General features: G+C 36.9%; 2 protein-coding genes and 1 long non-coding RNA gene across 4 annotated transcripts; 1 reads left to right on the top strand and 2 right to left on the bottom strand.

Annotated features, from left to right (window-relative positions):
* Positions 1 to 45,884: 45,884 nt before the first annotated feature.
* mks1 (MKS transition zone complex subunit 1) lies at positions 45,885 to 74,269 on the bottom strand. The gene is made up of 18 exons (NM_001077373.2): positions 73,978 to 74,269; positions 71,588 to 71,709; positions 69,370 to 69,422; positions 69,101 to 69,256; positions 66,234 to 66,331; positions 65,861 to 65,989; positions 65,489 to 65,593; positions 65,281 to 65,389; positions 61,685 to 61,741; positions 61,316 to 61,358; positions 61,146 to 61,208; positions 57,874 to 57,944; positions 57,734 to 57,803; positions 57,527 to 57,634; positions 55,467 to 55,600; positions 55,290 to 55,372; positions 55,111 to 55,208; positions 45,885 to 46,184 (listed from the first exon to the last, which is right to left on the bottom strand). The coding sequence occupies exons 1-18, from the start codon at positions 74,052 to 74,054 to the stop codon at positions 46,081 to 46,083; spliced, it is 1,680 nt and encodes a 559-aa protein (NP_001070841.2). The 5' UTR covers positions 74,055 to 74,269; the 3' UTR covers positions 45,885 to 46,080.
* A 945-nt stretch (positions 74,270 to 75,214) lies between these two features.
* mrm1 (mitochondrial rRNA methyltransferase 1 homolog (S. cerevisiae)) lies at positions 75,215 to 80,993 on the top strand. Its single transcript, NM_001326466.1, has 5 exons — positions 75,215 to 75,804; positions 75,893 to 75,986; positions 77,777 to 77,897; positions 77,979 to 78,098; positions 80,528 to 80,993. The coding sequence occupies exons 1-5, from the start codon at positions 75,590 to 75,592 to the stop codon at positions 80,572 to 80,574; spliced, it is 597 nt and encodes a 198-aa protein (NP_001313395.1). The 5' UTR covers positions 75,215 to 75,589; the 3' UTR covers positions 80,575 to 80,993.
* Positions 80,994 to 99,288: 18,295 nt separating this feature from the next.
* LOC137495638 (uncharacterized) lies at positions 99,289 to 102,696 on the bottom strand. 2 transcript variants are annotated; one of them, XR_012406388.1, is made up of 4 exons: positions 101,277 to 101,990; positions 101,082 to 101,152; positions 99,579 to 99,763; positions 99,289 to 99,418 (listed from the first exon to the last, which is right to left on the bottom strand). It is a non-coding gene; the product is annotated as an uncharacterized lncRNA (long non-coding RNA). The 2 variants fall into 2 exon arrangements; XR_011015588.2 differs by lacking the exon at positions 99,289 to 99,418 and adding an exon at positions 102,625 to 102,696 and having other exon boundaries at positions 99,596 to 99,763; positions 101,277 to 101,382.
* Between the last annotated feature and the right edge of the window lie 37,912 nt (positions 102,697 to 140,608).

Raw genomic sequence — 140,608 nt, forward strand, 5'->3', positions numbered from 1 at the left:
TCATTATTTGTTAAGCATTAACTCTACATTATTAAACGTTAGTGAGCAGTTTATAATTGCAGATACAAATGCTGTATAATGTGCTTAATGATTGTGTTTTCATACCTTGTTAATGGCTCATTTTTCATTATTACATTAAGTATTGCGTTATTTACAAACTAGTTATTTAAGAATAGTTGGTGTTTTTTAAGGGTGCTTTCACACCTGCAGCCAAGTTAATAACCCATAACTGAGCCTGAACTGGGCCAGATATGTCTTTATTTGAAAATAGTAAAAATATATATTTAAATGTGGGTCAAGACAGGCCAAATTTACTGTCAAAGTCAGAATTATCAGCCCCTCGAATTATTAGCCCCCCTGTTTATGTTTTCCCCATTTTCTGTTTAACAGAAAGAAGATTTTTTCAAGACATTTCTAAACAGCTTAAAGTGACATTTAAAGGATTTACTAGGTTAACTAGATAGGTTAGGGTAATTAGGAAAGTTAATGTATAACGGTGGTTTGTTCTGTAGACTATTAGAAAAAATATAGCTTTAAGGGGCTAATAATTTAGACCTTATAATGGATTTAAATTTTTTATTTAACTGCTTTTATTCTAACCAAAATAAAACAAACAAGACTTTCTCCAGATAAAGAAAAATATTGCCAGACATACTGTGAAAATGTCTTTGCTCTTTTAAAAACATTTGGGAAATATAAAAAAAAAAATAAAAAAAATAAAAGAGAGACTAATAATTCAGACTTTAACTGTACATGGCCCACATATCAGTTTTTAACATCTAATCCAAAAACTACATTTTACATCTGGCCTAAGTATTGTGTGCCGCCTTAAAGATGGTGACACCTCTGCCAATCCATGTCCATGTTTTTGGCCCACATGCTGTATGCCAATGCTGAATGAATGCCTGCTTTGCAAGCTTTATGCCAAATCTGGGCCAGAATTCTTTGCTAACTGGGTGCTGATTTCAATAGTTTATTAATCATTTACTAACTAATTCTAAATGATCTTAAAAACCACCAACTACTCTTAAACACAAATGGTTTGTAAATAATGCAATAGCCTAATTTAGTTTAGAAATGAAAAATCAATTAGTAACAAATTATGAAAGTACAAATATTAAGCACATTATGTATGTGCTTTTAACCTCTTAGGGTGTTTTCACATCTGTAGTTCACCAAGGGCAATAAATGATACATTTTAGCATTTTCTGCTGTCTTTGGGTCGTTTTTAAACCACACTGATTGCTTTGGTCCGAACCAGTTGAAAAGAACCAAAATGCAGTCATGTGACCAAATCCACATTACTTATTGGCTATATGTTGTTGAACATATTTCCTAAACTTCTTATCCATTGGTTAGACTTCATGTGCGGGAAAATGCCAATGGAACTCCCGCAAGTAAACTAACTGGAAGACACAAAATGTCACTTTTGACTATGGAGCTAGTTCTGACTGAGTGTATCCCTGCTCATGGTATACTATATAGTTTGTATATATCACTTTAGACAAACTATACTTATCGAGAATGAAGTGTGGCTGCGGCTGGAATACAACGTTTTAAAGCATTACAAACAGCAAAGGTGCATCATTAGTCACTTCAGGAGGAGGAGCGAAATTAATTAAGCTAAACTGCGACATGGTCAAGTACCGTAAATATTACAACGATTCATCAGGTAATGTTTTTCCCTCTCTCTCTGTTGGTAATGCGCTGTCAACAAATAGTTTTCTTCCACATTATATAATAAACAGCGCATCGGCCTACGGCAGCTGGATTAGTCCAAAAAGGTGCAGTACATTCACGCCTGGGTCTGTTTTAGTTCGGATCATACTCTCACCACAAATGAACCGCTACAGGGTTTGTTTGAAAGTGTACCGAGACCACCTCTTTTTTGGTCCACTTTTGGGGCACACTTGAGTGCGATTGTTACATTGACTTAAAGGGTGTGAACGCACCATTAAAGTCAAGTTCTAATTACTCATCAGCAAAGTGTGTATTTACTTCACATTACAAATAAAAGCAGGGATGCATCTTACACACAAGGCAAATTCTACATACACACCATCACCAAGCCACAGACTGCATGTCACTTTATTACAAGAACTCTTTACGAACAAAGTGACAGAGTTAAATACTATCCTGGTATACATAATACAGAATTTCTGGTTGTTTTCATGGATGTATAAATGTAGATCACTTAGAAAATGCTGTTGTGTAAACATAAAACATTATTTTAAAAGAAAAGAAAAAGCTTTTATTTTATGTTATGTAAACGTAGTCTGAGTAAAAATGTTTTGGTTTTCATGAGAATTTAAATTTAAATGTAGTGTACATACAGATTGCAGTGACCCCCATTCAAAATCAACTGGTAAACTTCAGCAAATCTAGTGATTGGTTATTCTACGCATGTACTTATAAAAGCAACCTGACGCAGTTAATTCACAGACGCCTTTCGGGTCACCAGTAGGACAGAGAGTGGGAGTGGAAGTGGGAGGAAGATGATGATGCCAATAACATTCTCACAGGTGCCGACTCTGGCACAATGAAGTCCAGAAGGATGTGGTTTCATCTGTACCACCACACCCTTGCTCAATGCTGAGTAACTGGGAAAAGCAGAGGCCTGATTGATGACGCTAGCAGTATTTTTGTTTGGCTAAGCTAAATCAAGCACATGTGGCCATAATGTAACCCCTCTGAATCAGCATCTCACATAGGGACAATCTACTCTATTACATTGGCCTTCTTGTGTATGTCGGTGACTTCTGATTTGATTAGTGGTTTTGGTGAACTTGCTCTCAGTATTCTCAAACAAAAGGAAAGCTTCTGCCGATAGCTTCATGGGCCATTGTGCTTCGGGCATCCTGAGTTTGAGTCCTGGCTCACAGACCTCTCTAAAGACCATTATTATGGGTATAATGATGAGATGGTAACAATGGATGGATCCAATTACAGCTTTAATTTAGAGAGGTCAGGCAGCTACGGTTCAATATAGGACTAGCTGATAGCATCTAGATAGTCCAGAGAGTAATCAGTATACCTGGTGAATAGTAGGAATGGCTGACGTAAAACTGACATTTTGACAAAGTGTCAATATATGTACTGTATGTATGTCTGACTTTAGAAGAGTGTTGTAGAAAAAGCATGTCAGAGCAATTAATTAGAAATATTACACTAGTGTTTTGACTGTGATGGCCATTAACATAAGTGTGAACTAAAGTTAAAGCACAGCAACATATATAAAAAGGTCATGAGCATTGACAGCAGTGGCATCAATTTACAAATCCCCTGTAAATAACACACTTCTGCAAACACGACCCACTTACTGTAAGTGCTGCTTACATTCGTTATACTAAGGAAAAGCTCATTTGATTTATGTGTATATATATACAGTATTACATGCAAGACAATATTTGGATTTTACACACATTATATATATATATATATATACCCAGAAGGCACTCAACATCTTGAGACGTTAATATTAGGCTACATTTAGGTCATGACGTCAGGTGACCAAAATTGTATGTCCAGCAAGCGTCTAAGGACAACGTTAGTTTGAATGTTATTGTGTTGGAAAGAGACCAAAATCTAACATCTGTTAGACGCCATAGTGGTAACATCCACACAACGTCAAGGTGTAACATGATTAGATGTTGATATTTGATTGATTTTACATTGGAAGTTGACGTTGGCCTGACGTTGGGTTCTGAAGTCAACCTGATTTTTATTTCCAAACAAAATCCAATGTCCCCATGACATTGGGGTACAACAACGTCAGTATGATGTCATGTTGATGTCCTGTGCCTGCAGAGTATGTATAATATAATGTTGTATAAAATAAAATAAAAAATGCAAAAACGGCCATTTACACACTGTAAAAATGCAGGGTTCCACACAATTCATTCATGTTGTCCCAACACAAATCGATTAAGTTAACCTAACACTTTTATGTAGATTGAACATAAAAAAATTAAGTTGTTCCAATGAAATCTCAAGAATTGTGTTGTTTCAGCTCATTTTTATTACGTAGTTTGAACAAGTAAAAAAATTTTTGTTTTTTTTGAGTGCATATATTTTTTCAACCACTGGCATTACAAATATGTACATACAGCCCAAAATTAAAATGAAATGATTTTGAAGCCCATATCAATATATGGCCATATCCAAACACATATATTTGCCAGAGATGGGTTGCAGCTGGAAGGGCATCCTCTGCGTAAAACAAATGCTGGATAAATAAGCGGTTCATTCTGTTGTGGCGACCCCAGATTAATAAAGAGACAAAGCCGAAAAGAAAATGAATGAGTGAATGAATCAAACACATATATAAATTACAGCTAATATATTTATATTAATAATGATAAAAAATTGTGCATATTTGTAATTCCCATGGTTGAAAAGAAATATGTAAGTGGCAATTTTTGCAATATTGAAATGACATATAAATATGATAATGACATATATTAATACAGTATGACAATATTTAAATATGTCATATATCATTTTAAAACATTGCCATATAATAGATTTATGTGTAGCTAATTGGTTCAGTAAGTATGCTTATAATCCCCACCTAGAGCCACTATAGTTTGTATCATCACTCTAATACAGCTTCAAAATGCACACTCGCTCTAAATAAAGAACAAAGAATAAAGAACTTTTTGAACCGGTAAGATAGCACCCTCATCTGCCTTCTTATTTCAGTAACCCTGCTTCTATGAAAAGCTGTAAGGAGGTCTGTGAAGTTGCATTGTTTGCTGATAAAGAGATCTCTTTCTCCTCTCAAGTTGATTACTGTCTATCAGGGATGCAGCTGATGATGTGTGTCACCGTCTGAATTCATTTGGAAATGTGCTGCTATGCAATAGCATATAGAACGGTGAAACTTGAACTGAAATAGTTGTAGGATCATGTAGCAGAAAGTTGAAACAGTTCCAAGCATGTAAGTTTAAGGTCAGATACCAACAAGCAAGGACGCACTCATCTTAATTTGAACTCTGAGATGTCGTCTGCTCTTATTTTACCAATGTAAACAATGCCTCTGAAAGTGTCTACACACTTGAGTATACTCGCACGCACACAGCGTGACTTTACATAATTGCTGTAACAACTCCAAGACCATTAACTGCTCATTGGTGATGCAGACTCCATTTGCTTGAGTGTTTATGGAAATGGCAACATGTGCCAACGTCCCACAGGAGTCCTCTTAAACACCCTCCTCTCTTGACTGGTCAAGTGGTTCGGTCTGGAAGCTGTGCTCTTTTAACTCCTTCATCCACCCCGAGGAAAGCATTGAGCTGATCCAGCGGGTCGTAAAACAGTTTGGCGCCAGACTCTGGGCCTGCATTTTCCAGTTAACGCATCTGTCAGCAGGAAACCAAGACCAGATTAAGAGGACAGTGGACCATGTCTTGTTTGTGTCCATGTCATGCTCCTTATACTCTCTCAGCTGTTGCAGCTCTTACCACTATTGCAAAGCTATGACAAAGGATGCCAGGCTTTTAATAGCAAAGTCTGTTTGCCACTCAAACTTACTTTGTTTTATCAAGAAAAAGTAGTCTGTATTGCCACCATTGTTTGTAGATGTTTTGTTGTTTATAAAATGATACACAGAAACTATTTTAAATTTGTTTACTTTGGTAAGGGCGATTCAGAAAAAAATAAATGTGTGCACAAAAACTTTGTACGCTTCTCTTCCAGATGTGACATTTATAAATACCAATTGATCTTGAAATTGTGCACAGCGGTATTAGCATTAATATCATCATTACCAAATAAAATTCAATTGATGTTTATTTTTCCAGCGCTTTTACAGTTTACATTGTGTCAAAGCAGCTTAACGTAGATGTTCTAGTAAATTGAAAAAGTGTCAGTCCAGTTTTCAGAGTTTAATTCCAGTTTAGTTCAGTTCAGAGTGGTTAAATTTTCACTGCTGAAAGTCCAAACCCTGAAGAGCAAATTTATCGATGTGCAACTCCACAAGTCCCAAACCAAGCAAGCCAGTGGCGACAGTGGTGAGGAACAAAAATTGACCAATTGACAAAAGTGGAGGAAAATATCTTGAGAGAAACCAGGCTTAGTTGGGCACGACCATTTCTCCTCGTGTCAACCTTCCAGTGCAGAGCTGCAGTCTAGGTGCTGGAGGCTGAAGAACGTTGGACGTCCAATGTGGAGAAACTGCAGGGGTGAGTAGAGCACCGGTGGGTGTTCAGGCTGACCCACTAGATCAGAACCGAGACTTGTCTGTCACTGTGATCTTTCAGGAATCAGTCTCATGATTCCCCTTCCTCCATGACCACCACAGCATCTGCTCAGAATACAGCCTGGTCTAAGATTATGGAAACCTCGGGATAATAAAAAAAACAGACTAACATAAGCATAGATGCCGTTCAAATTATAATGTCTTTTGGAAAGTGTTCCCGGTGTTACGGTTTAACTGGTGACCATGTTAACTGGGGATCTTTTCCCAGTATAAACCATTCATGTTTGCAGATTTGTCACTTTTTCACAGCAACAAAACATGCCCATACCAAATAAATAATCTTATTACTTGATGCCAGTGCTATTGTAAACATTATTAATTTTAATATGTGTGTGGCAGAACAGTAAATAACCTAAATCAATCTAAAAATATATATATAATTTACATGTCATCGACGGGATTCAAACTCATGTGTATCAATCGACCTATCTAAGAGTCCATGAGACACAAAGTATCACAAGTCCAAAGGCAGAAGTTAACACAAGTCTATAACTACAGGGTGGGCCATTTATAAGGATACACCTTAATAAAATGGGAATGGTTGGTGATATTACCGTCCTGTTTGTGGCACATTAGTATATGTGAGGGGACATGTAAATAACTCATGAAAGAATAAAATTACGTTAAAACCAAGCACAATATTGTTTTTTCTTCTGAAATTGCCAATAATTTTATTAAGGTGTATCCATATATAATGGCCCACCCTGTATAATAAACTTGGTTTGACCAACTGCGATAAAACTATTGTGAGCTATTGAGAGAAAATACCAGCGTGAGAGTTTGTAGAGGCATGTAAACGTGAGTATATGGAAACAAGTTAACACGAGTCCAAAACCACAGCAAAACTCATGTTGACTGGTAAACATATCAAAATTGACGCCAATACATGCAGTGCTAAATATCTCACTAAGATAGGTCAATTAATACAAAATGAACCCTTTTGACTATATGAGTTTGAGACCTGTCAATGACATGTAAATTATAGTTCTTTTTTTAGAATAATTTTGGCTATATACTGTTCTGCCACACAAATAATAAAATCAATAATGTTTACAATGACATTATTAGGTATGTGCATGTTTTGTAGCTGTAAAAAAAGGATGAAGCTACCAATCTGTAAACTTGAATAGTTTACATCTGGAAAGAGTCACCACTTAACATGGTCTCCAATTAAAATGTAACTCTGGCTTCAGTTGCTCTGTTTAATGCAGACTAACAATCCTTTAGCGGATTTGGATTTCAAATGCATTTATGTTTTATATGTAAGCCAATGCAAAGAGATGTGTCTTAAATCTAGTTTTTTTAAACTGACAGAGTGTGTATGCTTCTCGAACTGTGCTAGGAATGTTCTTGCAGAGTTTAGGTGCCAGACATGAGAAGGATCTACCACCTACAGTTGATTTTGATTTTCTATGAATAATCAATTGTCCCGAATTAATTGACCATAGTGAACACAAGGGGCTATAATACATCAGAGCTCCCTCAGCACATGGTAACATGAATTTCAATGCTTGAGAATGATGAGCACAAAGAAAAAAATGACTTTCCAGAAAATGAAATTAAAGTCCTGCTGGTGGAAAATAGGACGTTTAATATCATAAAAATGATTACAAGATTATGGTCACTGGTCTTCAAAACATGAAGGTGATTTGGCATTTCTTTATAGTTATGCTGCTCAAATGTAAATAAAAAAACAAAGTATAAGGCTGATGTTTTTATTCATTTTGACAGAAGCAGATGTTTATTTATTTTGGATTTATTTTTATTATTTAATTATTGTGGATTGTACGCATTAGCAAATCAAGATGTCCCAAATTGTCAAAAAATAAAAAACAACAGAATAAACTTTGTAGTCTACAGAAGGTGATCTCAACATTACACTATTTAAAGGTTAGTTAAATTTCACAAAAAACTTGCATTAATAAAAAAAATCTGACTACATTGCACAATCTCTCACATTGCATCTTTGAGGTTCATGATGAATTTGGTGAATCATGATGACTTTGCCACAGAAAAAAAGTGTGTTTGCCTGCTCAGACTTAGTTGTGGCATTAAGCATTTTTGCATGTTAAAGACTGTTTTCAAAAATATGAACTTTGCTAGGGATTTAAGCATACATACACTCTAAGATCAAATCTAAGCATACTAAACTTTATAAGTGAGGCCTTTGGAGAGGTTAATAGCAGAGCGTATGAAATGCCTTTACACCAGAGAACATTTTCATCCTAGAACTATTGGTTAAGATACACACTTTTTGACATGCTTGTACCACAGAAACTAGAAGCAAATTTAGCTATAGATCAACCCTTTAGGGGCACGAAATTAGCTCTTTCCTCTGAGTAGGAACTAACCTCAAGCAATAGGCACTACCAGTGATATAGTGTACCTTGATTTGGTGAATACATGTAATACAAACACCCAATAGAGTATTTGAAGTGTTAAGAAAAATAAACAAAAGGCCATTTCACATTTGAAATTGTTAACCCTGGGTCATCCTAAACACCGTATAAATATAAACATAAACCCTATATATAATCCTGGGTTATTACATGTAATAATGTTTCATGCTGCTAAAACTACAGTATACCAGAGGTTAACCGGGGTTAGCATTCTTATTTGCATATTTGTGGTGTCACTGTTGCCGATTGGACAGCATGCAGTCTTAGGGCTCATTCACACAGAATGCATCTTTGCATCTAAGAAATGTGTTTTTTTTTCTTATAAAAAATGCAGGGTAGAGCACGGAGGAATCTGAACACTGCCACTTGCCCTTCCTCCAAGTTTCTTCAAGGTCTAGTGCAGAGGACACCAATCTAATGAGGGCCAGTGTCCCTGCAGAGTTTAGCTCTAACTTGCCTTAACGCACCTTCCTGGAAGTTTCTAGTATGCCTAGACCTAATTAGCTTGTTCAGGTGGGTTTATTTTGGTTTGGCGCTAAACTCTAAGGACACCAGCCCTCCAGAAACTCAAGAAGTTTGGTGACCACTGGTACAGTGCTTTGGAATGAACAATGATGAGTGTTGCTGCGTCTAGAATTGAATGTTTATTTAACTTGACACATCATATAAAAAACACTGTGTCCTTGTGTGCAGAGCTTCAAAATTGTTAATGTATGTCTACCTTCAAATTACAGTTGTGAAAGTGTCTTTACCTGGGGTTAAATCCAGCAACAATGATATCTGGGGGTTAAGCACTGTGTGAAAAGCCCTAAGCTTTTACTTTAAATGTTTACTTCTGTCAGTTGATCATTTTCCCACACATGATTTCTGACCAATCCAAATGCAGTTTGGGCATTGTGACTGCATTTTGGTTAAGTTCATCTGGTTTGGACCAGACCAATGAGTATTGTCTGAAAAGGAACTAAAATGGCTGAAAAAGGCTTAAAGGAATCTTTAGGAATCTTTAGGAAAAGGAATCTAAGGGAAAAGGAATTTTTACCTTAGGTCCAGACAAGGGTGGCACAGTGACTTAGTCACCTCTCAGCAGGAGGGTCACTGGCTTGTGTCTCAGCTGGGTCAGGTGGAGTTTGCAGGTTCTCCCCATTTACGTGTGGGTTTCCTCCAGGTGCTCCGGTTTCCCCCACAGTCCAAAGATATCAGGTGAATTGGGTAAAATTGGTGTGTGTGAATAAATGTGTATGTGGGTGTTTGCGCAATGCTGGATTGGGGCTATAAGAGCACCCGCTACATAAAACACCTGTCAGAGTATTTGGTACACCTTTTTTCGGCTACAACCGAATATACTTGAGAAAATAAACCTGATTGTAGTCCTTTTGTTAAAGTGGAAAAGGGAGGTTAATTGTTTGGCTGAAAGTAATTAAGATAAGGCATTCAGAACTCATTGTACTTGTGTCTGGGTCTTCAGCCAGCTTTGCTGATTCATTTTACAGGGTAGGGACTGTTGTGTTCTGCAGTCATTTTACATACTGAAACCCAATATATGTGCAAAACGAACTTGATTGTTTTCTTTTGGCTGGAAGAATTAAGTGCTTAAAAGAGGATATACAAGATTAATAAAGATATACAGAGTTCTGATGGAATGGCAGTGTGCTGACTAAGTCAGAACAGACACAACTCAACCTCAGCAGCACATTCCAGTGGACTCATGGGTATTCTCAGGAATCTCTCTGGCCAGCTGGCTGAGCTCTGGGACTTGTGCTGGGGGAGAACATCATTGAAATAATGCATCTGAGAAACGGTTCACCAGATTTCTACATGCAATCAGATGTTTCACATCACCCTGTCTGGAGGTGCAGTACTCCCTCAGGAAGGAGGTGATACAAGAAGAAACTAAATATTTATAAAAGTCAAACTGTTGTTAGTTTTAGCACTGATAATAACTAATGTTTATTGGACCTGCTACAGTGTAAGTCTTTGTTTTTTTCCAGGTTTTGGCAATGTAAACAAGGTTAAAACTACAGAACACACTTGCACAACTCTATAAACATAAACGGTAAAGAGTTAATAGTAATGGCCAATAACTTCATGCTGAAATGAGTCATTTCTCATTCCATAAAATCATTCCATTTAAAACTATGGAATTGTGTTTCAACTCTTCACATTAATTTTTCCCCGAGACTGTTACTGTTTTAAACACAATAAAATTTTCACATATTTACTTTCGAAGTTGGGTTAGTGCTACATATACAGTGTTAAGTATTTTATTTATATAATAAAAAATAAAGTAGGTAATGAGGATAATAAAGATATGCAGCATTAGAACATTTACACTCACCGGCCACTTTATTAGATACACCTAACTAGTACTGTGTTGGACCCCTTTTTGCCTTCAGAACTGTCTTAACCCTTCATGGCATAGATTTACCAACATACTGGAAATATTCTTCAGAAATTTTGGTCCATATTGACATGATAGCATCATGCAGTTGCTGCAGATTTGTTGGCTGCACATCCGTGATGCCAATTTCTTGTTTCACCACATCTCAAAGGTGCTCTATTGAATTGTGTTCTGGTGACTGTGGAGGCCATTTGAATACAGTGAACTCATGTTCAAGAAACCAATCTGAGAGGATTCCCGCTTTATGGCATGTCGCGTTACCCTGTTGGAAGTAGCTTTAGAAGATGGGTACAATGTGGTCATGAAGGGATGGACATGGTCAGCAACAATATAAGGTACATAGGCTGTGGCGTTAACATGATACTCATCTGGTACTAATTGACCCAAAGTGTGCCAAGAAAATATCCCCACACCATTACACCTACACCAGAATGAACTGTTGATACAAGGCAGGATAGATCCATGCTTTCATGTTGTCGACTCCTAATTCTGACCCTACAATCTGAATGTCACAGCAAAAATGGAGACTCATCAGGCCAGGCAACCTTTTTTTTTATCTTCTATTGTCCAGTTTTGGTGAGCCTATGCGAATTGTAGCCTCAGTTTCCTGTTCTTAACTGACAGGAGTGGCACCCGGTGTGGTCTTCTGCTGCTGTAGCCCATCCGCCTCAAGGTTGGAAGTGTTGTGCGTTCAGAGATGTTCTTTTGCATACCTAGGTTGTAATGAGTGGTTATTTGAGATATTTCTTTTTTTCTTTTTATCAGATCGAAAAAGTCTGGCCATTCTCCTCTGACCTCTGGCATCAACAAAGCATTTCAACACTATCTGGAGCATTTGCGCACACTGACACTCACTGGATATTTTTTTCTTTTTTGGACCATTCTCTGTAAATCCTAGAGATGGTTGTACGTAATTACCTTTCTTCCCCATTCTGATGCTCAGTTTGACCATGTCTACTTGCCTAAATGCACTGAGTTACTGCCATGTGATTGGCTGATTAGAAATTTGCATTAACAAGCAGTTGGACAAGCGTATCAAGTAAAGTGGCCAGTAAGTGTAAGTAAACAAGTGAGGAATTGCTGTTTTATTTGTGTTTTGTTCAAATTTACAACCCTTTTATTATGTTCCTGGCTGTTTTTGCCCCATTGACTTTCATTATAATGGCATTTTCTATTATTGCTAAGCCACAACACCATATAATCATAAATTCTTGCTTGTTGGTGGATTTTCCTATTGGGACGAGGTAAAATGGGTGAGTTTTACTGTTCATCATCAGTTGGCACCATTGACCCTTTACACAGGACTGTGCAAAAATGTTTGTGGCTTTTATATAGAGTTCATGGAGTAAACAGCAAATTACAGTGTGCGTTTGTTCTGAGAGCTGGGGTGTTTATTTTGATGTTCTCATATGTATCAAGGTAAGTGCACAGAATTCTTTCTCGCTCTCTGTCTCTTTCACACACACACTATCCACAAAAAAGTCTAAATGAAGGGCAAAACAGCAATGAACATAGAAAGTTTAGTAAATTTGCTCAGAGTGTATTGAGTCTTTTAAAGCATTTTCTGAACATTTTCCCAAAATATGTCAAAATAATATTGAGTCTTTTAAAGACTCAATTTGCCATTAAGAATCATTCCATTTGCTGAAACACAGAAAGTTGTGGCTAAATTAAGATTCAAAATCCCCCCAGAGTGGATGAAAACATCCCCAACTGCACAAGGGTTAAAGTTACTTGAAATTGCTTTTTCAAACATCAAGGTTGAATGGGTTTGATTTTGCTTGTTTTACTTTACTTACATCATACACTCTCAGAAATAAAGGTGCAAGAACTGTCACTGGGGTAGTACCTTTTCAAAAGACAATTGTACTTAAAGGGTTATATTGGTACTGTAAAAGCTTACATTTTTACCTAAACATTTTAGAGGTACACGTTTGATCTGTCTAGGTATTAACATGTACCCCTTAGCTCTGCAGGTATTAATAGAAACTGGTTAGGTACAAATGTGTAGCTTTTCAAAAGGTGTCACCCCAGCTTTATTTCTGAGAGTGCAGGATGCAGTATGTTTAAGATACAGTTGAAGCAAGTGTCCCCAGACTTATAGCCGGCAGTGTTAGATTGCTCTTCTTGAAATCAGTGCGCAAAACACTTGTCTTATCTGCTGCCAAGAGACATTATCAAAACACAGGACTTGTTTTTTTTTTTTTTTTTTGCCTGGAACTGCTCCAAATTTCAGAAATTCTTTACCAGTCAAACACCTCATAATATTTAACGTGAGATTGATTTTTGTTTCTTCATATCTCATAACAGTAATACTACTGGTGTTGCCTTACTGGCACCGCTATCATCCATAAGCCAAGTGTCAAGATACAGTTGTCCCTAAAATTGAGATCCTTCTTTGATTTGTTCTCCTCTTACTACATTACTGAACAGCTGTTGTGCAAAAAAAAAAAAAAAAAAAAACTAATTCAAGAGGGAATACAATACATCCATCAAAGGGACTCCACAGGAAGCTATCGTCACAGCCAGAGACTAAACCAGTTTAATGTTCTCTGCAGTTTTCCTAACTTTACATCAGAGCACAAGAAAGTACTGTGTAACCACCCGCTTTGAATGTTATCACTCGATTGAATGGCATTATCAGTGGTTATCAGCTGATAAATATGGGCCAGTAGGGGTCTTCTGTGCCTACTAGTAGGTTCAGAAGGCTGTTATCATCTATCCACATGGTTAATCAGCTATACTATTAGAGAAAACTCCAGATCCAGATGTGTTTTTACATTACTGTGATGGTTGGATTTAGAGTTGGGGTTAGGTTAGAAAATGGGGGTTAGGGTAAGCAAATATATTATAATTCTAAACCATCAAGTTGTTCTTGTTATTTTGCAAATTGTAAGGATAACTTTTTTAATTTACTGGCTAATTTCTATTATTTTGTATAATCTTATTCATACATTTTAGTACGATTTGGGGTGGTACTGTATAGTGGTTCAGTGATTTTGAGTCCCAGCTGGGACTGTGTGGAGTTTGCATGTTCTCCCTGTGTTTGCATGGGTTTGCGTTTCTCCCACAGTCAAAAGACATGCAATAGGTTAATTGGATAGTAAATGAGTGTAAATGAGAGAGTCTAAGGGTGTATTCCAGCACTTGGTGAGTACTTTACAAGTTAGTGTACTCTCTGTGTTGGGTTGAAGCTGGACAGAAAAAAAGTCAAGTTGGCAGAGTAATACCATCTTGTAATCGGGGTTCATTCTGCTGTGGCGACTTGTGATAAAACAGGGACTCAGTCAGCGAGTGAGTGAGTCAATTTGCTAATCCCTCAAAGATGGGTTAGGAGTGGGGTTTGGAGATCTTCTTTTTAAAAATATTACATTTTCATATGTATTAAAAGTCATATGAACTGATTTTTATCATTTCACCATTGATGAAAATCATCTTTTTGTAAGCTGTTTGGACAGAACTGTGTGTAGGTATAGTGTGTCAACTGTCATACTGGAGTGATAGAAACAAAACAAGTGTCTTTTTAAAAATTTCCTGATGTTAAATTAGGAAAAAAATCCTAGTGATTTTGAGGCCCACCTCAACATGACATAGGAGTGCGGTTTTCCCCAATCACTGAACGTATTGACAGGTGCCAAAAAAAGTTTTTATAAAAAACATGTACGAACATGTCCACAGAACATTTTTTTTTTTTTGCAAATAAACTGGGATTAAAATATCTGTTATAAATTTTATAAGTGTAAAACATTATAAAAACTGAGCATGAGTGTAATAAAAACATTATTTGAGGGTGCAAAGTTGATGTAAAGTCAGCATTGGAGTTTCAACCTTTTGACTGGTAATTCAATAAGGGTCTGCTGTCTGGGGTTCAGCCTCAACAGCAAAGTTTAAAACAGGTCAGATTTTACTTGTGTGAGAATGATACAAAATTGCCGTAGGAGAGAGGCATTTACAATAAAACAAGAAACTGGGCAGCAAGGTGGCACAGTGGGTAGCACAATCGCCTCACAGCAGGAAGGTCGCTGGTTTGAGCCCTGGCTGTATTAGTTGGCATTTCTGTGTGGAATTTACATGTTCTCCTCGTGTTTGCGTGGGTTTTCTTCAGGTGCTCCGGTTTCCCCCACATGTGCAATAAAACATGGGGTGTAGGTCAATTGGGTAAGCTAAATTGACTATCGTGTATTGGTGTAAATGAGTGTGTATGAATGTTTCCCAGTTATGGGTTGCGACTGGAAGGGCATCCGTTAAGCAAAACATATGCTAGATAAGTTGGCCGTTCATTCCACTGTGGCGACCCCAGATTAATAAAGAGACTAAGCCGAAAAGAAAACAAATAGCTACATTTTTTGACAGTAGCGTAGCTTCTTTTGCTGATAAGTAGCTTGTTGCTTATGGAGTAACAGTATCAAAGTAGCTTCCCCAACACTGCTTTTATACAGTCTAGCAAGCACTTTGAGCATTTTTTCAAGGTTTGCTTAGTTGTTGCAAAATGTTTTAATTCTACTGCAATTGTACACATCACAGAAGCGTTTTGTTCAACGACAACAAAGCAGAGAGGCAGAAGTCACAAGACCCTGACCAAAGCTCTCTCTGGCATTGTCATATATGAAGGCGCAGAGGAAACAGGATCTTTACTTGGCAGACAGCCTACACAGTGTTTTAATCCTGTCTTTGACAACACATTACCAGACATACAAACACAGTCTCTCAACGCCAGACCACTGAGAGTAAGACATGGCCCTGCAGTATTATGTGACAAGCCACCATATGCGAGTGCATGTGGTCAAAAATAGGATTAAGTCACCCACAGGGTCATATGCCATTCAGAGGGAAGAATTGCTTGCTGGCTAGGCCGGGATTGGACATATCCTTTGAGGCTTGGACAATAAGAGGCCTCCTGCAATGCTTTTGAGTTTTCCCCTTGACATAATCACAATAATAGAATTAAAGGGAGAGTTAAACATTTACTTAACCACCATTTTGATTTCCATTTCATTAAATAAGATATTTTACATGTCAACATGTCCAACCAAAATAGACTCATTCTGAAAATGTAACCCTTTACACTTTTTTGGAGAGTATGAATTATGTAGCCAGAGGTACTTTTTGACCATTTACCTACGCTTTCTTGCAGTTACCAGTTTGTCCAGTTAGCTCACTATGTACGTTGTTGAACTTGAGACTCCGAGAAAAGATGACCCTTACGACGGGGTTTGTGTCCGGTGAGGAATGGTTCCAGAAATGAGGTAAGACAAAATCCACAAAAAATAAAAAATAAAATAAATAATAATAATAAAAAGTAATTAGCAGGGTGAGAATGTGGTAAAACGTAGTAAAAATCAGTTGGGATCTTTTCTTTTTCTGGATTGCTTTACAAAATTGTCGGTTGGGTGTAGGGAAGTGGATGGGCGGGTGAGTCAGTGCTTTTTAAATACTATTGGTAGGGTTTAGGAAAGTAGGAGGGTGGGTCAGATGATCGGTCAGTCAAGCAAGTCAAACAGTCGGTCAACACGGCCTCTGATGGATTTACGAGAGAACAGCAGGTGTGAATGGCACTCGTGAGAGAACTTTGAGATCTCAAAAAGCATACAGGGTGGCCTCTGGTGGTTTCGTGAAAACAAAAACATAGCTCCTGGGACGTATTTGGCGCTCTCCAGAAATGTATACAGAGGTATGTTTTCAGAATGAGCCTAAAACACTAAAATACTTGTTTGTAGTACCACCGTTATTTTTGTGACTTAGTTATGTCTTCATGTTACACATTTGCTTGTGTTCAACACAAAATGCAAATTGTTATCAAAAAAAAAAAAAAAAACAGACCAGAAAGCTGACCAGAGAAGACTTGTTGTTGTTGCTGTTTTAATGGCCTCATGGTTCATTCAAGCAATGTTGGAAAGATCATATTTATTAGTTTAGCACACATGCATGTGACCACAAAGTCAAAGGTCCAATCCCAATTCTACCCCTTAGCCCTTCTACTTACCCCTACCCCACGCTTTTGGCGTTCACATGAAGGGGTAGAGGTGTCCCAATGCTTTTTAGCTTGAAGGTGTAGGGCTAAGGAAAATAGCTAGAGATTTGAAACAAAGATTTTTCGGGACCACACTCAAAACCAAGGGGATAAGAAAACACCAGCTACAACAGCAGAATGGCTACGCATGGAAGTAAGGAAATGCACAAATTAGTATTTTTGTCAATATTATGAATTTTTACAATAAACAAGCACATGTTTTAATATATTCATAACGGCATTTATGTTTTATCATCATGCTTAAAAAAAAAAAAACGCTAAATTTTGCTGTCTATAATCCATAACAATAACTGCTGTATAGCAGTCCCACAACATTCTGACACTGGATGACACTGGAATACCCTGCCTTTTTACAGTGTCTGGTATAATGTTAATGTTAATGTTTGATGTATGTACAGTACATAGATGAATATGGCCACCTTGTAAATTGCCACATTAGATCGTTATGACAACATGATATATGCCTTCAGCCATTTACTGAAGATAAATACCAGAAAATAGCTCCACTTGAATAAATACAGCAGTTGCAATCGATGATCTCATATGAAGCAAGAGACTGCGAATACATAAAATGATGTATGCACTATGTACGTAGTGCTGTCCCATTTCTTAGGGGTAAATTTTGAAGCCCTTCGTCTTCATACTCTGTTTCATGGGCCAATGGGAAGGGGTAGGGGCAGGGTTACAAAAATAGAATTAGGATTGGACCTAAATCATCAGAACACCTTTATTTTCAGTCACAAAAATTATTCCGATGATAAATCCAATTATGTAACAAATTGTCACATAAAACTTCTGTTTAAAGAGATCACAATTACTTTAGCTCATGATTTATAAATAGCTTGTTTGGCATGCTATCCCGCGAGAGAGCCCAGAGCTCAAGGGATCCTTGGGTCCAGGGTTCCTTCCTTTCGCAGGGCGAGGGGATATTGAGCTCAGGTCGATCTCAAACTCCCCTGCTGCTGAGGCCAAGGTGAACTTCCTTAAAGTAAGAGATTAGAAAAAAGATGTGGGGTTATTTTATCTATAATATAGAACATTTTTAGACGGTGGGAGGAACCCGGGGGAAACCCACACGGACACGGGGAGAACATGCAAACTCCGCACAGAAATACTATGGACCCATCGCCATCAGTATTCTTGCTGTGAGGCAACAGTGCTAGTCACCGGGCCACCGTGCCCCCTGTTCTGGATAAAGGTGGGAGAAAGGGGTTTCTTCCAGACAAGGATAGTTGTAGAAAGGAAATGTGGATATAAAGTGACTTGGGATCCTTTGATTAGAAAATCATGATTAGCTAATGTGGGCCAGCTGGGTAAATCATAAGTATGTGCTCCTCTTAAAATTAGTTTAAAATTAAACTTAACTCATCAAAAAGTAAAAAAAAAAAAATTCTGCATCACTTCACACACAGCGGCAGAAGTTTTAAATTACTTGATCATGTTGAGAGCAAGTGAGCTTGATGCTACATCCTGATCATCACCATCATCATGATGCCAGTGTGTGTCATACATCTTTACGCCATTTCTATATATACAATTTCTACGTCATTACACATGCACAGAAACTTACAGTTCAAGTTCCGAATCCAATTGCGTGTTTAACTTCCATTTCAATGTAACTGTCAAACAGAAATTGTTCAAAAACATCTTGCTCACTTGCTTTCAAACTTCCAACCATCAAATTTCAGTGTGTTTTTTTTAATTTCTTCTTTTAGGCTTGGGAGACCCAGTTTGTCTTTCATAATATTTCAGCTGGGGATTGTAGGCTACTATAAAACGATGTAAATGTTCTAATAATAAATAGTAAAAATAATGTTTTTGATTATTATTTGAACTAAAGTTAAAGAATAATGCTGAGGGGATGATCTCTTCATTTAATACCTATACTTATAGTACTAGAACTATTAATAATTCTTCTCTTAAGAGTCTGGGAATTGTACTGTCTGTGGTATGAATTCATTTGAGAGTTCTTGACTTTTAGTTGGCACAGACTCGGCTGTTGACCTTGAATGCCAACTCTCCTCAGCGCCTCTGGAAAACTCTGCTCTGACTCGAAGCATGGAAAGCCAAAGTGAACAGGTCTAGAAACAGAATGGACATTTACATCCCCTCCGAAAGAGCCCATTACAGAGGCTGTTTGTCTCAAACTTTGCTTGAACCAGATATAAACGAAAACAGCTTTAATCTGATCTCTGCAGCCACAAAAACACAAGTACATCCATGTATTTACTCTCCTTGATGGATCCCTGTAACTAACCCAGAGACGTTTATTTGCAAAGCTGATTTGTAGAAACAGGAACGCATTCCTTTGCAGACATCAATATTTGCTTTTTGATTATCCTCTTTTTGATAGCTGGAGTGAGGCGTGTGAAGTTGCAGGGCGTTGGGAAAAAGAAAAGCTGTTACAGTAGGCTACAAAATTAAAATCACAACCGGGCCGCAAAAAGAAATGCTGATGCTCACACAATATGAGCTGCTGGATCAGGAGAAGCAGGTTTGACTTCAACCTGTGTCCTTTCCTTATTCATTTCCTGTCTCCATTTGACTGTTTATGAAAGCTAAAGCAATTATATGAAATGAAGCATGTCTAGAATTGTGTTACTTCATCACCGTTCCATCTACATATTTATTTACAGTTAAAGTCAGAATTATTAAACCCTCTTTGAATTTTTTTTCTTTTTTTTAAATGTTTCCCAAATTATGTTTAACAGAGCAAGGACATTTTCACAGTATGTCTGTTAATATTTGTTATTTTGAAGAAAGTCTTAATTGTTTTATTTCGGCTGGAATAAAAGCAGTTTTAAATTTTTTTAAAACAATTTTAAGGTCAAAATGATTAGCCCCTTTAAGCTATATATATATATATATATATATATATATATATATATATATATATATATTTGATAGTCTACAGAACAAACCATCAATTTACAATAACTTGCCTAATTACCCTAAATTGCCTCAACCTAATTAACCTTAGCCTTTAAATGGCACTTTAAGCTATATAGATTTGTTTTGAAAAATAAGTAGTCAAATATTATTTACTGTCTTCATGGAAAATATAAAAATAAATCAGTTATTAGAAGTTATTAAAACAATTATATGTAGAAATGTGTTGAAAAAAAAAAAAACCTCTCTCTGGTAAACATAAATTGAGGAAAAAAATAAACAGGGGGCCAATAATTCTGACTTCAACTGTATATAGTAAGCATAAAAAATAATGTGCTTTTTACATTTGTTTCCTTGTTTTAATTTAATGAAAGTTTATTTATTTATCTTTTTGTTATTATCTTCTTTCTTTAGCTTTTTGCAGTTTTCTTATATTTCAAATCCTAAAATATTTTAATTATATTAAAAAATATATAAAATATAATATAAAATTGTATTGCATTTTTATACGTTTTTACTACTGCCTGTGTCATTATAATATACGTTATGTTTTGTTTTTGTATTATACTAATTTTAGCATAATTTGCAAATTTAGTACTACAATTAATTCCATTTTTACATTTATTAATACAATTTATTTTATTTTCAGTTTTAATATTTCCTTATATTTATATGACACTTTTCTAGACACTCAAAGCGCTTTACACAATGGGAGGAATCTCCTCATCCACCACCAGTGTGCAGCATCCACCTGGATGATGCAACAGCAGCCATAATGCACCACCACAACTGATTGGTAATTGATAAAGCTAATTATGATACGAGGATGGAGGCCATGATGGACAGAGGCCAGTGGGCAAATTTGGCCTGGATGCAAGGGTTATATCCCTACAATTTTTTCTTGGATTTTTAAAAATCACAGAGAGTCAGGACCTCGGTTTAATGTCTCTGAAAGACGGCGCCAAAAACTATACAATACACAAGACGTGTCACTCGTATAGTTTTGAATGGGGAAAAGTGTGATGGCCAATATGGTGAATAAAGCCCTGCCTACTAGTACAGGAGCCCATCATCGATCGCTATAGACTTCTCCGGGGATATGTGCTTTTATTATTTTAATTCTTGCTTCACAGACATAAGAAATATATCCAGATAAAGCTTGAAATCTGTACTTTTAAATGAACCAAGTACACGTCATAACAAAAGTTTTTTGTGTTTGTAATCTGTATGAAATGAATGCGAGGTACAGTTCGTGCTGTCAATCGCACACAACATGACAGCAACTACTCAAACGCCCACATACTTGTAAACAAAAATTTGCTGTAATTTCGGCAGGAGATTCGCTTCAGGACCAAATTGTGGATTACCTCAGAAGACCAGTGTGATCTGATGATCATTATCTAGAGGATGATAATCTGTAGAACAGCCATAAATGAGGTTGGTGTCGTGATCTCATACATTTCGAGTGTGTGTGCGCATTAGCTTGGGTAACCTGAAAACATGCACATTTTGTTTGATTCTGACGTTTAGACGTTGTTGTTTAATTTTATTGGTGATTCCAAATACGTAATGTATTTGTAACAGTTTTGGAGAATTTGATGTTTGCTCATTGAGACAGAGTGCCAAAGCATACTGCCTGAGAGGCATTTCAAAGATGGCCACCGAGTGAAATGATTTGCCTCAGATCCCCATCAATATACTGGAGTGTTATGACCCACACAGGCCACAGGTTAAGCACCACCTCCTAATCTCACTAACACGACTTCTGGCAGCAACCTAGCTTTCTAACGTGGTCTCCCATCCAGGTACTGACTAAGTGCAGCCCTGCTTATCTTCAGTGGGCGACCTTGTAAGATTTGCAGAGAGCTTCCTGCTGGATGCAGTAATTTCTTCATTCTACTTTAACCAGCACCACACTACACTTTGAGCTAGACTTTACTGCATTGTTTATTTAGTCTAAAATAAATTTAAAAAAAATTTACAACAAGCTAAAAATATTTTTCATTAGGGTATAGTTCACCCAAAACTGAACATTTTGCCATCATTTAGCTACTTTATTATCAACCTTCACTTGTCACAAACCTGTAATAGGAACTATTAACTCAAACATTTACATACACATCCACAAATTATTTTATACCAAGACATTTATGGAAGCCTAAAATAAAGTACTAAAACTGAACTGAAAATAAATTAGCCAAAACTGAACTTTTGTGCTGCATTGACTTCCATGGTATTTCTTTATCATACTATGAAAGTGACTAGTTACTGGTTTCTAACATTCTTCAAATTCAAAATGTCTTCTTTTGTGTTCAACAAGAACAAAAGAAATTCATAAAGGTTTGGAACAACCTGAGGGAGAGTAAATAGTGAGTAAATCTTCATTTTTGGGTGAACTGTGCCTTTAAAAAGCTTTTCATGCTCTCTGTATTGGTTTGTAAAGGTTTTCCGTTTAGAAAACCACATATCAAAAGATAAAAATAATCTATGTTTTAATTCAGTTAACAACCAGGTTTTACTTTTCACTTCCAATAATAACACTGCCTGTAATTTTTGAATGACCACGGGAATACAGAGCACAGACTGATTTGGGATGCCTTTGTGTTGTCCTTGCTCCCGGGAGATCAGTCTCAGCTGTAATGGAGCGGCTGGACTCAAGAGTCAGTGTATAAAAATAAAGAGCAGAACAGTTGCTCACAGCTGCGAGCTCTACTTTCACCCTTCACAGCTGCTCCACTTCTCTTCTCCTCTTCTCTCACACCATCCTCCAACATGCAACAACAACAACAACAACAACATGCACACAAGCCATGTCCACCAGCAGGAGCTGAGTTTTCATCAGCAGCTTGCTATGTTACGAGGGTGAATGTAAAAACTTTCCTAGAGTTCCTTGGACGCTCTTTCCCATCATAGTAAATGTTCCCAACAATAATACTGTTTAATATAGACTTGTCTGAATACTGCCTGTTGTCAGACAAGGGGTGGGATTTTGTGGGTGGGATTTTCTCTTGGCTTGCTAGGGCTAACAATCCTATAGGATGCTGTAAGGATAACAAGCGAGAACTGAACGAAAGTTAGCATCTTAGCACTTTTTTAGTTAATTATTTTTATTCATTACTCATGCTTGTGTCATTCCAATCCCTTAAGAACTTCATTCATCTTCAGAACACAAATAAAAAAAAAGGTATTTATATTTTATATGATCATTTTACAATTGCTTTAACCACAAAATCTAAAAGAATTTAGTAATGAATAGGGAAAGTATTGAGGATATCAAGACTGACAATTACACACACAACTGGTTCATCTTTTTAACTTTTAGAATCTGAAATAGACCGGATAATTTTCTAAATTTCTGTTGATGAATATTAATGCATGTGAACATTATTGGTTTAGTTTTAAATGGTTGCCCTTATTCTATAGACTATTTTGAGGGATGTAAACAAAAACAGTGGTCCCAACGTATTTCCTGTTTTACAATTTTAATTTCTATAGCTTCTGAGAATCCAAAAAACCCCACATATTGACAAATAATGTTATGATAGCTGTATTAACATTATAATCATGAAGTTATGATTGAATTGCCTGTTGTTCTGGTTATGAAATTCTTCAAGAGCCAATGACATCACCCTGTTGAAATGATCTAAAGTGCCATTACAGTTAGCATCTTTGTGTTTGTGCTTGACACTTGAGTGCTTTCACAATTGGTCTGGACGAAGGGCAACAAATGTTGTTGATTGTAGCATTTTTCTGCCTATTTTTGTGACAAAATACACATTGCTTATTGGCCACATGTTGTTGAACATATTTCCCGAACTGCTTTTCGATTAACGTGCGGGAAAATGGCAGTAGAACTCCCGCAAGTTAACAAACCGGCAGACACAAAATGTCGATTTTTATTATGAAGAGATGACTGCGCTGACTGATTGTATCCCTGGTCATAGTTTACTATATTGTATGCATCACTTTAGACAAACAATCCATTTTGAGAATAAAGCGTAACTGTGGCTGGAAAATAATGTTTTAATGTATTGCAAACGACGATAGCACATCGCAAGTCACTTCAGGAGGAGGTGTGAATTAATTTAGCTAAACTGCGACATGGTCATCTTCCGGAAACATTACCAACGATCCATCAGGTAATGTTTTTCCCTTTCTTTCTCTCTCTGATTAAAATTGTTGGTCTGGCCATTTCCTTGAAGTGGCTGTCATTCAAATGTTAGTTTGACGGCTTTTGCCCCAATATTCTTAACCACACCGTCCTTATCATTCATTTTCTACAAGGGAAAGAGGGCACCAAAAGAAAGCCCTACCCCTTCTTTAATATTACAGTTGGTGGTCCATTATGCTGATATAGTAGGGATTTGTAGCTCCACCATATTATTAAAAGCAAGGGCTGAGAGCACAATCTCATTTCAGTTAGTTGCAGTTGCCAATTAGCCTCAATTACATTCAAAACCTAAAAGGGGAGACATAAAACATAATTTGTTGAATATTTTGAGCTGAAACTTTACATACACACTTTAGGGACATCAGAGACCTGTTTTACTTCTTGTAAAAGGGGGCATGATAGGTCCCCTTATAAGGCTAAATTTAATAGAATAGAGTTATATGTACTTGTGGAGCTGTGTGTCTCTTACTGTGTGTGACTATTATGATTTGAGATGCCAGGTCGTCCCTATGGAAGGAGTAGAGCCATAACTTGCATTCTGGCGGCGGATCATTGGAGAGCAGGGATAGAGATGGTACTGGAGGTCAGCTGGTAATCAGCAGACAGAGCAGCGGGTCTCTCTAATGAAGATGCCTGGCATTGCTGACAAGCTAAAGCAGGAGCAGGAGGCTTGAATGAGAAAGAGTCATATGCTAATAGATGTCACTGCGATGACAGGATGAGGCCATGTTGTGCCAGGCATGCCGCCTCCATGCCAGCCTAGGAATTGCATTTCATCTGCAGTGCACAATATTGTTTGCTATGACATACTTCTTTCTTTTGGATCTTAATTACACATTTCTGCATTTTTTGTGTGTGTGTGTGAGTGCAACATTTTAGCGCAATACGTTTTTATGTAGGCTATGTACAGTCCTTTTAGAGCAGAGGTGTCAATCTCAATTTGAGGCCGCAGCCCTGAAGTTTGGTTCCAGCCCTGCTTCATCACACCCATCTGTAGGTATTAAACAAGCCTAAATAACTTAATTAGTTTGATCAGGTGTGTTTAATAAGGGTTGAAACTAAACTGTGCAGAGCGGCGGCCCTCCAGGAACTGAGGCCCCAATTACACTAATACATATTAAAACGCAAAAGTTTTGCTACGGTTAAGCCATCCATCCACACAACGCTGGAGTTTACAAGTGCCGAAAAGGAGCTTTTTGAAAATGCTGAAGAAGTCGTTAAAACACTTCTGTGGAGCCTAATGAGCCTAACATTACTGCCTCCTTTTATTTTCAATGAAAATACGAAACATACTCTCTTTTCTTTGCTAAATATCAGTTTTATTAATCAATTAAGGCTATAATAAAAGTATAACGTACAGTAAGTTTATACATTATAGGAAAAAAAGGCAAGCAACCAGTCAAATGTTCAGATATATATTAGCCTATCTTTGTGCTTAGCCAAAACACGTTACCTGAGAACAAGTAATAGATTCAAAAGACCGGGGAAAGTCAGGGAATGTTTATAGGCAACAAGATGAATTAAATATCACGATTAATAAATATAGTGAGATTAGATCCAGCGGTACTCTGATGAACAGTCCGACATGCACAGCATTCATCTGTGTAAATGTGCTCAAAACACCCGCTGACTGCTTGGAGCTCAGACGTGCATATATACATTTATATGCACATATATACAACATATTAGTGTAAATGGGCCCTGAGTTTGACACCTTTGTTTTAGAGCTGCTATAAAGTTGGCATGAAATGGTAGGTTTTTTACTCTATCGCGATGTACATTAACTTGAAACAGTCCAAATATACAATTACAAATAAACTGTAATGTAAGGCTGTGCTTAAATTTGTCATTTAGGATGTAAGAGTCTAAATTATCATATGCATTTGTTTGTGCATTTGGGTTTTAAGGATACAAAATAGCTGGTAGTAATACCTTGCTCTGGCTCTTTTACTGGCCTGTCTTTTTCCTGATCTGCTGCTTTCCTGCTCTGCTTCTCTCCTGATTTGGAGTCTATCTTCTCTGCCTCTCTGAGGCCTAATTACTCTCTTTGCCTCTCCCTCCTATTGTCTCTCCTTCTACCTCTAGTTAGTTTATTTTTACATTAAAGCTGGGTACAACTATTATCACGCTTTTTTTTTTTTGCATTTCATATTTTATGATTTTATACAGTTGTTTTGTAACTAATACAGTTGTAACCATAGAGATTTATTGTCATTAAATCATCTCATATCCAAGTATTTGTGAATTACTTTTGATTCAACATCAACACTTAATTGCTCCATATTGCAATACTATACAATCACATAATATCAATGCTCTCCCAAAATTTTAGCTATTAATACTGTCCTTATTTGCGTTTTTAATATAAGATTGCAGAAGAATGGTTTGACTAGAAATTTAGTTTTTTACCATCATGCTGATCACTTTTTAGTCTTTTTGCAAAACGTTCGAGGTTACAGAAGTAACCCTTCGTTCCCCGAGGAGGGGAACGGAAGTGCCATGAATGGGAGGATTCGGATCAAAAGCCGCTTATCTGGAGAGTATTGAACGGGCCTGTTATGATTTATGTTTTTTTTTTCCTGTTTTTTCACCCTCCTCTCCGTTTGCTCAACCCTAGGTTTCTTATTGGTTTATTATTCTGTCCATCATCATTATGACGCTCTCTGGTTCCACCAATCCCAGGACGAGCCACAAGTATTTAAAGCCCTGTCAGTCCAGTGTGTGGTGTGCGCCCTGCCTCGGCGTACCCTTTGTGCTCCACGCAATTTGTTTGTGCAAATGCTTCGTCTATTTTGTGATCGCTCAGTTACTGTGATAATTCGAGTTGCTTGTTGAACTTTGTTGGCTTTAAGTAACATATGATGATGGTTGTGTGATTCTAAACTAAGATTTAGCGGACTTATCCGTTTTGTTTTGTTTTAGTTTAGATTGATGTTTTGTTAGTTTGAGTGTTTTGCCACCCGTGTATTTTTGAGTTTTGTAGTTTGATTAGTTTAGTTCGGGTGTCGTACACACTGAAGATCTCGGTTTTTATTTGTGTTTCTTTTTGACGCCTAGTTTAGACATTAGATTTAAGGATTGTTTTGTTTTGTTAATTTCTTTGATTTGGCTTACACTCGTTGTTCTTGTTTAAAGATAATAATTATAAATGTTTGTTTGTTTGTTTTTTCTCCCCCATTTATTATTGTTACATGTTTCAATTCAATTATAGAGTAAAAGCTTTAAATGAGAGTAACTGAATCTTGCCTCATTATTGATCTGTCGCACACATTACACCTGTCTCACTTAAATGTTACAGCATCCCACTTTAACATCATAAAACACGTAACATTTAATTGGTGGCAGCGATTTTTCTTTCACGCGCGCGCAGACTCGCAAATTTGATGATGCAGATGATTTGATCTCGACATTTATGGCTCCTACTATGTTGAATGATGAGTTGATTAATCCTGGTAAATCCGACGAAAAATCTAAAACGCCAAATGTTGAGAAAATAAAATTGCACGTGACTCGAGACAATCTGATTGCTGCTCAGAAAGATGATTTCTCTCTGCATAAATATTTTTCTTCTGTTGTTCCAGCAGATGCGGCGCATGAAAGAAAAATCGCTTTCTATTTAGAGAACGGAGTGCTGATGCGTAGATGGTGCCCTGATGCATCTGAAGCTGACTGGTATGGCGCAAGTCAAATTGTCGTTCCTACATGTTACCGGCAAACTGTTCTTTCTCTTGCTCATGACCATGATTTTCCCGGACACCTAGGTATTAAGTAAACTTATCACCGGATTTTAAAGCACTTTTTTTGGCCTCGACTTAAGACTGACGTGACAAAGCACTGTAAAACCTGTAAGGCGTGTCAATTTTCAGGCAAACCAAACCAGATTATTCCAAAAGCTCCATTGAGACCTATTCCGGCTTTAGGTGAGCCATTTGAGCATGTTCTGATTGACTGTGTGGGTCCTTTGCCTAAAACAAAAGCTGGCAATCAATATTTACTGACTGTCATGTGTGCAGCAACACGTTTTCCTGAAGCGTTTCCGTTAAGGAAAATAACTGCTTCTGTAGTGATTAAATCACTAGTAAAGTTCTTTTCTTTATTTGGACTGCCCAAAGTTGTGCAGTCTGATAGAGGAACGAATTTTATGTCTAATCTATTCGAACAAGTGTTGAAAACTTTAAAGATTTCCCACAGAACTTCAAGTGCATACCATCCAGAAAGTCATGGAGCCTTGGAACGATTTCATCAGACTTTAAAATCAATGCTCAGAAAATATTGCTTTGAAACTGGTAAAGACTGGGATGAGGGGACACCTCTAGTTTTATTTGCTGTGAGAGAAGCCGTGCAGGAAAGTTTAGGATATAGCCCGGCAGATCTGGTGTATGCTCATTCAATTCGGGGCCCGATTAAGATGATGAAAGAGGATATGTTATCTCAGGAGACTAGTGAAAAAACGAATGTGCTTGATTACGTAAGTAGATTTCGCGAACGTCTTCACAATGCTTGCTCTGCTGCAAAAGAAGCCTTAGTGAGTGCATAAATAACCATGAAATCTCACTTTGATCGGAAAACTGTTGTGCGCGATTTTAAAGAAGGCGATAAAGTGCTGGTTTTATTGCCTGTTGTTGGCTCTTCACTATCTTCACGTTTTTCGGGACCGTACGAGGTAATTAAAAAATTGAGTTGCACAGATTATGTAATTGGTACTCCGGATCGCCGCAAGAAAACTCGCGTGTGTCATGTAAACATGCTGAAAACTTATCATGTTCGAGAGACATCTAATAATGAGGCGAAATTAGACCAGCCGCTCTCTGATGCACCTGTCACTTCGCTGGTCTGTGATGTAATGTCTGATCACGAAGATGATGGCGTGAAAGTTAGACACACGTACGAACAATGTGCACGTTTTAAAAACTCCGAAATCCTGGCTGATTTAGATTCTTCTCTGTTTCATCTATCTGATGCTCAGAGATGTGACATTAAAGCGCTTATAGAGGCATTTCCTTTACTTTTTCGTGACGTTCCTTCTTGCACTACAGTATTGCAGCACGATATTGATGTGGGTAATTCAGCCCCTGTGAAACAACATCCGTACAGAGTTAATGCCGTGAAACGTTTTGTGATGCAAACTGAAGTAAAATACTTGCGTGAGAATGGTTTAGCCAAACCAAGCTGCAGACCGTGGAGTTCTCCATGTCTACTGGTGACTAAAAGTGACGGATCGGCGCGATTTTGTACAGACTATCGTAAGGTGAATGCTCTGACTACCTGATTGTTTTCCGTTACCACGCATGGAAGATTGCGTAGATGCACTTGGAACTGCTAAATTTGTCAGTAAGTTGGATTTACTCAAAGGTTTCTGGCAAATACCGTTATCTGATCGCGCATCAGACATCTCTGCTTTTGTAACCCCTGATGACTTCATGCAGTACTGCGTCATGGCATTCGGAATGCGTAACGCACCGTCAACATTCCAACGACTCATCAACACTGTACTTATGGGAGTGCGTAATTGTAATGCGTATTTAGATGATCTTGTGATCTATTCCACTGACTGGTCGGAACACGTTTCAACGCTTCGTGAAGTATTTATGCGTCTTGAGAAAGCATCGCTAACTTTGAATCTTGCCAAGTGCGATTTCGGGAAAGCCACAATAACATATTTGGGTAAAGAAGTGGGGCAAGGACAAGTGAAGCCTATTGGAGCGAAAGTGAGTGCTATCTCTGAGTTTCCAGTACCTACCACACGCAAGGAGTTGCGTAGATTTTTGGGAATGTCTGGTTATTACCGGAACTTCTGTAAAAAATTTTCCACTGTCGTTTCTCCTCTAACTTCCCTCCTTAGCCCTTCACGTGTGTTCCAGTGGTCTGATGAATGCCAGGCGGCCTTTGAAAGCGTCAAATCTTTACTATGCAGTGATCCTGTGTTGGCAGCACCAGTTTATGAGAAGGCTTTTACGCTGGAGGTGGACGCAAGCTCCGTGGGAGCGGGCGCGGTACTCATTCAGGAAGATACGCACGGTATAGAGCATCCAATTTGTTTTTTTTCACGCAAGTTTAATAAAGCACAATTAAATTATTCCACAATTGAAAAAGAAACATTAGCGTTACTACTGGCATTGCAGTACTTTGATGTCTATTTGAGTTCTAGTAATCTGCCCATAACTGTCTTCACAGATCATAACCCTGTGGTATTTCTGTCCCGTATGCACAATCAGAACCAACGGCTCATGCGCTGGTCTCTGATCGTTCAAGGTTACAACTTGATGATAAAACATAAAAAAGGATCAGAAAATGTACTGGCCGATGCATTATCTAGAGTGTGAAAAAAAGTGGTTGAAAGTAAAATTTGTTAAAACTATTGTTTTGGAATTTCATCCATTATAGTTTTATCTTAAGCAGGGGAGTGTTATGATTTATGTTTTTTTTTTCCTGTTTTTTCACCCTCCTCTCCGTTTGCTCAACCCTAGGTTTCTTATTGGTTTATTATTCTGTCCATCATCATTATGACGCTCTCTGGTTCCACCAATCCCAGGACGAGCCACAAGTATTTAAAGCCCTGTCAGTCCAGTGTGTGGTGTGCGCCCTGCCTCGGCGTACCCTTTGTGCTCCACGCAATTTGTTTGTGCAAATGCTTCGTCTATTTTGTGATCGCTCAGTTACTGTGATAATTCGAGTTGCTTGTTGAACTTTGTTGGCTTTAAGTAACATATGATGATGGTTGTGTGATTCTAAACTAAGATTTAGCGGACTTATCCGTTTTGTTTTGTTTTAGTTTAGATTGATGTTTTGTTAGATTAGTTCGAGTGTTTTGCCACCCGTGTATTTTTGAGTTTTGTAGTTTGATTAGTTTAGTTCGGGTGTCGTACACACTGAAGATCTCGGTTTTTATTTGTGTTTCTTTTTGACGCCTAGTTTAGACATTAGATTTAAGGATTGTTTTGTTTTGTTAATTTCTTTGATTTGGCTTACACTCGTTGTTCTTGTTTAAAGATAATAATTATAAATGTTTGTTTGTTTTTTTTTCCCCTATTTATTATTGTTACATGTTTCAATTCAATTATAGAGTAAAAGCTTTAAATGAGAGTAACTGAATCTTGCCTCATTATTGATCTGTCGCACACATTACACCTGTCTCACTTAAATGTTACAGCATCCCACTTTAACATCATAAAACACGTAACAGGGCCAATGAATGAAATTAATTGGCAGCGTAAGCTTGCGCAGGTGTGCGACATCTGCAATTATCTCAGCATATAAGCACACCTGAAGCCAGCAGACGCCATCCTTTTAAGCTGAAGAGACTTTCAAACAGCTAAGGGACAGTCATTATGGCGACGGAATATGGCACTTCCGTTCCCCTCCTCGGTGAACGAAGGGTTACTTCTGTAACCTCGAACGTTCCCCTTCGGTTGGGGAACTTCAGTGCCATGAATGGGAGAAATATGGAAAGCGCCATAATGACTGCACCTTACCAACACCCCCGATGAGGAGATAGTCAAGCAAGCGTGACGCACCCACATCATGGGGGGCGCGGTCCTCCAACGTGTCCCTGGCCCTAATTTATCCTACTTCAACAGAAGTTTTACGGATTTAGATATATTTTTTGGGAAGTCGTGAGCATCTAGATAATTCTAGGAATACGACAGTACGTTGGTAAGCGTGCAATCCCGATAGGGAGGACGCTGCGGAGGCCATCCGTTACCCAAGGGGGGGATAGATGGCAGAATTTACATATGGACTAGCCCTAAAAAAGGGGGAGTACGCATAGCAAAAGAGTGGTTAGCGGAGAGGGAAGACACGGGTCCGCCCAGGGGGGGAACTTAACCGTGGCGGAATAAGCATATGGGATCGCCTAGTGGGGATCACGCATAGCAGGCACCTATACCCAAAACGCGGGCTGACCAGCGGGCAGACCTACAACGTAGTGGGCCAGCAAGTGACTCCTTCGCTGAGTCAGTGCTGGGGGCCACGGAGGAATCTGCAGGGCTCACCTGACGGGGAACTTTACTGACAGATAAAAAAGGCGCACGTACCTCCGTGTTAGGGAGAATGGCGCAGCAAGCGTGTTTCAACACCCTACCGAGTTGTCTCCTCAATCACCAAAGGGTTACCTAATACCCTTGAGGAAACCGGCTCCACTTGCAGATTGTAAAACCTTGCAAATGTGTTGGGTGTCGCCCAGCCCGCAGCTCTACAGATGTCTGTTAGAGAAGCACCGCGTGCACGCGCCCAAGAGGATGCAACGCTCCGAGTGGAGTGTGCACGTACTCCCGGGGGACACGGCTGACCTCGACTCGAATAAGCGAGTGAAATGGCATCCACAATCCAGTGGGATAATCTTTGTTTCGATACGGCACTTCCCTGCTGCCGACCGCCATAACAGACAAAGAGCTGCTCAGATGATCTAAAATTCTGAGTACGGTCCACATAAATGCGCAGAGCGCGAACTGGACAAAGTAAAGAAAGGGCTGGGTCTGCCTCCTCCGGGGGCAGCGCTTGCAGGTTCACTACCTGATCTCTAAAGGGGGTGGTAGGAACCTTGGGCACATAACCGGGGCGGGGTCTCAGGACGACGTGAGAGTAATCCGGCCCGAATTCCAGGCACGAGTCACTGACCGAAAATGCCTCCAGGTCCCCGACCCTCTTGATGGAGGCCAACGCAACCAGCAGAGCTGTCTTCAGGGACAGAAATCTTAGAGATACTGATTCGAGTGGCTCAAAGGGATCAGATCGCAGACTCGTGAGAACGAGGGCGAGATCCCAAGAGGGCATGAGAGAGGGGCGAGATGGATTAATTCGCCTAGCACCCCTAAGGAACTGGATGACCAGGTTATGCTTTCCCACGGTGCCGCCAGCTACCGCGCTATGATAAGCGGAGATGGCGGCCACGTAAACCTTGAGAGTGGAGGGCGACAGCCTGCTGTCCAACTTCTCTTGAAGGAAAGAGAGCACAACACTAATCTGGCAATTTCGGGGGTCTTCTCTGCGAGAGAAGCACCATTCAGTGAATAGACTCCACTTCAGGGCGTAGGCGCGCCTCGTGGAGGGGGCTCTAGCCTGAGTGATGGTATTAACCACCGCAGTCGGTAGGTTACCTAAGTCTTCCTCGCGTCTAGGGACCACACGTGGAGGTTCCAAAGATCGGGGCGAGGGTGCCAGATGGTGCCCTGTCCCTGAGAGAGTAGGTCCTCTCTCAAAGGGATCCGCCAGGGGAGGGCCGTCGCGAGGAGTGAGAGCTCTGATATCCAGGTCCGGTTGGGCCAAAGGGGCGCAACTAGCAGAACCTGTTCCTCGTCCTCCCTGACCTTGCACAGAAACTGCGCGAGCAGGCTCACTGGGGGAAACGCATACTTGCGCATGCCCCGAGGCCAGCTGTGGGCCAGTGCATCCGTGCCGAGAGAGCCCTCGGTCAGGGAAAAAAACAACTGGCAGTGAGCGTTCTCGGGGGAAGCAAACAGATCGATCTGGGCCTCCCCGAATCGCGCCCATATCAGCTGAACAGACTCGGGGTGGAGTCTCCATTCTCCAGGGCGTAACAGCTGTCGTGAGAGCGCATCGGCTGCACGATTGAGCGTGCCTGGGACGTGAATGGCGCGCAGCAATTTCAGCCGCGGGTGACTCCAGAGGAGCAGACGGCGGGCGAGCTGAGACATGCGGCGAGAGCGCATACCCCCCATGCGGTTGATATACGCCGCCGCCGCCATACTGTCCGTCCTGACCAGCACGTGTTGCCGCTCCAGCACCGGTAAAAAGCGGTGGAGAGCGAGGAACACTGCCAACAGCTCTAGGCGATTGATATGCCAATGCAGCTGGGCCCCCTTCCAGAGGCCCGCAGCCGCATGCCCGCGACACACGGCCCCCCAACCCGTGTTGGAAGCGTCTGTTGAAACAACAACATGGCTGGACGCCTGTCCTAGAGGCACACCGGCCTGTAGGAACGAGGGGTCGTTCCAAGGGCTGAGGGCGCGGCGACACAGCGCAGTAACCGAGACCCGGTGTGTGCCCGCGTGCCATACGCGTCTGGGGACCCGATCGTGAAGCCAGTGCTGAAGTGGTCTCATATGGAGCAACCCGAGCGGCGTGACGGCGGCTGCGGATGCCATATGCCCCAGGAGCCTCTGAAAGAACTTCAGTGGGACCACTAGTTTGCTGTCGAGCTCCCTCAGACAGTTCAGCAACAGGCGAGCGCGTTCCTCGGAGAGGTGCGCTACCATGGTGATCGAATCCAGCTCCATCCCGAGAAAAGAAATCCTCTGCACGGGGGCGAGTTTGCTCTTTTCTCGGTTGACCTGAAGCCCCAGTAGGCGGAGATGCCGAAGCACCTTGTCCCTGTGCATAATCAATTGCTCCCGCGAGTGGGCTAAAATCAGCCAGTCGTCGAGATAATTGAGTATGCGAATGCCCGCGAGCCGAAGGGGCGCTAGGGCACCCTCCGCGAGTTTGGTGAAGACCCGCGGAGACAGAGAGAGCCCGAAGGGGAGGACCTTGTACTGCCACGCTCGACCCTCGAACGCAAACCGCAGAAATTGGCGGTGGCGTGGAAGAATGGAGACATGGAAATACGCGTCCTTCAGGTCTATGGCTGCAAACCAATCCTGAGGACGAACGCATTGGAGAATGCGCCTCTGCGTGAGCATTCTGAACGGCAGCTTGTGCAGACAGCGGTTCAAAACGCGCAGATCTAGGATTGGCCGTGACCCACCGCTCTTTTTGGGTACGATGAAGTATGGGCTGTAAAACCCACTCTCCATCTCGGCTGGAGGAACCGGCTCGATTGCACCCTTCGCCAGGAGGGCAGCAATCTCCTCTCGCAAGACAGGGGCGGACAGGGGGTTGACCCTGGAGAAATACATGCCCGTAAACTTGGGGGGCCGTTTCGCGAACTGAATCGCGTAACCGAGTCTGATTGTGCGTATGAGCCACCGCGAGGGGCTGGCCCGCGCTAACCAGGCAGGCAGAGCCCTCGCTTATGGAGTCATCGCTACAATCGCTGACGTACCAGCGGTGGGGCAGCACGGAGTGGGTGTGCTGATCCGGGAAGCACGAGGGTCCCGCGGAAGAGCTGGAGGAGAGCGATTCGCTCTGGCTCCGCACCCTGACTCCGGAGAGGGGGCTGGAGGGCTGAGGGAAGGGAGACCGTCCCCCCAGCGCTCGTGAGCCACTGGCGAAGCACGTAGAGTCTGCGAGCCGGAAGGCAGCGCGTCCCGGACTGGCAGAACTGGTGCAGTCACATCCGGGGAAGGGAAAAAGTGCTCTTTTACTGATGTTTTGGTGGCACTGAAAAGTACCGTTGTTATCGGGGCCCCGCCCTCCAGCGGGGAAAGAGCAAGTTTCCTCTTCTCCGGATGGCCTGTCTCAGGGACGCTTCGCGGTCCGTTTACCGGACTTAACGGCGCCCTGGGCAGGAGGGGCTGCCTGCTTTCGAGGTGTACGCCGCGCCCGCTTGGCCGGAGGCGCAGGCGGGGGCGGGGCAGCACTCGTTGGCGGGCTTCCTCGGCGAGGAACAGCGGAGGTGGATGGCTCGGCGGGCGGAGCGGGCTTACGGCCACACCGATAGATGACATTGCCCATCGCATCCGACTGCTCTTTCACCGCCTTGAATTCCTGGGTGAATTCACCGACGGTGTCGCCGAACAGGCCAGCCTGGGATATGGGCGAGTCAAGAAAGCGAACTTTGTCAACATCGCGCATATCGGCCAGGTTTAGCCAGAGGTGGCGTTCCTGAACCACAAGTGTGGACATCGTCCTCCCCAGCGCACACGCGGCGGACTTAGTAGTCCGAAGAGCATAGTCGGTCGCGGTGCGCAGCTCATGTAATAAGCTTGGGTTGGACCCGCCCTCGTGCAGCTCGGCCAGCGCCTGCGCTTGGTAGCGCTGGTAGGTAGCCATCGCGTGCAAAGCAGAAGCAGCCTGGCCCGCAGCCTTATAAGCTCTGGCTCCGAGGGAGGCAGACAACCTACAGGCTTTGGACGGGAGGCGGGGCAAACCCCGCCACGTAGAGGCGCCGCGCGGACAAAGATTGACCGCGATAGCGCGCTCCACTGACGGGATCGCCTCATACCCCCTGGCAGCTCCGCCGTCAAGGGCGGTGAGGGCGGAGGCACACGCAGCACGGGCAGAGAAAGGTGCCCTCCAAGACTGCGTGAGCCTACTGTGCACTTCCGGGAAGAAGGGGACGAGAGGCTTCGAAGGCTTCGCCTTCTGGTCCTCTACGTAGCACCCATCTAGTCGGTCCGGCCGCGGAGCTGGGGGATAAACCATCTCCAACCCCACGGCCGAAGCAGCCCGGGAAAGCACGGCTAACATGTCCGCTTCAGGATCCGATTTGACAGCGCTCACCTGCCCGGAGGGGGCGAGCGGGTCCGGATCTTCGTCGGACAGTGAAAGCCCACCCTCCGATGCCGCGGAGGACATCTGATCTCCGGTGTCAGCGAGTGTGAGAGCTACCATCTGGTTAGACGGATCACTCCCACTACCCGAAGCTTGGATGGAGCGCCGTGAGGAGCGAGAGGTCCGCGAGCCCGTGGGCGGCGGATTATCTCCCGCTGAAACCCTCAGATCTGCCCGAGCGCCGCTGCTTTTTTAGAACAGGAGGCAACTGGGGTGGCTCGCTCTCTTGCGAAAGTTAGCCGCGATCTTAGCTGTGCAACGGTCATGGCATCGCAATGACGACATGAACCGCCCGCGAGCACCGCATTAACATGCTGGACCCCCAAACATGCAATGCAGTGATCGTGTCCATCATCCGGAGCCAGGAAACCCCCGCATCCAGAAACGCACAGTCGGAGCGCCATCCTGAAAAGGACGTGCTGCACGACTGTGTTGCTCTTTTAGGAAAGTTTGCAACTATACGCACCGCTCTGGAGGACCGGACCCAAAGAACCGCAGGCAAGGGAGAAACCCAGCTCGACCGTCTGCCACCGCGAAGACCCACTCTGGACCGGGAGACACACTCGTTCGCTCTGAAGTGCTGATCAGCAAGAGGAACCCTCATCGACTCACTCAGAAAGGATCTGAAGCGAAAAGGATGGCGTCTGCTGGCTTCAGGTGTGCTTATATGCTGAGATAATTGCAGATGTCGCACACCTGCGCAAGCTTACGCTGCCAATTAATTTCATTCATTGGCCCGTTCAATACTCTCCAGATAAGCGGCTTCTGATCCGAATCCTCCCATTCATGGCACTGAAGTTCCCCAACCGAAGGGGAACTACAGTTTGAACCGCTGTGGTTAAAACCCATTCTTACAAGGAAAATAAAAAAGATTAACATATGGATGAAGGCAAAGAAGAAACAAGACATGCACTACCCGAAAGTCATTCAATGTGACCAGAAGTGATGAAAAGTCATTTGAAGGGGAAAGAGAAGGTTATGATTCTGCTTTAGTTTATTATTATTAATACACAGAATTTAATTTTGGAAGAAAATGTGAATATGTCTAGGCAGTGAATGTGGTGGGTAGTTACCAACCCGCTTCAAATGCTATCACTCGATCGGATGACCATTATGGTGGTTATCAGCAGATAGATATGGGCCAGTAGGGGCCTTCTGTGCCTACTGGTGGCTCAAAAGACTGTTATCATCCATCCACATGGTTAATCAGCTATACTAATAGAGAAGACTCCAGATTCAGATCTGTTTTTACATTACTGTGATGGTTGGGGTTGGGGTAGATGTTAATAAAATGCAATTAATGGAAAATTTAATAAATAAAATAAATAATTTTCGTTGCCTTCTGGCCGCAGCCATATGTGATCTGTAGCTGATTAATGGAAGGATAGGTGATTAAGTGTATGGGTGATAACAACGTTTTGAGCCTACCAGTAGGCGCAGAAGACCCCTACTGGCCCATATCTATCAGCTGATAACCACTGATAATGTTACCAGCGTCAAGGTGTTCTTTTCATTGTTCAGGTTTTGTCAGCAATATATATTCGTGCAATGGTGAACTCTGCATTAGAGTGAGTTGGTGTTATACATTTAAGATATAAAGTGAAAGCCATTAAGGTGAAATGTGGGATGTGAGTTTTGAAAACACACTTGGGGGAGCAGTGCTCAGTTAGGTTAGGTGTTTTGATCTCTCTCGATGACACTGCAGTCACGAGTTCTACTAATCAAATCCAAGGCCTTCTCTGTCAACTGATAAATCAAACAGGTTAACTAAAAACAGATCACAAAACATACCAAATCACTGAACAAGCATTCACACTTTTTACTTGTTCTTGAATCAGTTTTACAAGTTTGAGTTAGAGCTTCAGCATTGTTTACTTTGAGATCGCTCTGTGGGCAAATACACATTTAAAAATGTAACAAGAAATTACTAGCTCCATTTGAGTGCATTGTGTCTGACATTGCCCATATCATATCTAGTGACGCAATCTCAGCTTGCATCATATAGGCTGCATCCAGATACTATTGGAAAAAAGAGGAGATTGAGTGGAGCGGGGATTCTTCCAAAACGAAGATAGGGTAGTAGAGAGAAATCGGTCTATTTATTGTACGCTTGGATCAAGTTTAAGTTCAAGTAGCTTTATTGGTATGACATTTAGTACAAAATTGACAAAGTGCATTAAATATGTCTGTCAAAAACAAAGTAACAAATTAGTCCCATTATTATTGTGTTGCAGCAAACTTCCAGTTAAATTCCTGAAACTATATGAAATTATAATTAATTATATATTAATTGGCATTTGGCAAAACATTACATTAAGTAAAACAATGCTGCGAAGAAAAATTCAAAAGTTCAAACTTGACAACATTGTGGCAAAATATCATTCATTTTCCTTCAGCCTATTCCCTTTATTCATCAGGGGTTGCCACAGCCAAATGAACCGCCAACTATTCCAGCAAATGTTTTACACAGTCGATTCCCCTCCAGCAGCAACCCAGTACTAGAAACACCCATACACATACACTAAAGCCAATTTAGTTGATTAAATTCACTTATAGTGCATGTCTTTATATTATAGGGGAAACTGGAGCACCCAAAGGAAACCCACGCAAACACAGGGAGAACAAGCAAACTCCACATGAAAATGCCATTTGACACACCGTGTTGCCCCCAGCATAACATTGATTAAAAGTTGCACATCTGTTCATATTTTATTTTAAAAATTAATTATGCCTATACGGATATTGTGTGCACTTACAATGACTGGGGCCAAAGTTTCTCATTCCAATTTTATAAAAGCATTTACTTCACTACTTGCACTAAGCTGTTATTTTCGTGTATTGGGTAATGGCTCATTATTGGTAACCTGAGATGACAGACTCTGCAGCACTATATAAAGAGTCCATCAGCAACTCATCTGCCATGTACTGGGTGCAGTGTCTGCTACGATTTCATTAGCAGCAAATGAACAATGCATAGCAGCTTTAGAAGACCCCTATGTCCTTGTACAACATTTTTTTTCTTATTTAGCTGCAAAAAGAAAATATTTTAAAACACGTTCTTCTCAGTCATAACATATTTCATCTTAGAATCAAACAGGATGATATTAAAGATATTAAGATATTAAAAAATACAATGGAAGTCAATGGTTACGTGTTTCCAGCTATCATCAAAATATATTTTTTTGTGTTCAACAGAAGAAAGAAACTTAAATGAAGTTTATATATAAACTAATTGCGAGAGGATCACATGCTTATGATTGCTTGCAGCTGGCCCCGCATTATTCAATTTATTATTCACCAATTACACGATTTCTAAGCCACTATAAGTACCCCAAGTTCCATATGACAGCCATATTCGTTTTGAAGAATCCCCCCTTCCACCCCCACTTCTCCTCCTTTTCTAGAAGGGTAGCACGGTGGCCCAGTGGTTAGCACTGTTGCCTCACAGCAAGAACGTCACTGGTTCTAGTCCTTACCAAGCCAGCTGACATTTCTACACGTTCTCCCCATGCTCACGTGGCTTTCCCCCGGGTTCTCCGGTTTCCTCCCACCGTCAAAAACCATGCAACTTAAGTTAATTGACTAATCCAAACCGGCATCATAGACATGCTCCTAGTAAATGGTTATCTCTTAAGAGCAATCACTATCTGTTCATTAGCTACTACAGCAGGGGAGTTCTCGAGATCTACCTGAGATCAAACTCCCCTCTCGCCTTGCGAATGGGAGGAAGCCCCGGGGTCGAGGATCTTATGAGCTTAGGGCTCTCTCCCAGGACAGCATGCCAAACAAGCTTTATAAACAATAATCAGCTAAGTGTGAACTCTTGAAACAGGGGTTTTGGGGTTAACTATGCCTTTAAAGCATGGTTTATCTTCAGTGAAACATTTGCCATAAATGTATTACTCTAATGTGGTTCCATTGTATGACTTTTTATGTTAAGGAACACATGTTCGACACAAGAAACACAAATGTTGGTAAATGTAGAGTTTGTTGTGTTCTTCAGAAAAAAAAAAATGAATCTTTCAAATTTTAATGATTCAGCTGCTCTTGAAAAATTGACTGAATTAATGATTTAGCGACAAAAATGCTGGGTTCCACACAATTCCAACCTGTTGTCACAACACCAAATTAATGAAGTTAACACACTCATTTTTACAAGTATAGGTGGATAACAACATAAAACAATTAGGTTGTTTCCTAAAGAAACCTTAAGATTTGTGTTGTTTCAACTCATTTTAAATGAGTTTGCTTGAACAAGCAGAAAAATAAAATTTTTGAGCGTAAAGTTCTATTATTAAGAAATCAGTTTATTGAAATAAACCACATTAATAAACTGTGACAAAAATGTTCTTTTGAATGTGTAGTTTTACAATCTTAATTTATATCCTGTGCTTTAATGGTGCAGTGTGTACGTTTGATACCCAGTGGTTGAACTAGGTAGGAGTAGGTAGGTAGCACAAGGTAACGCGGGATTAAATGTAAATGTAGAGTTTTAAGGTATTTGCTCAGGGTTAACTAGGGCATGCCTCCGAGGTAATACACATTCGGCAAACGTCTTCCTGACAATTATTGAAAAAGTTAGGCAAAATTTGGATGAGAAACACAGGAAAAAACATTTTTGCAGAATAAAAACATTTTTGTTATACTCTGTTTTTTATATAAAATAAATCTGTAAACGTATGTCAGTAAAATCGTATATTGTTGTGATTACCAATTTCTAGGCTAAAAGATTAAATCATTATGATAAATGTAAAAAACACAGTGACTGCTAGCCAGCTTTGAGGAAAACACAACACAGCGGGGTTAGTTGTAAAAGTTAGTTAGGGGTTAGTTACAATTAAGCCACACACTGTTGGACACCAGTAAACAAACAAAATTAATTTTAGAATTTTGAGTTTAATGCTGGTAACTTTTTGAATAAAAAGTTTTTTTTAATAGTAAATATTGTTCGAATATATATATATATTTTTTATTGCTAATAATGCAAATGAATGCATTGTATAATAATGGATAAATGCATAATTAAGCAAATAGATTCAAATGTGTTTATCCAATAAACAAATAAATAAATAGAAATACTGTGCTATGTAGAATAAAAAAGAAATGAGCCAGCTACTGAGGAAATAAAGCTACTATTTAAATTAAACAGAAATTAAATTTACTGTGTGAAATCTGCCTTTGTTAGCATGTCACAACCAACCCTCTGTCTGTTACAACTTGCCCCACAGGTGGGGTAAATAGTATCATTTTTACTCCTGGCACTTTTAGCAATACTGCACAGAAGCCATAAGTCCGGCGATCATAATTCCAGTGCTCATTTGTAGGGGAGGCTTGTGTGTTGCTGGTAAAATAATATGGTTTGTCTTACCTCATTACTTTGTTAATTATTTGACCAAAACCAAACAGTGTTGCTTTGTGCCCCGCTCTCCCCTATTACATTCCTGGATTAAAAGAAACACAATCGCAGGTTACCAGATTGATGACCAACAGGAGCGAGTCTGACTATCAAGCCTAAAGACTGATTTAAATCCTGTTCTAAATAAAAGCAACGGCACAAGAATATTCTCCATATTAAAAAGAGTTTTTGTTCTTAACAACACTTGAAATTTATATTTTAGAAATATATTCAGAAATATAAACAGCTTCTGTTTCTTGCAGCTGAAAATCAGGAAACTATTACAATGATCACCTGACATGACATTTATTGTACATGACATTTATTGCCATACTGAAAGCAGCAGCAGATCTCCCCTCAGATCTTGAAAATAAAATAAACCGTTTGAAATTAAACTTTAGAACTCTGAAATAATGCAAACCAACACACGGTGATTCAACATGTACATTTAATATTGCTAAAGGTTTAATATGCAGTAATTAGATTATAAACCTTACCATTTTGTGACTGAGTTCATATGCTGTGCTTATAATTGGCTGTATTTAAATACCTGTTGTGTTTCGTCTGGTGCAAACATCCAAATTCCTCATCACTGCAAATCTCATCACATAGAGTTGTTATGACACAGGGTTACCATGTAACCTGCTCACCTAATGTTTACGTTTGTAACATTTATATTATTTGCTAATTAATAACCACCTCATGTGGATCTCTGAACCTATGGGCTCTATTTTGTTGATCCATGCGCAAAGTGCAAAGCGCAGAGCGCAAAAGCAATTAGGGCGCGTCGGAATCCACTTTTGCTGATTTAAGGACGGAAAAATCTGCTTTGTGCCGCAGTACATGGTCTAAAAGGGTTGAGCTTATTTTTTTAATGAGTTATAGGTGTGTTTTGAGAATAAACCAATCAGAGTCTTATCTCCCATTCCCTTTAAGAGTCAGTTGCGTTGCGCCATAGCGCATTTGCTATTGTTTTTCAGATAAGCAATCATGTTTACTTAGTATGATTCCTAAATATCTACAAACATATTATGGTATTTTTATGCAATTTCAATTTGTATAAATTCGTTTAAAATTATACAATCTAATACGTACAATTTAGTAAAATTTCCTCATCACCCAATGACGGTTGGGGTTAGGGGTGGGGTTAGATTAGGTGCCATGCCTCCTTTTTAAAATTGAACATTTTCGTACAACTAAACTCTGCCACTACACTGACAAAATGTAAAATACTTACGTTTCCTTGTGAAATCAGGCTGGGTATTTTTATGCTTTAGAAAAGTCAAAAACGTACATACAACACCTTTGAATAAGGTTTACTATGTATGTTTCCATTAGTGTAACACTGTCTCTGACCTTGTGTCTCTAGTGATGTGAGGTCATGGGCAGGATGCATTTTGACAAAAGCAGGTGCTGCAGGGGTCAAGAACAATTCTGACTTCCTCTACGCTGCACTACTCTAATAATAACTCTTACATTTTTTTGATGAATAAAGTACCCCTGTTTTACAGAGAAGAATCTCATTAATTCGTTCATTTCGGCTTAGTCACTTTATTAATCCGGAGTCGCCACAGCGGAATGAACCGCCCTGAGAAGAATCTTTAGAGTCTAAATCTTTTCATTACAAAGAACTTTTTTGGATAGGTTGGTTGAATGGATTTTAAAAACACTTCATGAAATCCTACACCCTAAAAAGACCCACTTGAGAACCTTTATTTTTAAGAATGAAAATGGAGAACACTTTACAGTAGCATGTCACCCAAAGAGTCTGCACACGTCGCTTCACTTTACACATGGACAGGTGGTCTGAGAGACAGTGAGCTCTGTTTTAATTCCACTGCTGATAGCTGACATTATGTTCTCACTTATCCATCCAAATTTAATGAAGGCCACGGGATCATGCGTGCCTTTTGATATACAATACTTTCAGCAAGAATTGAAGACAACTACAAAGTAACTTTAAAAAAAATTAGCAGTGAATCAAAAAATGGCCTTCTGCATCTATGATGTGTTTATATATAAGATGGTGCCATCTGCTGTTCATTCATGTGCATAGAGCAGACCCACTTGTACAGTTAAAGAGATAGTCCATCCAAAATGAAAACTCTGGCATTATTTACTCACCCTCAATTTTTCCAAACCTGTTCCAAAAAGATATTTGTTTCATTTAGTAGGTTTTGCTTCTACTTTGGATAAACGGCTGATGGTTTCCAAGATTTTTAACAGAAACATTACAAGTGTAATTAAATGGTGAGGAAATTAGCATGTTTAGGTGAACTATCCCTTCAGCAATATAAATGAATATGCATCAAATAAACGATGTTTGTTTTCCCCACAGAACAAGTGCCCAACCACAGTAGTTTATCACATTATCTATGAACATTATCTAAATGTTTCTCCTCTCCATTTTTGAAGGTGCAGTATGTAAGTTTGACACTCGGTGGTTGAAATAGGTATTACATTCCTGGATCAAAACAAACGCAAGTGTTGGTTGCCAGATTGAGGACCAACAGGTGCAAGTCTGACGATCAAGCCTAAAGGCTGATTAAAACCATATTCTAAATAAAAGTAACGGCACGTGATGGAAGCAATGTTCTCCATTTACTAAAAGGAGTTTTTGTTCTAACCAACACCTCGAACTGATATATTAGAAAAGTCTTCTATTTCTTTTAGCTGAACAACAAGAAACTGACAATGACCACTTCAGGTACACCTCATGTGCTTTATTCAACGTTAGATGCTAATAATTTAAGTTTGAATGCAGTTTTACATGACATGTATTGTCATTTACTGAAAGCAGCAGCAGATTGAATTTGAATTTCAGAACTGGGACTCGAAATAAAACACATCAGTGATTCAGCATGTACATTTAATAATGGTAAAAAGGTTTAATATGTATTAATTAGGGTATAAACCTTACCATTTTATGCATATGCTGTGCTTCTTAATGGCTGTATTTAATTTTTGTCGTGTTTTGTCTGGTGCAAACAGCCAAATTGTTTATCACTGTGAATCATGTCATGTAGCATGTTGTCAGGACACAGGGTTACAATATAACCTGCTCACCTAATGTTTACTTTCCTAATATTTATATTATTTGCTAATTAATAACTGTATCATGTGAAACTCTGAATACGCATCTCATTTCAGAGTCTGCTACAGTCCACCGGAGGTCGCATTTCAGTCACAGACGCATGCTTTGGGAGCCTTTCTGAATGAATGAACGTAACAGCATAAGTGCACATTACAGTTAAAAAAAAACCCCATAATAAATCATTCAAGAGTTCACACTTAGCTGATGATTGATTATAAGCAAGTTTGGCATGCTGTCCCGGGAGAGAGCCCTGAGCTCGAAGGTTCTTGAGCCCTGGGCTCCCTCCCGTTTGGAGGAAGAGAGGGGAGCCTCGAGCTCAGGTAGATCTCGACAACTCCCCCTTGATAATAGCTAAAGACTAAAAATTGAATGCTATTAAAAGATATGCTGCATTATTAGATTACCTGTATTGAAAATTTAGATTTATCAATTTACTTGTTGTGCATGTTTTTGGAATGTGGAAGGAAGCTGGAGAAAACCCGGGGAAAACCCACGCAAGCACGGAAAGAACATGCAAACTACACACAGAAACGACCAACGGCCTGTTAAGGAACTAGAACCGGTGATGTTCTTGCTGTGAGGCGACAGTGCTAGTCACTGGGCCACCGTGCTGCCCTATGGAGGGAAAGGTGAAAAGGTTGGGGTGGAAGGGGGTATTCTTCAAATCGAAGATGACTGTAGTGGAAAAACACTGGCTCTTTATAGTGGTTAGGAATGGCCTGATTGGTAGATCAAGCATGCTAATGCAGAACCAGCCGTGTTCAATCATAATCACGTGCTCCTCTCGAAATTAGTTTATGAATAAACTTCACTTATCAACATGGTACATGTACTTAGAAAACACTTTTAACTAAGCAGTTTAGGATAATTCAATAGCCATGTCTTTATTAAGTTTATTAAGTCTTTATTAGGTCTTCACTAACATGGGAGCTTTACTAATTTCTAGTTTCTTTTCTCAGAGCTTAACTAAAAAAAAATCAACAAAAAAGTATTATACATATAAACAAATACCATGACCAGCATTATTACATATGTTTTATCAGTTTTGATGTTCCTAAGCAGAAGACTCTGAGTTTAATAGTGCAGACGTGTTGATGAGGTCTCTGGGTAAAGTCTCTCTGGCCTCCTGCATGCGCTTATGGGCCCTCTGAAACGCTTCTGAAAAATCACAAACAAACAGCAGATTTTTAGAAACATGTTGCTATTCTGTACTGTTGTAATATTATATTATATTATATTATATTATATTATATTATATTATATTATATTATATTATATTATATCCTTCTGAGACCCGAATTTTTTTTCTTTTTCTTTTTTTTTCTGTGGTTTCCTAGATCCTTTGGGTTAAAAAAATTCTCCAATTTAGAGTGTTTACATTTTGTTTTAATTTTTAATTTTACAGCATGTCCAGTGGAGTGGACCATAGGACCATTTTAGTTCAAAACGACTGCCACTCAGACAACAAAACTGTACAGGATATGGCTGTAAAGGGATAATAATCCAATATTAATGTAACAAAAACAAAACAAAAACTTTTTTTTTCCTTTTGTATTGAAATTCCTGAAACAGTTTAGTCTGAAAGAGAGCTGAACTTTGAAAAAAAAGAAGTGATGTTATTATTATATTATATTATATTATATTATATTATATTATATTATATCGTTAAATAGTAATAATACATTTTTATAACTACTAATAGATTTAGGTTTTCAAAGAACTAAAAAAGGTGTTAAAATGAAATTAAAATAAAAAATGCTATAATGGTGTACACATAAATGTATTCGTAATTAATCAGCCATGTGTTTTCTGAATATAAAATGTTTTAGCTTTACATAAGTAGGAAAATATATTTTATTCATATATATATATATATATATATATATATATATATATATATATATATATATATATATATATATATATATATATATATATATATAACAAACATTTCTCAGAAATAAAGTTTAATTGAGTCATTCGCCTACGGTAATATTGAAAAAAATTACTATTGCGGTATGACGGTATTTATATATATATATATATATATATAAATATATATATATATATATATATATATATATATATATATATATATATATATATATATATATATATATATATATATTAGATTAGATTATGCATTACATATTTAAGAGATTATATATAATGTTTATATTATTTTTTTTTTCACATTTTCATGACACCTTATATACCCAGTGTTTTTAAGAACTGTTTTTATAAATAGTTTAACCTGATATACACTGGTTTACCTTGTCTTAACCAATGATGCTTTTCATATTTTAAACCATTTTTATTACATAAAATAAAATATTTAAAGGTGCAGTATGTGATTGTCTAAAGAAACATTTTTGTTGTGCTGGTGGAAAGTCTTCACAGTCCAATATTAAGGATTAAAGTAATGGGGTATATGCCGAAGCATGCTAGTAGGACTTTTATTTGCCAGTAACCTGGGTTAAGCGCTTCCGGCGAATTCAATGCCAATGCAAAATCCGGTGCGTTTAAGGTCTGTTTTCTTTAAAATCAGCGATCTCCACTAGCTGAGTGATATCCGATTTAAAGTGGGTCTCAGATTGTACAAGAAGCATTGCATTAAATTACATTTTCCCCCGCCATATATTTATAATATGAGCATTTATTTTACCCCAGTATATTCAATGGAGCTTCTGCGTTAGCCTGCAGATTCTGACGGGCGCGTGCGAGTGAACAGCTTTTTGTCTTGTTTTACGCTTGAGCAACTAAATAAATGCTAAAGTTTATTTAACTGAATGTATTTTAATGACATTGCAACATTAATGCTGCATAAGGAACCGTGTAAAATGGTAAAAAGTTCACAATAACAGGTCACCGGAAGTGTATCAGCATGGGAACTGCACTAGCTCGGCATATACCCTATTGAACTAATTGTATTTATATGCATTTGTATATTCTGGGTAAGGCATAAGACTAAAAAATTTTCGTACAATTAAAATTTGTCGGGCCGACAATTCCCATAATTCTGATAAGTAGCCCAAACTGTCAACAAATCCGTCAACAAATATAGATTTGTACAATTGCGCACCTCTGTTCACGCAGATCCGCCAATGCATGTACACATGTGCCATGGCCATGTGGATACGAGTGACAGTGGTAAAAACAAATGCTGAATCAAAAGTTTTTAAAATTCTGAATTAATATTGAAGTAACTTTTGCACGCTGGAGGATGACACCATGGCTGAAGTATTTCTTTTAGACAGAAAATGTTGTTTTTAAAGTATTTTAATCACGCAAAGCTTATGTAGATTTTGTTGTTTTATTAATGGGTTCTATGCACAGAATTGTTGTTCAGCCATTGAAAATTTCCGGCAAAAGATTGATGTGACTATTTTTAGTTTCATAAAGGAACTTTTACAGGATTTGCCTGGTTTAGCATTAAGTTTTATTTATTGCACTGGCTGAGCAGTACTTAAATAAGGAGATGGACAGGGAGTACCAACAACTTCAAGTTTTGTCCGACGTGTTGCCGTATTACAAGTTAACCATCACTAGTAAACTCCTTTATTAGTCGTAGATTAGTGTCGCAAATATACAGTGCTTACGTGAATATTACATCACTGAAGTGTTTATCTAAATTATTAAACATTACTTTAGCATAAACATAGAGGGTGCTGGATAAAACAGAATTGCTGTGCTGGTATTTCAGCATGTACTTGAAACATTGGCCATGCATTGCTGTTTTGGTTTTCCTCAATGTTTGCAGAACCGCAAGACTCCACAGCATCCTCTTTTGTACTGAGAAGGTGGCGTCGGTTTCTATGATACACCTGACCATCTGAAGTGCGAACATGATAGAATCTTTCTGTGCTGTCAGGATGAACAACAACAGCAGGCTTACTGAGCCCATGTTTCTATATGCGAACAGGTTGTCCAATGCGAAGCTGTGACAGTGGATGGGCTGAACGATCATAATACTTTTTCTGATGCTGATGCTGCTTTGCCCTTTCACAGCAAGCCTCTGTGACTTTGACAATTACAGGTAGGAGCTGCTTGTTTGTGGTTGGCAGTATGGATCACAGTCTGTGACTCATAAGGAGCTGGGCAGGTGACGTAAAGCTGTCAACAGGTGTTTTTCTATACTCTAACAAACGGAGATAGAGATCTTTCCTGTCCATCTTGGCTTTTGTCAATATTGATTTTTTTGATCTGCACAGTCTTCTCAGCCAAACCAATGCTCTTGGAGTAATAGGGGCTAGTGGTGGTATGTGTGAAACCCCATGTCTTTGCAAAGTCTTCGAACTCCTTGCCTCGATATTGTGGACCATTGTCGGAGACAAATTTCTGTGCCATACCATGTCTCGCAAAAATCACTTACAGTTTGCTGATTACAGTGGCGGCCTTTGTGTTGGTGAGTTTGTCGACTTCAAAGAACCGGCTATAGTAGTCTCCTGTAATCATGTATTCTTCATGATTCCAGGTGAAAATATCTGAAGCTACTTGCTATGGTCTGATTGATATTTTGTGAGAAATCATGAGGTCTGTAGTGTTCGAACGACGTTGCTCCAGGCAAGTATCGCATGTTTCGACAATGTGTTCTATTTGCTTACACATTCCTGGCCAGAATAACATATCTCGTGCTCTTTGTTTTGAGTTTTCTACACCCATGTGACCAACATGAATGGGTGTGAGCATTTCTTTTCTGGGTGAGGTGGGTATGACTATTTTCTCAACTTTGAGAATGATTGCATTAGTCAATGAGAGTTCGTCTCGGAACTTCCAGAAATCACTGATGCCTGCCGGGCATTTCTTCCTCTCTTCAGGCCATCCATTCAGAATCACTTGCTTCAGCCAAATGAACTGGTTGTCTGATTTAAGCAGGTCGCACACCAAAAGCGCCGCTTGGCGACGCCCAATGCCAAGCAGCGCCATGCATTTTAGAATTCTAAACATAGGTTTCTATCAGGGTACACACACCGGCGCGGCAAGTCGCCGGCACCCAGCCATGACTCAGGAAGCAGTTCATATTTCAGCTGCGCCACAGAGAGCCATCTGATTAGTTTCATGTTAAATATCATGTGAATGTGTGCGTCTGGTGTGTGTTACTTTAAACTGGCATGTGCGCGCCGTGTCGCGGCGCCGAGCGGCACTTCTGGTGTGCGACCTGCTTAAGTCTCAGCAAGGATCTGTTTCAGTTTTGTGTCACTGACTGGTAAGCTTTTATATAGCATGTGAACTTGCAAGTCCATTTCTTTGCTGAGATTGTCGTGCTCTGTCTCTATGGATTTTCTAGAGGGTGTCTGCCACTGGAATCTCCTTTCCTGGTCAGTGTACAATGGCTGTATAATGCTTGCAGCCGAATAGGACCGCATAGAGCTATTTGAGCATAGCCCACCTTACATTCAGTCAGTGACCTTCATGCATAGCTGAGCAGCTTTTTGTCCTGAAGCAGGACTGCTCCAAGGCCATACCTTGATTCGCCCACTTGAAGGTGTAGTTTTTCTGTGGGTCATATTATGCAAGAACCGGTCCAGGTTCCTTAGTTATGAGGTCTTTCATTTTTTTGAATGCATCATCATGCTGAGAATCCCATATGAACTTGCTGGACTGTATAAGCAGTTAATGAAGTGGCGCATTAATGTCCAATAAACAGGGAGCAAACTTGGACAGGTTCTTTATCATTTACCCAGGACTGTTTCGAGCTCTGCTTTGCTCTTAGGTGGCTCCATGTTATTGATCGCTGATACCTTTTCAGGGTCTGGCTTGATTCCTTCAGCAGATAAGCAGTGACCAAAGTACCACAAAGTACCCGAACCTCAGGAGCACTCACAATGTTGATCTCAGGGTTGAGTTTCACACCTTTCTCACAAGACCTTTGCAACATTGCGTGCAAGTTGAAGTCAAGCTATTTTTTGGTTTGTCCATACACCAGGATATCATCAATGATTGAAATGACACCTCTTAGACGTTCCTACATCTCTTAAATTTAGTGTTGAAATTCATCCTGTGCGGAAGTGATGCCAAATGGGAGATCTCAAAATTGGTACCTTCCAAATGAACTGTTAAATGTCGTGAGCTCGGATGACTACTCTGTCAGTTTGATTGCTCAGTACCCTTAAAAGGCATTTAAAACACTGAAGTACTTTGCACCCATTAATTTGGGTTTGATGTCTTCTATCGGTAGTAAAGGGTAGAAAGGACATTTGATCGCTTTGGTCTAAGCATATTCTGTCACGGGTGCTAAGCATATTCTAAGTTTGCGGGTTCTCGGTTTTTTCCACAACTATAAGTGCATTTACGCAGTCAGTGGGCTCTGTTACCCTTATTATGACCAGTTGTCTTTCCATATTTTGCAGCTCTTCTTTCAGACTATGCCACATAGGGCCAGAGGTACCCTTCTTGGAGGATAAACAACTGGAGTTGCATCAGATTTCAGATGGATTGTGCATTCCCCTGGGAATAATCCAATGCCATCGAATACATCAGCATATTCCTCCATGATGCATTTGTCCTCTTTAAGTGCATTTACTGAGAGGTCCAGGCATGCGTTTAGACCTAACACGTGCAGTATTTTGTCTACAAATGCTTGTTCGATGTCACCTGGTTTTTGTAAGACTGAATCCACAAAAAACTCTGCAGGTGGGTCTTCTTCTTGAAACCTCTTTGCTTACTGCATACATATTCCTTTTGTAAGCAGAACGACATACTTTGGCGAAATTTTCCACATTTGCCACACTGTTTACCTTTAACGGGGTATTTCTCAGATGGACTGTGAGCCTGGTTGCCACAGCAATCGCAACCTCTGCAGCGATGCTGTGCCGTGATTCCTGCTGCAATGTGAAGCTTTCACTTCAGCTTTCTTTGCTTTCTTCTGTGACCCTCTCTGTGTGTTGACAGTGTGTAGCATATGATCGCGGGGATTGTATGCGCTGTTTGCGAACATTTTGAGCTGAGCTTGTGCAACTTCGTGCGATCTGGCTATGTCCATGGCCTTGTCCAGCGTTAACTCGGTATCAACGCTCACAAGCTTCTCTCCCACTCGAAGAGGGTGAATGCCAAACACGATGCGATCTCTGACCATTTCATCACTGTCTGCATAAGAACAGTCTTTCACTAATAGTCTTAGCTCAGTTACAAGTAGCTCAAAACTTTCATTTGCTCCTTGTATCCTTTCATGAAATTTATCTCTGGCAATGATTTTGTTCATTTTGGGCATCACATATGCTTAATACTTGTAATAGCATGTTTGCAGTACCTTTGCTTCATCTGCCGTCAGCGCCCAGGTGTTGAATACTGTATATCTCTTCCTTTTTCTCCTATCCAAAGTATAAGTGAAATAACTGCACTTTTCGTCTTCTCTCCTTTTTTAAAGTGGAAACGCGAACATGAGCTCTGCATGCTGTCTGAATTTCCTGCATGCGTCGGGTAAATTTGACAATTCCCAGTTCATGTGCGGCGATGGTACTCCTGCTGAATCCATTTTAAAATTTAATTTTTCTTCTGACACCATGTCTTGTTCTGCGTTTAGTTTTATTTGTTGCAATGGGCATGCAGTACTTAAATGAGAAGACAGACAGGGAGTACCAACAACTTCCAATTTTAATCCACAACGTGTTTCCGTATTACAGGTTAACCATCACTAGTTAACTCCTCTACTAGTTGTAAATTAGCGTCAAATATTCAGTGCTTACGTGATTATTACACAGCATCGATAATATAGATTTTTTTAGTAAATAGAGCTATTCCACCTATCCTGCTTTATTGAGGTGAAGTTGGTTTTATATTCATGCGCCCCCTATATAGAAATAACATTGTACTCTAAATATTCAGTCTGAAATAGCGTGCGTATGGTTTAGTAATAATTGTAATTCCTGAATGCCGCTGGCAAACCACTAAGCATACAGTAGTCGCTTTAGGACAAAGCGTGTGAGTGAGTAAGACCAGCGATCCTTGCATATATGAAATATTTGCTTGCTACACAACAGAAAATGTGCTAGATATAATACAGTTTTTCATTCAGAATTGTAGTATTATAAAGTACTATAAAGTTTTCTAACTGGCGAATGACATGATCTAGTGGGTCTCTTTCATCTTTAATGTGCGAGTTCACAATTGCAGAAGGCGTGGCTTTGTATGGCAGGGGAGGGATTGTGTTTGGAAGATATAATACTAACCTGTTAGCATTTAGGTAGATCACCTACTGCACCTTTAAGCCACCCTGTGGCCCCGTTGAAGAAATTAGTCTAAGGTGAAACTCTTTTTCTTTAGCAATCAAACATACAATTTTTGTATGTCAATCAACAACCTATAAGATACCATCAGTTGCCAAGATAGGATGAAAAACATGCAAGACTTGCAACATGATGCAATAGTGCGGTGATACACAATTCATTTTATATAAAGTCAGGTAACACTTTATAATAACTATCCATTACAACTAGTTAATAGGCCATTAATAAACTGTTAGTTAATGGGTTATAAATGACTCGTTAAATAAAAGTTAATAGTTTGTTAATTATTTATAACTGTGCCTTATACATAGCCAATAGATAATTTACAATCTGTTAGCTAAAAAGTTATAAATGACTTGTTAACTGTATTTTAATGATTTATAACTATACCTAATAAAATAGTAATAGATCATGAACAAGCTGTTAGTAAATCACTTACTACAGACTTGTTAGGTATCAGTTAATAGTTTGTATATGTTATTGAGACATTATTCTAAAGTTGCAGCTATTCTTTATTTATTAACTGTTAGTAAATGAGGAATAGTTGCAACATTAGAATAACGTCCCAATAACATACTTAAGCTAATAACTAACACTTAACTAATATAATAAATCTCACTCTTCAGATCAATTGTTGAGATTCTTTACCATCTAATAACAACAGTGAAACTTCTGTCAAACTTTTCTAATAAAATATTTATTTATTTATTTTGTTTTCATGTTTAGCACAAAAAGTGCCCAAACCTTATGGGTTTGTATTCTGTTCTATACTGTTGTTATGCCATGTGATGGCTCAGTATGTGTGTTTCTATACATTAAACACAATGTTCAACATTTCATCTGTGGAGTTTCTTTGGTAAATTACAGCACACAGAAAAGCCTATGAGCGGAACAAGGTTACGGTACAAAAATGTTATATTTTAAACATCACATGAAATTTCTGTAGCTTCAACTTGTTCCATCCATTTGCTGTCAATGGTATTTGTAGATGGTTAAATTATGAACAACTGATCTGTAAAGTGAGAGTTAATATATTGGTTAAGTGTTAGTTATTAGCTTAGGTATGTTATTGGGAAGTTATTCTAAAGTTGCAACTATTCCTCATTTACTAACAGTTAATAAATGAAGAAGAGCTGCAACTTAAGAAAAACAACCCAATAACAAATAAAAACTATTAACTGATACTTAACAAGTCTTTAGTAAGTGATTTACTAACAGCTTGTTCATGATCTAATACAATTTTATTAGGTATAGTTATAAATCATTAAAATACACTTAACAAGTCATTTATAACTTGTTAACTAACAGCTTGTAAAATATCTATTGGCTATCTATAAGGCACAGTTATAAACAATTAACAAACTATTAACTTTTATTTAATAAGGCATTTATAACCCATTAACTAATAGTTAACAATGATCTGTTAACTAGTTATAATGGATAGTTATACTAAAGTGTTACCCCTAGAGAAACAGTATATAAAAATGACGTAACAGGGGTGTGGCTTTTTTTTCTACTGCGAGCTAAATGAATGTAGTAAAGTAGGTGTTTTATTCAGAAAGATTGGGAAAAGGGTTTGGGGAGAGTTATTACAACAGACTCCTCCTGCTTACTATTTCTGTTTGTTGTCAAAGCTGACAACTGGAGCAGCAGGGTTAAATATGTTAGCCACACTCAATTACTAAAATAGAAGTAATCTGACAATTTTTTTACAGACTTCAAATCAAATATTAGAAGGGCAATTTTTTTTTAATGACATGCAGAGATGTGAGCTAACAAAATCATATGGTTAATTTTGATTTAGTGGGAACTTTGAAAGCAATATTGACCCCAATTTAAGTTATTTAGATCTTTCTTACCCAAAACATTATAGACAGAGCCTTGCTGACTGTGGCCCCCCAACTGATCCAGAACAGTCTGTCTTCTCTTCTTCAGTGTGCTGGCATCAATAAAAGCCCTGAATATAGTACCAGAAGCTCTTATTCAATCTTAAAGAGACAATACAGTCATGCAAGATTCGCTGATGCTGTTGGCTGACCTGGCATGCTGGATACAATTAAGAGTAAAGGTCACACTTCCAGTGGTCTGAGTGCGAAAGCCAAAGCGACTCAATCTCTCTCCCTAAAGGCAGTAGATTAGAACATTCAATTGTTTAACTGAATTACTAAACATGCCATTACACAAATTTCACAGCAGAAAATGTATAATGATTGACCTTAAAAGTGCCAGGTATTCTGACGTAACTGATGTCCTCGAGTTCAGGAGCTCCACCAATGAAGAAGCGTCTCAGTTCTGCCACTGTGCCACGCTGGACTGCTCTCCATGTGCGGCAGGTCATTCTATGACGCCCTGAGAGCACAATAAAGCCACCACTGAACAAGCTGATATTCATTTTCTTTATTTTACAAATTAGATCTTTAGTTTAGATTTGTAAAACTGGAACCAAACGTGACAATAGCACATCCTTGTAATGATTAATTGATAAACCACAATATTAAACTGAATGAATAAATGATACAGTTCCATGGAAAACCCATTAGCCATTTAATTTGGATAGATTTTATACTCTAGGATAAAAGCAACATTTCAGATCTGACATAAAACTTATTTAATCAACAAATGCAATGCAATTTAAATTATAACAAAAACAAAGAGATGAAAAAATTTGGGCACTTCAACAGAATAATGAAATTAATATTTTGTAGAGCCACCTTTGGCTGAAAAAACAGCCTGTAAACGCTTCTTATAGCCAATGATAAGTCCCTAAAGTGTTGCTGGAAGCATTTTGGGGCATTCTTCCTTGTAAAATGTCTCCAGAACATCCAGGTTTGATAGGTGCCGAACATGAACAGCCTTTTTCAAATCAATCTAGATTTTCGATGATATTCAAGTCTGGGAACTGAGAAGTCTATTATAGAACACTGCATCGCGTCTGAGCATGAATTCCTTGGTAGATCTGGAACTGTGTTTCTGGTTATTGTCCTGCTGAAACATCCAATCCTACCGTAACTTTAGCTTCTTGACTGATTCTTGAACATTGTTCTTAAAAATCTGCTGATAGTGGGTGGCAATCATGCCACCTTCAACTTCAACCTTCAACGAGAAGGTTTCCAGTACCTGTGCCTGCCACACATCCACACAGAATGATGGACCCTCCACCAATTTTACCGTAGGGAGCAGGTTCTTCTCCTGGCATACTGTGTTTTTTTTTCCACCATGCCAAGCGTCCATGATTGTAGCATCTGTCCACTGTATATTTATACAAAACGATTCAGGCCAGTCTAGATGAGCCTTTGCATACCTCATATGACTGTGAATGACTGAGATGAACCGTGAAACGATGTACAGTGACATTAGCAGCAGTAAGACATTCCTGGAAATCTTTGGAGGTGATCTGTGGTTTGTTTGTGACCGTTCTAACTATTCTTTGCCTTTGAGATAATTTTCTTGGCCTACCCCATCTTTCCTTCACAAGATCTGTTCCTGTGGCCTTCCATTTACTTACTATATTTCTGACTGTGGAGACGTTAACACTTTTTGATAGCTTTTTGCATACTTCTCCTAAATCATGTCGAATTGTCTTAATTTTTAGGTCATTAGGAAGTTCTTTTGAGGTTCCTATGTTGCTTCTTTGTAGTTCCCAATAAGGAGAAGCACAACTAGCAATCAGCTATTTTAAATATCCTTTTTCATGATTGGCTGCATCTGTATTAGGATTGTCACTCAAATCAATTTTGTGTTGTAATCAATCAGCATTAAGTGACTTCAGGTTTTAAAATTCGCACAAAAGAGAGGGTGTCCTAACTTTTGCATAGTCTATTTTTCAGTTTCAATTAAATTTCATGCGTCTCAATACTGCTACACTACATATTTCTGTCTGAAAAACATGACATCATGTAGCTTTCTCTAGAAGCCAAATGGAAACCGATCTTCTCTTATAAAGAAAGAGCACATTACTATGCAGCCACAGAGGGGTGCCCAAACTTTTGCATACAATTGTAAATGCAAATTGCAAATTAGGACATTATTGTTATAGCACATTACAATTCTCAGAAAAATCTGTCCAACTTAGTGTTGAGGAAAAAAACTGTACTGAATAAAATTCACTGTAAATTATGTGAAAATAATTTTGATTATGTCAATCGTTCCTGTTTTGTCTTTGGTTATGACTCCTACTAGATTAATTTGAACTTAACTCCAATATACTGGCTAATGTTTACAGAGCCAATATGGAAAAAATGATAAAAAGCATAACAAAACAAAACACTCTCCTACCTGATGTTGAAGGGATGACCAAATAGCCATAGCCCTCAGTTCTAAAGCGCTGCCAGAAATCCAGTGAGAGAACTTTAAAATACAGCACTGGCCACTGTGGTAATGACCCTGCACACAACATCACAATGGACTGACATGTTAACCTTCAGGATTAAAATGTAATTTATGTAAAGTATCTTTGGATATCGCCATTATGAGGCATCTCACCATCAGACTCATCCTCTTTATGGAAGAAGGTCTCAAAGCTGAATGGATAGGAGAAGAAAGCGACATCTTCCTATAAAACAGTAAACATGCTTACCACAGTTCCAAACACACTGATGAAGTTTACTAAAATGACAACTCACCTTTTCTATACTGCGTGTGCGACATGTCTGAGTCACACCAGACAGACAATGAGAGGAAACACTGGACCAATCTGAAGAACATGAACCAACATTAACACCATGAAAAGTCAGAGAAAATGTATCAAACACTAATAAAATAACTAGCATTAGGCCAGTTAAGCTACACTTAAAAATGTCTTAATGTCAGGTCATTTAACAATCAAAATATGCCTTATTTTGAACTAGAGCCAATGACATTTCACTTATATCGCAGCCGTATCTGACAGCTTATGGCAGCTATGGTTCAACCATTTCTCATTCTTTCATGTAACTTAAAAAATGACCCTCTGTGTAGAATTCAGCCATTGTGCTTTTGTGTCTCAACATCAGAAAATAATGTATGGCAACTGTAGCAATTTGTACCAGTGGAAAGCATGTTTATGCTGTCCAAATAGACAATGCTGTATAAAGTGCACCATTATATATATATTATATATATTATATATATATATATATATATATATATATATATATATATATATATATATATATATATATATATATATATATATATATATAAATACACACAGTTGAAGTCAGAATTATTAGCCCCCTTTTAAATTTTTTTTCTCTTTTACAGTTTTTCAAAGTCACTTTGGTGCGTTTCTCACAACACCAGTGCATTTTTGCACAACAGTTAATGCATTTTTCAAAACAATTAGTACAAACTGCAAAACCTAGCTGATAACCTGCAAAAGCGCGTCACATGCTCAAAATGGATAGTTCATTCCTCAAACGCAAGTATTCATGTCAATCTAAGTGTCAGTATCATCAAAATGAAAATTCCTGACACCATTATTTATGAACACGATAGTCAAATGGCTTTGTCCTGTTTTCAATATGACAGTTAGCTCCGGACATTTTTTCCATGCAAAAAAAAAAATCAGATGTTGGAGACACTTCCTGAAAATGCTCAAGACAGCACCTTATACTATTTGCACAGTCAATTGAAAACTACAGCAAAGTTAGACATCACTGCATATATATATATATATAAATATATATATATATATAAATATATATATATATATATATATATATATATATATATATATATATATATATATATATATATATATATATATATACTATATTTGTCTTGCGCGCATTAGTCTGCTAAATCTGCTTATCAACTCTATAAGAACCAAATAAACACAATTCTATGAGTTTATTTGATACAGTGGCCAATCTAAATAAAAAAAGAAATAAATCACTGCTGTGTATTTTCTATTTATTAAATCAATGATACAAAAGAAAGTTATTTTATTTGAAGCAATGATTTTTTCTTTGTGTTGTTAATTTTTGTTGTAGTTCTATTCTCTCCTCCTCTATCTGCTGTCTTTCGAACAGGTTTCATTATGAGCACACAAGTGCGGTCACTGCAGTGAATCAGGTGTCGATACGTGGAAGTTTGCCGTTGTGTTGGTGAAGTCCATTTAAACTGGGCAAGAGGATCGTTCGGAGAGTCTCCTCTTTCCAAGCTTGTTTTGTTAATATGTGAAAAACCTGTGTTGTAGTTCCTCGGCGATGTTGTCGAAATTTAACGCTGAATGTTGACTATTATTGAGATCAATGTACGGAGACGCATGTGACGAGGAGGGTGTTTTTGTTTTATTAAGTTTTCTCATGTTCTGTGGTTAGTAGGGAGGCAAGTGAATGTTGTTTAATTTGTTTTCATTTATGTGCAGGCAAGAGGGTTCTTTGTGAGAGTTTTTGTTTTTTAGTTTGGATTTACCTCCGCAAGATTTTTATGTCTCCTTTAAAGTAAAATGTCAAATAATGTTAACTTTACGTTATTTCTTTGGTCAGTCGTCTTTGTTGTTATTTTCTTTTAAATGGAAGATGAGACTCTGGGCTCCTCATTAATTTTAGAGGTGTCCTTTAATTCATTTATTTTCTTTTTGGCTTAGTCCCTTTATTAATCTGGGGTTGCCACAGTGAAGTAAACCGCCAACTTATCCAGCATATGTTTTACGCAGCAGATGCCCTTCCAACTGCAAACCATCACTGGGAAATATCCATACACACTCATTTACACACATACACTACAGAAAATGTAGCTTACCCAATTTATCTATAGCGCATGTCTTTGGACTTGAGATGGAAACCGGAGCACCCGGAGGAAACCCATGCAAACACGGGGAGAACATGAAAACTCCACACAGAAAGGCCAACTGACCCATGCGAGGCTCGAACCAGCTGACCTTCTTGCTGCAAGATGATTGTGCTACACCATGACACCCCTAGTGTCTGAATTAATTTAATTTAATTTTATTTTATTTATTGTTAAAGGTCTGGCTTGCTTTGTGGAGCCATATAAAATTTAGATAACATAACAAGCACCAATCGGCATTTTACAAGTTAGGAATAAAGGTCAGAACCAGCTTAAAATGGACAGGTCAGCTTCAAATGAGTGGGACTTGATGCAAGTGGGCTTTACAAACCTCTTAGGGGTTTTGAATTTTTTATTTTTATGTCTTGTACATGCAAGCACCTACTCCAATCCTAAACAGACCCCTAAGAATAATGAAAAAAGAGAAAAAAAGATGTAGACGTAACCCTACAAACCATAACTAACCTACTTGTGGCATAAATCCCTCCCACATGGAGGTCTCCCGATCTACTTGTGGCGTAACTACTTCCTACTTGGAGGCTGTGATCTTTCAACGTTTCTCAACTGAATTCTTTACATGCAAATATGACATCAGAGACAACATTATTACTAATTAGAGCACCACAGATCAAAGATACAATTTAAACTTTCTCAACAGTGAGAAAAAAAAAACTCCTCCGAATCAACAACATCTGTTAGATCTTTTACCAACAAAACTAATAAAACAGTTGATCACAGATCCAGATCTTAACAAATTCATTGTTACCAAATTAATAGAAAACACGGCTGGATCACAAACATTTAAAAATGATAGACCCATTTTAATAATGCCTTTTCTATAAAATTTACAAAAAAATAAAAAATAATTTCAACTCAAACATGTTATTTTTAGAGAGAAATAATATTTATCAAATTCACCATTTCCAATAAGAAATTATAGCATTTCACAGCACTACAAATGATCTGCTCTTATCACCTGATCATGGTTGCATCTCTCTGTTAGTGTTGTTGCACCTCAGTTATAACACTACTGATCACAACCTTCTCCTAGATAGGCTTGTAAATGATTATATTATTGAAACTGCATATGAGTCATATATGAGTATGAGGGCTGACTTACTGTTTGGTAAATCCACGAAGAAGTGGACATACAGATTGTCATACTCATAACCCTGAGCTGAAACTTAAAAGAAAAACAAAATTGAGCATTATCATTCTGAGATTAAGCATGGATAGTGATATTACTACTAGAACAATTTTAATTTATAAAAACATAGCTGTTATACCCACCAATCTCTCCATTTACAATCAGACGGAGTATCCCTGGAGGTGGCTAAAATAAGTGTTTAGACGATTAGAATATTTTTTTTTCATGTAAAATCAAACAAAAGTGCTCAGGGGTAGCTTAAATAATGTGCTCTTTAGGTGAGGGATTCATCAAAATAAACAGCAAACGAACAGTCCAAGGCAACAGATGACTGTTACCCTAATGAAGGCAAATATTTGTTTTAAGGAATAACCATGTCAGTAAAGACATTTTTAATATTTTTGGAGTGCCTTGGACTGATTTTGCCTTTTTTATTTAGAATGTATTCAAACAATACTGAAAATTTCTAAAATACTATAACACTGAGTTTCAATAAGAAGCGTAGTTCTTACCATTTCAAAGTCTTGGCCAACCAGGCTGTTGAGGTAATCTTTGTGACGTGTGTACAGCTAAAAAAAGTGAGAATGATGACTCAGATTAATCAAACAATTCAATTAATTCCATATTGCTTAGGGTTGCACAAAATATAAAATTACTGAAATATTACAAATGTGTATATCACAAAAGACATATCACCACTATGGTTTACAATAAACAAACAATTTAATACAAATGTATCTTTGTATGCCTGCCATTAGCACACATTTGTAAGACTTTCAACACATCAGACAATGTACAGTAGTTATACGTCAACATGAAAAGTGGACATTCTAGTTTTCTTGTCCAAAAATCTATGACAATTATAGTATGGAGGCTGAAATATGACCAAGCAACCAGGCCATTTTAAGAAATCTTTGTTTTCCTGATTGTTCCTGATGCTTTAGATTGATATATTTATATCTAGTGTTGTAAAGTGGCAGTGATACATTGCAAAAAAAAAAAAGTTTTTTTTTTTTACTTACATTATTTGTCTTAGTCATAGTCCAGAGATCTATTAATTCTTAAAGCAGGAAAAATTTTCTAGACCAGCAAAACAAGTTTGTCTTGTTTTATAAAAGAATTTGTCAAAATGGTGTTTTCTATAAAATAAGCAAAATAATCTGCCAATGTCAAAAGGAAAAACAAATGATTACATTGCTTACCCCAGATTATTGGCAGATTATTTTGCTTGCTTTAAAAGAAAAAAAAAACAAATTATGGCATTATATTTTTAAAATAATACAATATTTTTTCTTGTCTAGATGTTTGGACTAAAAACAAGACAAAAAAATCCAAGTAAGAAAAGCATTTTTGCAGTTTATTTACTTCATATATTTTGTTTACATCCACTGTAAAGATTTCCAATATGTTTTATGCAACAATAATACATGGCTGTTCACTTTAAGTAGTTGTAGTGATGCTTTTTCCCCGTATTTAATATGAAACATATGCTGCATTTTATTAATAGTACATTGCAAATTGTATAAAACATTATTGAGCATAGAAAATGGATATCCAATTTTACTTTCATAGAGTAAGGTAACGGTTGAAACTCACACCACTGAAAACATCCATTAGCCTACATATTTCATTTTGTTTGTTAAGTTTAAAGATTCATTCCAAAACAATTTCTGAATTCAGTTCTAATTTCCAGCAAACAAATAAAAAAACAATAATAACAAAGTGTGATTAAAAAAACGTATAGTTCTATCCAAAACACACATACTATTCTTATGCCCTATATAACGACGCATAATTCTTTAAAACCCGACAGGTGGACAAATATATACTGGTTTTTATTAAAACAAATAGAAATTTGCATATAATAATGGTCAATATTTAATTTATTCCAAATAGCAATGCGCCAACGATGTGCCTTAACACACCTTTATTTTAGATCAGCACACCCATGAGTCCACAAAGGCTGCATTTAAACTGCAGATCTTGATGGTCAATTCTGATTTTGTGACTGTATCCTTTTTTTTGAAGGCCTGCTAACATCATCTTTTAAAAGTGACTTGTATCCGATCGTCTGCATTTACACAGCTTATGGCAAAGGCACAATCACCCTGAGAAAAAAAAAAAAAAAAAAAAGAGCACACGCTGACTAACAGCTGATAATTAAAGAGTGCTCTTTTCTCCATTCCTGTATGTAATATGTACGCAGCTTTTGACAAGCTGTTTTACTATAGTTTAAGTCAGAAAGGGTCCAATTTGTCCATCTTTTTTTAATATATCGGCTTTTTTAAACCTTTAGGCATCTTAATGTAATGTCCATGGCATGATTTATTTATGTGATGTAGCTATGCACTAGTTTTATATTAGTTTATATTGACTACGTGGCAGACATTGCGCTCTCTCACTCTCATTAACATGCTTAAATACCTGAGCTATATGACAATATAAAAGCTGTTTAAGTTCTCGTGAATGAGATTTAAGGTTTGAGACTCTGCTGAAGTCTGTTCTGAAAAGAAAGTGCCATACTTGAGGTCATTCGCATTGACAGGTGAAAATCCGATCTACCTGCTTACACTGCAAACACGAGAACACAGATCCGATTCATATCGGATGAATTTCTATTTATGAACAAGGCCTAAGTCTGATTTGAGTAAATCAGAATCCATGTGAACGAATCCATGTGATTTGTTCCTGCTTACACGTACAAAGGCCGTACCCGATCTGTGCCACATGGGAGAAAAAAAAAATCGGAATTGAGTCACTTGAACAGTGCAGTATAAGTGCGGCCTTAAAGTGGCGCAAATAGATTTGCTATTTAAACAATGTGGTGCAAAAAGGGAAAATTAGAATTGCACTGGTCTGAAAATAGCAACAAATCACGTCAAAGACATGTTGCACCATATTGTGCCAGGTGTGTGATAGGGCCCTATGAGACAAACACAAATTGGACTGGAATGCACCCTGTAATGTTATAGGTGTGTGAATTTGATCAGGGTGGGAGTGAAACTTTCAGGACACAGTGGGCATTTTAATCTAAAAACAACTAAGAATGTTACACTTTTCCCAACTCATTAGGAATACTTTCAAAGCAAAAGGTTATGCAAATAGACTAGTAGTGCAAATACTTCAAAACCATCTTATTTTAGCATTATTTATATAGTGTTAAGGCAGCAGTGGCACAGTGGGTAGCACAATCCCCTCACAGCAAGAAGGAAGAATGCTTCCCAGTGATGGGTTGCAGCTGGAAGGGCATCCACTGTGTAAAACACCATCAAGTTGGCGGTTCAATCCACTGAGGTGACCCCAGATTAAAAAAGGGACTAAGCCGAAAAGAAAATGAATGAATAAATGAATATATAGTGTTGTAGTATTACAACAAGTCTCTTTCACTTGCATTGGCTTCCTCTTCTTTGTCATGTACAGTATAAAATTCCTCTATTAACTTACAGAGATCTTCACAACCTGGCACCCGATTACCTCTCTGATCTTCTACACTGGTACACTCCTCGGCGCTCACAAACATCTTCTACAGCTGAAATGTTATCATTTCCAAATTTTAAGATGAAGTAATTCGGAGGCAGAGCTTTTTTGCTGCATAGCACCACAGTTATGGAATTCCCTGTCGTTAGATATTCGTCATGTGGACTCTACTTCCAATTTTAAATCACAGGTAAAAGCTTTTCTGTTCAGGATTGCTTTTAATGATTTTCTGGTTTAATATTATGTTTATTATTCTTCTGTCTTGTATTTTATGATGTGCTTGTGACATATTGTAAGGTGGTGTCTTTGAGTGCTTTGAAAGGCGCCTATTAATAAAAGGTATTATTATTATTATTAATTATTGTTTTCAATTATTTTAAAATGTTCAGCTTAAAACAATTAAATCTTTTATAAAAATAATAAAAATACAATATAAAATTATTCTATATTTTCAGTTATTTAAGGTAATTAATTATTTGCTGTTATGAGTTTATTTTTATATGTCTACTTAGCTCTTTTTTTCAGTTTTAGCATCTCATAACTTCATAAAATGAAATTGAAAATATTGACCAGAACCTAAAGTCATAATATTACATGCATTTTGACAATCAATGCATATTATAGTACTTACATCTCGGTACATGCGCTGCTCTCTGTCTTTCTCCTCTGCTTGAATGTCTGATGAGGCGTTCTCCAGATACAACCTCCACACTTCCCTCTTCTCCCCCTCTGTTTCCAGCCTGGTGTAAATGATAGTCAGAAACATCTGTAATCACGGTGAATTCAAACATGTACTTCTCCAGAAAAGTGAATAGAAAGAGAACAGAGGTGGGTCTTGCCTGTAGGCTCCTCTGTTGTTGTTAAAGTCTGGTTTTATTGAGATTACTCCATTGCCGTCCGCTTTTATTGTGCATAAAACATATTCATTCTCTTTCAGGCCCAACCTGTAAAATAGTTAAGTGAGTTGATTGTGTTGTTCTATAGAAAATACACCAATCTATGACTATAACTCACATGCAAGTGTCTGTTGTGTGACATATACAGGGTATGTGGACAAAAGTCTTACAGCTGAAGAGGAAAATGGTGACTTTAAACTACACAGTGTGAAAGCAAAGCCCTTAAGTAGTGTAATAAGTGGCCCCTCAGGTCAACTAAATTCTAGAAAATTGTATGATATGGCTTCTTTAAATGGCAAGCATTGTCTCACATACTTTCCTGTAGGTCCAAGATCAGCCATGATGTACATGGTCTGCACTGGCGTGTTGATGATGTGACTGTTCTTCACAAACTCCTCTGAAGGTTCCCATGTGATTAAACGGGACTTGGGAACATTCGACTCTCTATATAACAAACAAAATAATAATAAATAAATAAAAATTAAATAATAATAATGCCGGAGTAATTGGTGTTTCATTCCACTGTGGTTAGCTCTGAAAAATCAGGGGCTAAGCCAAAGGAAAATGAATAAATGAATGATAATATTAATAATTAAATCAAAAAATTATTTGTGTACCAGTAAACCTCTAAAATGTCCAAAATGTGATCAACTCTTTACAGAAAACAAATTGGTTTTTTTATACTTACGCGGGACGCCTCTCTTGTCTCCTGTGTCTTACATTGGCCATGCGTTCTGCTAGGAAAGTAGGTGTAGGCTGAGCTGGAATCACCAGACTCTGAGCTTGCTGCCAAAAAAAAATGCAACTTTAGATAATTGTACAAACAGATGTAGCCAAGATTGATGTAGCTATGGTCAATCTAACCACACTGCTCAAAATCATGTCCAAGTCTTATTTTACCAAAATAGTTTCATAATTGTTTTGTTAATAAGAAACTTGAGAACTTTTGCTATGAAAATAATTATTATTTTATTTTATATTATATTTTCGGTTTTAATGTATATCAAAAGTATTTATTCAACTTCATTTCAGAGTCTCATGTTATCTTATATCTACATAGTAGGTATGTGGCTTAGGTAGGTTAAAAAATTATGCAGTAAGTTTTATATGCTCATTTATTAGCCCATAAAACACCCCTAGAATCAGAAAGTCCTAACTGACAATATTTGGAAATGTCAAAAATATTAATGCTTTTATGACTTCAGGCTGGACTACTGTAATGCACTGTTTGCTAGCTGCCCAGCATCCTCTATTAACAAACTTCAGCTAGTACAAAATGCAGCTGTCAGAGTTCTTACCAGGTCTAGAAAATATGATCATATCACCCCAATTTTATCGTCCATACACTGGGTGCCTGTTACTGTAGGTTTCGTATTGAATTCAAAATATTGCTTCTTACATATAAAGCTTTAAATAATCTAGCTCCTGTTAATCTAACCAACCTTCTGTCTCGCTACAATCCAACTTGCTCTTTAAGATCTTAAAACTCAGGGCTTCTGGTAGTACCTAGAATAGCAAAGTTGAGTAAAGGTGGTCGAGCTTTCTCCGTTATGGCTCCTAAACTCTGGAATAGCCTTCCTGATAATGTCAGAGGCTCAGACAAACTCTCACAGTTCAAAACTAGATTAAAGATCTATCTGTTTAGTAAAGCATACACTCAGTGCATTACTTAGCGATTTTCAAAAGGTTTCTGCATCTTGTTTATATACACTATAAACAGCAGCTACGTTATTATTTTCTTTATTTCTCTATTTCCACCTAGGGATACTCTTCCCAAGGCCCTCAGACTATCCAGAGTCACTGATCCGATCCAAGAACAGAGACGAGATGATCCCAAGGTTTCCATACCCTGGACCAGGCCGTATCCTGAGCTGCTTCTGTAGTGGTCATGGAGAGCATGAGACTGATTCTTGTGACGCTTCAGGGACGGACGAGTCTTCGCTGAGGCTCATCGTCTAGCCTCTGCACAAGACGTTTATCCAGCAGAGAAATTAAAATGGTCATGCCCAAATGAGTCTGATTTCTCTCAAGGTTTTTTTTCTTCACTTTTTTTCCCCTCTCCGCTATCACCACTAACTTGCATGGTTTGGAATTGGTAGAGCTACACTTCGATGGATTTGCTCTACAGTGTTTGGACCCTCAATAGTGATTATTAAACCACACTGAATGGAGCTAAACTGAACTGAACTTAAACACTACAAACTGAACTACACTGTTCCAATTTACTATGACCATTTATATGAAGCTGCTTTGACACAACCTGCATTGTAAAGGCGCTATACAAATAAAGGTGAATTGAAATGAATTTATGAGCTCTGCTCTGATACAGCTCTCAGTGCTCTCTGAAATAAACACATGCAAAATAATCATATAAGCTGTCAAAAAAATATTTTAACAAATATTATTTATCTAAGCTATCTAATATAAATAATCGGAGTGACCTATTTTGCCCCCAAGTTGCACTGTGGATAACTTATCAGCCAACTTATAATTAAACTCGACAAAAGAGACTGATTATTAGTCGACTATGCCTCGGTAACTAGGCAGATTTAAAGGGCACCTTTAAAGGGTCATGAGACACCAAAACACTTTTTTGAGATGTTGACAGTCATGTATGTGTCCCACGCTGCTAAAACACTATTAGGACACATATAATTTACAAAATTGGTAGACTGGCTGTCTGTACCGGCTGGAACAACGTGACGTCTTTACATTATTAATTCATAAGAAAGACTTGGTTCGAACCAATCAACGCACTCTACTGTGAATGAGGTGCAACTTCATTAATATGAATGATATAGCTTAGAAGAAGTTTTTACATGTTACAGTGTTCAGACGGCAGAGAGACGCCAAGTTGTTTTGCCAACCGTAATTAAAACAATTGGAGGGAGAATTGTTTGAAGACATGGGTTGTCAGTGTACCGTTTACAAATGTGCCGCAACAAAGGTTTTGTTTCCATTTTCCCGTGATAAGAGCACCACTTGCGTGTGGACCCACATTTTTGGATTATAGTGGTCTGCTAACACATGACAAAATTATATTTGTAAGAAACATTTTTTACCCAAGAGCTTTTCAAATCTGGAAATTGTGAAATCTGGATGTGCCACCCGTCTTCTTTAAAAAAAGATGCGGCTCCAGTTCGTGTTGATTGTCCTGTCTACAGTTTTGGTAAGTGTGTGATTAATGTTTTTGTTTATGTTTATTCAGATGTTTCATGGCTCTTTAATACCAAATCCTCCTTAGTTCACCCAAAATTCTTTATTTCTTTTGTCAGTAGCTAATAAATTAAACTGTAAAATATTTTTAAACCTGTTAATTATATTGCTTGGTAAAATGGAATTTCTCCTTTGCAAGAGTATTAAAGAAACAACCTAATCTAATTCAATCTAACTTCCACTGGAAAAAAAATCTATAACATACCAAAAAAAAAAAAAAAAAAAACTTTCTTTTGTGCTTATTAAATAGTCTTAAAAAGTGCTTAATTGTTTTCATGAAAAATTGAAATTCTTATTTATCATGTTTTGTGAGGCTTTCAAAAGAAAACAGAAACCAACCTCTTCCCACTTGGAAAAGCGATCAAAATCTGTGTAGGTGAAAATGCGCTGGTTTTGCCTTCTTTTGGATCTTTCCATTGCCATTATATCCGTGTGATACTGACGCTCCAGTGGTGTCTGGCAGTTTGACTCTGTCTGGTAAAGGTCCACTTCATACTGCAAAAAAAGTATGACACATCACAAGCAGACACATCACATAACAAAGAAGTAACGAGTAGCCAGATGACAGCTTAATATCACACAGCTTTACTCTTACACTAATCACCTACCTGACTAAAGAACTTCTCTTGCCAAGCAACCACAAGCTCCTCCTCATCAGTCGCTGCATTATATAAAAAAAAAATAATAATTGTCATTCACAAAATACCATGGAAAGAGTTTTAAGGGATAGTTCACTCAATTTTTTTTATTTATCATGATAAATAATTTTTGATTAATAATTTTTTGATTTGGCAGGCTAAATTGTCCATAGTGTATGTGTGTGAATGAGTGTGTGTGGATGTTTAACAGAGATGGGTTGCAGCTGGAAGGGCATCCACTGTGTAAAATGTGCTGGATAAGTTGGTGGTGCATTCCGCTATGGCGACCCCGGATTAATAAAAGGACTAAGTCGAAAAGAAAATAAATGAATGAATGAACATATTGTCACAGAAAATAATTTAATAAGTGATATTATTATAATTTTAGCACCATTTATAACTACTGGTTATATAACTATACGACAGCAGGATAATGCTAACATGCATTAACATTTTTAAGGGACAAAAACTTTTAATTCTAAAGGATATTTAGATTATAAAATAATTACGTTTAAAAAATGTTGTAAAATGTTTGTTTTTTTTGTTTTTTTTAATCGAAGTTTTATACACTTTTATAGAAGTGGACTGCAGCTCTGAAACAAAGCTTATTTGGATAACTTCCTTATCAATTTTAAGAGAATGTGTAAATTCACTTGCCAGGAACTACTGACTGGTTCTAAAGAAGTTACCTAAGCTCTCTAATATTTAAAATAAGATGACAAAAGCAAAATAATTTTTTATGTAAACATGATGGACGCTATACAGTATACAGGATTTTCACTCTAAGCCAAATGTCAAATTCCCTGACTTTTGCTGACCAAAAAGCTCAATTTCAATAACCTATAATGAGCACATAGCAGACAAAAAGAAAAAGTATCTTTTATCGCAGGGTGTCACACCACATCTGTTTAAGATATAGCTAGACTTTAACTTTGACTAATTTTATTCATGAGCTTTGTCATCATAATCACTTACCCATTAATACAACATTAATAACATTAATACAAAATCAAATATGATCCATTTTCACAAATCTAGGAGTTGAAATACACAATTAATACTAGTGGTAGAGGCTAACAAGTTGTCAACATTTAAGAGTAATGTTGGCTGCAATACCCTACAGGTTAAAGAGCCACTATTATGGGTTTTTAAAAATGATCTTCCATGCAGTGTGCAACACAGCTTTAAGTAAATTAAAACATCCAGCTGAGGGTTAAATCTGAAAAAATATAATTTTTTTAAATAAAAGATTTGACTCAGAGTTGTTAAAATTATTCATCATTCGTCTGGATCTTTTGTCTGTAAAATGTCTCGTTTGCTGCAGTTTGCAAAAGATGTATTTGTAATTGCTCCATGTGGCTTGTAATCATGTATCTGTTATAGGTTAGGGCTTGTAATATATCTCTCATATCGCATCCAAAACCACATTGAAAACTGGATGTGTACTATGGCCACCATCAGCTGTTCAGTTAAACTTTTTCCAGTGTGTGGATTAATACTGAATGTGTGTCGTTGTTATTACTTAGGGTTGTGGTTAAGAATAGAGGAATTTGCTGATGTTTAACTGCATTGCTTTAAAGCATTTCTGCATTGGGCTCACACATATACGCTGTGCTCTGACTACTTCTTGGGCATTTCTGTTTCTCTCTGTCTTGCACTGAACGCTGTCAACCAATCACAACAGACTGGGTCATTGCAGCAATCAGCGCAGATTAACCTCATGCTAAAGAGGGGTTTGGGAACAAATGAATCACTGAACAAATCATATGGGAGTCGTTGGGATAATTAGGTAAAAAAATGCATATTATAAGACAATCAAAGTGTTTTTGACCTTGCATGTATATCAACCTGTTGTTGGAGAACCCAAAACCAAATATGACCTTTCTTAATGCAAAATAGGGCTCTTTAAGTGTATTGGCACATAGCATTGATTTGCTCAATTCTTGGCTCAAGGTTCTTTACTAATTCTTCCCCATTCTCTGCTCCCCATGGATTACTCTACACTCTCTACTGTTCTATCCAATAGATATTTAAAAATATATATTGTATGTATTTTTTAAAAAGTAAGAAAATAATCTAAACCGTAATAAGCATTTGAATTAGGTCTAAAGAGTGAGTAAATAAATAGCAAATTCTCATTGTTGTGTGAGCCATCCCTTTATCAGGTTAATATCTGTCTTTGACATACAGGAGGCCGTCTGAGTGCTGAAGGTTTCCAACTCTATAACTCCTCTCTCCTGCTGAGAAAGCACTTGCTGATGGAGGTGTTCAGACAGGGCTGCTGTGGAGGTCACACGCTGAATGCGCACTCTGAAACAGAAACAGTAAAAGTAACAAGGTGATACAATGTTTTACAGTGGCTTAGTTTTAGTAATGTTTGAATACCATGTAAACACAGCACTATTGATTTAGTTATTATACAGAATCATTGTGAAAACTTTTACAAAAAAACAGTTGCAGTTTCACAAAATTAAATGTGTCAAAAATAGCTTCATGTCATTTAGAGAAGTACATGCGTATTGAAACAAAACAGGATGTTGTTATCTCAGGAGAGAAAGTTCAAGATGTCACAGAGTGTAAATACCTATGGGTTTGTCTGGACTCCTGTCTTGGTTTTAAAACACATATAAAAAGGTATGTAACAAGGTCAAATTGAATATAGGTAATTTTAGGTTTATTGGAAATTCTTTATCAAATAAGGCTACAAAAATGTATATAAATTCTACGATCCTCTCTCATATGAATTGTCTGATAATTTGGTTTAACACAAAAACAAGTTTTACAGTTTTGAAACCTTTCGAATTATTATATAAAAAGAACTATATAAATATTATATAAACAAGAACAACAAATTTTGGATAAAAAGTTTAGTTTTCAACACTGTACTATTTACATTTACATTTAGTCATTTAGCAGACGCTTTTATCCAAAGCGACTTACAAATGAGGACAAGGAAGCAATTTACACAACTGTTAGAGCAACAATGAATAAGTGCTATAGGCAAGTTTCAGGTCTTTAAAGTCTAAGAAGGAAAGTATTAGTAATTTTTTAGTAATTTAGTAATTTCTTTTGGAATTTTTTAGTAAAGATTTTAGTAAAAAAAAAATTTTTTTTTCAATATTTAAAAAAACCATAGCCTGCTTGGTTGGGAAAAAATCAAGTTTAAAAATGGTTGTGCAGTTTAAAAGATTGGCATCACCGTGGCGCAGTGGGGAGCACAATCGCTCACAGCAAAAAGGTCGCTGGTTTGAGTCTTGGCTGGGTCAGTTAGCATTTCTGTGTGGAGTTTGCATGTTCTCCCCATCCCAGTGTTGATGTAGTTTTCCTCCCGGTGCTCTTATTTCCCCCACAGTCTAAAGACATGTGGTATAGGTGAATTGGTTGGGCAAGCTAAATTGTCTGTAGTGTATATATGTGAATGAGTGTATATGGATGTCTCCCAGTAAGGGGTTGCAGCAAGAAGGACATCCGCTGCGTAAAACTTTTTTCTAGTTTAAATCTGTAGAAAACAAAAGACTTGAGGTACAGATAGAGCTGATTGTACTATTCAACTTAAAAAACTTGTTTTGGTCAAGCTTGTTTTTCTTTGAAAGCATCCCATCAGTGAAATAAGATACCACAATCTGTTAGAGATTGTGATTTTTTTGAGTATCATTTTTAGAAATTTTCTTATTATTATTCAATATTTTGAACACTGGGCTTTTTGATGTTGTTGTGGTTGTTTTCTGTTGTTTAATTGAGTTTTGTTTTTAGTTGAATTTGTTTTTTTATTGGTATGGCCTTTAACATCTGGCAAAGGGACTACCAATGAAAACATAAAGGTAAAGTTGGTTTTATATTCGCACATTCAGACTTTCTCCTAATATAATTTCATAAAAGTATTATTTGCAAACTCTAAATAGCGAAATCATATTAGCAGCCAATGACTATCAAAGTACAACATTGTTCACAGTCAAATAAACAGTGTAATGTTGTTTTCAAGTCACATTTGCAGGTTATTTTAGAACGAATCTTCTAAGTGCCGTAGTAAACGATGCAGGGAATGTGTCACAAGTTGTCACTGAATTAATGTGTGAATATAAAACCAACTTTACCTTAATAATGAAAACTAGTCTTTGGGTTAATATAAGTATATTTACGTTCTAGGTGAATGATTAATGTACACTGAGAAATAAACTAAACTAAACAAAATCACAGAGTAATGATGTATGCAATACAATGTTACTCTGATATAATATAGAAATAAGTAAAATTTAAAGGGATAGTTTTCAAAGGGATACAATTTCTAATGTATTTACTCAGCCTCAAGTATTTCTTTTTTTATAGAAGAGAAGCTATTTTGAAGAATTACTGTGTTCAGCAATATAAAGAAACTTAAAGAAAAGGTTTGAAAAAAGCAGGGCGAGTAAATGATGACAGAGTTTTCAGTTTTAGGGGAACTATCTATCCCTTTAATTTACTGTGGTATTTTCACAGCTCTTCCAAAACAACACCACAGTACCGTGTCCAAAATAGTTCATAATGCTTTAAAATATATACATCAGTTTGTTATACATGCACACAGGCGACGTGTCTTACCGTATTCGGAAGTTTTTAACTGCATCCCTGGAACGGTAAACCGATTCTCCGTTGTCAGAGCACCAGCCGTCAGCCATATCTGACACACAGCGTCAAAAGATAAAAGTCTTCACATATAGTGTAGAACTCCCACCGGTTACTATAAAAACACTCACATCAAGACTAAGGCAGCTTAAAATGTTTTGATATAATTCACTCGTGAATGCAATACTGCTGAAAACAGTTAACGCCACACATCAGAGCGTCTTGTTGCATAGTAACAATCTAAAACGGAAGCGGCCGGAAGCCATATGCACGCATGCTCAGTACTGGCAAACATATGCTGTTCTCAAATCAGCCTGTGCTGCTTTGAGATCGAACTTCTGATAAATGACCGGTGCTCACTACTGATCTGCAAGCGGTAACACATTTACTTTTCCTGTCACCCACTGGCAACAAACTGAAAGCTGTTCCACATGTTTGTTAAACACGGTCGATTATTTAGTTTCCTTATGTCGCATTTTACTTGGGAACTATAGACATTTTTGCTTTGTTTGAAATGTTTTGAGGTTTTTAGTGAAAAGGAATCTTACATTTAAAATAAACATATTGCGTTGAGCTGACCTCCTTAGTTTGCCAGACTATACCAGCTCGAATTTCTAAATGTGTATTGTAGCCTAACCAGATGACAAGAACCAAACGGACTGGGGTAAATATGGTGTATTTGCACATTTAGAGATTGTCCTTTCATCAGAAATGTCTCATTTGCTAATTTTAAACGAGGAAATTATATTAGCAGCCAGTATCAAAGTACGTTGTTCACAGTCAGTTTAATAAGGTTAGAGCTAATGTTGTTTTAAAGGTGTACTTGCATGCTAATTCAGACCAAATATTCAAAGTAACGTGGGTTAAAATATAGGCACCGTAAACAAATGTGTACATTCAAAACCAATTTTACATCAGTGCCAAACGAATCTAAAACCAACAAATCAACTTGTTTACGTTGTTTTTTTAAAGAAACATTTTTTCTTTTTTCTTTTTTTTTAAACATTCATCAGTTGCAAATATGCAAGTGTGGAAAACAAGTATTAGAGTGTACCAGGTGTCCAGCCAAACAAGCAAAAGATGTTTTGTAGGGCTGAATGAATTGTATTTCACACCAGTATTTTATGCACAGCAAATTTGCACAAGATCATTCTTCTATCGAAGAGACCTTGTTTTAAGGTCAGACGAGAAATTTTCCTCCAATAAACTCAAAAAAACATTTGCCACAAACAGAAATGAAATTCACAAATCAACAAAAAGTCAGAGAAAACCATCCCAGGCAGTTCATTTTTCAAAAACAGGGAAAAAGCTGTCATCAGAACTTCAGAAACTGAGGTTTGAGGATCTTAGCGAATCAGAATCTAGTAGCATCCGTAAAGACTCCCAACCAAATCAAGATAAAGAGTTTGAGATTGTGTTTGGTGTGGCCCCATGTTTATTGGCTCTCACTCGGGGAAGAAGGAGTGCAAGTTGTCTGTTTGTGAAAAGTGGCGAAGGGCCGGAGAGAGATGCCATTCTAAGGGTCTGTCAGGAGGCCATCAGACGTGGTGTACAGATAAAAAGAGTTAATAAACAAACGCTTGAGAAGATGTGTGATGGAAAGGTACACCAGGGACTGTGTCTGCAAGCAAGTTGTCTTGGGTTTATCAAAGAAGAAAGACCAATAACATCTCTTGAGGTGAAGAATCAGAGGCCCTTATGGCTGGTTTTGGATGGAGTGCAGGATCCGATGAATCTTGGTGCCATTTTGCGGTCTGCATACTATCTAGGAGTGGATCGGATTGTCAGCAGCATTAATAACAGGTAAACTTAGCATTTGTGTTTAATGCATTTTAGTCTTCTGAAATGTATTTTTTAATTAAATATTTTATTTTTTGTTTTGTTTTGATAGCTGTCCTCTGACGCCTACTGTAAGCAAAGCCAGCGCTGGGGTGATGGAGGTCATGGATGTGTTTGGCTGCAGCAATTTGAAACGCATGATAAAGGTCTGGAAGCTTACCGCTCTAGTTCACTTCTCTGTATGGCCTGAAGAGGGCAGTTAAATAATACTTTTGTTGTTTAGTTCAGCGTTTCCTATGGAGCGCAAGGACTGTTTTTACTTTTTAAGGGGGGGTAATACATTTTTAAAAGCATAAAATTTTTTAAATGCTTTGCAGTTTTTAGGGTTTCTGCAAGGTCTTAAAAGACTTAAAATGCCTTATCTCAAAATCAAAATTTTAGGCCTTAAAAAGTCTTAAATGTACTGAAATATTGTGTTGTAGGTCTTAAATCTTTTTTTTTTAACAGGTCTTAATTTTCCTTTGTTCTTAAAACCCATGCAATCACCAACAATCCATCTCAATAAAACTTTAAACTTTTAATTTAAAAAGGTAATTTTTTAAATTAGGCAAATAAAAATATTTTCTATCTGATCCATTTGACAATTCGTTAGCATTAAGCACTTTAGTGTAAAATTTCATTCATAATGATTTTAAAAATGTCTTTAAAAGTCTTAAACTTAACTTGTTGAAACCTTCAGAAACCCTGGTTTTGAGTAAAATTTAGTTGTTTAAAGACTGGTCATAAATAGGGAGGTAAACTGCGTTTTGTTTTCATTTTGACTGCCATATTGCTTTGCAAGGTCTTGTTGCAAAAAATTAATACAATTATATTCATTTGTACATTATTTGGGATAAATTTGTATTGTAAGAAAAAATATAATACAAATTAAGTAATACAATTTCATTGAAAATGATGAAGGAAGAAAAGTTTGGAAAGAAAATAAAAGTTCTGATTTGAGGCAGTCTGTATCTGTATCTGTATAGCAGGTCACACACCAGAAGCGCCGCGACACGGCGCGTACATGACAGTTTAAAGTATCACACACCAGACGCGCACATTCGAAGGATATTTAACATGAAACTAATCAGATGGCGCTCTGTGGCGCGGCTGAAAAATGAACTGCGTCCTGAGCCGTCGCCGGACGCCGCCGACTTGAGGCGCCAGTGTGTGTATCCTGATAGAAACCTATTTTTAGAATTCTAAAGTACATGGCGCTGCGGGGCGAGCGGCGCTTCTGGTGTGCGACCTGCTTATCTCTCTAGATCATTCATTTGCAATCCAATTTCTCCTATTTTCCCCAACCTGTTCACAGTTGACGTCATAAGTTAAACACAAAATTTTACAAGTAACTATTACAGTTGCTATTGCTAAGAATATTAGTCATAATGATTTTTTTCTACAAATACAAAAAAATGTATAGTTTTTAGCTAATTTTGTTTCTTTTGTTCGCAAAAATTTGATAGTTTGGAAAATTTCATCAAATTAAAGCAAAAACATGGTAAGACTGTTTAAAAGTAAGAAAAGCCAATACCTGGGTAAACTATTGTCAGTATAAAAAAAAAACAAAATCACACCCAGTGAAATATGTTCTGTAGCTTATATTAAAGCATAATTGCTTTATTTGAAAGTGGATATTTTAAAGGGAATTTTCATAACATACATTTAGTTTAGTTTACATTGGCATAGCAAAACATGTAGTTTTTAAAAAGGAAATAAAAGAGAATTTGAGATTTGACTTTCTAAACCCATATAAATCCCTGAGAATTTGTTTAAAAATTATAATAATAATAATAATTATATAAATATATATCTGTAGCCTGTAGGGGGCAGTTAAAGAAAACCATTGAGTTTTTGACTGAGACTTTTTAGTTATTTTAAAAAATCTTATGCTCATTCATTAGTTTTTTTTTTTTCATTATTTAATGGCTGTTACTAATGTTGTTTGACATTAAAGGTGAAGGTGGAGGAAGGTTGGCAGGTAGTCGGCACTGTTGGGTTGGAAGAAGGCAGTTCTCAATCCAATGTTTTGTCATGTTCGGATTTCAAGATGTCCAGACCAACACTGCTGTTAATGGGTACATTTACAAACCTATATAGAGTAGTAATTGCTTTCATCTACACTGTTTATGCTAATGTGTTTGTGTGTATGCTGTCAGGTGGAGAGGGTGACGGTCTCTCTTCAGAACTGCGTCAGCTGTGTGATGTTCTGATTACAATCCCTCCACGTAGACACATGCATCCTGGAGTAGAGTCACTCAACGTGTCGGTAGCCACAGGTATGCCTTTCTCAAGTATATAAATATTGTTTAAAAGTTTTTTTAAAAATTTATTTTTGACTTTTTTGCCTTTAATTAGATAGGATAGTATTGAGACAGGTAGCGAAGTTGTAGAGAGAGAGAGAGGGGGGCCGGGATTTGAACTCTGGTCTCCGTGATGTGATACTGCACCATATGTCAGTGCTAACCACTAGGCTATTGCGCCGACAGTATTGTTTTTAATTGCGTAATTTTATATATATATATATATATATATATATATATATATATATATATATATATATATATATATATATATATATATATATATATATATATATATATAAATAGAAACAACAATTTAAAGAAAAATACATATGCATCTTGTAATGTATATACTTCAAGGCTCATCGTCCTATTCATTTAAAAGTCTTTCATGGAGCATACATGAGATAAAATAAATAAATAAACTCACCAATACATAGACTCATGTAAACTGTTTTAACCTTACTGCACTTTAATTGTATACTCAGTTCAATGATTAATGATCAATGACAACTAGTTCTTAATGATTAATTTAATACAAAAGAAGGTGTAGGTTACTGATTTTATCACAACAAAACACAAAATAATAAATAATAGTAAATAATAATAAATAATAAGAGCTGATTAACACCACATATGTTCACCAAAACATATTGGATTTATTGCATCCGTAAAATAGATATATGCTTGTACACCACAAATACTAATAGGACCATATCTGCTTCCATTGATGTCTGGCTATATATAATATGTATATACCAAAAATATTGGATTAATTAAAAGTTTAGTAAAAGACTATGCTGTTATAACCCTGTATATGTATTATAACTTTTTTGTGATGATGATGATTTTGTCTTTTATCACAATTTCTTGATTGTTAGTATAGATTGATATCTGAAAGACAATAAAATAATACATTATTTAAAACAACTTAAAAAAAAAACACCCATAAATGTTGTAAATTGATTTAATTCTATGCACATTGTTCTTAATACTGAAAAGTATTCATAAAGCTACAGTTTTTCCACATTTTTTTTTGTCACAGCCTTATTCCAAAATGGATTAAATTAATTTATTTCTTCAAAATTCTACACACAATACCTCATAATTTCAATGTGAAAAAAGATTTTTTGAAATTGTTTAAAACTAATTTTTTTTAAACTAAAAAAACCTGACAAATCACATGTATATCACTATTCACACCCTTTGCCATTAAGGTCTAAATTTAGCTCAACTACATTCTGTTTCCACTGATCATTCTTGAGACACTTCAGCAGCTTAATTGGAGTTCTCCTGTGGCAAATTTGGTTGATTGGACATGATTAAATAAGGCAAACACCTGTCTATATAAGTTCCCAGGGTTGATAGTGCATGTCAAAGCACAAACCAAGCAAGACGACAAAGGAATTGTCTGTAGACCTCCGAGACCTCGATTGTCTCGAGACACTAGGCTGGGGATAGTTACAGAAAAATTTCTGCTGCTCTGAAAGTTCCAATGAGCACAGTGGCCTCCATCTACTGTAATTGGATAATGTTTGGAACCACCTGGACTCTTTCTAAACCTGGCCGGCCATCTAAGTTGAGTGATAAGGGGAGAAGGGCCTCAGTCAGGGAGGTCTGCCTGAGCTCCAGCATTCTTCTGTGGAGAGAGAAGAACCTTACAGACTGACAACCATCTATGCAGCAAGCCAAAATATTAATGGAGTGGCCTCACAACAACTCAGTGAATGTTCTTGAGTGGAGAGATCTGAAAATGGCTGTACACTGTCATTTCCCATCCCACCCGATAGAGCTTGATAGGTACTGCAAAGAGGAATGGGAGAAAATTTCCCAAAGCAGGTGTGCCAAGCTTGTGGCATCATATTCAAAAAGACTTGAGGTTGTAATTGCTGCCAAAGGTGCATCAACAAAGTATAGAGCAAAGGTTGTGAATACTTATGTACGTGTGATTTTTCAGCTTTTATTTTTAATAAATTTGCAACAATTTCAAAACATCTTTTTTTTTTACCTTGTCTTTATGAGGTATTGTGTGTTGAGTTTTGAGGAAATAAATTCATTTAATCCATTGGAATAAGGCCGTAACAAAAAAAAATGTTGAAAAATTGAAGCGCTATGAATACTTTCCGTTGCACTGTAAATGTATGTAAATATTATTTAAAGGAAAGGTTCACACAAAAATGTCAATTCTGCTATCATTTACTAACCCTTATTCTATTGTGAATGTTGGAAACCTTTAATCATTTTCTTAAATAGTTTTGATTAACATAACAAAATACTAAACAATTTTTAGCAATTAATTAGGTTTGTGAGTTTTAGGAGTTTTGGGTGAAATAAACAATGTAAACCTTTTTAATACTGAGTATATTTACCTTTTTTATTGTGTTGCTGGTTTTCTGTTTTCTCAGGCATCCTGCTGCACTCTCTTCTGTCCACCCGCAAAGGAAACTGTTGATGATGATGATGATGATGGCAACAGCGACAAGGCTACAGCATTATTTACTCTGACGTCTCTCATTAGCCTCCAACAGTGATTAATGACTGGATTACTTCATCAATTAACAGTCGGAGAGTCTGGAGAGGCCCATTGATCAGATAAAGAGAGCCTGTAGATGCATTTTGGTCCAGTTACTGACTATGACCACCGTGTTTAAGGCAAGACCTGCACTGCACCATGTCTCTATCATCTTAGCAACGATCAAGACATGCTTTTAAAAGCAGAGACATAATGATTCATTAATCATCTACTTTACGAAGTGTTACTGTAGACTTTTGCCAGATTTAAATTGATAAAGTCATGTTAAATGAACTATGGATGTTTTTGATATTATATTAAAAATAAAATGATGAAAAGCCATGAAAGCTGAAAAGATAATTCTGAGTATTACATCGACATTATAATGTTGTACTTTAATATAATTGAATGCAATTCATTGTTGTTTTTTCATTTTTTAACATTTGTTTAGTTTATTTCTATGTTTGGTTGTATTGTTTTGGCTGGGAAATACCATGTAAGGGAACTGGAGAGGAGAATCCAATCGATGGTTGAACCTAGGGTCTAGGAGGAACAATACGGTTTGCATCCGGGCCGTGGCACACTGGACCAGCTCTATACCCTCACCAGGGTGCTCAAGGGTTCATGGGAGTATGTCCAACCAGTCCTCATGTGTTTTGTGGACTTGGAGAAGGCATTCGATTGTGTCCGTCGTGGCATCCTGATTGAGGGTGCTTGGGGGAGTATTGGGGTAAGAGGCGCTATGTCATGGGCTATCTCGTCCCTGTATGAACAGAGTAGGAGTATAGTTCGCATTGCCGGCAATAAGTCAGACTTGTTTCCAGTGCATGTTGGGCTCTGACAGGGCTACCCTTTGTCCCCAATTCTGTTCATAGTTTTATGGACAGAATTTCAAAGCACAGCCTTGGGCTAGAGGGGGTCTGGTTCGGGGACCACAGGGTTTCATCTCTTGGCTTCATCGAACGTGGACCTTCAGCATGCACTGGGGCGGTTTGGTGCCGAGGGTGAAGCAGCTGGGAAGAGAATCAGCACCTTCAAGTCCGAGGCCATTGTACTCCTTCAGAAAAAGGTGGTTTGCCATCTCCAGGTTGGAGGAAAGTCCTTACCCCAGGTTGTGGAGTTCAAGTATCTTGGGGTTTTGTTCAAGAGTGAGGGAAGGATGGAGCATGAGATTGACAGGCGGATCGGTGCAACGGCAGCAGTAATGCGGTCAATTTACAGGTCCGTTGTTGTGAAGGAGGAGCTGAGCCAAAAGGCAAAGCTCCTGATTTACCAGTCAATCTACGTTCCTACTCTCACCTATGGTCATGAGCTTTGGGTGATAACTGAAAGGACAAGATCTCGTATACAAGTGGCCAAAATTTGTTTCATTCGCAGGGGGGCAGGGCGCACCCTTATAGACAGGGTGAGGAGCTCTGTCACCCGGGAGGAGCTCGGAGTAGAGCCGCTGCTCCTCCACATCGAAAGAAGTCAGCTGAGGTGGCTCGTGCATCTGTTTCGGATGCCTCCAGGACGCCTACCTAGGGAGGTGTTCCAGGCATGTCCCACTGAGAGGAGGCCTCGGGGAAGACCCAGGACACGTTGGAGGGACTATCTATCTCGGCTGGCCTGGTTTCTGGCGAGAGGGAAGTCTGGTGTTTTCTCCTAAGAGTGCTTTCACACCTAGACTTTTGTTTCTGAGCCTGTCTCGTTTGTCCAGTTAGTGCAGATCGTTTGGCATATGTGAATCCACCAATCGTGCTCTGATCCGCGCCAAAACAATCGCTCCGAGATCGCTTGAATGAGGTGGTCTCGGCTTGAAACAAACTCTGGAGCGGATCGATTGTAGTGAGAAAGGAAACGATCCGAGCCCGGTTATATCAAAGTGTTTTATGGATATGTAATAGGCATACGGCTATATGAAGAGAGAGTTATGATTAGGGCGGGAGGTCATTCCAGACATCTCAAGTCTCTCTGACATTTGGGGAGTTATCCACAAATGCACAGAGACTCCCGGATGCCCGCAAACGAGTGATAATCTGCTGGTAATCACACGTCTCCCTCCCGTTCCTTAAATACGTTGCACACCCTTCTCATCCCTCACCACCGCACCCCTCCTCGCTCCTCAGACACGTTACACGCACCCTGTCAAACACCACCAAACAAAAGTAATAGAACTTTAAATTCATGGAAAATACATTTATAATGTTACAAAAACTTATTTTCATAGTCAATGCTGGTCTTTTCAACTTTTTGCGCTGTATTCTTTAAAATAGTGTTTCTCAACCACGTTCCTGGAAGACCACCGCTGTTCTGCACATTTCCGTGTCATCTTAACCAAACACGCCTGATTTAGATCATCAACTCATTAGCAGAAACTAAAAGACCAATAATCGATGTGACAGACAAAGGAAACATCCAAAACAGGCAGTGTTGTTGGTTCTCCTGGAATGTGCTTGAGAAACACTGCTTTAAAGAAACTAAAAATCCCTGTTCCCAATGATCACCGATTTTCATTATTGATAATAATAAGAAATGTCTCTTTAGCACAAAATTAGCATATTTCAAAGATTTTTTAACTAGAAAACACTAGAACTAGAAAAAAAGACTAGATTTTTTTTTTGAGACTAACTGCTGTTGAAAATTCAGCTTAACCATGACAGGAATGAGTAACATTTTCAAATATTAAAACTAGTGGTTGATGAAGTTCACAAATCAGGTATGCAAGTAAAAGTACAGACATCCTAATGAATTGTTAGTTTACTAAAATATTAAAAACTTTTACATTTTTCTTGGTTAAACAAATGATATTACAAGTTAAAAGTAAAAAGTACTGACCATAAAATATGTTAGCAGTTTGACAGAAATAGTGGCTTTTCTGTGCTCAGCATAAGTACTCCCCTCACAAATCTCTCTTGTAAATTCATATTGTTTTAATAGTATTGTTCATATTGTTTTAATAGTTTAATAATTTTCAATTACTAAATATTTTTGGTAACTAAAATATTATTTTAATAAATATATGTTTAATAAATCTGTTTTTTTAATGCACAACTTAATTGTTTTATGTTCAATCCACTTAAACTTGTAAAAACAATTGAATTAACTTAATCAATTTGTTTTTGGATAACATTGAGTTGTCTTGATCCCAGCAATTTTTACAATGTAGTATAAAAAATAAAATTCTGCATTTATTTGATAAATGCAATTTAAACAAAAGAGAAGTACTATTTAAATTTTTACCAGCAATTGTTTTATTTGATTGCATTTTAAATGATTTATTCCTGTTGTTCCGTGTAATACTGTACATGTATATCAAGACAGCAATAGATCAGTTAATTCAGCAGGTGGCACTGCATGCATATGTTAGTAGATGGCAGCACTGACCTTTTTTTTTTTCTTCCTGAGACAAGAAGAGTGACTGCTGGTTCCAGACCGGTAACTTCTAGCAGCATTTACAGAACGTAAAGTTCAACAAATACATAACTCACACTTCCCTTCTCCCTTCATGCTTCACAGCAAGGTGCTGACTGCAGGTTATGGACCAAGATGATTTACAATTAAACTAAAATGGGCATGATTGGCATGCCTGTGGGGAGCGGGACAGGACGATTAAGCTGCTAATACTATATAGGCAGTTAGACCTCGGTTTCATTTTACCCATAGCTGCAGGGGAGAGGAAAGATATTAGATGAGATTGAATGTAATGAAGCTCTCTATTGTTTTTACAGGGAAGAATGATCTGAAGGTCTTTGACAGAAACAGCTCTGATGTTTCTCACCAAGCAGCCAATTACTTCATCCTTCCTGTAGTTAAATGGACAGATTTAAGGATTTGTTATACTGGTATTCATAAAAGGTCATTTACAGTAGATCTCTAAATTATAACCATTTTTGACATATGTGATGTGACTTAAGCATGTTTTCTTTTGCATTAAGACAGAAAAGTTCATAAGAGTGAGAACAGATTGACATAGAAAATCATATTTACAGCTATATTTATTTTTAAATTTGTTTTTGTGCTATTAGACATGATTAGAGAAGAACTCGGGTCATTTCGAAAGCAACTTTTGTGAATTCACTATATGGGTTATTGCTACTAATCAACTAAATTTAAAACCAAAAGTTACTTGATCTAAAATAGAGGTACCCAAACTTGGATGTAAATATAGTTGCCATGGTTAAGATCCTAATTTATTTAATAATATTTAAAAAATGACTACAAAACATTGCTGTATATTAACTAACACAGTATTTTGTATTTTACATAGAACTTACTACAGTGAAAACAAAACAATCGTATTTATAACAGAATTACATAAGATTTTGCCTTGATTTGCTTGCCGATGCTTTCTGCAAAGTTCTCTATTCGTCAAGTGACAGTACTTTAATTTTAGTTTGCTTTTTTTCGTAGCTCAGGAATAAAACAGAAGAGGTTACATTAAAAAGGTCTCTGCGTTAAAGCCATTCACCCCAACAATCTCCATCATTCTAACTCTCCTCTCAGTTGGGATGATGGGCCAAATCAAAGCTTACAATGGGCCAACTTTGACCCGCGGGCCCTACTTTTGGCATCACTAATCTAAAATAATCAAATTAAATAAGTTTGTTTTTAAAACATTTTCAGTCAGGGGCGGACTGGGGCTAAAAATCAGCCCTGGCACTGTAGCCACACCAGCCCACATTACCACACCGACACAGCCCCATCCACGGAAACGCACATTCACTACTTATATTGGTGTACAGATGGTGAAATAATATAAGCAGTACCATAGATATTTAAACATTTAATGTATGTGACTGGAACAAAAACAACACATTTATAACAAATTTATATATGTTCATTTCATTCATTCATTTTCTTTTCGGCTTAGTCCCTTTATTAATCTGGGATCACCACAGCAGGATGAACTGCAAACTTATCCAGCATATGTGTTATGCAGCGGATACCTAATTCACCTATAGCGCGTGTTTGGACTAGTGAGGGAAACCGGGAGGAAACCCACGCAAACATGCAAACTCCACACAGAAACACCAACTAACCCAACCGAGGCTTGAACCATCGACCGTCTTGCTGTAAGGCGACAGTGCTACCCACTGCGCTGCCCCCTTTCGAGACCATTTCAGTTGATTTTATGCATTTGGCAACAATTAGCTTGTGTTGCACTTATTGTTCGTTTGACATTCTTGCCAGATTTTGATTACGTCCACGTAACCTCTGATTGGGTCAGCCCCTCTCGAAACGAGCTGGCCATTGCTGATTGGCCATTGCTTAACATTTATTATTATTATTATCATCATCATAATATTCACATCTTGCAAGAGATAAAAGCTGCCTGCATGTAAAAACAATACATATAAAAATAAAAAATAGCATAACAGCCCAAATTTAAAAAATGGTCCAGCCCTTCTGGCATTTGCCAGAATATCCAGATGGCCAGTCCGCCCCTATTTTCAGTTAAGTCCCAGTACATCATGTATCACTTTAATTTAGCTTAAATTGTACTAAATATATTTAAACCGAATGCATTTAAAAATATAAAAACAAACAGCTTATTTAAAAGAAATTGCATAAAAAATCAAGGGTAACACTTTACAGAAAGGTTGTATTAGTTAATATGCGTTTAATTACATGAACAAACAATGAACAATAAATTTATTATAACATTTGTTAATGTTAATGCATTAATGTAACAGGCATGAATTTGGATGTTATCAATGCATTAGTAAATGTTAAATTATGATTAATAAATGCTTTAGAAGCTTTGTTCATAAATAGTTCATGTTAGCGAATACATTAACTTATGAAACTTTGTAAAGTTTGAGCACAATAAAAAAATATCAATTTAAATGTTCCAAACCATATTAAAGGGACAGTCTGTCATCATTCATTCACCCATTGACTTCCATATTGTGCTCCAGTTAAAGCTAGCAGGACACATGAATTACACCTCTAATCAAACCTTATTTATTAAAATAAATTAAACTAAAAAGCTTTTGTTATTATGTTTTTTTCCCCATACTTTTTACCTTGCACTATATGGTTAGTTCACCCAGAAATTAAAACACTTTAATTATTTATAATTACTCACCTTCATGTTACTTACCCTTTTCTTGTATGTACTGTAGCATGTATTGTGCTTAGTGTGTTCTTGCATTAGTTAACTTTCTTCACATCACTTCCATCATGCAGACAGGAAAAAATGTTTTTTTATTCTCCAATTGTTTTTTTTTTTGGGTTGTCTGATCTATTAATTTGAAGAAATTGACATTTAATTAGACTTATCTGTGTGATAGAATGTCTGGAATTTTGCAATTATAGGTAAATAGTGGTGTTCTCCCATGCTAAAATCAGGGGTCTGATTTATAAAATTTGTGTAGAAAACTTTCTTAAAGTGAACGTACATCAAAATGAATTTCCATTTATAAATATAATTATTATTATGAATATGGCTCATATGATGATTTAAAGTGGTTCAGTTAAATCAATATTTAAGTTAAATATGTTTGCTTAAATTTTGCTTACAACTGAGAACATTCTCTTTTGTGTAGTAAGTTACATATGCAGATTTCTACCCGTTTCGTTCGTGCGCCACATTAAGAAATGAGACCTTGTAACATTACTCTAGGTACAGTAGCTGTTGTTTTCAACCAACCAAGCAAATACCATACAGTGCACTACCTGACAAAAGTTTTGTTATGGATCAGTTGCAAAAGCAACAAATATTAATTTGACTTCTACAGTAGTTGATCATTTGGAAAAGTTTCGCCAGGACTCGAATCAGCGACCTTCTTGCTGTGAGGCTATTGTGCTACCCTCTGCGCCACCGTGCAGCCTCATTAGAAATCATTATGAATATAAGTCTTTATTTGAAAGTTTTAAATACATTTATTGTGTTTTTCTTTCTGCAATAAAGAAATATAAACAGGTCCTTGGTAATAATTTTAATAAGTCATACAGTAGTATACAGTATGTCTGTTTATTTTGCAATGAACAAATATAAATGGGTGTTTCAATGCAACTAATAAACCTAAGTCAACTAAAATATTTTCTTGCTGTAGCATGTATTATAAAAGTTTTAAATACTGTAATATAAATGGTATAATACTGTACTACAGAATGGTAAAGACCTAAAATGTGTTTATATAATGTTTTATGTGTAAAAAAGTTTTCTAGTGCATTAACATTATTTAGTCATAAATTTTGCCAGTATAAACACATTTTAGACGTGTTAAGTAATGAAGTTATTAAGACAATATTAGCTATTATTTTAAATAAAATCCTGGCCGCGACATGAATCTTTTTATAAAAGCAGTTACAGGCTACCTTGTGATATAATTATGTGTAGGTAGTTTTTTTTGTCTGTCGTACCTTTAGTTTGTAAACCATATTTTGGCATATATCCATCTTTGACCTGCTGCAAAGTGCACGTACACGAGAATACACGTGTTTAAATGCGCATGAGCGGTTGAGACTGCATTGTTATAAATGTGCATGCGCAGCTGAGATATCATGGGTCTGAGACTGGATCGTGTCTGCAGCCAGACTCTGTTGGAGAATTTCACTGAAATCAGTCTAGTTTATGAAGGAAAGTCATGGTTTGGGATTACATTCAGTATGGGGGAGTGCAGGAGATCTGCAGAATGGATTATAACATCAACAGCCTGATGTATCACAACATTTGTGCTGTAAAAAAAAACAAAAAAAAAAAACATTTGTACATTACAAAACACAGAAGAGGGCAAATTCTTCAGTAGAAGAGCCTTCTTTGCATCAGCCTTCTCATCAAAGTTCCTGAAACAAAAGAATGTCAGTGTATTACAGGATTTACCAGCCCAGTCACTGTCTGAGTTAAGATGGAGTGGGCATTGACAGTGAATCCGAAGAATCTTGATGAACTCTGGAAGTCCTGCAAAAATACTTTCTTTGCCATTCCAGATGACTTTATTAATAGTCCAGATGAATTTGTTAAGTTATTTGAGTCATTGCAGAGATGTATGGATGCAGTCCTCCATGCTCATGGGAGTCAAACACAATATTGTTCCCCCACTGCACAATGACTTTATATTCTGTACTCTACATTTTTTTTCTGGTCATTGACAAGACTTTTGTCTCACCAAAGTCAGACCTTATTGTAATTAACTCATTAAAAATCAAGGCATGATCATATTTTATTTTGGTCAAGTGAACCTATTCTAGAGGCTTTTGCCTTTCAAATAAGCCACTTTTGATACAAAATGATCACCTAGAAGTCAGAATTGTATTTGCTGTTCCTAAAACTTAGATAGGTGACAATACTTTTGTCAGGTAGTGTATATCTTATAGTTTTGCAAAGTTAACAGTACACCTCTCCTCTTAGAAAAGAAACAGAACTTCAAGCATGAATATTTGTTGCACAAATGTTGTGGAATTTCTTACATACAGTATGCTGTTAAAAATATGTAAAATTCACACAAAAAAGCTTGTTGGGTGGTCATCATAATCAAACTGTTTGATGTGCCAAAACCATAAAAAAAAGTATTTATACACATTATTTTAATAATACAAATTTCTAACATAATCATAGGGGGAAATTAATCTGTTAAGGCTTTAAATTAGAAACTGCCTATTAAGGCAAAGTAAATTGTCATTTATAGGCAAATAACAAGCTGGAGAGCACATTTAACTATCCTGTCGGAATTTGGACACTTGAATAATAAAAAACATTAAACATAAAAAATATAATAATATTAACGATGATGATTTTTCTAGCCTCTCTTCTAAAAGGTACATTTGAAAATTCATTGATAACAACAATAGTCTAATTAGCATTAAAATGACATTTTACAAGCTTCAAAATTAACCTTTGGTGCTTCAAATTTTCTAATAGTCATTTTTTTCTTTCAAGAATAAAGTCCAAGATTTAGAATAAAAGTTACTTGTAAAATCTTTATTTAATAACGGTCACTCAGTAGTCAAATACGACTTCATTTACACCATTTTCTTTTCTTTCTTGTCTTAAAACCTTCTTCAATGAGTTGTTTTCACAATTTATGATGGCATAGCAGTCAAAATAGAACAAATGAGCTCATGTTTGGGGCAAATTCTGGATCTTTGTCAGTAAGTGTCTTTCAAACCACACGAACATCAACATTTATATAAATATGTGAAACCTATGTCAACATTAATGACAGTGAAAAACTAGGGAAGACATACAAATTGAAGTGCCTGTTAGGGAGTTCTGGGAAAGTGAATTTACAGTTATTTAAATATATAAAGGACACTTACTGTTAACCAGGTTACATATTTTTACTTTGACATTTTTCAGTTTTGTACCTTTGTAGACAAATAAAAAACGTTTTTAGTGGTTTGTTTAAATCTCTAATGATAATAATCTCTAATCCTTGCCTTAGCAGGGACCTTTAAGAGTCTCCACTTCGTACTGGTACATGCTCACTGAGCAAATTATTCAGATTCTTCCTCTGTGTACAAAATCGAAGGTAAAAGTCAACATTCACACGGTTCCACTTTCCTCTCGCGTGACATTTGTCTTTGTTTTATCAGCTCTCAGGATGAGCTGCGGGCTTGTCTGCTTTTCTCGCCTGCTTGTGTAGGCCGGTTAGATTGACTGGCATTTCCCCCTCCCCAGAGTGCAGTTCTATTAATCTGTTTAATATGCCACAGAAAGAAGCAAAGTAATAGAACAGTTGAGCGGAAAAAGCTGCCTGCCAGCTCTGATAGCTGGAGGTCAAGCCTGAGGTAATTTCTTAGCGCTTCTAGTACGGGATACACACCAAGTACCAAAAGAGTTCTATTCTATCTATCAGTTCTATCAAGAGTTCATCCCTCCATCCATCCTTGCATTGTACCGCTTGTAATAAATGCAAACTATGACCTGGCTTATAAAAAGAAAAAGGCAAACTATCCCTTTTTAACAGTTTGTTGGTGCACAAAAGTGTTCTTGGAGCATCGTATGAGTATTTTGGACTACTAAAAATATATTATATTATATACTTATTATATTAACAGTACATGACAGCCTGCTGTGACTAAACTAAACTTGAACAACTGCAGCGGGCAAACCGAGAGCTTAAATGAGAAGGAAAAAAACAAAAATTTATTTCATAACAGAAAATCGTGATGAAATTTGAATAAGTGAATCATGCTTCAGTTGGGTTGCAAAACTTAACTGTAAGATGTTTTTCAGATCAGACTGAAATTATGATTGCTGACTACATAATTTGAGTACTATATGTTGAATCCTGACATGGGAGGACTGTCACAAAAGATCTGGTTTGCATTAAAGAAAGGTATTCTGTTTATCCATCCTCAGAAGCAGTCTTGCACACATATTTGACTTAAGACTGCTGTCTAGTGGGATGTTGTATTTGTATTTGAGAATGGGTAAATGATAGTGGTAGATGACAGATGTCTTGTGTCCACTAAATACATGTTTCAAAAAATGTATGGTTGAGTTTTTATTATACAATTGTTATTCCTATGACTTTAAATCTTGCACCTAACAAATATCTTTTTTTAGAAGGAAAAAAATACTATCAGTTATCAGTTTTTTCTATCATCAATTTTTTTCTACCATCCTCCATCCAAACAGAGGGTGTTTACATGACATTGTTTTCAACCAAAAAAATGTCAACTTTGGATATATTTTGGCAATTAATTTCAAGGACAATCGTGTTTTGTTGGATCGGTGTGAGATGGGTGATTTTGACAATATATTGCTATATTTACATAAAACATTTAAAAATATTTTTCATTTTTGTTCCTCAGTACTACAATCTTTTTAATTCAGAAATTTACCAGTGATTTCTGAGTGAAATTGAGTTTCTTCTGTGCTTCTACACCCTTTTTTTCCCCACTTTTCAGTATATCAATCTGTCAGAACTCAACTGTGTTTCACCTATTTATTTCTTCTGTTTTTTGTTGTTGTTCTGGGTACTAAATGAGGCGGCTCTATTGTGCTCACTTATGAATTCCTGAATTCCTCAAAAATTATGTTTAAGTTCATTACAGATTGTGAGTTCTTAGCTAATTTGTTCATTAAACGTGCTGGGTAAACTGACTGAGCCGGTAAGCTATTATTTGGCTAATGTGGAAGTTAATGAATGAACAGCTACAGCTTTCCTCTCCTTTTAAGAATATTTCTTGAGGCTGTAATAAAATATGAGAAATCTCAATGTATAGTTAATTTATTATTTGTCCAATATAGTACAGGTATGTGGCAAAAATTTTGAATATCGAGGGAAAGTTTATTTGTTTTAATAGTTTGTTTTAAAAAGTGAAACTTGTGTGTTATAGTAATTTACACATGCAGTAAAATATTTCAAGCCTTCATTTGTTTCTATTTTAATGATCATGGATTAAAGATAAGAATCCAGTATTTTACAAAATCAGAATATCATAACTGCATTCAACATTTTAGGCTCTCTGTGTCTCAATCTAGTGCGCTAATTAATGCAAAGCCTTGAAATTGTCTCGTTCTGGCTTAGTAGGCTTCAGAATCATGGGGAAGATTTCTGACTTGACGGTTGTGCAGAAAACCATCATTGGAACCCTCCGTAAGGAGGAAAAGTCTCAAAAGACAATTGCAAAAGAAGCTAGATACTCACAGAGTGCAATATATTTGTGTAATTATAGAGTGTTGAGAGGAAGGGAAAAATGTGCACAAGTATGACTGTAGCCTTGGGAGGATTGCCAAGCAAGGGCAACAGAGGATGGTGTCAGAGCATCAAGAACCATCACACACAGACGCCTGCATGACATGACAAGTAGAATTCCATGTGTCAAGCCACTCCTGAACCAAAAATGATGTTAGAAGCGTCTGTGCTAGAGAAAAAGAACTAGTCTGTTGCTCAGAGGTCCCAAGTCCTCTTTTCAGATGAAAGCTAATTTTGTATTTCATTTGGAAATCAAGATCCCAGAGTCTGGAGGAAGAGCTGAGAGACACAAAAGTCAAGCTGCTTGAATGGAAGTGAAGTTTCCACAGTCAGTGATGGTTTGGGGAGCCATGTCATATGCTGGTGTGGGTCCATTGTCTTTTATCAAGTCCACAGTCAATACAGCTCTAGACCAGGACGTTTAATAGCACTTCATGCTTCCTGCTGCCGACAAGATTTTTGGAGATGATGGTTTTATTTTTCTAGCAGAGACCTGCACACAGTGCCAAAGCTACCAGTATCTGGTTTAAGGACCATGGACCATGGCTTGAAATATTTCACTTTGTATATTGTAATATAACATACATGTTTAACTTTTTGAAACAAATTATTGAAGTAAATGTGGACTTTCCCTCGATATTCGAATTTTTGGCCAATACTGGTACTGTGTCTTTTAATTTAGTATGTTAGGATGCTTTACAGTATTACATTTGAGCATACAGTATACATTAGATTAGTCAGTACTAAAGCCGAATCTGGAGCTTATCTAACAACAACAAAAAACTTATGATAATAGTCAATTAATTACAAAAATGTGTAATTTATTTGTAAGGAAAAAATATTAAATATGTAATTTTGTAATTTGCAATGTTTTGCTTAAATTTAATATATTATCTTTCTATCTCTAAAAATGTTTGGTGACTAAAATATTATTTGAATAAATATATCTGTTTGCTAAATCTGTTTTGTTCAAATGCACCAAAATACATTATAATCACTAAGAAATGGATAAAAATATACATTTTCAAAACAGGGTGTCTTCATTTATGCTAAGCATTGTAGTTATAACTGGGTATATTTGATCAAATATCCATTAATTTAATATTTTTTATTCTTACTAACTAATATTATTGTTTTAGTACTGTATTTTTTAGAAGTGAATTTTGAGAGGTTGTATTAAATAATCAAATGGTTTATAAATGGTGCATATTCTGGCATATTCTGTAATTTAGAGAACCCATTTGAATCCATACAAGCCAGTGGCATTCATCCGTTGTCTTTTTCCTCTTTTTCATATTCATTTTCTCTCTAATGTGCCTAGAGGGAAACTGTGCTCTATACTTATGCAATGTGCCAAATTACTAAAGACATAGAACTAAATACTGGCTGATGTGAATAGGCATTGTCCTCTATAAGTGTTTAAATATAATTAGGTGTAACTAAATCTGATCATTTTTAAATATCTATTTATATTGTATTAGTATTGCTTGTAATTCATCAATTGAAATCCAAGAAAGACATCAGATATGCTCTGTCCTTCTGTTTGGCTGCTGGTCAAAGTGTCAGACACAAAGATGATGAAGAACGCTGGACTGTAAACATGTGTGTGAACGCCTGCATGTGTGTGCATGACAATAATGCAGCATGACACATCTGAAATGAGACTGTGGTTGCTATGGCACAGAGCCAGGAGGAGACAGACTGTGGCGTAAATGATTTGCATTTACATCCTGTACTTGCTCATGGCCAGTTTCTATATGATATTCCCAGAACGGGATCCTTACAAATCCATATTTATTCATGCGAACATGCTGAACACAATGTGAATTGTGTCAAAGCAGCTTAACATAGAAGTTTTAGTTAGTTGAAACAGTGTCAGTCCAGTTTTCAGAGTTGAAGTTCAGTTCAGTGTGGTTTAAATTTCACTCCTGAAAGTCCAAACACTGAAGAGCAAATCCATTGATGCGCAGCTCCACAAGTCCCAAACCAAGCAAGTCAGTTAATGATGTGCAATACCACGGGTATCCTATCAGATCTGATACCAAGTAAAATGAAGGCGAGGATCGGTGGTACTGATCCTATACCAATACTTCACCCAAAAATTACTGTTTGGGAAATAAAAGAAACAAGTAGTGTACTTAAAAGTGTCGCTTAATTCTGAATACGAGAAATATTACGGGTTATTCTTGTTTATTGATAAAGAATTATCATACAAAAAAGCGCCAACAAAATACAGCCACATCGCCACATTTTCTCCTTCTTTACCAGGATAGTGCCTGCCTGCTGCACCTAAGGACTCAGCGCTGTCTGTCTTGCCCGAGCAGCACCTTTGCCTCTTCTTTCATTCATTTCTGATCGCCTAGTCATGATGTTGTCATATCCTGTCTTGTGATTTATACTTGAATTTTAGCCATCTAGCTGTCTAGTTAGCCTAATTAACCTAGTTAAGCCTTTAGATGTCCCTTTAAGTATTACATAAATATGTATACGTATACATATTTATACGGTACACTGTCAGACATAATATATAGAAATGTTTTCCTCTCCACTATCACCACTGGCTTCGCTTGGTTTGGGACTCTTGGAGCTGCGCATCGATGGATTTGCTGTTCAGTGTTTGCACTTTCAGCAGTAAAAATTTAACCTCACTGAACTAAACTAAACTAAACTTAAACTCTGAAAACTGCACTGACACCATTTTAATTTACTAATCTTCTTTGTTAAGCTGCCTTGACACAATTTACATTGTAAAAGCACTACAGAAATAAAGATGAATTTAGTTGAATGGAATTGAAATGAAAAGCTATCCTAAGGTTAGTACCTTTGGTACACTTTTGTACACTCTGGTACACTCTTGTAACTTAAGTACATTATAAAAACATCTTAATTAACATGTAATAAAAAATTACAAGTGGGCTACATAAGTACTAACAGCCCTTGCCATGAAGCTCTAAATTGAGCTCAGATACATTCTTTTCCCACTGATAATTCTTAAAATGTTTCAACAGCAATAAATATAGCTAAAGGGGCTAATAATTTTGACCCTAAAAGATTTTTTAAAAATTAAAAACTGCTTTTGTTCTAACCAAAATAAAACAAATAAGACTTTCTCCATAGAAAAGAAACATTATCAGACACACTGTGAAAATGTTTTTGCTCTGTTAAACATAATTTGGGAAATATTTAAAAAAAAGAAAAAAATTCAAAGAGGAGGCTAATCATTCTGACTTCAACTGTATATTCTAGATTTTACAGTTACAAAATATAATACGCATATAATATTGTGAGAACAAATCTCCTTTTTTTCTACCGGTGAGTATCTATTGATAATGAACATCCCAGAATGTATTTTCTAGATTGTGAAATGCATTATGAAACATGTATTTCATATATTAACGAAAATATCAAATATATATTTTACTTTACAGGTATCAAATTATTATGTTTTTAATTGTTTATGCTAGGTGAATAAAAAAGTACATTCCAAAATGTATTTTAGACGTGAAGATGTGAAGTGCCAGCCTGATCTCACGAGAAAACGTAAGTATTTTACGTTTTGCCAGTTTAGTGGCTAATTCCAACGAATTCGTACGAGTTCAGTCGTACGAAATGGTACGATTTTAAAAAGGAGGCGTGGCACCTGACCCCACCCCTAACCCCAACCGTCATTGGGGGATAAGCAAATCGTACTAAATTGTAGGAATTATATCGTACGAATTCATACGAATTAGCCACTAAATGAAAAAGTTACGAATTGCCGTGAGATTGTGTTGGAAGTGCATAGCATTTTTGGTTGTTGATCAGAAATGATCACATGTGCTCCAATAGGCATTTTCAAATCAAGACTTAAAACCACATCTGTTTAGCTGTGCCTTTACTCTGAATGAGCACTGTGCTACATTCAACAGAAATAATGTCTTTCTTTTATTTTTTCATTCCTTTACAATCTGTTTTAACACATTTGAATCTGTTTTTATTTGTTTTAATCCTTTTTATTCTTTGTTGTTTTTATTTTCTTGTTGCTTTTATTCTTGTTTATGTAAAGCACACTAAATTACCATTGTGTGTGAAATGTGCTATATAAATAAAATTACCTTGCCTTGCCATGTGTGTAGCTGCCAAGTTTTTTAGTGAAAGAATGCATATAAGATGCATATAATCCATGTCAAATTAAATATTAGGCTAATGTCTAAATAAACACTGATTGTATCTTTTAATTAATATAAAACAGATAGTATGAAGTCTCTTTCTAAATGATTTAGCAATATTTTTTCATGGTTTAAACACCCTGAATTGTCAGAGCAATGTATTCAGTAGTACATTAACATTGCAGTCCATGCTGTTGTTTACAACTGTCTCACCAGTATAGCCATTTTTGGGAAAAAAAATTATATATTTTTTTTATTGTTGTCTCTTTTTCTTTTCATTAAAAATTATTTGTATTGGTCATTTGAAGGTCATATATTGACTGAAGTTTTTCTCGAGTCTCATATGTTTTGCATATACAGTAAATGAAGCATTTTTGCAGAAGTATAGATAAATGCGGGTCCAAAATTAAACCAAGCTCTGTAGACACTTACTGTCAGCAGTAAGGTGTTAAAACTGAACAGAATATGTGCAGTTGAGAAAAGTCTTATGCTTTTATTGTTGTGCAGAACATTTGTAGAAAAAGAGGACGCATGTATGGGTGCGGCCAATGGAGGATTGGAAAATGAATGCCAAGTGACGAATTTCATTAAACTCCACCTTTTAATATAAGCTGCCTATATATGTTGAAATCAGGAAATGAAAGATGTTGCGCACCACCTTAATGTAACTTTTGCATTGCAGTGTGGATAACAGAACTCTGTGAATTGAATTATTTATTTGTATCCATTTAATTGTTACGATTTTTGACATTGAAGAAAATTCACTCCTGACCTTTTTAATTGAACATGCATGGAATTGATTCAATATTCCACCACTATGCACATGAGTAGGTGACCAAATCTTGATGTAAGTGCAAACCCACTATTGCAAGTGACTTTAGTAATTAATGCATACATGTACATTCACATATTGCTTAAGATAAGATGGCATTAATTACAAATTTTCATTGCTTTTGGGAAAAGGAGAACACAAGAAAAGGAACAAAATAAATGTGGTCTTGTTCCTTGACACTTTCTGGCAAGGATGTGCATCTATCGTTATCTGCATCCACCTTATCTCTCCATCCACCCACATCTGTCTCTGTGGCCTGTCTTCCTGTTCTGTCTTCTAATGGCATAAATCACGTTTCCACTGTAAGATAGATCCTTTCTCTGCTGTGGTGGAGACAGGTGTCGCCAGTTATTGATTTCACTCAAGCTCTCTACTTGCACAGATACCAAACCATTAGAGCAGTGGTTCTCAAACTGTGGTACGCGTACCACTAGTGGTACGCGGGCTTCCTCCTAGTGGTACGCGGAGGAATCGCTGAATAATGAAAGAAGCAATTAACACTTTTAATCCTTTAATGCGTAATATAACATTGATGTGATCAGCATTGGCTGTTTTGTGAAGCATACGATCACAGCGCTGTGCTTGGAGTGTTTATTTTAGTGCATTGTGTCATAAGCTGCTGAAAATCAGTTTCCGAAGTTTAAGAATTGATTCTGAAGCGTGATTTTACTGACATGAAAAGTAGCCAATCACAGTCGACCTAGTTGCGTGAAACGTAAGGGCGGGACAAACCCAGATAGCAAAATACACTCGGGCCAGTTCCGGCAAGATTGTCGCCTGCCGGAGACTAACCCCTCGGCCCAACTTCGGCTGCCGGACTCGGGCCGGATGCCTGTGGACTCACTGCCCGATTCCGGCCCGAATCAAGCGGGCCAGATGCGGCGGCCGTAAGCGAGCCGAAGCTGCGCATCCGCGCCGGAATCGGCGCGAGCGTAATGTGCGCTGCGGCCCTGAGCTGGCGCGACTCCGTATTTATACACCTTATAAAACCTTTTGGTATTACATTGGTACTTGATATATGGTATTACAACCATTTGAATTTATATAACAGCAAACACAGGCTATAATGTAAACACAAAGTGTAAGCACTGCGTTTAACCTTTGAATAAAGTGCAAACTGCATACATATTCTGTAACGAAAATAATCAGACAAATGACAAAATAAATAAATGTTAAACGTTTATTGATTGCATGAAAAAAATAGTACTAAAATTTTATAAATAATTTTGTAGTGCACAAGAATATCAATATAAAAACAACAATAAAACAACACAATAAAGACACAGAAAGATTTAAACATAAAATCTAAAAATTACACACAAACACAGATGTTTTTTTAAAACAACCCTGTTTTCCCAACAGACTTCAATTAAAAATTTGTAAAAAACAGCTAAATTTTATAAAAACCTAAATATAGAAACCAATTTAAGATATAGCAAGAAACATCTTAAAAATACCAATGACAATCCGTAAAATATCTAAGTCAAACTTGTAAAAAGTACTGCAGAATTCTGAAGAAACATCTTGAAACATTTTTTAATAAAACATTAAAATAATAATAAACAAACAAATATATATATATATATATATATATATATATATATATATATATATATATATATATATATATATATATATATATATATATATATATAATTGCAGAAGTATAAAGTCAAACTTTTTTTTTTAAATAAACTTGAACAAAATCAATTGCACAAACAGCAAGACATGAGTGAGATGATTATACATTTCATATATATACACGTCTTGTGCAATTTTATATTTATAATTTTATTTGTATTACATTTATTAAAAATGTATCAAGATGTTTCTTCAGAATTTGGCGCGCACACATACATACATACATACCATACATATACACACACACACACACACACACACACACACATATATATACATATACATATACATATACATATATATATATAAATGCAAATTAAAGAAACAAATTGTTCAAGTATCAGGGAACATCCTAATACACTTAAAATGTTGTTTAAAAAATAAAACAAAATAGTGATGTAGACATTTGACACATTAGCTTTCTCTTCTTTCTTCCTCCATCCCTGTCAGGGGCAAGTTGTAGCTACCTTGTAATGCATTTTTCCACTTCTTTATCAGTGGCGTGGAAAGGACATTTGTCCTCACTCCATCTGTGATTAAAAGATAAACAGATAATTAGTAGTGAACAAGTACTAATGTAAAAAAAAAGAAAAAATTAGGAAAAAAGTAGGCTACCTACGAAGCAAAAAAACTATCAAAAAAAACAAATAAACTTAAAACACTTTGAAATTAGCAAGAGCTTGAACTTACCAGTTTCTTCATTTGTTCAGGCTGCTCCTTTAATTGATTTTCAAGCTTTTCCAAATCAAATTGGCCAAAGGAAGGTCAAATGTGTTTACATCTGGAATTTCATCACGTCTGTTTTGGTTTTGTGAGAATCAGGCCCAGCTGCTGCTTTATGACGTTGCATGATTTTAAAACTTCAGTCAGTCGTGCTAAAAAAGAAAAATAACAGATTAGTATAAATCAACCTGTAGCTTATTCTCATACAACTTCTGTAAATACAACAGTGGGTTAGACACTGCTGATATTCTCTAGTTGATCTTTACTTTCTAGCTGCATTAAACCTTAACAAATTTAGTGATGTCTTCAATTCTTACAAAGACATCACGAGATGCAATAAGTTCTGTCTTGATCTCAAACTGCACTAGAACAAAGACTGTAAATGTTCATAGGTGTACTGCAGGAGTGTCCAAACTTTTTGGGCCGAGGGCCAGATGCAAAAAAAACAAACGTTGTCGCGGGCCAAATTTTACATACATCACACAGACACATGTGTGTATATATATATATATATATATATATATATATATATATATATATATATATATATACAGTTGAAGTCAGAATTGTTAGCCCCCCTAAATTATTAGCCACCGTTTATTTTTTCCCCAATTTCTGTTTAACGGAGAGTTAAACATTTTTTCCACACATTTCTAAACATATTAGTTTTAGTAACTCATTTCTAATATCTGATTTTTTTTATCTTTGCCATGATGACAGTAAATAATATTTGACTAGATATTTTTAAGACACTTCTATACAGCTTAAAGTGACATTTAAAGGCTTAACTAGGTTAATCAAGTTAACTAGTTAAGTTAAGGTAATTAGGCAAGTTATTTTATAACAATGGTTTGTTCTGAAGACTTAAGGGGCTAATAATTTTGACCTTAAAATGGTTCATGAAAAAATTTAAACCGCTTTTTATTCTAGCCGAAATAAAACATAAGTCTTTCTCCAAAAGAAAAAATATTATCAGACATACTGTAAAAATGTTCTTGCTCTGTTAAACATCATTTGGGAAATATTTAAAAAAGAAGAAATAAATCAAAGAGGGGCTAATAATTCAGACTTCAACTGTGTGTAGATAGACAGACAGACAGACAGACAGACAGACAGACAGATAGATAGATGATAGATAGATAGATAGATAGATAGATAGATAGATAGATAGATAGATAGATAGATAGATAGACAGATAGATAGATAGATAGATCATAACAAGAACTGCTGCTTAATTGAATGCATGTAATAGCGACACCGGTGGTTATTTATTGAATTACGTTCATTTTTGTATAGCGGGCCAGATTCTATTGATATTTATAAAAAGCCTCGCGGGCCGTAGTTTGGACACGCCTGGTGTACTGGAATGTACAGTATCTGTGCATCTTGATGGTGGTCTTAAGATTTCTGCCATAGTCATTGATGGTGATGGTACTTGTGGTGCTGCATTGATTTCTGAAATCTTCATACCTGCCTTTTATCCAGCCTCTTTGTTCCAAGTAATTTTTCTTCATCACGGTATAGATGTGTCTATACTGTCCCTTAATCAGATACATTTACAAAACAAAACATCACTTTAGTATAGTGCCAGGGCAAAACTCACAGGTTGTAATAGATCAATGACATAATGTTGACAGTATGTGTTTAAAATAATTGCAAACAAACCTGTTCTGTCTTTAGATGTATGACAGGCAATCATCGTCCTCATCTGTCTACCAGTCAGAAATCACAGTTGCGTGTGGATGTTTGAGTCGAGCTTCCTCATATGCATCTATAATAAAACATCACATTGTTGTTAACCTCCCGTAAAGAAAGGTTCAAATCCTGAAATACTATCAAAGTTAATTAATGCATATAATACCTATAGTGTAAATAATCAGTACACAGAAGGTTGCACAAGATTTATTCGGAGATTCATGCAGAGTGACAGCCTTATGAATCTGAGACATAGATTTGTAAGATGGTCAAGCACATGCATTATTCTGTACCCATGAAGATTAACCTACCATTGTGAAAAATGTTTGATGATGATGATAGCCAATAACAATAAACCATTTCAGCTGTTTGTGAAGCAATTAGTAATGTAATGTCTGAAAAGCTCAATCTATGTTGAAAATGTATCAGCAGTTTACAGCTTATAATGGACTTTTAGCACACAACTATAACATGCCTATTCACGTTCAAAAGAGTGTGCCATTGACTGCTTTGGTCGTGATGTTCTGCAAAATGATCTCACTAACCTTTGTTAAACAAGAACAACAAGACTTAACCAACAAATATTGTTACCCATTCATTTAAATCAGAATTTATCACTGTCAATAACATAAAAAAAACATCAAAATCTGCTTTAAGACGTTCAGTTTTACATTAACTGACCATTACAGCTTGAGCAAAAGATATAATTGATTCACATAGGCTAACACATATGAATTAAAGTGCATAGTAATATATTTCTCTTGGATAATTTAAAGAGAATAGTAAACAGTCGAGTTTCGATCACTTTTCGTGACTAACTGCATAAACAAGATAAACAATAATATTTTATTAATCCAAAACGATTAGTTTTTATTTACACATAATCACAGAATTAATACTGTTGGATAAGTATACGCCTGTACAATGATTTTTTTCAACATCCACGGTACTTTATAATGTTAAATCAGGAGAAAACACGTTTTGCCAAGTTAGTTAATGGATTCGTCTACAGAAACTTTCTTTAACGCAAAGTTAGCATACACACAAATTCGTTTCATGTTTCTTTAAAATAATTAAAATAGTTTTCAGTTACTACACACGTTACAATCTAACATTGTGTTAAAGGAAAAGGAACTTTCAGACGTGTTTGTAACTGTTAGCGTTAGCATACATTAGCTCCAGTCGTGTTTCTTAAAGCAAGTTACATTGCGTATCAAACTGTTGTAAATTACTAAACGCTGTTACAACCAAACACCGTGGAAATGTTTTAAGCTCTAAATTCGCTAATTATACAGTACACAAGCAGTAAAAAGCTTACCTTTCTGACCGGAATCCACATGAAATATTTAAAAAAACAAACTTTTTCTTCTTGTGATCTTCGTGCCATGGTGGTTGACAACCAGCTTTTTGGAGCATTACCGCCACCGTCTGGATTGGAGTGTGGATCATGACTTTAGTCACGCATGTGTTTATTATGAAACCAACTTCTGCTTTAAAACAAAAACAGTCAGCACAGTAGCGTGCTATCTCAAAAATAAGCGAATTTTACATAGTTTTTCTCTAGATGACATGTATAATCTATTTATAAATAATATTGTTTTGTTTGCGTCTAAACATTGCGACCATCCACACTAAATATTCTTTTTTTTTTTTTTTTTTGCCATCGTACCATGAATATTTTCTCAAATTATCATTAAACGTGGAGCTAACAGATTACTAGATAAAATAAGAACTTAATCGGTTGCCATCAGCCTTAATCGGTTGCCATATGGTTGACCGGAATCGGGCCAGTGCTTTACAGCCGCATCACAACCGCATGTGCGCGAGCGAGCTGCGGGCCGCACTCGGCCCGCATAACACTCGCCGATGCCGAGTCGGAGCCGGAGGCGCCGGAGGGCAGCCGAGCTCGGGCCGATTACTGCCTGCTATCTGGGAAGGCTTTCTGTGTTGCAGAGACAGAAAAAACAACTTAAAAACAAATGTTTTGTTGGAATAATGCTTCTCGGATGTTTTCACTATAGAGATGTCTAGCAGAGTAATTAAACCGCGGACATATTTCCTGCCTATTTGATGATCTACATACACGTTTCGCTCTCCAACAGCGAGTCGACTCGCCTCTGACCTGTCACTCCTCCAAATACATTCTGAATGGCGGCGCGGGAATGGAGGTATTGCGCAATTACTAATTTCTGGAAATGTGGCGAGTGCTTTATTTTAACACGACAGCGCATTCATGTACGCAAATCGCTAAAACAGATATGCGAGCTCTTAAATATGCTTTTTTTCAAATGAACTGCAGTGCTCTCATGATGGCCTGTGTGCTCAGATTGAATACAATCGCGATCTTTCCACTATTAAAGTAGACATTATTTATCTTTGCTCCTTAACTAAATTTAGTCAAAAGTATTCAAAGTTATCAAATATTTAGAAATAGATTGATGCATAATCAATGACAATGCTAACGTTACTGGTCTTCTTATTTGGCTGTGTTGTGAAGTGAAACTTACTTTTAGCAAAGGTGGAACATTTTTTATTTCTTTACGACAAAAGAATTATGCTGGAAATGTTTCTGGATGAGGTATTTGTGTGATTTATACATTTAGCTGTATTCTGATCTGTCCTAAAGCATTACAGGTCAAAGCAATCCATTGTTAGCCTACTTATTGTTTATTTATCACAATTTACAATAAGGCTCTTAAAGCACTGCTTTGATAAATGTAGTGTCGTCATATTTCAAATACCTCAAGTAAAATGAAGTCATTTGTTTTATTTTTTTACTGACAGTGTACTTGTATTTTTTTACGTTTCTATTTTAGATTCAGATCAAGTGTAAAATAAAATCTACATGTGATGTACAGCTATTTAAGAAACAAATTTGCCATATTGTTAAGAAAATAGTGTAAAATATGTAAATAAAAGGCTAAATTTAAATCTTTTTACCATATACTTTAATTTAACCTTTCAAAGCTTAAAAATATATATTTTTAAAAATGGGCAAAAAGTGTCTCTATGGCCTTAAAGATTATTTGGTAGTTTTACCAGTGCTATTGAAAAAGATTAATTGTCATGAAAGGAAAAATTGACTATACTTCCTTTGTTAGTGCAAATTATACATGTAGCTTTGGGATGTAAGCAATCAAACCATTAAATCAGGTTTACACTTAAAAAAAAGTGATTTCATGATGAAAATCAGATTTTTTTTCAAAAGTAACCAACTAGTACTTTTTAAAAGAGTAATTTGTATACCTAATATTAGTATTATTTACTAAATTTTTTGTTATTTTAGCAGTGTAATAGTATTTTTACTTGAGTACAAAAAAGATTTCACAAGCACTTAGTGCAGGTTTATTATACTATTAATATATGATTAATAAATATTATTATTATTGGTTTTTATTTGTATCTATTCTTATGCAATGTTTAATGGGTTGCTGAGAATACATTTCAGGTCTTCAATACATAGCATGTCAGTCTTGAAAAAAAAACAGGTGCTGGAATTAATTTTTATTAGGCTGTGCCTGTATGAACCCTGTCATGTACATTTAACATTTATTTCAAGATTTGTCTGAAAGTGTAGGAATATGACATATAGCCTATATTTATAAGGTCCAAGCAGCATTTCCAGTTTTTGATGAATAGGCTACTATGAATACTTTAGATTTAAGTACAGCAGTTTTCTTTTTACTTTTTAAGAACAGGGCCATTTTTTATGAACTTTTAAAAGCACATTTTAACTAAAACTTTTTTTTTTTTCTGCAAGCACAGTTAATGTTCAGACTATTTCAAATGTTTAAAGTGACTGACAATAATACATATTCATTACTAATAGGAAGTAATCTGCATCGTTTTAAAACTGTGCACACCTGTAGCTGCTTAATTAGGCTTACGACGCTATTTTTTAATACTGGTTAAAAAATAGCGTCGTAAGGTGGTACTTGGAGAGACGATTTTTTTCTAAGGTGGTACTTGGTGAAAAAAGTTTGAGAACCACTGCATTAGAGGAAACCACCTGATCTCAGATTCATGGCATGCATAATGAAGTATGATAAGTCTTTCTAAATGTTGATGAGAATAAATGGAAAGAATGAGGAGATGATAAAGATTTATTGGGCACATATAAGTTTGTTTGGAGGCGTTGATGAAAATGAGGTGTAATAATCAATTTCTCTTTTTCTGAAAAGATTTTAAAACATAAAATGCATTGACAGCCACCAGCTTTGTAAATGGTTATAGAGGGGGGAAATGTATTCATTCATCCATCCATCCATCATCCATCCATCCATCCATCCATCCATCGATTCATTCATTCATTCATTCATTCATTCATTCATTCATTCATTCATTCATTCATTCATCCATCCATCCATTCATTCATTCATTCATTCATTCATTTATTCATTTTCTTAATAATCAGGGGTCACCACAGTGGAATGAACTGCTAGCTTATCCAGTATATGTTTTTACCCAGCAGATGCCCTTCCGGCTGCAACCCATCACTGGAAAACACCCATACACTCTCATTCACACACATACACTACGAACAATTTAGTTTATTCAATTCACCTAGCGCATGTCTTTGAACTGTGGGGAAAACCAGAGCACCTGGAGGAAACCCACGCAAACACAGGGAGAACATGCAAACTCCACACAGAAATGCCAACTGACCAGGGCTCCAACCAGTGACCTTCTTGCTGTGAGGCAATTGTGATGTCCATTGTGCCACCGTGTTGCCCAATCATCATACAAACACAGCAAATTCTACATATCAACCAGTGCCAAGCCGCTGACAGCACGTTATTACAGGTACTGTTTGTTAACAAGGTGACAGCAGCAAATACTGACCTGGCATACAGTACATAACACAGTGTTTTTGCAGATTTTGCAAATGTGTGTAAAAATGGTTTCACAACACTTGATAAAAATATTCTCAATTAACTCAGGGTTTAATTCAAAGTTTGGGACCACAAGCACCTAAAAGTGTGACACGTGCAGCAAACAGTTAATCGCATGAAACATGAGGTCAGACTGAACCCACTTATACATATTTACATTATCTGTCACCTACGTTTTTGTTGTTTATTGGAAGGAATGAGCCAATAGAGCGGCCATTTTAGAACAGGGTACTAAAATGGCAACATTCGTTCTTTTGAAATTAATGTGGGTCTAAGGTGTAGTGGAGGACTGGCCATCCTAAGCCATAGATATGTACACATATATAGGTCTATTGACACAATTGTAACATTAAGGCTCTATACACCATCACGATGGATTTGAAATAAAATGAATGAGATGTGCCTTAACTGCAGAATGTCAGCTTTAATTTGAGGGTATTTGTATCCAAATCAGGCGAATGGTGTAGGAATTATAACAGTTTGCATATGTGCCTCCCACCTGTTAAGGATCCAAACATAATTGGACAATTGGCCTCTAAGCTGTTCCATGGCCCGGTGTGTGCTATTCCCTTATTATCCCAATTACAATGAGCAGATAAAAGGTCCATTCGTGGACATTTATGGCTGTCAATGCAACTGTTTATCTTGTATTTAATCGTGATGTGACTGCTGACAAAAGCAGCAGGATGAATTCTGAAGTCTTTCTGGCATATATTTCACTTACTGAAGACAAACCTGAAGGAAAATGCCCCAAGAACAAGCAGGAACTGAAGACAGTTGCAGTAGAGTCCTGGCACAGCATCAACATCATCAATCTAGCATAAGTTTAAAATTTAGTGCAAGTTGGTGCTACTTTGCTTTATGATCCGTACAGTAAGTGACTGTAATTTCATGAATAACTGTTAAGCACAAAAGTTCTTAACATACAAATACTTTAAAAACAAAATCTTACCTATAAAATGTTCTGCCTTTGTGCTTTCTTTTCTTTGTTTGCTTGTTACTACACCTGTACGCAGCGCAAAAGTCCAGCATCTTCACATTGGCTTTAGACTTGACTAGTGCGGTTGAATAACATTTGTCCTGGGAGCCTTTTACAAATCTGGTGCCGCTATTGACGCATGCTCAGGGTCTGTATGCGATCTCTAGTGTTTATATCTATGGAACCTACTGTACATGGATTCTGCTAGAGGATCACACACTACTAAGTTCAAACCTCAAAACCAAGAGATCCAGAAAAAATAAAAACTAATATGTCCTACTCAAAGCCAAGATGGAATCAAAGACGCTAGCTAAAAAATTTATTATTTATATAATAGCAAGTGCTGTGTAAAGTACATTCTTTGCACCTTTGAACTATATTACGTTGTCTAAATGGCACTTTAAATTGATTAATTCAATTAAAAACTTCAGAAAGGGCTAGACAAATTTACTTACAGTTTGTAGAAATGCTAAATAAATATCTTTATTTGTTGTAGTATACTAGATAATAAATGCTTAAGACCTTTGTATATACCATTGCTACTAAATTGATGGTTTTTGGTTGACTATTAATAAGATGAACGCATATACACTTATTATTAAAAAGTAAGTCGTTAATATAGTGATTTAATTATGTTTTACAATATTTAACTTTTTAATGAATAAGTATGAGACAGAGAGACACTTATTTTCCAGTCACACACCAGGTCTAAAAACTTTGTGACTGATTTAATACAGAAAGTGAAAAAGAAAGTTTGCTGTTTTATAATCAACTATGGCATTCTACATTCAACATGATCAAGATATACCTCTGTGTTCTCTCCTGTTGATAATTCTATCACTGTTAGCATGAACCGGTGACTGGAGAAAGACAGAAAGCACAAAACCGGTCCAATTACTCTGCCCCCTGCCATTAACATCCCGTGATACAGCGCAGAGGTGCCAAGGACTAATAGAGGGGCTGCTGGCCTCTACTTTCACCCAATTACAGGCCACACTGGCCTCCAGTGTCACCATAGCCACTGCTGCGAGACAAGACTGTATGAGATGAGTAACAGTGCGAGAGATCAAGCTGTGGTGGCGGAAAGTTGCCAATAGACTGTAATATTCTGTGGTGTTTCAGCTCATTTGGACACTTGATATATTTCTGTAAGTTTTTTGGCTTGTTAATGACATGAAATGAACATAACATCTAACCCTGGCTTTCTCTCTAGTGGTTGCAGCATTTGAAGTGTTGTTTTGGGACATGTTTTTATTTAATTCTACTGTAATTAAAGCTTAGATGATTGCAGTAGCATTAGCTACTCTACCCTCAAAAGAAATCATTATAAAATACGCGCTGTCAATTATTAAGTAAACGTTCTCAATCATTTGATCAACAGCATACTGGCCATTTTATTAGGTACAATATATTACAATGTTTTATATGATTCAATAGTAAAACATTCTATTCAGTCAGTCATGAAATCTTGATTATGTAATATCAGATTCCAAAAATCATACATTTTATTGGATTGGTTTTTACTGGATTGATTTTATTAATTCCATGGATTCAAGATTTACAGTTGCTATGCAGTATGCACTATATAAAGTTGAAGTCAGAATTATTTGGCCCCCTGTTTATTTTTTCCCCAATTTCTGTTTAACGGAGAGCAGATTTTTTTCAACACATTTCTAAACATAATAGTTTTAATAACTCATTTCTAATAACTGATTTATTTGATCTTTGCCATGATGACAGTAAGTAATTTGACTAGATATTTTTCAAGACACTTCTTGACAGCTTAAAAGTGACATTTAAAGGCTTAGGTTTCTTAGGTTAACTAGGCAGGTTAGGGTAATTAGGTAAGTTATTATTTATCAATGGGAAAAATATAGCTTGAAGGGGCGCAAAATTTTGATCTTGAACTGTTTTTTTTATTATTATTATTATTATTATTATTATTATTATTATTATTATTATTTTATTTTAGCTGAAATACAACAAATGAGACTTTCTCCAGAGGAAAAATATTAGTAGACATACTGTGAACATTTCCTTACTCTGATAAACATCATTTGGAAAATATTTTAAAAAGAAAAACAAATTCAAAGGGGGGCTAATAATTCTGATTTTAACTCTAAATGTTACAAGTATATAATGTTTGTTCATGTAATACAGGTAATTTTTTGTTCCAGCTGATCTTAACCATTAAAATTTCCACTGAAATAAGCTGATATGAGTAAATATACTAATCATTTAACATATTTTTTGATGATTACATGGCATTCAGTTAAACAAATAAAACTTTTATAATTTTTTTCTTTTTATTTAGACCAAAATGCTTTATGTTTGTTTTTTTAAATTAATAATTTTTAGCTGTTTGATGATTTTATTATCTCATAGGTGAACATTACAAAATGTAATGTCTAATACACTTCATTATGTTGGTTACAAAGTATGGAATATGTTGTCTTTATATTTTTAAAATTTAATTTGAGTTGGATTTTGCTAAATCCTGTTTCCGGAGATGTCAGCTATTTGAGTTTTGCGTTCTGGAATTTATTTTAACTGATCTGGTGTTCTGACGATCTGTGCTACCTCCACAGAATGTCCTATCGTTAGCTTAATATATCATATTTAATCTAAAAAACATGGTTAGCACATCTTGTCAGCTTTAAATGTCCATCAGAATGAACTACCTCCTTAAAGAAGGGTTTAAAAACAGGGGTAGCACATTTTGTCAGCTTCAAATGTCAATCCGATTTAACTACCACTCTAATAAACAAATCAAATATAAAACTATTAAAAAAAATTAAGTCAGGTGTTTACTCTGACAGACATTTAAAGCTGCTAAGCCTTTTTTTACATTTTTCAATAGAGTAGTAGTTAATTTCGATAGATATTTGAAGCCGACAATATGTGCTACATGTTTTTACATCCCTGTTCAATGTGGTAGTTCATTCTGAGAATGAAAGAGAATGTGAATGAGTCTGAGTAAAAAAAAAGCAAACAAAGCTGTGATTGTGCGTCAGCTTTCTTATGTTTATAATTACTGTGCAGTCAAGCATATATTATTTTTTTAACACCACAAGTTAATCATAATGTGCCTGATCAAAAGAGATATTGAGAAGATGAAACCGTGTGAATGGATCAGGAAAACGGGAGACAGAAGCAAAGCGATCTCAAGTCAGCCAGAAAACATGACGGAAGCGGTAGCTGTGGGCTCTTCTTGAAGATTAAACTGAGTGAGTCATTTTCGCTTGGCACATAATAGTGAACTGAATAGTAATGCTTCATACAATTTATGTTTGTAGCTGCATGTTTGTATGTTTGTTTTTAACCCATTGTTGACCCATAATGTTATATTGCACAAAATTAAAGAATAATTAAAAAACGATCATGGGAAAACTGAAATTGTATGGTGAACGTCGGTCATGGTAACTTTTGTTTCCTTGTTTTGTTTCGGAAATTATCCATTTACAAATTAAGCACTGGCCAAAATTAATGTAAAACTAATCAAATTTGTACTCCAATTACTAGCCGGCAGCTAGCTCTCTGCAACGCTCACTTAGTTCCCTACTGCAGTGCCTGGTCAGCTGAATGGGAGATCACTTGGGAAAACTAGGTTGCTGCCGGAAGTGTTGTTAGTAAGGCCAACAAGGAATGCTCAACTTGCAGTCTGTGTGGATCCTAACGCCCCAGTATATTGTTGGGGACTCTGTACTGCTCAGTGAGTGCTGTCTTTTGGTTGAGACATTAAAATGAGATCCTGATTCTCTGTGGTCATTAAAAATGCCAGGATGTCCTTCAAAAAAGAGTAGGGTTTAACCCCGGCATCCTGGTAAAAATTGACCACTGGCCTCTGTCCTTCATGGCCTCCTAACCATCTCCATATCATAATTGGCTTCATCACTCTGTCTCCTCTCCACCAACCAGCTGGTGTGTGTTGCGATGCGGAGATTCCCCCATTGCGTAAAGCGCTTTTATAAGGAATAATTATGATTATTTTGATTGTAACTAACCACAATTTCTATTCTGCGTGGTTTAGTCAAATGCATAAATATAAATAAAGTGCTGACAATACATCCATATTTGCTCTGCTGCATAGCAACGCCAACGCACATCTTTTCCATCATAACATTAACATATAATATTTGTTGTCACAATCGAAATAATTTTACACCTGCAAAAATACACCAGCTGTATAATATTACAAAAACAATGCAATAGCTTGTCATTAAAAGGTTAATGCACCCCAAAATTAAAATTCCTTACCATTTAATCACACTCAAGTGGTTTAAAACCTTTTTATTAAACACAAAACAGGATATCTTAACAAATGTACACTGATATCCATATAAAAACAAAAAACACACTATGGAAGTCGATGGCTGCTGCTTTCCAGCACTGTGCAAAACACCTTTCTTTGTGTGTTGAACACAAGAAAGAAACTTAAACAGTTTTTTATTCATATATTAAGATTATTGCAATGTTTACCTGAATGTATGATCTAATAAACATAAATTACCTATAATTATTATAGAGAATTATTACACTACTTTGGATGCATGGATGACAATCGACTATACAGTACTTTCAGGTCACTGCTGATGCCAGGCGGCTCCACTATGACTGATGCTTCCTCTCACAGCTCACTGTAACAAATGGAGTGTCATCTTGCGCCGTGGTAAAGCCTGACCCCATATTGATTAACCCTCATCATCCAATTTCTCCCTCAGCCTTGATTTATGGGCGACCGTTGTTTTTACATTAGTTGTCAAATCTGTCTTTTCGGGTTATGGCCGACACGCTAATGGCCTGCTGTCTTTCTCTCCTTGATTCCTGTTCAAAATCTCTTACTATTTAAATGCTTAAGCATATATAGGTTATGCACTTTGTTTTTATGCGTTTTTTATTTTTTTTTATTTTGTTATTGTTGCTTATGCATTACCATCTTGTCCTGATTCATTTCTTCATTCATTTTCTTTTTGGCTTAGTGAAGAGGACACTACACAGTCAGTTGTCACCATCTTTCAGATGAACATTAAACCAAACTTCTGACTCTCTGTGGTCATTAAAAATCCCTTGGCACTTCTCGTGGTGTAACCCCGGTGTCATGGCCAAAGTCCTTCAATCTGCCCTTACGATCATGGCCTCCCAATCATCCCCATCCACCAGATTGGCTCTATTCACTGTCTCTTCACTCCACCAATAGCTGGTGTGTGGTGAGCGCACTGACTCCGGTGTCCTGTGGCTGCCGTTGCATCATCCAAGTCGATTGCTGCACACTGGTGGTGGTATGGAGATACCCCGCTCATGATTGTGAAGCGCTTGGTAATTGTGCCCTATAAATGCACGTTACATTACATTACATTAGTACTTTTATTACACAGGGCTAGGCATGAGATGTAGTAGTTTTCAAGGTATACAGTGGTTTGAAAAAGTCAATGTTTTAAAGGGCCATGAAACCCCCTCGTTTCAGCAGGGTGTTTTCACACCTCTACTTTGGAAAAAGTCAGAAAAGTGGGCGTGTCCAGCTCTGTTTAGGGGGGAGTGTCGGAGGAACTAAAGTGGGATGGTGTGGGAGTGTCTATTTGTGCACGCGTGAGTTTCAGAGTCAAAATACACACACACACAGACAGGAGAAAGTGATGGTGTTTAACCTACATGGACATCTGTAGTCGAATTATTTGCCAAATTATTAAATGTTAGACTTTAACTGCAGTTTGGCTCTTTCATTCAGGGAATTCATTCATGCCTCTCGCAACAAACGAGATATTTGATTCGAGGAACTGCTGCAAGCGTGTTTTTTTCATGCAATGTTTGATACCGCACGGCGAATGAGAGAAAAAAAAACTCTGCATTTCCCGGAAACTTAGATGCACACGGCAGGTAGTGTCAGAAAGCCGCGTGTGTTATTCCGGTCACAAAATGCGGTGCTAACATTTCTGCACTCAGTGCAATAGTTAACTTAATTCGATACGAACAAACTGAATAAACAAAGAGCACTGGTCGCTCACTTACCAAATCTGTAGAGACAGAACAATCACCAGCAACTGGAGCCGCGTCTTTATGAAGAGAATACTACAAGCAAATCCAGATTTCAGCGTTTGCAGATGAGAACAGCTCTCAGGTAAACAATAATCCTCCTTAGACACGTAAGTTATTGTTGTCGCGCGTCGCGTACACTGTTAATCCACACGTGATCCAGATAAGCTCTCACAGAGAGAAAATGAAAACGAAACTTAACAGCAGCAAACTATAAAAGCAACACTTCACGCTTGTTTTGCCAACACAATGTGGCGTCTTTGTGGTGTAAACACGGTGACAATAATGAATATTAATGAAGTTGCACAATAGAGCGCGCTGATTGGTTTGACCCAAGCCTTACTCATGCATTAATGCATCACACTGTAAGACGTAATAAGACTCACTCTGGCACAGACGCCCAGTCTGCACGCTGGAATACACACTATTATGTCATGGCCGTGACGCAGCTTCAAAAATTCGTTTCAAACAGGAAGTACAAATTTGCTTGAAATAACGCAAAAACAACCAATTTACACTTTTTAGTGAAATATAGGTGTCCTAATAGTGTTTTTAGCAGTGTGGGACACATATACGACTGTCAACAGCTCAAAAAATGTGTTTTGGTGTTTCGTGACCCTTTAAAACCGTCAAATTTTTCTGCTATATCATTCCTAAGGTTTTTTTTTTTTTTTTTTTTAGTTTTTATAGGACAACTGTATCTCAAGCAGAAAAGATTTCCTAAGATGCTATTTTAAATTGTAAAACAAATAAATGAATGAATGTTTTTTTTAAAGAGCCCCTATTGTGGGTTTTCGAAAATGAGCTTCCATGTAGTGTGTAACACAGATCAAAGTGAAGTGAAATATCCAGCTAAGGCTTAAATCTGAAAGTAGACAGTTTTTAAAACTATTGATTCATCTAAAAAAAAGAGTCGACTCATAGTGGTTAGAAGGAATCGTCTTCATAACGAGTCTTTAGTCGTTTCGGCGTGACGTGACTACGAAACATAATTGTTGTGGGCGCAAACCAGGGAAAATTTAAACCTGTGCCCTGCCCACTTACACAGCAGCGAAGACAAACAGATCCTGAAGTCATAAGTCAAGTAGACTTACCTGCTTACCTGGATATTATTGGAAGTGTGAGGGGAAATAATTGATTTAGCAGTCTACATGCTTACAGTGGGCGATTCATTCGTTTGTTAATGGAAGGATCAGAAAAGACTGGAGTATGAGACTCGTGAGAATGGGGAGACAATACACTAGGGTGCGTGCAAAATAAGGCCAGTTTATTAGGCACAAAGGCAGCCTGCTACACACTGGTGAGCACTACAACCCCCTGGCTGGGGATGGGATCTTTGGGCAAAGCAGAGTACAGGTAAGCCCTGAGAACATATAACACTTCACGCAAGAGCAAATAATTTCACAGCAATAATTGCAAATAGAAATGATCTAAATTACAGCTGAGAAGGGAGAAAAGCTTGGTCACGGAAATCACGCTCAGTAAATGATGTGCACGCTATCGGTTTCATTTTCACTGCTAAGTGCGGTTCTTACTTCCTGTGTGGGGGTTATGACGGTCAAGGGGTTAACGTGCGGGCCCGTGCGCCGGGGGCTTGACAAACCGCGCTGGGCATTTGTCTTGTGCTGGGCATTTGTCTCGCGGGCATTTATCTAGCATTGAACGCTGTCGACCAATCGTAACAGGCTGTCATCGGTCCAATCAGCGCAGATTAGCTTCGCGCTAAGGAGGGGTTTGGGAACAAATGAATCGTGGAACGATTCATGTGGGAGTCGCTGGGATATATGGGTAATAATAAATGCATATTATAAGACCATGAAAGTGTTTTTTGACATTGCATGCATATCAGTATGTTGTTGGAGATCCATATAACCGAAATATGACCCTTTTTCATGTATAATATGGGCTCTTTAAAACAAATGAAGACAGCAGAAGCCAACAATTAATTTAAATTATTTAGCCGGACATGTTTACTGATCCAAAATATTTTAAATGTTTCTTAAAATAAAATATATTGTGTGCAAAAGGAAAAAAAAACATTTAGTTTTTTTACCCAGACATTTAAAAAGAATATTTATTATAGCAGTAACCACAATATTGTGAAAGGGTGATATTTCTTTTCAAGGTTATCATACTGTCAGAATCTTATATCTGACCATGCCTAATCAGCGGCCATCTTATCCAGCATATGTCTTAAAAGATTGTTCACACCCAAAAAATCAATAATTTCCCTCATTTCATTCCTAACGCCGAGAGTTTTGTTTATTGTTTGAACACAAATGAAGAAATTTTAACAGTTTCTGCTGATGTATTACCTCGAATCTGCCAGTGCTTTGTATCAAACAGAAAACGTCTGAAATTTCAGTGGACAGTGCTCATAAACACACTTAGAACCGGTAAAATCTATGTTTTGTGTGTGTGTGTGTGTGTGTGTGTGTGTGTGTGTGTGTGTGTGTGTGTGTGTGTGTGTGTGTGTGTGTTTAAGAGCACAAATGTATTCTCATAGCTTCATAATAATCCAACTGAACCAATGAAGTCACAGTTTTGAATATGGTTTTAGTACCTTTCTGGACTTTGAATAAGTCAGGACTATTGATGACATTGATAATATCTTAATTTGCATTCTGAAGATTAACCAAATTCTCCGGAATTCGGAATATGAGTATAATGTAAGAATTTTCATTTTTGGTTAAACTAACCCTTTAACCATCAGTAGCAGATAATAGGCTATTAAAAAGCACAGTCTATTTTGCATATTTTGCTAAACAAAATGTGTACAACATCAAGTAAAAATCGGACACTTGACTTCCAGTCGCATGTCTGAATAAAAACATTTGCCGCATTCACAATGACTTGCATTTGATATGTAAGTAATGTGACCAGGTTTATCTCAGTGACCTCTGCATGTTCTTCACACATAGCTGCGACACAGCCGTCATGGGACAAAGATCTGGTGAGTTTATCAGGAAATATGGCCATTCTTCAAGGCAAAGGCCTCACATGAGGCTAGAGAGTTATGAGTGCTTGTATGATGAAGGTGAGGGTCAGAATGATAATGGATGCACTCTATTTTTTTTTTCCCTGTCAAACATTCAAGGAATCTCTAAAATATGTTTTCACAAATACTAAAGGTTATTGATGTTAAGATTGTAATGAGCTGTCATTTTGGGTTCTCACTCCACAACAAAACAAAACTGAAGCTTTTTAATTTTTTTTTTTGACTCTGGCATTGAGAAAGATCCTGAACACACTTTCAGAGAAAAAGCACAAGAAGAACAATCAGGAAAACAGAACAGTAAAATATGCCCTCTTTTTCATATTGTTCCTTATGTGCTGTGTGGTTGCAGAGAGTTTCACTGTACTATAAGTACACAAAAAATACCTGCCTATAGTATCTGATCCCTTCATCTTTCAGAATGTGCTTGTGTATTCAGGAGATTTAGTCTGTACTTCAAAACATGTGACAACAAAACTCACTGACTTAGAAGTGTCCAGAATTACATGCACCAAACTTAGGAAAAAACATAGAGATTGGCCAGATGGAGGTATCGGTAATAAAAGGAAGATGGGTATCTAGTGCATTTTGTAACACACTTGAAGAAGACAACAAGCGTGTGATGAACTTGGGTTCTTTTATTCAGCCAGCGTAGTTATCTGATACAGATATTGCTAGAGCTCCATACACAACAACAGTGCTACTTCTATACATTACGAAAGCTAACTCAACTTCTCTTTCTTTTTTTCAGGTCTGCCCCTGCGGGTATTCTGCACAGAGCTACTGCCACCTGCCGCATACTCATCGCATCGGTGTAAGTATACAAATATTATATATGCACTGGCCAAATAATTAAACATATATTAAATAGTTATTTAAGACCAAAAAAAAAAAAAAAAACATTATTTGGGTGGGGTGGGGGACTAGCTTTTGATACACAATTTACCAGTATATTCTAGTTTTCCCCACATTCTCCCCTACAAAATAGAACGTAGTCCCGATATTCTCTGAATACATTATTATATTCACCTATGAGATTATTCCTTTGGTAGCAGTCAGTTTTTCAGAACTCGTGCTATAATTTTTCACGTCAAACACAACATCTATCTCCTTTTTCATGTAATGTTTTTGCAGCAGACATCATTGTGCACTATGATCTTTTATCGCCATCACTCTTCATCAACAGGAATCTGTACTTTTACTGAAGGAAGTTAACCTTTAACCAAGAAAACAATCTACTCTGAAAGTATAACAGTCAAGAAAAAATAGTCACTGTTTAATATTTAAAACTTAGAGAATGAAGTTAATTATGCTGGTACTTATTAATGGAACTGATTAATGTAATAGGTAGAACTGAACTTCAAATCCTATTTTAACTAATCATAATTCTTCTGTAGCTTAACCATCTAGGCTGACACTAGGCTGACCTAGAGTATGTCAAGTAAACACTTTTTTGCTTTTCTGTTTCTCAAAGGATATGCTCTTCTGCAAGCAGGTTGCGAAGACGTGTCTGAGTCAATCTTTTCAGCATCCTCAGTGTCTCTAACGTCACCTCTTGATGACACATCATCTTCATCCTGTTCTGCTCCTTGCTCATCTTCTCTTTCTGATTCTTCAGTGTTTACCAGTTGTCTTCTGGATAAGGTTCTAAAGGTTTTGATTGTTGACAGTGATGATGCCTTCCACTTACTCTGTCAATTGGCGTTCCAACCAGACTTCTCCAATCATCCTCTCCATCTGAACTGTCAATGTATGTACAATTTTGTGGAATTGATTTTTTCCTGACCTTTTCTCTTTGTTTCCTTTTCCAGGACCTCCATGTAGATGTTCCATTGCTGCAGGTAAGTAATCACATGGTAGTAACAAGTTCCTGTGCAGTATTCTTGTTTTTCCTTTCCCCTGTTAAGGTTGAACTTCATATACTGAACTATCCTGGTGCTTCCTCTCAGTAACCACATAAATTTGCTCTTCCAAGAATGGGAGGCTTTCCAGATCCACCTCTCTCCTTGAAGCTACAGACAAGTACTCTGTTACCAGGAATCAATTCAGCCCCTTACACTTTCTTGTCATATAAAGATTTTCCTTGTTCTTTTTCTTTGAGTGACAGTCTTGAAGCCAGCTTGTAAGCTTCCATCATTCTCTTCCTCCAGCCCTCAGCATAATCATGGTGGGTAGAACTTTATTCCTTTGCAGGTACACCAACCATAAAATCAACAGGCAGTCTAGGCGTACGGCCGAACAAGAGGTAGTATGGTGCAAACCCCCTTGCTCATTTCTAGTGCAGTTATACGCAATTACAACCTTTGACAGTGATATCTTCAAGTCAGCTTTAGCAGTTTCGGCTAAGGTCCTCAGCATAGCGAGCAATGTTCGGCTAAACCGCTCGACTTGTCCGTTTCCTTGTGGATGATACAGAGTTGTATGTGAACCCCGCACACCACTGTACTCTTGCAACTTAGCATACAGTTTATTGTCGAATTATTTGCCTTGATCATGATGCAGCTTTGTTGGGAAACCAAATTTCAAGACAAAATCCCTAAACACATACTCAGCAGCTGTCTTGGCAGTCTTATTCCTGCATGCATACACTTGAGCAAATCGTGTAAAGTGATCCATTAGAACTAAAATGTATTCCTAACCTCCTTTACACTTCTCTAAATGCAAGAAATCCATAGAGACCAGCTAAAATGGGTAATTGGTGGTAAGGTTAGTCAGAGGGGCTCGGGTCACCCTGTTCGAACGTTTGCTTTACAGACAACTGCAAACACGTGTTATAAAGTGTTCCACTTCTTTTTGCATACGAGGCCAATAAAATCTCTTCTTAATTAAGTTCAACACTCGTTCAGCCCCTAGATGGCCCATGTCTTTGTGTAGCTCCTTATACACAAGCTCATGATACTTTTTTGGCAGGACCAACTGATGACGAGTTGCTGTTTTCCGGAACAAAAGACCATGCTCATCCAGGTGCAATCTGGCTTTTTCTCTTATCAGTCCACGAGGCTCTTTGCCCTGACTCCCCATGTGGCGAGAATTTGATTTCAGACACATTAGGACTTTACTAATTTCATGATCATCTTCTTGGGCTTGCCTCAAAGTTTCCTTAGGGATTTCAGCAACTGATGTGAGTAGCCTCTCCTCATGTTCTTCTAACAGTGCTGAATTAATAGTAAGTGGACACAACCCTCTTTCCTGACTTTGTACCATCAGTCATTGAGGTATACTGACTATTACTTAAGGGTGTACATCTTCTGAACAGGTTTCCATGTAATGCTCCATTGACAGCAGCATTCGACTTCCCCGGCCGGTATTTGATAGCGAATCGAAAATCTGTTCAGCCACCCAACTGTATTTGGTGGCATTTAGCATTTAGCTGTTGACATCACATAGGTGACAGGGATATTATCTGTGTTCACTATGGAAGATGGTGCATAGTACAAATAGTCTCTAAATCGCTTACTTATGGTCCATTTTATGGCCAAGAACTCCAACTGCACGAAATGTAGATGGTAGTTTTTCTCAGGAGGAGTTTGGGCTCTTGATCCATAAGCTATCACCACTAACTTGCCTCTTTGTCTTTGATACAGCACAGTGCCAAGGCCTTCCTGTGAAGCATCACAGTGGAGTACAAATGGTGCATTCAGATCTGGATAGCCTAATGCAGGTGGGTTGGACAAGCAGTAAATTAAATCACTGAGTAGCTTTTTATGCTCTTCTGTACACTGTACATGTGACGAAACCAGCTGTCCTCTACAACTTTTCCTCTTGCTTTTCTGCTTTGATGGTACTTTTCCTTTTTGCGTTGCTGTGTCAGTGATGAGTGGCAAAATTGGTTGCAGCTTTGCGTGAAAAGTTCTCAACGTAAGACCGATAGTAAGAGAGAAATCCTAATAACTGTCTCACCTCTCCGACAGTTTTAGGTGTCCTTTCCTTCAGTGCTTGAACTGGAGCAATGTCAGCAGGGTCCATTGTGTACCCAAGTTTGGCCACCAGCCTCCGCAGAAAACGCACCTGAGTCTGAAACAATTCACATTTTCGAGGAGTGAGCTTCACACCATGTTTTTAGTAATACTGCAATACTTTTCTGAGGTCTTGGAGATGGTTATCGAATGTTTTTGAATGTACCAAGTTATCATCCAAATAAGGCTGACAAACCTTGTCACGCAGCTCTCTCAGACACTCTTCCATGCTCCTTTGAAATTCTGCAGGTGCGTTTGACAAACCAAAAGGAACTCTAACCTATTTGTAAAATCCCCACGGGGTTATGAATGCGGTGAGGGGTCGACTGGATTCTTCTACAAAGCCCTGGTGACAGGCTTTGCCCTGATCGAGGACTGAAAACCAGCAGCAGCCCACCAAACTATCAAGCATGTCCTGTATTCGGGGTATTGGATGTCAGTCTGGAATTGATTTCTTATTTAACTCAAGGTAGTCACAACAGAGGCGGAGTGTTCCATCTTTCTTCCGCACACAGACTGGAGAAGAATATGGAGACTTTGAGCTAGTGATCTATCCCTTGTTTAACAAATCCTCCAAGTAATCTTTTACTTCCAAGCTTTTGATACACAATTTACCAATATATTCTAGTTTTCCCCACAATTTACTGTAGCAATTAGACACGTGTTTGTTAAATGTGTGCACAGTTTTTCTTTCTGCCCCACCATGGATGGTGAAAGTAAAAGATCCATCCTGCAGTCACCACCAACACAACAAAACTCTGTGCTTTTAAATTACAGCAATCTCGCTATGAGGAGTTTGTAAATTTATAGGCACAAAATGTTATTCTCACTGCTAAGGGGCATGTTTTCACAACAAACAAAGATGAAACCATGACAGCAGTGTGGACAGTGGCGGATTTAGGCATGGGCAATATGGGCTTTCGCCCAGGGTGGCATCTTGCTGATGACGGCAAGAAGAGTCGTGCAAAAAAAAAAAAAAAAAAAAAAAACTGCCCCAGTAAAAACTTTGAGGTAAGATTTACTTTATAGAAGAGTATTGATTTAGAGTGGTGGTAGTCCCAAAAAAAAGAAATTAGGGGCCATTCACATTTGCCCTCTTTTGCAAGATCAAGTATGTTATTCAATGTGCAAACGAAGCAACACTGGTGAAAGCAAAGTGACACATGTGCATAGAAAACATAGAAAACCATTCCTTTGTGTCTCATATGCTTCTCCTGCTCCCGGTGAAAAAAAACAAAAGTGCCACTGATGCATTGTGAAACTGGAGTAACAGTCTTTTGTGTCGGCACGCAGTGAGTTTTGGAAGTAGACAAAACCAAATTTTATATACTATGTTCATTCATTCATTCATTTTCTTGTCGGCTTAGTCCCTTTATTAATCCGGGGTCACAGCAGAATGAACCGCCAACTTATCCAGCACGTTTTTACGGAGCGGATGCCCTTCCAGCCGCAACCCATCTCTGGGAAACATCCACACATACACTTACACATACACATACACACACACAACGGACATTTTATCCTACCCAATTCACCTGGACCGCATGTCTTTTGACTGTGGCGAAAACCGGAGCACCCGGAGGAAACCCACGTGAACACAGGGAGAACATGCAAACTCCACACAGAAACGCCAACTGAGCCGAGGTTCGAACCAACGACCCAGCGACCTTCTTGCTGTGAGGCGACAGCACTACCTACTGTGCCAAAGGAGGAATGGAGTGTGCCAGAGTCGGGGAGGTAAATATTATTAATTCTAAGCCTAAGTGTAAGACAACATATAATTCTATAAAACTTTTTCCCCTATATTTTATAGATTTGTCATTATTAATATTTATGCAAAAGATTTCTTAAGTGATCTTACCATATTTGTGTTTTTACATTGTTTTCCAGTTAATATACATTTATTTTTGTATGAAATAAAAATAAATTGCTATATTTATTGAAAATGAATAAATATATTTATTTGGTGTAGGGCAGAGGTGAGCTTTTTGTCTAGCACTGCCCCTGGATGTGGGTTACTTTAATGGACTATATGACAATATATTTGATGACTTTGCAGCAAAAAGTATATGGGGGTACGCCAAGGGCACCAATCAAACTAGAAATGCCACTGAGTATGAACTATCTTTATTATATCCCAGACTCGTGCAGATACCATGTTGCAGGGATAAGATAATCAAAGCAAAACCCCATCAAATCGACACGAATCTGCTGAAGAGTGATTGCTAATGAGAGACAAAAGCAGAGCTTTTAATATACCACAGTTGGTATAGTTAAATTCACTTCATCTATTTATGCTCACATGGAGAAGCCGTGATAGATGCCAAAGAGTTCATTCACTCAAAAATGAAAATTGTGCTAATTATTCACCCTGATATTGTTCCAAACTACACAGACTTTTGCTTGTCTTTGGTAAACAAACAAGTAAGATATTTTAGGTGAAATCTGAAAGCTCCCTCATCTTCCACAGACTGCAAAGTTCTTGACCTGTTTAAAGTCCAGAAAAATACCATAAAACCTTGTCAGTAGTTCAATTTGAAAATTATCAAGCTACAAGAATACTTTTGAGCACACTTAAAACAAAAATATGCAAACAATGTTCGAAGCTCAGCAAGTAAATGCTGTTATTTTAAACTTTGTATTCATCAAAGAATCATAAATATAAAATGTATTTCTCCCAAAAATATAAAGCACAACAAAATGTTTTTGACATTGATCAGAACAGTTAATGATTAAACCTCAATAAAATTAATCATAATTGAACAGTAAATAAGTAAGAATCGTTTCTGAAAGCTTGTGTGACACTGAAAACGGGTGAAACAATGCAGAAAATTCAGTTTTGAATCAAATAAATTAATTTAAATTAAAATATGTTTACATAGAAAAATGCAATATTACTGTGTTAAATGTATTTATATGATCAAATAAGCACTGCCTTTATGAGCTTAAGACAATTTTCCACAAGGATGTATTTGTTTGCAAACTTTTGGCCTGCACTGTATCAGAATAAAAATGATATACCATGATTGTAATTTTTTGTTACTTTAACTTACCAAAGTTGCAAAGTTCTATCTATGCAAAGTTTAACTTTATATGTTTAGTTAAGTTGATTAATATATGTTGAAATGATTAGAAAAATTCATTTTGATTCAACATAAAAAAATTAAAGCAGTAAGATTTTTTTTAACAGTAAAAAATATTCCATAATATTCCCAATCATTTAGATTTCTATTGTAAAAACATGTTATTCTATAATAGCAACTAAATAGCAACTTGCCTCTTTATATCATTCAGCATTTCATTGTGAAATTACAATTCTAGCATTGCAATTGTTGTCATTGTTTTGTGTATAACAGTGTTAGTAAGGCTCATTCTCTATGGTTATTAGGTTTTAAATAAATGATAGGATTCTGGGTGGGTGACTGAAGGGCTGCCAATATGTGAACATGACTCCTATGTGGAGCTAGAGGAGACTTGCCAGCACTTGGCAGCCATGACCCATTAACCATAAATCCCCCTCCCTTTATAGCCAACCTATTGTCTCAAAGCTCCATTAACCCTAACCATCCTCTTAAATAATAAGCACGGTTGTTGTCAGAAAGCCAGACTGCTAAGAGCCTGTTCATGTTTTCTTTTAGGGTCTGTAGCAGATTCTCTAGCTGCACATGCTACCAATAAACACTTAAAAAAAAAACAAGTATGTACACAGTAATTTTTCCTCCTCTCCGACTGTTTGAAAGTTTTGTAAGATCTGATATTGGCAGCTATAACTCCTTGTCAAAACCAAAACTGCAGTTAAACAACCTTAATCAACGCTTAGAAAAATGTCAATTTATTTAGGGTACATTTCATTCAAACAACTTTAAATTAATTAAAATAGAACATTTGATCATTTAATAATAATAATATTAATATATATATATATATATATATATATATATATATATATATATATATATATATATATATATATATATATATTAGGGCTGTTAAATGATTAAAAAATTAACGTGATTAATCGCGAAATGTAATTAATCATGATTCATCACGAAATGGCGTATTTATTACTGAAGTGAAAACACAAACATGTAAGTGCCATTTAAATTTCAAAACAATCCATGCTAATAACAAACAAAAATGCTTTCCATGTTGGATTCTAAGTGGACTACAAACACACACACACGCACGTCCGCACACACATACACAGAGAGACAACGTGCGCAGTTTGCACTTTGAGGAGTAGGGTTACGTGTGGGCATTAAAAGCATTACATGTCGCTCAGTCTGCATCCAGATCCAGAGTTTTTTGCAACAACTTAATTGTTTTATGTTTAATCTACATACATTTTAAAAACTAATAAGCTAAGATAACCCTTTTTAAATTGTCCCAACAGAAACTGATTGTTGCACTTTTACAGTGTAGTTGGCTTAAGAATGTACAGTTTGTTTAGATCTTTTTTCTCTAATAATTATATCACTATCTTTTTTGTAACAGTATTACATAGACTTTACGTCTTTTGTTATTATGAATTTGTAATCATGGTAATCGCCAATATTAGGGTATGAAAGGGCAATATCAAAGTGAAGCTGTTTGTGTTTTGTATTAAGTAATTCTGCATGGCAGTATGTGAAAGGGTCCGTGAGTGGCCCCTGCCATGTCCGAGACACAGCACTCCATCAGAGTGATAATCGAGCTGAGAGTCTCTCAAGCTCTGCTCAGTTTGAGTGCAGTCATCCATGTGTAATTGCCATAATTGTGGTAACTTTGTATCAGGTTGAGTGGCATCATCATGTCAATGAGACAGTGTCTATAGTGGAGAGCCCTTTCTTTTAATTAGCCTGAATTGATTTTAGAAGCTGACTAGGCTGATGCTGATCTACTATGCCTTCATTCACATACACAATGATCTCATCTTTACATGTCAGATGGAATACTACAAACCACAACAAAGAGTTTTTGGTGACATGAATGTTTGGGTATGGATATTTTCATTTTTGGATGCTAAATTCTGATCTTCTTTATAACTACATACAGTTGAAGTCAGAATTATTAGCCCCCCTGTTTATTTTTTCCCCCAATTTCTATCTAACGTAGAGAAGATACAGCTTAAAGTGACATTTAAAGGCTTAACTATGTTAATTAGGTTAACTAGGCAGGTTAGGGTAATTAGGCAAGTTATTGTATAATTATGATTTGTTCTGTAGACTATCATAAAAATATAGCTTAAAGGGCCTAATAATTTTGACCATAAAATAGTAGTTAAAAAATTAAAAAATGCTTTTACTCTAGCTGAAATAAAACAAATAAGACTTTCTCCAGAAGAAAAATATTATCACATATACTGTGAAATTTTTTAAGGTATTTAATGAGACCCGAGACAGGAGGGAAAAAAAAATATTTCTTAATATCCAGAAAAGTTGTGTTATTTTTTTGAAATGCTAAATTGTACACATTTGTAACACTGTTGTGTTTTAATACTTGTGTCTTTATCTGGAGTTGTATGTCACTAACATTAGCAATGCTTGAATTATAATTCTTAAAGTTTGGCTTGAAGACATTTGTATTGTAAATGTATTATTGTTATTATTATTATTATTATTATTATTATTATTATTATTATTAATGTTTTATAAGCAATTTAATAAACAGTGACATTTTAAATCTAAAGTAAAAGAAATCATGACGACATTGTTATGATTTTTTATTTATTTATCCAAATGCTAACATGGTAATTTTAATCAGTTTAAATTATAGTAAAATATACATATGGGTTGTAAAAAGTAAGGTGCAGTATTTAAAAAATACTTTTTATTTTTTTTTTTAAGGCATATAAAGTTAGGTCCAAAAATTTTGGGTCATCAACACAATTCTAACATTTTTGGCTCCATACACCAACACAATGGATTTGAAATTAAACTAACAAGATGTGCTTTAACTGCAGACTGTCAACCTTCATTTGAGGGTTTTAATTGAGGGCTGTCGGAATTACAACAATTTGCATATGTGCCTCCCACTTGTTAAGGGACCAAAAGTAATTGGCCAGAATAATAATCATAAAACCTTCACTTCTGAATACTTAGTTGCAAATCTTTTGCAATCACTTACAGCTTGAAGTCTAGAATGCATAGACATCACCAGACGCTGGGATTCATTCCTGGTGTTGCTTAGCCAGGCCTCTGTTTTTTTTTTTTTTTTTTTTTTTGAGCAAAGTGCACAATAAAACGATTCAATTTAAAAGTGTAAACAAAAACTTCTGGATGAAAACACTAACCAAATATATATTAATATATTGGAATAAACCCTGAGGTCAATGGGGCAAGACATATATATAACTGTAGCATTTACATATATATAACTGTTAAAATTGAATTGTCTTCACAATCAACACAAGAATGAATATGTTATTTAAATAAAATCAAATAGATGCAGTTATCAATGACAACCTATACGCCATGATTATTTTTGGTTTTGGAGTGTTCAAAAATTTGATTGATGATTTCTCAGTTATTTGCCTAGGCTTGAGACTAGAACAGAAAATTGATTAAGAAGGTGGTCAGTGCTTGGAGGATGGATGGCAACACACATAAAGAAAATAACCGACAAATGGCAACTAAAGTCAACAATCACTGAAAATAGTATACTGCACAATGCTAAGACCAGTTATATATAATGGCAGTATAGTGTTATTCAGCATCAGCATCTTTGCTTAAGAAATGAGATTAAAAGAGGATGTGGAGCCTTCAGCACATAATCATTCTCAGTCTCAGTGCTCAGTAGAAATGCAGAGGAACTTTAGCAATATAAAACACCTACTGTACTGGTGTTCACTAAGGGGGCAAACTGGGACTCCAGGTAATTAAAAAGAAAGTCAGTTTAATGGTAACAGGATTCATTAAATATGCCTATTGATTGAAGGTTTGCGAAGAAAAGTCATCCTCCCTTTTAAAAGTATTTTGTAATATTTTGAAAAATACAAAATGCTGTATTTTGTTTTGATACATTTGTAACTGTTTTTTTTTTTTTTTTTTTTTTTTTGATACACGTAAATTTGATGTGTTTGGTATTTTATTTTAAAATACATTTTATTGTACTTTTGCCCATCCCTAATAACAAGTGTATTTCATAAGCACCACCAAAATAAACAGCATGTAAGTGCACTAACAAGTAAGCAAACAGCCTCAAATTGGCCACTGTTGAAATACAGAACAGACCAAAGAGCAGTTCTCCTTTAGCAAATGGAGAGGTGATTATGGCAGATTGCTGTATTTCCCCACACTTCCTCTTCACCTGTACCTTCACCACCATGTGACTGTGCTCAGAAAGCCTCCTTTAGACAAATAAGTGTTTACACTGTCATGTTGCACCACTAAAATGTCATAAAGTCCCATCAGAGCCAATTATACCTCATATTGATTCAGACACGTTCTAAACAGTACAGACATCATGCGTTGGCCATCATTAAAGCTGTTGAACAGAGAGCGTTTTTTAAATTGCCCTCACCTCAGTGCTGCTCGCTGGGAGTCCCATATACCATAATGTGTCCCCAATTTGAAAAGGCAAAACACATAAAAGGTAATGCCCCAATTTTTCTATGCAGCAAAGGGCATGCGGATTCAGTGTGTGAACAAAGAAGATGGCAACAAAACAGTTATTGCTGACAAAAAGGCTAAAGTAGGGCGATGTTTGCCACGTCTGCTGTAAATATGACCTGGAAATTTCCTGGAAAACAGTCCATTTTGTTAGGAAAAAAATAATACAGCAAAACCACAGTTTAAAATTTACAGTTATGAGTGTGTGCATATTAGGCGTGGGTCGGTATAAGATTCTGACATTATGATAGCCTTGGATAAAAATATCACGGTTTCACAGTACCACAGTATTGTAATTACTGCTCTAAAATATATTTTTAAATGTCTGGGTAAAAAAAAAAGAATAAATAAAAATTCCCTTTGAACAAAATATATTTTATTTAAAAAAAACATTTAAAATATTTTTTAACAGTAAAAATGTCAGGCTGAATAACTCAAATAAATCATTAACTTAATTAATGTCTTCATTTGTTTCAAAAACACACATTTCTTTATCATGTAAACAGCATATTTTATTTATTTATTTATTTTGCTGGAGATACTGTTGTCCAAAAAACTACCTAAATAAAAAAAAAATCATACACATACCTTAAGAACAGTATTACCAAAAATATTGCCGATTTTAAAACCTTGACTTTTCCAAACCGCGGTATACCTTGAAAACGGTTATCATCCCATGCCTAGTGTATATACTGTATATGAACACAAACACACAATGCATAATGAGAGAATCATTTGTATTTGAGCTTTTTGTTTCAAAGAAAGCAGGAACATGTCAGTACAATTGTGCAAAATTGTATTATAATGTATTTTTAGACTTTCAGATTGTTGCAAACTGTTCCCTTATTCCACTTTTTTTCTAGTAAATCATCAACACATATCTCACCAGCATATGATGTGTTTTTTCAGCAAGGAAAGCAAAGTGAAAAATACTAAATGTAATAAGGATGCAGCAAGTAATTAATCAAACTTATAAAATAATTTCGCTCAAAAAATCAGAGGGTCAAGGGTCCACAAATTTAAATGAAAAGCGTTAGGCAGAAATGGAGATTAGAAAACGCACACGCCTGGTGCCACGACTCGTCGTCAAATTAGCCACTAAACAGACAAAACATAAAATACTTACGTTTTCTCGTGAGATCAGGCTGATATAACACATGAAACAACAGTGTTCAATAAAGATTTTCTGCTCAAGTTTTTCTAATAATTTTCCGTTTCATACGTTTGTCTGTAATGGGGACTAAAAATGAAGCTTTTCAAAACCCTAAACTTTTATTTCTTCACCATCCTAAATATAAACTGTCAGATATTTAGAGTTGATTAAGTTTAAACTTCAACTTTCCCTCTCATTTTTTTAAAGCTTTTTGATTAGTGAGTATCATGCTTTCACATGCAACAATTACAATTCTGCTGGCCTTGTTAGCAGTAATTATAGCTCCTGCTGTTGTCACATGCAGAAGAATATCCTCAGCGAGATTCCCCATAATTCAATTATCACAACTGATAATGCAGCACATGCTCTGTAGAGAGAATCAAATATTAAAGAGCAAAGCTCCCAGCAGAAGATGTGTTTTCCCAGCATGAGTGTGTCTCGCTGGAGTTGACGGCCTCCAGCGCACAGCAAAGACAGGAGAGTAATATACAAACCTACTTCATATTCACCGCATGAAGCACTTGCTCTCTAATAATGGAGGAACAAATAAGCGTGACCGCTCTGATGCATATCACTTCATAATTTAATTACATTTTGATACGGTGCAGTGTGTGTGCTGCAGTGGATGTTTTAACTCAGGCAGGGGGTGATTTAACAGAGTCAGTGATGGTATAAGTAAATAGAAAGGGCAGAAAGATGAAGTTTGATGCCCAGGAAATATTTTGTGACACGCAAAAGCTGATGTAAGTAATTTTTTTTATTGTTTTTAACCGTTTTAGCAAACGCTATATATACATTTACATTATACATACAGTATATATATTTTTCCCCAATTTCTGTTTAAAGGAGAGGAGATTGTTAACTCATTTCTAAACATAATAGTTTTAAAGGGCACCTAGGTTACCCCTTTTTTCAGATTTAATATAGGTCTTTTGCGTCTCTAGAATGTGTATATAAAGTTTCAGATCAAAATACCCATCAGATTTTTCATTATACCTTTTACAAGATGCTGTTTTATACTGATTTCCAGCAGGGGGTGGTTTTGTCGTACTGCGCCTTTAAGACGAGTCTTTCCCGCCCACTTTTTCTACATGCCTCCTCCCTCAGCTGCGTCAGACAACAGACAGACTTAAAGGAAGAAGGTCTCACGTAGCGTTTGTGAGATACTACAGTAAGAACTAACCTTTACGAATCAGTATTGTGAAGTTGCATTGATGAGTCACACACAATATCGTTACAAAGTTAACGCGCACACACACACACACACACACACACACAGATACACACGCAGGCAGGCAGGCAGACAGGCAGAGCGCGCTTAGCTTAGTTAAGGCTAACCTCAAGAACTGTGTGGATATCTGTTATGCTAATGTACAAAATAAACCTGATTTAACTTCCACAATCCGGGATTGAAGCGTCTTCTTTTATAATTGTTCTAACACGCGGCTGGGCTGATGAAGTAAAGCTGAAGTAAAACGCTGTAATCAATTACACACATACTCTGTTTTAAAACACTTTAAACATGTGAAACTTACTCTTAATCACATTTGATGATGATTGCTGATCCTAGCGAACAGAACAGAGCTTTTATTCCCGGTTGCTTTGCGTATGTCTGTCTGGTCTTGTTGACAGATACACGCGACTACCGGAACATGTTAATGCGCGCAGCTGTCAATCAATTCGGTGGGCGGGGGGATCGCACACCTACGTAATGGTGCGATCGATTTGAAAACAGCTCCAATTGGTCGACCTTTTTTTTGTAGTTAAATTGAAAAAAAAAAGGACTGGGTGTGTTCATATCACCCCAGTATGACGGTCTATACACTATACCAACACACAGATCTGTCCAAACAGCTTGAAAAGTAGATTTTTTACCATAGGTGCCCTTATATAACTAGGCAGGTTAGGGTAATTGGGAAGGTTATTGTATAACAATGGTTTGTTCTGTAGACAATCAAAAAATAGCTTAAGGGGCTAATAATTTTGACATTAAAATGTTTTTTTTTCTTTTGTACCTGCTTTTATTCTAGCCAAAATAAAACAAATAAGACTTTATCCAGAAGAAAAAAATTGTAACACTTTATAATAACCACACACTATAAATCATTTATTAAGCATTAGCAAATAGTGAATTCATTATCTTTTAAGCATTAACTCTACATTAATAAGCGTTAGTAAGCAGTTTATAAATGCAGATACAAATGCTCTATTCTTGAATTACAAACATATTTAAAATGTGTTTAATAATTGTACTTTCATACTTTGTTAATGGTTTATTTTTCATTACTAAATTAAGTATCACATTATTTACAAACCATTTGTATTTAAGAGTATTTGAGGGTTTTTAGGATCATTCAGAATGAGTTAGTAAATGATTAATTAACTATTGAAATCAACGTTTATATATCTTATTATTCAGGCATATATTAATGGTTACTACAGTATGTATGTTAAGAAATTCTTTATTAATTCAACTTTATGCAGTTTTGTGACCTAATCTAATGTAAGGACTATTCATGCTTCACAAATCCCTTTTAAATGACAAATAAAGGCTCAGTTAAACTCTAAACAGGAAAAATGACATTATTCATTCCTATTAATTTAAAGATACACAAATGAAACTGTACTTCAAATGAAAAATAAATCGTTGTAACCTAATCTAAAATAAAATCACTGTAGAGTTTAAACATTGCATCTTATCATATTGTTAAATTAGTATATTGTTGTTGTTGTTTTATCCAGTTTTATGTCATAATTTGACACTCCTGTTATTCGGCAATGTTTAAACTTTACAGTAATTTTATTTTTTAGAAAAAACTGCAAATATTATTGTTCATTTGATTCTGAGCCTTTAATTGTAATTTATAAGGGATTTATAAAGCATGAATAGTCCTCACTTTAGATTAGGTCACAAAACTGCATAAAGTTGAGTTACTAAAGCATTTATTAACATATTAGTTAAGCATTAGTATATGCCTGAAAAATAAGATATAAAAATGTTGATTTCAATATTTCATTAATCATTTACTAACTCATTCTGAATGATCTTAAAAACCTTCATCTCTTAAATACAACTGGTTTGTAAATAATGCGATACTTAATTTAGTAATGAAAAATAAATCATTAACTAAATATGAAAATACAATTATTAAGCACATTATATAGGTGCTAATAAGTCAAGAATACAGCATTTGTAGCTGCATTTATAAACTGCTTACTAACGCTTATTAATGTAGAGTTAATGCTTAACGAATAATAAATTCACTATTTGCTAATGCTTAATAAATGATTCATAGTGTGTAGTTATTATAAAGTGTTACCGAAAAAATATTATCAGACATACTGTGAAAAAATCCCTTGCTCTGTTAAACATCATTTGGAAAATATTTAGAAAAGAAAAAAATCAAAGGGGGGCTAATAATTCTGGCTTAAATTGTTTATATTTACAGTGGGGGAAATATTCAACATTTTTTGCTCAGAAAACATATTTCTAAAGGTGATGTTGACTTGAAATATAATCAGCCAATAACAGCCAAAGAAATCCATATATGAAGAGAAAACAAATCTAATTAGTTTACAAGTTATGTGTAATAAAATTAAATGACACAGTAAAAAGTCTTGAACACATGAAGAAAGGGAGGTGTGGAGAGGCAGTGGAAGCCCAGACAGCAGCTGAAATCTCTCAGAAGTTATTCAGCAACCCTCTGCTCTTCGTCGGTTTAATTGAATGTTGGCTACTTCACTCCAACATCTACATTTTTTGGGATGATGAAGATGAAAGCAGAGTAGTCAATTCAGCAAGACAATGATCAAAAATACAGCCAACGAAACTCTTTAATGCGTTCAGCGAAAGAAAATCAAGCTGTAATATGGTTCAGCCAATCACCTGACTTGAATCCAATAGAAAATACAAAATAAAGATCCAACAGAACCATCAAGATTGTTACCCACTGTTGAACTAAAAAAATATCACCTAAGCAATGCATGTGACTTCATTTTCCATATCAACGTCCTCCTTAAGCTACTATAAATATTTATATAAAACTGAAATGCCTGGTTTTAGAGCACAATAGTTCATTAGTATGGTGTAGAGCAGGGCTGCCCGAACTCAGTTCTGGAGGGCCAGTGTCCAGCATATTTTAGTTCCAACCCCAATTAAACCCACCTGCACCAGCTAATAGGTATTAGAAAGCTTCAGGCTGGTGTGTTGAAGGAAATTAGAGCTAAACTTTGCAGGACCGGCCCTCCAGGTTCGAGTTTAGACACCCCTGGTGTAGGGTCTCCTTTTGTGACTCTAAATCATTTTGTCTCGGAAATGACAGATAGAAGTCCAGTCCAGTGGCCAAAGGGATATTGAGTCTATTCTTGCAGAATAGTGGCCTGGTTACTATGTGATACTGATGGAGGAAAACATTTCCTGACTCACTCCTCCAAAACATCCCAAAGTGGCTCAATAATATTTGGCAAACTGGTAGCCATGGGTAATTTCCTAATTTTTAAATAATCTTTAAAAACAAATAGAAAGCATTACTTTAGTTATATCAGGCTAACTAATGCAATATATTTTTGTACATTTTAGAATTAACTTATTACAATGAAAACAAACAATTCCATTTATAACACATTGAAGTTGAATGCACATTTAAATTAATCTGATGGATTTAAAATTTTTAATTGAAACATATACTTTTTTGTCAACAAATGAACAAAAGGTTATATAAATTAAAAATTTTATCAATGGGATTTCCGCCAGCTCTTATCTTCATTTTTACTCTCAGATGTGATGGCAGGCCAAATTAAAAGTTATGGATCTAATTTGGGCTTCTCTGGTGAAAATCAACAACACCACACTGATAAACACAGCTCAACATGAAGGATGATGATCTAATTCTAAACACTGAACTGAAACTGACGGTTGCATTCTGTAACCAAAGAAACTGCACACAAAATTTATACATAAAAAATGATTACAACCTTTAGACAAATTGTAGGTAATATAACTTTCTTTACTTGCAATTTTTAGTCCAGTATTGTATTGCCTGCGGTTGTAAAGTATACTGGCCACCATTCTTAAAAACACAGCCGAGACATTACACCGTAATTGTATATACATATAATACCAAGCCATGGTCAAGCCAAGCTTAAACAAACCTTGTTGAAAAGCCACAAGAAGAAGAGTAGAAGTACCCTGTACCCCATGGTTGTTTACAAGGCAGTCTAAAGCGCGAACGGCGTTTGCACTCTATATTTGCAATAACAAACATCTTGAGCTGATGATAATAACATGCTCGTGATTATAGAAGTGCTTCTGACAACCAATCTATTCAGAAACAAACAAAAGCAAGAGCAAAAGAGAAAAAACAAAGGAAAAGCCTAACAAAACAAAGGAGCAATTGAGTCTTTCAGCAACCTAAAACATGAACAAACTGCCATGTTTATTATTCTTATCAGCACCTTTCAGACCATAATGAACTTGTAATGATGGAATTACTTACCAACAAGAGGTTACATGTGCTGGTGAAGATTAAAGATGCAGTTGAGAGGTTTGCACTGACTGGGCTATATGTTGAATGTTGTTTTTGAACCTAAATAAGGACTAAATGTATGCTGTGTGTATTTTTTCTGTAATTGGTAACTTATCGGAGACTGTAAGGGTCTGTATGTGTTCATATATGTTGCATTTATGTATTTCATATAATTGCAGACGTTACAGTAGGCTATGTTGCCCTTTTATTTATCTGAAGTTATGATCAAATAATGTTCAAATAAAGGTAAGTAATGAACATATACACAAGTATATGTGTATAAAGCATCTGTTTTGTGAGAAGTGTTTCTCATATGATATGTGAACGACCCGTACAGCTTTACTTACATTTACTTACTTACATTTCCTTTAGCGAGAATGATGTCGACTGAAACTTTTTGTTGTGCACCACGCCAACCAATTGTACCTTTTTGGCCGTGGAAACGCAAGCCTGATAAAGGTGACCTGTACCTGCCCGTACTGTACCACTCAGTGGAAGCGGGTCATAAAGTTACATTCATACACTAAGCAGACTGCATGCCATGATTACTTCAGTGAATACAATTACATGGGCATCAGTAATGGAATTATTTGCCTTAATCTGAATAAGGCAATAATATTAACATGTTTACATGAGTTGCCTTCATGCTATCCACATTTCCTCCAGAGTTTCTTGTAATTTGGATGTTTTATTTTTAATTTGTCAACGTTAACTGAAGTTTTGCATCTTTACTTTTATTCAGTAACATTTCATGCATGCCCCCCAAGACAAACGAGATATTGGAAGCACGTATGATCTGCTGAAAGTCTGTTGTTTTAAAAGAATTTGACAATGCAGGCTGTATAGAAAAAAAAACCCTCAGCATTTCACAATGCAGGTGACTGTGGTCCTTCACTGACTCGCTATGTGCCGAGAAATTGTCAAATAGCAGTTTGCGTGTGGACTATCCTGTCACAAAATGCAGGGAAAATCCTACACGACGCTAGTAGTTTGATTGCGGTGTTTACATATCTGTACTGCAAAATGCGACTAAAATTGGCATTCTCCACGTCTTAATTCGGTTTCTGTTTAGTTTGATTATGACCTTAATCAGATTAAATAAATCAAGCATTGCTGTTTACATGGTAGACTCTTAATCAGAGTATTGTCTTAATTGTCTTAAAATCTTAATCTTAATGTAAACGTACTCATTAACTACATGTACATGTGCACGAATCAAGTGATTATTTCCTAGAATCAGATTTAAGGGCTTAATCAATATAATGTTGAGTCACCAAAAAAGTTTCAGAGGATCTCACTAGTATATTGAAAGTAAAAGTGAAAGTGTCAGACATGTCCTAAAGTGAGTTTTGATTGAATTACTAGTAGATGTGTTGGCTTGAGCTGCAAAAAATGTCAGAATGTACAGTCAGCTTGGTGAGCTGTTTTTTTAGTTCACTAAAAGTGAGTGCTGAAATATAATGATTTGTTTTAAAATTGGACCAGGGCTGGTTCAGGACCCTTTGCAGAGATTATGGAAAAAGGTCTACACTATTAAAATAAAGTATGCAAAGTGGGATGTTCATTGTGGGCAATTTTCCTAGAAGCTTCCTTAGAATTTCATTAAAGCTTTTCTTTAAAAGGTTTAATTTAGTGAGGTACATTTATGCTGTGTTGTGTGAAAATTTAAAAAGCAGAAATTATAAATGATCTGAAGCCTACATAACAATTTTCCAGAACAAAAAGAATATACACAATTAAATATATATACACAATTAAATCAAGCGATAAGAGCAAGAAATATCCCACATCCTACATCCTCACTGACAGAAACAAGCCACATGGCCTTTTAGATGCCATCTGGGACCTGGGGTTCAACCATACTTGCTCCTCCAGAGTTTTTACCAGACAGCCTTGTTAACACAGGTCAGAAATTAGCACCTGCTGTTCTCTCGTTAGTGTTTGTAAGAGAGGTGTTAATGGAAGCCTAACCTGTTGAGAGATTCCAGCTGTGAGATAAAGCAGAGATGGATAAGGTGAGAAGCTTGTATTGGAGGAAGCAGTAGTTTGTGTAGAGTCAAAAATCAATGTTTATGAGAGAACTTTTTTTAGGGTGTTCCCCTTGACAAAAAGTTAAATTGACCACATGCTTGATTACTGTGATTTCAATTAGCCGAAAATATTGTTTTCAATTAGCCAAAATATATATCCAGGCATACTTGTTGATGTGATGTCCTTATAAACTCTAAGTTTAAGATTGTTTTTTTTTTTTTTTTTAGATTGTAAGTTTACATGGACCATCATAATGCGATTAATTATATGGATTTTTTTGCAATATTGTAATCGAACTTTACCTCATGTTATTGTAAAACTTTGATTTAAATGATGTGATTAAGTTTATAATTACAGCAAGAATAATCATATTAACATAGAAGGTGTACGTCAATTTTCAGCCAAGTATAAAAGTATTTAACACCTTAATTGCATTATTGCCATTCTGGTCAAAGTATGGATGTGCTTGTGAGGGTGCACATTTAGGCCGTACTCACACTATACAGTTGCCTCGAACCGGGCCAAAGCACGCTTGTCCCCCCTCCCCGACGGCCCGCACTCACACCACAAATGGGCTTCGGCACGCTTACATCATCGCTGCTGGGCTGTTCAGTGAGAAGGGCTCTCTCACTCAGCAGCACAGTGGAGATTTCTCTAGTTATATCGTTTCAGTCGTTTGATATGCCGTCAAATATTTCGCCAAACAGTCCTTAGGGATGCGGGGACATGCAGTCAGATATTTCGACGAACAGATCCGCCACTTTTGGCGCTCATAAACAATCATAAAGCCCTCATGCTGCAGGAATGAGGAGGTCTGCTAAAGGCGCGCAGCTGTCGTGAAGTGAGGAGTTTGCGTCTTTAATAAACTACGGCAGTTTGCATTCACTGAACAGTAAGAATGATTAATAAATCCATATGAAACAGTCCCTTAAAAGTCACGTCTCGCTTTCAGTTTCAGGCTTTGGCGCGTTTTGCGCTCACACACACACACACACACACAAGCGTACCGCACCAAAGCCCGATTCAGCGCACTCACACTTCTCAAACGATCCGGGAAACGGGCCTGGGCACGGTACGGATGGCATAGTGTGATTAGGCCCTTAGTCTCTAGTGTGCCATCTGTGTTATATACTTTCAAAGCAGCTTGCCATGTAGTTTGCTTGGTCCTCATTTGGCTCTTTAACTAAGTCACGTTGCAAGAACTTCATGGATTTACAGAATAAATACACCATTTGTGATACAAGTTGGACCTCAATACATGTTCTGCACATTTATGTTGGACTAAACACGTGCACAGACAGGGCTTCTTTAATATGTGCTATCAACAACTTCTGGCCTGGCATGTATAATGAATAATAATAATTCCTTACATTTATACAGTACTTTTCAGGACACTCAAAGCGCTTTAATTTGGAGGACTCTCATCGTCCACCGCTAGTGTGCAGCATCCACCTGGATTATGCGGCAGCAGCCACATTAAGACCGCACACCAGCTGATTGGTGGAGAGGAGACAGAGTGATGATATTATGATATGGGGATGGTTAGGAGGCCATGATGGACAAAGGCCAGTGGGCGAATTTGGCCAGGGTGCCAGAGTTAAACCCCTACTCTTTTTTGAAGGACATTTTGGAGCATTTAACGACCACAGATTCAGGACCTAGGTTTAACATCTCACCTGAAAGATGGTGCTGTCTGACAGTATAGAGTCTCCATCAGAATACTGGGGCGGTAGGACCCACACAGACTGCAGGTTGAGTTTCTCCTGCTGGTCTCACTAACACCAGTTCCAGCAGCAACCTAGCTTTCCACATGTAGTCTCTTATCCCATCCAGGTACCGATTAGGCACAGCCCTGCATAGTGGGTGACCATGTGACCATGTGAAAGTTGCAGAGAGCTAGATGCCAGTAATGCATTGTTTTTAGCCATTTTTAGATATCCAAGTAAACTGTGATCATTTAGATTTTTCGCCACCTTAGAATTATAAGCTTGTATCTGACATTTTTGTCAAAATTAAGTTATTGACATTGTTATTAAATGACAACTTATTTACATTTTGGGGTGTTTTTTATAAGTTGTTTACATTTTAAAATCTTTTTATGTAATAATAATAATAATAATAATAATAATAATAATAATAATGTTACACACATACTGTTTGTTATGGAATGCAAAAACTTTAAAGCTCAAGATCTCAAAATCATTCAGAATGCAAATAGAACCTTATAATTCCAAGGTGATGATTTGTCATCTCTATTTTAAACTTTAAAAGATGCAAACCAAAACCTTTCCATTTTTATTACATATTTGTCATGAAAACTTACTCTTAGAAGATTAGTATACGAACTGTAAAACAGCTCATGTGAAAAACGTTGGGATCAATGTGGACATTTATATTCAGTATATATTCAGAGTAATTTGCTCTGGTTTTGTTTTTCTTTGTTTGAAGTGGTTGTGTAAAAGATTCAAACTCTTATTTAAAATAATTATTTCCTAAACTCCTTTGGGAAAATTCATTTAGTTTAAAACAGAGCTAAACTGGGTAAGCTAAACTGGCCGTAGTGTATGAGTGTAAATGGGATTGTATAGATGTTTGGTTTAAGCTGAAAAGAAAATAAATGAATAAAATAGAGCTTTAAATTTGGCATTATCTTTGGCAAAACATCAAAGCATCCTGGCCTTCAATACTCTTTCAAATTTTGGATTAAACAATGTTAGTTATAGGTACGAATTTGGAGGGAATTAAATTAGTTTGTTCTTCAGAGAAGGATCTAATTCAGCACAAAATGAACCACGGTGACAACAGTGTAAGCTTTTGAAAAATCTATGCAATACAAATCTTGCACAGTATTTTAAAGTCAAGTCGAGCTTTATTGTCATTCCGCTACATGTGTGGACATACAGAGGAATGAAATGTCGTGTGTCGCTGGACACGATGCTACATAGATTAATCATAAATACAAACACAACACTGGATATAAGGGCTATTTAAAAAAAAAACTATTCATAACTAACTTATATTACAAGATACTTAAACATACACATAAGAAAAGCTTCATCATCTGTTTGTATGCCTGTATATAAACTGGCCTCAAAGGACTCCCCTTTGAGCAACCAGAATGGAACCTCTCTTGTGTTTCCTCTGTACTGTTCCCTTGCTGCAAGAACATTAAAATCTCATAAAATAAATCTTCCTGAGTCTTGGAATAATTTTTGATCCTGACAAGTTCTTTATTATTGTTTATTTTGAAAATGTTACTCTGAAACTCTGGAGAGACCAACATGGTTCTTCAATGGCATCTAAATTGTCCAATGACAGACATTTTGGAAAAAAACTGTATAGAAAATGTTTTTCAGAATATGGTATTTTGTTATTTAGTTTACTTTACAATCTTTAATAAAATAAATGCCTAAGCATTTACTGCTACTTTAACATCACCTCATGCCAAAATTTGCATGTCGTTGACATTCGAAGCTACACTTTCCTGTTTCTATGCCAACCACCATCACAGTGTCCTTTTCCTCCTCAACCTCGATTGGGGAAATAGGGGGATGGGTGTAACCTGGCTTCTCCTCTTCAACCCCAGCCTTAAGATCTGGATTAACCCCCTACCCCTCATCACAATAGGGGCACATGTCCGCCTATCCACCACGGGCCCATTCAGACCTGCTTTACTCAGCGACTAATAAGGATTAGTGTTAATGAGACATAAGGAATTAAGTATGAATGAAGACCTCCTTAAGCAGTCATTCAGTGTATTCTGTGCCTCCTCATTCTCCTTCTGTCTCGCCTCTGTGTTTGAGCACAAGGTGTAATCCTCTTGAAAATCAAAGGTAGGTGGTTCATATGAATATAGGCTTAGATCCTACAGCGGTATTTTATTCAGCTTTCAGCCATCTGCTTTGTCTCTTTTCACCTACACCCCTCTCAGCTTGCTACTTACACTCACTTCTCCCGCTTTACTACGTTTTATTTTGGGACCAAGTCCTCCCTCTTGTAATGTATAAAGCTTTTTCATACAAATAAGATCATGGCAGCATGGGCTGGCAAATATATGAGGAATATGTGTTTATAGATTCTTATTTTGCGCACAGTCAGAGGTCAGATCTTCTTTAAAACTAACTCTTCCTGTGCTTTGACTTATTTGATTGC

Source organism: Danio rerio, chromosome 5, assembly GCF_049306965.1.
Source record: "Danio rerio strain Tuebingen ecotype United States chromosome 5, GRCz12tu, whole genome shotgun sequence".
NCBI lineage: Eukaryota > Metazoa > Chordata > Actinopteri > Cypriniformes > Danionidae > Danio > Danio rerio.

Bases quoted from the DNA above. Each gene is read 5' to 3' on its own strand.
- mks1 (NM_001077373.2), bottom strand. From the start codon at position 74,054: ATGGCTGACGGCTGGTGCTCTGACAACGGAGAATCGGTTTACCGTTCC. The intron at 71,710-73,977 runs GTAAGACACGTC...TTTCTGTTTCAG, and splicing joins GTTAAAAACTTCCGAATACG to AGTGCGCATTCAGCGTGTGA. The intron at 55,373-55,466 runs GTCAATCATTAT...TACTGCCTTTAG, and splicing joins GAATACCTGGCACTTTTAAG to GGAGAGAGATTGAGTCGCTT.
- mrm1 (NM_001326466.1), top strand. From the start codon at position 75,590: ATGTGTGATGGAAAGGTACACCAGGGACTGTGTCTGCAAGCAAGTTGT. The intron at 75,805-75,892 runs GTAAACTTAGCA...TTGTTTTGATAG, and splicing joins GTCAGCAGCATTAATAACAG to CTGTCCTCTGACGCCTACTG. The intron at 77,898-77,978 runs GTACATTTACAA...GTATGCTGTCAG, and splicing joins ACCAACACTGCTGTTAATGG to GTGGAGAGGGTGACGGTCTC.